Below are 144,179 nucleotides of genomic sequence, written 5' to 3'. Positions count from 1 at the left end.
GAGCGCAATTGTGCGGTAGTTTGAACACTCTTTGGCATTGTCCTTCTTTGGAATTGGAATGTAAACTGACCTTTTCCAGTCTTGTGGCCACTGTTGAGTGCTCCAAATTTGTTGGCATATTGAGTGCAGCACTTTAACAGCATCATCTTTTAGGATCTTAAATAGCTCAGCTGAAATACTGTCATCTCCGCTAGCTTTGTTGTTAGGAATGCTTCCTAAGGCCCACTTGACTTCACTCTCGAGGATGTCCAGCTGAAGTTCAGTCACAGCAGTATCATGGCTATCAGGGACATTAGGATCTTTCCTGTATAGTTCTTCTGTGTATTCTTTCCACCTCTTCTTAATCTCATCTGCTTCTGTTAGGTCCCTGCCTTCTTTGTCCTTTATCATGCCCGTCTTTGCACAAAACATTCCCTTGAGATCTCTGATTTTCTTGAAGAGATCTCGTGTCTTTCCCATTCTGTTGTTTTCCTTGATTTCTTTGCATTGTTCGTTTAAGAAGGCCTTCTTGTCTCTCCTTGCTATTCTCTGGAAATCTGCATTCAGTTGGATATATCTTCCCCTTTCTCCGTTGCATTTCGCTTCCCTTCTTTCCTCAGCTACTTGTAAAGCCTCATCAGACAGCCACTTGGCTTTCTTGCATTTCTTTTTCTTTGGGATGGATTGAGTTGCTGCCTCCTGAACAATGTTACGGACTGCCATCCATAGTTCCTCAGGCACTCTGTCTGTCAGGTCTAATCCCTTAAATCTATTCCTCACCTGCACTGTATATTCATAAGGGATATGATTTAGGTCATACCGGAATGGTTTAGTGGTTTTCCCCACGTTCTTCAATTTAAGCCGAAATTTTGCAACAAGAAGCTCATGATCTGAGCCACAGTCAGCTCCAGGTCTTGTTTTTACTGACTGTATAGGGCTTCTCCATCTTTGGCTGCAAAGGACATAATCAATCTGATTTCGATATTGACCATCTGGTGATGTTCATGTGTAGAGTCGCCTCTTGTGCTGTTGGAAAAGAGTGTTTGCTATGATCAGCGTGTTCTCTTGGCAAAACTCATTAGCCTTTGTCCTGCTTCATTTTGTACAACAAGGCCATGCTTGCCTGTTATCCCAGTGATTTCTTGACTTCCTACTTTAGCATTCCAATCCCCTATGATGAAAAGGACATCTTTTTTTGGTGTTAGTTCTCAAAGGTGTTGTAGGTCTTCATAGAATCATAGAATCATAGAATAGTAGGGTTGGAAGGGGCCTACAAGGCCATCGAGTCCAACCCCCTGCTCAATGCAGGAATCCAAGTCAGAGCATCCCTGACAAATGGCTGTCCAGCCTCGTCTTAAAGGCCTCCAGTGTGGGAGAGCCCACCACCTCCCCAGGTAATTGGTTCCATTGCCGTATTGCTCTGACACTCAGGAAGTTTTTCCTGATGTTCAGCTGGAATCTGGCTTCCTGTAACTTGAGCCCATTATTCCGTGTCCTGCACTCTGGGATGATCAAGAAGAGATCCTGGCCTTCTTCTCTGTGACAACCTTTCAAGTACTTGAAGAGTGCTATCATATCTCCCCTCAGTCTTCTCTTCTCAAGGCTAAACATGCCCAGTTCTTTCAGTCTCTCTTCATAGGGCTTTGTTTCCAGTCCCCTGATCATCTTTGTTGCCCTCCTTTGAACCCTCTCCAGCTTGTCTGCATCCTTCTTAAAGTGTGGTGCCCAGAACTGGACACAGTACTCCAGATGAGGCCTAACCAGTGCTGAGTAGAGGGGAACTAGTACTTCCCGGGATTTGGAAGCGATGCTTCTATTAATGCAGCCCAAAATAGCATTTGCCTTTTTTGCAGCCACATCACATTGTTGGCTCATATTCAGCTTGTGATCGACGACAATTCCAAGATCCTTCTCGCTCGTAGTGTGGTTGAGCCACGTATCCCCCATCTTGTAACTGTGCATTTGGTTTCTTTTTCCTAGGTGCAGAACTTGGCATTTGTCCCTATTAAATGCCATTCTGTTGTTTTCTGCCCAGCACTCCAGTCTATCCAGATCACTTTGAATTTTGTTTCTGTCTTCCAAAGTATTAGCTATCCCTCCCAATTTTGTGTCATCTGCAAATTTGATCAGCATTCCCTGCACCTCCTCCTCCAAGTCATTAATAAAAATGTTGAAGAGCACTGGGCCCAGGACTGAGCCCTGCGGTACCCCATTCGTTACCTCTCCCCAGCTTGAACCGATCAACCTCAGCTTCTTCAGCATCAGTGGTTGGGGCATAGACTTGAATTACTGTGATGTTGAATGGTTTGCCTTGGATTCGTACTGAGATCATTCTATCGTTTTTGAGATTGTACACCAGTACTGCTTTTCCCACCCTTTTGTTGACTATGAGTGCTACTCCATTTCTTCTAAGGGATTCTTGCCCACAGTAGTAGATATGATGGTCACCTGAATTAAATTCACCCATGCTTGTCCATTTTAGTTCGCTGATTCCCAAGATGTCGATGTTCAATCTTGTCATCTCATGTTTGACCACCTCCAGCTTACCTTGATTCATTGGTCTTACATTCCAGGTTCCTAAACAATATTGTTTTTTATAGCATTGGACTTTCTTTTCACCACCAGACACATCCACAGCTGAGTGTCCTTTCAGCTTTGGCCCAGCCGCTTCACTCTTTCTGGTGCTACGTGGAAATACCCTCTGCTCTTCCCCAGTAGTATATTGGACACCTTCCGACCTGAGGGGCTCATCTTCCAGCATCATATCCTTTAGCCTTGTGATACGTTCCATGGGGTTTTCTTGGCAAGAATACTGGAGTGGGTTGCCATTTCCTTCTCCAGTGGACCATATTTTGTCAGAACTCTCCGCCATGACCTGTCCATCTTGGGTGGCCCTGCACGGCATAGCTTATGGCTTCACTGAGTTACGCAAGCCCCTTCGCCACAACAAGGCAGTGATCCATGAAGGGGAAGGGCATTTCTACACCAGTCTAAAATCCTGCATTTAAAACGGAGCTTTCTGTTTCCATTTTAATTGCAGGATCACCACTGACTCCCTTTTACATGCGCTTCCTCCCCTGCCCCCCCCCCGTCTTCTCCCCGTATCTGAGTCTTTTGTTATCTTTAATTGATCTTGTTCCTCTTCTTGCCGCTTTAACTCTTTTCACAGAGGAAACTGAAGCGGAACACAACAGGGTAATTTGATAGCTCATTATCTGCGATTTATTTAAAAATGGAACAAAGGGCATTTAGTGTAAGGAGGGTTATGGCAGGGTCACGGTGTCATGTAAAGAGCCCACAAACTTCCATGAAGGAGCAATCTCCATCTCAGGATAAAAGCTCATGCGAATGAGCCCTAAGTGTCGGCATCCGATTCTTAAGTACCCAGGCATCCAGGTAGCTGGAATATTCCTACATGGAACAATCAGACTGCCAAGTGGCCATCTCTAAAGCTGATACATGTTTTGAGCTGATTTTCTGCAGAGGTTCCACATGAACCCCTCTCCCCATTCACGGAATTTTGCAGGAGCCCTTGTGTATGTCCAGATGATGTCAGCTGCCATTTGTAACCCTTCCCTGTTTTCCCATCACTTCTTCTGACTTCCTTCCACTTGGAAACTTCAGCTGGAGCAAAATCCTGTGACAAAGTGCTGGGATCATATGACTGCTTTGTTTTATCAGCTGCACTGGCTGCCAGTTCATTTCTGAGTGCAGTTCAAGATGCTGGTGATTCTCTTTAAAGAATACCTAAATGGCAAGAGATCAGGCTGCTTGAAGGACTGTCTCCTCCCATGTGAACCTACCTGTTCTTTAAGATCAGCATTTGCACCACTCTTGTGCCTGCTGTTGCCTTCAGAAGCATGTTTGATGGGAGTGTATGAGAGGGCTTTCTTGGTAGCAGGGCCTTGCATGTGGAACTCCCTGTCCCATGAGGTTCGATCAGCCTTCCCCAAGCCGGTGCCCTCCACACATGAGTTTGCTTCTTCTGCACTGATGTGCAACACATTTACAGCACTTAGTTAAACTATGAAATAGGCTACCACAGGATGTAATGATGGCCACCAATTTGGATGGTTTTAAAAGGAGAATGGACAAATTCCTGGAGGAGAAGGCTGTTGATGGCTACTAGTCCTAATGGCTCTGTGCTTCCTCCAGTATCAGAGGCATTATGCCTATATACAGCAGATGCTAAGGAACATGGGTGAGAGGGTACTGTTGCACTCATGTCCTGCTTGTGGGTTTCCAGAAGGCAGCTGTTTGGCCACTGTGTGTGAACAGAATGCTGGACTAGATGGACCCTTGGTCTGATCCAGCATGGCTCTTCTTATGTTCTTATGTACTTGGGAAAGGACAATTTTGCTGTAGAAAAAGGAATGATGATAATGATAATAAATATGTTACAATTGTTTTTTGAAAAGAAAGAATATAATGAGCATCTGTAACCATGCATATGCTTGGCTCACCATCCTGACTAGAAAATGTTCTTAAAAATAAGAAAGGATGCTGTGGCAAACAGTATTGGTCCTGCTGGGCCCCAGCATGTCCATGCAAGCCGAGGTGCTCATGCCAGATCTGTTTGCTGCAGCCTCCATCACCTGCTGCTCTCTGGGTGGCCATTGGGTGGGGGGGGGCTGGGCTGCAGGGCCCTGGACTTCAGCCCCAAAGTCCAAACCTAGCTGCACCATTGAGCCAGGGGGGCGGGGAGGGGAGAATCCTTGTTGATGGGTAAAAGCAGCCTCAAGGAGTGTATGCATGTTAGCCTTAGCTAAGGCTCAAATGTTGATACCTGGCTGTTGGAGGTAGAGCTGTGCACAAATGGCCTCTCAAAATTCTCCAGCCTATTTGTGGGCAGAGAAAATGGGAGGACAATTTCACCGAATTTCTCCTAGAGGAAGAGAAATTCTCCAACAGTTTCTCACAGAGAGGGCTCACTATTGGCAGGGGTCATAGCACAGGTCCTTTCTTTTTTTTCCCTAAGGTTTTTTGGTTTACTGCACTGCTTCTGTAGGTGGCAACAGCATCAACTGTGTTGAGGCATCCACTTTTCTGAGGCAGAATTTTGAATTTCTTTGGGTGGTATTTTTTGAGTTTGCAGTACCTAATCACTGCAAAGTGGCCAAGTGTGCTGTGTGTGTGTCCTCTCTCTATTACACATCTTTCCATTGCTCTGCAGCCTCCCAGGCCACCTGCCATTCCTGAACTGAAAAAGCCCCTTGGGAGGAATTGCCTCATGATGTCTTCCTCGTTATGGCTTTAACTGAGAGATGTCAAGCTGCCAGAGAGATGATAGTACAATGAAAGGCAGAACACCTGCACACACTCCTCAGCCACCTCATAAGTAAGGTAAGCAGAAGAACCCCAAACCCAACCCATGAGAATTTCTCCAAAATTTCTTCTCCTTTGAATTTCTTTTCGAAAGCCGTTTCTTCTCTATCAAATTGAATGAGAATGGTGCTAGTTGGAGGAGTGTTTGTCAGAGGCCCTTAGCTTGCAATCCCACCAACGGTGGTGTGGTGGAGGCCGGGCTCGCAGGGACGCAGCCCTGGCACTTTTTGATTAGCAGGGACACTGAAGTCATCTGCCACCCCCCTCAGAATTCCCTGGACCCCCTGAGCTTAGCTGCTATCCTCACAGTAGCTGGAAGGTGGGATGAATTTTCCCAGCAACAATATATTGTTCCCTGTTAGGGTGGATTCGCCTTGAATGGGCACGTAAGACCCAGTCGCTTTACAAAAGACCTGCTCCTGGTAGAGATAAAACTGCTCGAACTGGTTTGTTGATATGGATCAACATAGCTGCCTGCAATTTTGGACTCTCCTTGGGTTTGTGGCTTTGGGGACTGTCATGATAAATGCCTCCAAATTGACCACTATACCAGTTCCGCACCTTGGGTAGTTCCTTCAGGGCACAATTGCATACATATTTAGACAGGAAAAAAGTCCTACAACTCCCAGCATTCTGGGAGTCGGCAAGGGAATGCTGGGAGTTGTAGGACGTTTTTCTGTCTAAACATGCATAGGATTGCACCCTTAGAGTTGTAACTGGTTCTGACTGAAACCCAGAGCAGATTCGCACTGATATTGGAGCCACCAACCTCCACTGCCTCCCCCTCTTTAGAGGGTAATGTGTATTATTTCACTCACTTCAAAATGTGGTAAGTCAGCCCTGTTGCAATTGAGGGGCCTCCTGCTCACTTATTGTGCTGACCGGGGCCCAGGCTTCTGCCCTAAAGTCCTTCCCTGATGGCACCGCTGAAGCCTACAGTGATAAACGAACTGTGAACATTGGCTTCGCCAATATGTACAAACTGTGCAGCCCTCCACAGCAGGCAGATCTATCCATAACTCTGGGGGAAGGGTTCCCAAGAAGGTGTACGATAACATGAGCAGCAAGACAGACATGATTTAATGACAGCAAACAGCGAATCAACATTTTTCAAGAGCATGGAAAGAGGGTTAATTTGCCAGGAGTTACATAATGCGGTTGCCGAGAGTTTGTTTACAAAAGAAGAAAATATAGAAGCAAGCAACTGTTCGAAGCTGATGTTCATGTTTATCGCTGTGGTTTCTGCAAACCTGTTCTTGCTGAGAAAGCTGTTGTATGTGTGCACACACACATGCACACACACGATTCCTTGACTTGGTGCAAATGCACGCAACTACAGCACCTCGAGACATCTTGTCTGTGCAGCAAGTCCAAAGGAAGTGCAGCACAAATCCCCCCTCCCCTCCGCCCCCTTTGCACTTTGCAAGCTGCTCTGCCTTAGCTAGGAAACAGGCTGGTCGAAATCTCAGCAGGATCTGATTCACTCTGCTTGCTGATTGGTCACTTTCCTTTAGAACTGACATCATCTTGTTACCGGGCGAAAAATATCTGAAGCAAGCACAACCCTTGATGTCGTCTTGAGTGAGCTGCTTGGGAAGAAGATGCCTCTGTTGAGCCGATTCGATTTGCAGTAAAACACGCACTGCAAAAAAACTAACAAAAAGAAGACTGTCATCTGGCAAACCGCTTAGGACGTTAACTGGCAGGCTGTTCCTTTTTGAAACAGCGGTATATTGAATCAGTTGCGTTGTTGCGATATTAGCAATCCGTTAGAACATGACTGGCGATTTTGGCATCACAACTCCCTAAACTCAAGTCGGCCTCTGATTTCTATATATCAGGGGTGGGAAACCACAAGCCCGGGGCACAAATTCAGCCCTCCTGGGATCCCGGTGCTGCCCACATGATGTCCACACACCCTGGCCACACACCCTTTCCCCAAACACTCGTTGTTTGGTGGCTTCCTGGCTTTTGTGCACTTTTCCCCCATTCTAAGTGGTTGAAATGCCTAAGCTTAGTTACTGGCATCAAGACCTTAAACTACAGTATACTAGTATTTTTTTGTATTTTGGGCCCCACCTTTGCCTTTGGCCCCACCCACCACTGGAATGCGGCCCCTGAGAGCTTCTCTGAAATGGCCCTCGGACTGAAAAAGGTTCCCCACCCCTGCTTTACAGGGTCAAAGTACCAACCCTGATGTTTTTTTAAAAATACTCTGAACATGTGCAGTTTGGCATTATAAACTCACTCCAATCATAGTGCCGTCATGTCTACCGGAGTAAAATGGAATTTGCTTCTGCTGTCTTGATGCTGTCATCCCTGCCACTCTCTGGTTGGTCATTCTCGCCCTGCCCCCGCCCCCGGCTGCAGGGCTCTGGACTTTGCCCCAAGGTTGAGGCCTAGCTGCACCACTGGTTGATGGGCAACTTCATAGCCCCTGCTCTCCCTTCTTGTGGTTCTTGGACTGGCCAGCCCTTCAGACAGAGGCATGTCTTCTGGCAGCCCTTCAAACAGAAGGCTGTCCTCTCTAAATCAGGACACATCCCACCCCCACAAGGCTGAGCAGGAACTGGAGCATCATTGTCTGTGATCCAAATCCAATACTCTAACCACTACACCACACTGGCATGGGTGTGGAATGGTAGGGATGTCACAGGAGTACGAGAAAGGGGTGGGGTCCAGCGGACTCCCCCCCACTCGGCCTCCCGGATTCCAGTCTGCAGTCTGCTGCGCTTGCCCAAATTGGGCAGGCACATAGCCACCCAATCCCACGCTGAGCCACCATTGTGCATACCATTTATGCCTGTAATCTTGCATAAATGGCCGCTTTACGGCCACCGTTTGCATACATGGGCATTTAAAAAAAGGCCAAACCGCCACATTTATGCAAAATGGTGGTTCAGTGAGGGATTGGCTGGCTGTGCGCCACCTGCTGGGCACCAGCAGATTGCCCAGTGGCTTGCTGCGTGCGGCCAGTGGGGGTCTGGCAAGTGGTGTGTGACTATGGAAGGATTGTCTCTCTTCAAAGGAAAAAAGTCCAAAACTCTACCACGCATATCCAGGGCTCTTATATTTGCATGTAAGTAAATACATTTAGGTGCAGTAAGAAAATGTAAGTATAATAAATGTATTTACTTAATGATGTATCTGCATAGTTGATTCTTCTGCTTCTGATAGTTGAGAATTATACAGGCATCCATTGGTGATGGTGATTTGGAAATCCTGCCCCTGCACTGAACTTTCTAGCTTTTGAGATTTTACCAGACATTGCCCATACAGTTCTAAACTTACCTTTGGAGACTTAGACTGTAATTCTATACCTAGTTTCCTGGGAGTATCACAGAATCATAGAATGCAATGGGACTTATGTTTGAGTAGACATGTTAGAGATGTCAGAGAATTCCGCGATGGATCTCGGTGAGGCCGAATGACAGTGCCAGTGCATTCGGCCCCCCGAAATCCATCGCGGAACGAAGCCCCCGCCCCCCCAACCCACAAAACGCGCGCGGGACGAATTCCCCGCTTCCCCCACCCCACGATAGGTGCGCGAAATGGAGCACTTACCTGCTCCCATTCGCACTGCTTTGTGAATGGCGGCCGTCCTGCGGCCGCCATGCGCTTCCTCCTCTTCATAGCCATGATAGGCTACGTAAATACTTACGTAGCCTATCACGGCTAACGCAGGGACACCATTTGCGTCCCTGCAGAGGCCATGATAGGCTACGTAAGTATTTACATAGCCTATCATGGCGGGGGGGGGGGGAGGAACCCAGCGTATGCAAATGGCGGCGGCTACCACCATTTGCATACGCTGGGGTTTTTTCCCCGTGCCGTGATAGGCTACATAAGTATTTACATAGCCTATCATGGCGGGGGGGAAAAAACCCAGCATACGCAAATGGCGGCGGCTACGAATATTTATGTAGCTTATCACGGCTCAATACAGGGATGCAAATGGCGGCGGCTGCGACAGCCGCCATTTGCGTCCCTGCAGGGCTGCCCAGCGGCCGGATGTCCGGCTGCAGGCGGCCGGAGCCAGCCGGCAGCTCCGCAGCTTGGCTGCGGAGCGGAGCCAGCCAGGCAGGATTCCAGGGGGAGGGACGGAGCGCCTCCCCCCCATCGAGGATTCCGGGGGGAGGGACAGAGTGCCTCCCCCCCACCGCGGATTGCCCAGCACGGAGCCAGGTAGGTGTTTTGTACATCCCTAAGACATGTACAGGACTGCTCCATTAAAGGGAGAACATTTGCAAAGGAAAGAATTTTTTTTTTTAAATTAGGATGCTGCAATTTGCACCCAGTAGTACATAAGAACATAAGAAGAGCCCTGCTGGATCAGACCAAGGGTCCATCTAGTCCAGCATTCTGATCACACAGTGGCCAACCAGCCGTCGACCAGGAACCCACAAGCAGGACACAAGCGCAACACCACGCTCCCTTGAGTAGTTCCTAGGGTGGCCCGTTGGGAATCGCCAAAAAAGAAGGCATGCATCACCAAAAAAGAGGACAAAAGACAGCAATTTGCATTAAATTTGCATATACACAGACATGTATGTGTATGCATATGTGCAAATTTAGAAGTAATTATTACAATTTAAATAGAAATACAGTACATTTGACTATACCATGGAAGATTGTGACCAAATGATCTGTGTGCCTGCCAGTTCAGTCTCCTGTCAGTGCTAACTGTTGATGGGCAACAGTGCTTATCGTTCTTTATTTTTAAAGAAATAGAGGACAGTTTTCTGGCAGCCCTTCAAATGGTGGTCTCTCCTCTGTAAAAGAGGTCACATAGAATCATAGAATAGTAGGGTTGGAAGGGGCCTACAAGACCATCGAGTCCAACCCCCTGCTCAATGCAGGAATCCAGGTCAGAGCAACCCTGACAAGTGGCTGTCCAGCTTCAGGCCACCCTGGGCTGTGGTCATCAGCTTAAGGCTTAAACTGTCGCTCGGCAACTAAGCCTTAAGAAAGGCATTTCAACCTTTTAGAATGGGGGAAAAACTGCACAAAAGCCAGGAAGCCACCAAATAGTTGGCAGTCAGGGGAAAGGCGTGTGGCCATCTAGGGACCCCTGGAGGGTCAGAATTGGCCCTGAGCCTGAGGTTCCCCACCTTGGTTTAAGCTTTCCTCCATCTCACCTCCCAGTATAGGAACTGAAACTCATAGCAGCTAGGAGTAAGATTCACAGGGCACAAACCTAGAGGACTGTGGAATAACATCCCAGAATGAGATGCAAAGATAGCATTCTGAAGGACTTGTGGAACTCATCTACTTTGCATGGCCTCTGGCAGCAAAGAATACAATTTCGTTTTTTCCTTTTTTTATGGAGCCTATTGACTCTGAATTGTTATTTGTGATTGTGTTTTCCATATGGATGTGATTCTAAATATCGGGTTTTTGGAAACAGCTTGATGCTCAGGAAAAGCAGGATGCAAATGTCTTCCACAAATCAATAAATAAAGCAAAACAATGAAACAGTGCTGCCAACACCACGTGAAATCCACACCACACGGAACAATGGTATGGAATTTAGGGTGGAGTGGAAATGTTTGGTTCCCCTTTATAAAGTTTTGGCAGAACCTAAAGCAGATGGATTTCATCATGCCAGTACACCAGAGAGGATTATGGTACTGGCCCCTTCCTTAATGCCAGAGGCTTCTGGGCATGCAAGGCAATGCAAGGTCTAGCATGAACAGGGGCTTTCCTAGACTGGGAATGTGATAGGCCCTATCAGTGCCAGTTCCAGGTGAGGCCCCTTGGGCAAGACACCCTCAATGGGGGGCCCTCCCTCAGTGAGTCTATTTTCCCACTGCCATTGTCCCCAGCTGCTATTGCTCCTCATCCTCTTCCTCATCATTGCTACCACTTGCTTGTTTGACAGGCAGAAAGCCAGTGAGTAAGTAGGCAGTGGCATGTACTGCTCCTCTCTCTCACCACCGCTGTTGTCTGGGCGAGAGTGAGAGATGGACGAACAAGCAGCTTGTAAGAGGGAGGGAGAGGAGGAACAACTCCAGGGGGGTCTTGTCAATGGGCCCCTGCTGAGATGTGGGCCCTTTGCAGGTGCCCAATCATGCCTCCCTTTGATACTGGCCCTAGGTCCTAGGTCCCATCCAAAAATTATTCTACAGAGACAGGTACTCCAACTTCTGGACTGAATTCTGGTTGAAAAGCGTGTGTGTGTGTGTGTGTGTGTGCATGCCCCATTCTTATTGGAAGTATTTTCTAGGAGTAGTGAGGATCTCTGTTTTGCATATCCAGTTTTTAATATGAGGAAAGCATGGTGTGCCAGACATTAAACCAGAAGTAGGCAACCTGGTGCCCTCCAGATGCTTTGGACTACAACTCTCATAAGCCCCTGTCGGTATGGTCAATGGTCAGGGATTATGGGGGTTGTAGTCCAGAACATCTGGAAGGGATTCGGTTGACTGCCCCTGCATTGAACCATTAAAGGAAGTGAAATATACATGTACTATATTTGTGTATTGATGCTTATAGGACTCAAAATAGCATAGTGGTAGAGCACATGCTTTGCATGGAGGAGTTCCCAAGTTCAGTCTCTGGAAACTCCAGATGAAAGGTTCAGGTAGCAGATGATGGGCGGGTAGGGATGGGTGAGAAATTCGTTGGGTTCACATTTGAATGCATACTTACCACATTCACACTTCCCAAACCTAAACACAAACCAGAATGCAGCTTGCTGTTCAAATCTGTACATTTCTGAAGTTTTGCAAAAGACAAAATGATGTGCAAAAATACATACACTGGAAAAAATGTACACAAAAATGCATATATTTGAAAACAAGGGGGCATAAAAACAGCTGTATTCACTGGAAAATCTCTTGTAAAATGCAGACATTTGAAAAAGGACACACAAAAATTTTGCGCATTTAAAACGGTGCATACAAAAACGCATACTTTCCCAAAAATGTGCACAAACATCTGTACAAATTTTTGTGTAGATGGAGGGATGGGGTGGGGGAATTTGCAACCCAATGCAGAATCAAGATGGAATGAACTTAAAAGAGAGAGAAAAATAGAAACTGGGTGAAATCAAGCTTGACAGATTCGCCCATTGCTATGACAGTGACATCTGCCTGGCAGTCAGAGTAAATAATACCAGCCTAAATGGACAAACAGCCTGACCACTACAGGGCAGCTATTCTTACTATCTGGTTGCACTCTTGCATAGAGTATGAAGCCAGGGAAGACTGTAGTGCCTGGAGTCAGTAACAGACCGGCATGGGCCAACCAATGTTAGGGTAGCACTTAGCAGAATGAGAATGTGCCATGAAGTCCCTGATGCAAATGTCACTTTAGGCATGTCACCTTAAGCAAGCCACATTCCAGAGTGGGCAGGGCCGAATACAAAATGGGGCAGGGCCGAAGACAAAGGGAGTATGGCCAACATGCCCCCCAAATACTAGCATATTTGAGCTTAAAACTCTTACTGCCTGTAATTAAGTCTTAGGAGAAGCATTTCAATGTTTTAGAATGGGGAAATACATGCGCAAAAGCTGGGAAAGCACCCAACCATTGGCAGTCGGGGGAAGGGGGTGGGGTCTTCTGGGAACTTCAGCCGGCCAGATTCTGTATAGCCTGATATATAGGATCCTATGTCCTTGAGCTCAGAGAGTTAGGTCTCACTTGAGTATGACAGTTGCCTCCAAGAGCTAGCATCCCATGGCTAACCTGCCTTGCCTCCAGAGTTTTTGGCTGCCTTCTTGTTGGTATAATATCACAGAATGGCTGGCCTTATTTGAAAGGAATCTGAATGCCCTCCAGTCAAGAGTGGTTCGGCTTGCACAAAATCAATTAGGAGGTCCTCTGGGCTTCAGGATGCCTACCATGCAAACTTCACAGGTAGGGATGTACAGATTTTGTAAAACCTGTTCTGTCTGCATTTCATGGCTTGTCAGGTGCCTTTCGTTCCATCGTCCGCTCATTGACGGAATCGAATGTTTCTCCATTTCCTGTATTTGTGCAAATTCACATTTGCAGAAGTTCGCACTTGCAAAAATTCACAACCCCCACCCAATATGCAAATCCCCCCCCATCCCCTTTTTCATGTTTTAGGCTATGTGGGAAGTGCACATTTTCAGCTGATAGTTTTTGATTGTATGTATTTTTCTATGATTAAATTTGCGTAAATTCCAGAAAGTAAAAATACTGGCCAAGTCCAGTTGCAGGATCTGTGCAACTCAGGGAAAGCCAGTCTGCTGCAGAATCCCCAGGTCAGATTTATAGAAATATGATTCCATTTCAGATTTATCCAACATTCCTACTCACAGCCTAGGTGGCTCTGTGTAATCTGGGAGGACAAGATCACCATAGCATGTTGAAATACCCACATGCCTCCAAACTGCAGAAACATTGATGCAGCAAACCCAAATCCCTGAAATTGAAGTGGTCTGGATGGTTTGGAAAACTGTTGTACCAACACTGCCGAATATTTTAGTCCATCTAGAGCAGTATGATTTTGCCATGCTGCCAAGATCTTGGGCTGCATGATAATGAAATATTAAACAACAAATTTAAGTAACCCAGGCATTCATTTTCCTGATAGCAACCGTCTTCCTGTCTGCAAGTCATGCAGTGATGGATGACAATCTTTCCAAATCTTCTTGTATTGTTTCAATCATAGGTTTATTATTAATCATGTAAACTATTCTAGATCAGATGTAAGAAAAATACCCAATTATTTGTGTTTCAACACAAACACATTTCTTAAGAACAGTATTTTTGTAGTTTCCTCTATATCAGGGCCGGCCCTACCGTTAGGCACAGTGAAGCGGTTGCCTCAGGTAGCAAATGCTGGGAAGAAGCAGCAAGGTGTTGGAAGAGAGAGCTCTTTGCCACTTGGCCTGCCCTGTGCCCCCTAAGCTAGCTTGCTACCTTCAGGTGTAGTAGATAATGATATCCCATCATCAGTGTTAAAGACAGATTCAACTGCCAGTCCAGCTGGCTTTTGTACATGGAATGGGAGGGTGTGCCATCTTGTCTACCTCAGGCAGCAAAATGTCTTGGGCCAGCCCTGTTCTATAATCATCCATATAGGGTTTCCCCACCCAAGAAAAAGCTTATAATCTGATATATTATTGTAAACTTCTATAATCTCCAAGTTGTTAACAGTAGAACATTTTCAGTAACAGGACAAAATCATCAATATATAATCCACTGTTAACTTCATCTCCATCTGACCCAGTTCTGGGCATTTTTCCAGTATTCTTTTAAAAATTTAAAAATGGGAGAGGAGTCTTACCAAAGAAGAATTTAATTTGTAGGTTCCCAGATATAGCCAACCAATACAGAAATGTGTATTTACCTTTTCCTCTGTCTATTTGAAATACATCCATAGTTCCCAGTGACTGAAAGACTCCTTTTTTAAAGAAGACTGGACTTCAAGATGTCTTCATTGATTCAAGACTGTTTTGACAGAAAAAGGACAAAGCAAAACTATTTCCCTACATTCACACTGGCAAGAAAATGTTTATGAACCCCTTAGGATTGTCACATATTTCCAACCTAAAATGTTATTAGATCTTAATCTAACCCCATAATCCTAGATAAAGAACAATAGATAACCTGATTAAACAAATGATACACAAACATGATACTTTTTCAACATTTATTTATCCACAAGTGATTCAGTATTCATGTGTGGAAAACGTATGTGAACCTTTAGATTCAATAGCTGGTGGCACCCCCTTGAGCAGCAACAACTTCAAGTAAGCGTTTCCTGTAACTGCTGGTTAGTCTCTCACATCAGTTTTGAGGAATTTTGACCCATTCCTCCTTACAGAACTGCTTCAACTCAGTGACATTTAAGGGCTTCCTTGCATGAACAGCTCACTTCAGGTTCTGTCACAACATTCTGATGGAGTGTTGGTCCAGACTTTGACTAGGCCATTCTAAAACACAGAATTTCTTCTTCTGCAGCCATTCTTTTGTAGATCTGCTTGTATGTTTAGGATCATTGTCTTGTTGCATGGCCCACTTTCTGTTCAGCTTCAGCCCATGGACGGATGGCCTGAAATTCTCCTCTAGAATCTTCTGATACACTGTAGAATTTATGGTTGGATCAACAAAGGCAAGCTGTCCAGGTCCTGAGGCAGCAAAGCAGGCCCAAATCATCACATTCCCACCACCATGCTTCATGGATGGGATGAGGTTCTTCTGTTCGAACTCAGTGTTTGTTTTTCACTAAACATAATGTTTCTCATTGAGGCCAAAAAGTTCTACCTTTGACTCGTCTGTCCAGAGAACACTGTTCCAGAAGTCTTGGGGATCATCTATGTGATCTGGCTGGGGCATGCTGGGAGTTGTGGGACTTTTTTCTGTCTAAACATACATAGGATTGCACCCTAACTTGCTTTAACTTCTATTTTTGCAGAAAGCAAACTGAAAAAAACCAGTAAAACCTCTCTTCTAGCCAAGCTTTCCGCCTAATGCACTAGCTTTCCACATGCAGAGAGATTAAAAACATTGCATTAGGGTTGCCATCTTACAACTATTCCTCCGGGGTGTAGAGCTGGATTGGCCAAGAAACTGAACATGGTGTGTTAGGGATGGAGCCAGGGTAGTGTCAGGAGCGCCCTGGCGGCCTCTTTCAGTAGACTCCAATAGCCAACTCAAGACACCAACGAAAGGATTCTTTTCAAAGCTTTAATCCTTTTACAACTTAATGACTCTTTTAGATGCTAATCACCAGCGACTAAAGCAAGGAACAGCAGAGTGGCCTATGCTTTGAGTAGGCAGTTGATCCCCGTTTGAAAGAGAGTCACTTGAAGACCCAGAACTTATGGGCTAGGGAGAGATCCTCCCTCTTTCCCTTGGGTCCATGGGAGGCAGCCATTGCTTGCGCACCAAACGGGCGCTACGCCTCCTTTCCGCGCCCTCCATCGCTCATCGCTGTCTGCATCGAGCATCTAGCAAGTCTCGTTCCCGCACTTTCTCACTGCTAGGATCACTATCTATCTCAGGAATACCGGCAGGAAGAATCTCTGCCAGCTGCTGTGCCTGTGAGGGATGAGCTGGCTCCTCTCCCACGGATTGCTGTTCCTCCTCAGAATCAGAACTGCTCTGGGGCTCTATGGGCTCAGTTTCCACCCTGACAGGTAGAATTTGGCAGGTTATAGTCATAGGATGGGGATGCAATACCAACTAAACCTTGGTGGGATCAACTGAAATGTACTGACTTTTGTTAGACCACAATACTAACTTGCCAGAGCATGAAGGCTTCTCCACATGGGGCTTTTATTCTGCGATTGAGACTGGTTACTCACAGAAGTTTGTGGATCCTTTACATGACATCATCAACCTCCAAAGCCTCCCCTGTGGTTTCTGACCATTTCCGTGGATTAATTTGAAATGGAAATAATGAGCTAATAAAAAGAAGTGCTTTGAATCGGGTAGAATTTGTCAGTGTAAAGAGGTATATAACAACAGCGTCATCTAGTGGCTGTATAATGAAACATATAGAACTTGCAGATAAAGTGCTTCACCACACTAGGCTTTTTATCCCTCAACTTACCGGGGCTTCTGCTTCTGGATTCTTTGCAGGATCAAGATCGGCTCCTGACATGAGCTGTTGTTTGGGAGGCAGTCTTTCTCAGCAAGTTCTTGGCAAGTTCTATGTGTTTCATTTTACAGCCACTACAGGGTGTTGTGGCTATAGCACAAATCCATCATTACACACACCTGATATATCAGATTAAAGTTCCTCATTGGGTTATTTCCAATCTTTTTAAAAGTGGGATAAAGGTCAGAAAGTGTGGCAGATGCCCTGGAGGTTGATGACATCGTGTAAAGGACCCTCAAACTTCTGCGAGTGATCAATCATGAGTGTGCAATAAAAGCCTCATGCAGAAATGCTCAAAGGGAAAGGGGGGCGGGGAAAGGGAAGCACATGTACAGGGCCAATCTTAATCCTGCAAAGAATCTGGAAGCAGAAGCCCCATCATGGGATAAAAAGCCTCTCTGTGGAGAAGCCCTGAGTTTATAGGTCTCAGAACAGAAATATAATGGTTGATTGGCAAATGGACATCGGAGTGAGTTCAGCATGCTGCCACCACCCTCTGAATTGGTTGGTACAGTCCAGGGAGGACACTACCATGTTTGAATAAGCCCTAACATGAGCTCTTGGACCAGACATGGGTCTTAAATGCCCCATGTCACCTGCTCCTACTGTAGTGAGGGGGAGAAAGAGGCCCGAAAGGGCAAGGATGAGCCTCAAGTATGGTATAATAATTCTTTGCTGCACACTTTCAGTATGTTGAAAGGTTGGGGCAGAGAATGCAAAGGTCAGAATTATATTGTACACTGCATACCATTTAAAAGGAAATAGGAGAAAATGGACTTGTGTGACCTTCACCCTGAGAATGGATCGAAGTTGGTTCTCCTTTTCTCTTGCACTGGGATACCAAGTGATGGTCCCCCGATTTGTCTTCCTCTTTCTTTTCTGTATAGTAGTAGGGCCCTGCCCAGCTTCACAAAGGAGAATGAAACAAAACTGTGGGGCTAGCTTTGTGTATCCACACGGAAGAGCCAGCTAAACACATTCCACTTCTGGCTAACTCAGCCAATTCTCTCTTGGGCTTGCTGGAATCCATGACCACTGCTAGTTTTCTTTTAAGTTACCTGAGTTGCAAGATTAGGAACAAGTATCCTGATAGTGAGTCCTGTGAAGGAAACGCTTAACACCAAAGTCACAGGACACTGTAACCCAAGTTACAGCTGGGTGGCTTTTGATTTGGCTAGAGTGTTGGACTAGGAGTCCGGAGAACTGGGTTCTAGTCCCCACTCAGCCATGGAGCTCACTGGGTGACTTTGGGCCAGTCACTGACTCTCAGCCTAACCTCCCTCACAGGGTTGTTGTGAGGATAAAATAGAGAGGAGGAGGGTCATGTATGCTGCTCTGGGCTCCTTGTAGTAAAGGTGAGATATACACGTACCAAACAAATAAATCAATAATAAAACAGCAGAGTGGGCAGTTGTGCCCTGCCTTTGAGTCATATATATTCGGGCTACAGATCATCATCTGTCAGAGAGCCAGATCGAGGCCATGGGTGACCCTACTCAACTCAAGAACACAGACTTTCTGATTTCCTTGGGGGCAGAAAGAGGAGGAGAGGGATGGGTGAGCGAGCTAGGCAGGGGGGCTCATTTACATGGCAGGATTCTGGTTATGGTTTCCGGTTATGCCTGAATTGAGTCAATGGGACTCCTCCTAAGTTTTCAAACTGATATAAATGATGCTGGCTGGGGGATTATGGGACTTGTAGTCCAACAGATGTGGAGAGCACCAGTTTGGGGAAGATTGTTCTATACTCTGTAGTCTGCTTAAGGGAGATACTGAAGTGGCTCTGTGGATGTCATCTCAGCCTTCATCCTAATTATGCACTCTGTCTAGCTGTGCATTAGCACAGAGACTGGTAATCCTGACTCATCATTTTTCGCCATCTCCATGACCAGAGGCAAACAGGCCTCATGTACACTCTCCAAACATTCCCAACCTACCCTAGAGCAAACACCTAACCCCTCCTGCCTTGCAGCACAGCTGTCTTGTTTCTACATGTACAAGCAACTATCCCATAGCTGGGGTTATTAGGCAAGTGCTGTCCCCTGGGGAAGTATCCCAGTGACACTGATCACGATATTTTGCACAAGACATATGTGCACAGAACTGAACCTTCTTTTCCTTCCCACTCAGAAGTTACTTAGCCTTTGCTGCTAGATAGGGAGCTGATGGCAATGCTTTCAAGGGAAATATGGAGCATAATATTGCTTGAACTTTTGAGCCACTATAGGACTGGCTTACTAGACTACTTCTCCCTGACATACCCAGTATCCAAAGCTCTCTGGGAGGTTCACAACATGGTAAAACATAACAGAAACTCTTCAACATTCAAAAAATGTAAAACTGTTGGAAACAGTTAAAACAATTAAAAATAAAACTACCAGGGCACAACAACAACAAAAATTAACATTAAAAAGCTCCATCAGATGTTGTCAAATGCCTCAGTTACAGGCCCAGCGTCAGGGGTCGGCAAGGCCAGGCAGCGGCTGAGGGCCCACAGGCTCAGAAGGGCCTATCCCTGCCAACCCCTAAGACCCTCCACTCACCACCACTGCTGCCACCCATCCCTTGAGGAGCTGCATCAGCAGGAGAAACTAGCCAGCATGGCTCTTCAGAGACCCAGCCAGACCTCAATGCCAGGCTCTGAGGGATCCTTCCTCAGAGCCAGGCATTGTAGAAACTGGAGAGGTGTCCCAGGAGATCACCTATGGTCCACGCAATCTCCCAAGATACCTCTCTTCAGAAGCAGCTGCCTGACTTCTATTTAGCCAAAGCTAACAGAGGAAGGACAGCTGTTCTGGATGAGAGATGTTCCAGGCAATCTCCTGAGACACCTGTCTAGTTTCCACAATGCCTGGCTCTGAGGCAGGACCCCTCAGAGCCAGGCATTTGGAAGCAGATGGCTGCTGGTTGTGGGCAAGGGTGGTGGGAGCAGAGGTGGGTGAAGATGTGGGGGTGTCATCCACCACTAGGAAGTCTCTCCACAAAGATGGAAGGGAGGCACATCTATGCTAATAGAAAAGTCATGCTGGAACAGCAGGTACATCACACATATGTAAACATGGTGCCAAACGAATGCTGCATGCACATCCATGTAGAGGGATTTGCTTGTGGTTTGGGATCTGCCTAAGTGGCAATCCACTAAGAAGGTCTGCAGCCCAGTTTGGTTTTATGTGTTTCACCACCACCACTCTGAGCCACTGAGTTTTGATGCATGCATCCAATGCACTTCCAGCACCCACAGTGGGTCTGGGTTCGGGCTTGTGCTTGTCTCCTGCTGGTCTGCATTGCAAATGGTGGCTGTTGTGGCAGCACTGACTTGAGACCAGTCTTCATGATCAGAAAAAGAAGGTCATTGCTTGCCTTCCCAGTGCCACATTGTTTCTGTTTTTTTCAAGGAACTTGGGGATTTTTCATGCACGTTTTAAAAAAGTACAGTTGAGCTGTTCTCATGCTATTTGTGTGTCTGTGCATGCATTTTTCAGCCAGGATAGAATGCAGAAGAGGGGGATTTCTAAACCAAATGTCTATTGCAGTCTTCCTAGGCTTAGAGGTTTTCATTACAGCCACGGTGTGGGGGTGGGGAGAGCAAATAACCCTTGTGAAAATGCCCTTTTCTTGTGCTCTAGCTTTTCAACTAAAATGCAGCAAACATGCTATTCATTTAGGCCATTTTCACCCCACCCTTCAGCATTACTGCTCGGCGACAGGCGGGGGGGGAGAAAATCACAAACAATAAAATCAAGCGCTCAAATGTACAATAAAACATATACAAGTGGAACCCTAGGTACGTTTACTTGGGAGTAAGTCCCACTGTGTACACTGTGGCTGATTCCTTCAACAGCCTGCAGTCCCTGCAGTCCACTGAACCCAATGGGACTTACTTCTGAGTAGACGTGCATAGCATTGCACTAAAATAGTTTACAGCAGACAGCAGGAGAAAGTTATTTGGATTTAAATGTTGATCCCCCACCCCACTCCTGGTTTGCGCAGGGGAAATTAAAGAACAAAGCTAATTTATTTCTTTGCTCGATTTGATTAGGATCCACATAGTTTCGTGCTGCAAGTATCTCTTCCCCTGTCTTTCCTCCTCTGTAGAGGTCTCTAAAATGGACAGGCATGGGCGAATTTAATTCAGGTGACCATTATATCTACTACTGTAGGCAAGAATCCCTTAGAAGAAATGGAGTAGCACTCATAGTCAACAAAAGGGTGGGAAAAGCAGTACTGGGGTAGAATCTCAAAAACGATAGAATGATCTCAGTACGAATCCAAGGCAAACCATTCAACATCACAGTAATTCAAGTCTATGCCCCAACCACTGAGGCCAAAGAATCTGAGGTTGATCGGTTCTATGAAGACCTACAACACCTTCTAGAACTAACACCAAAAAAGATGTCCTTTTCATCATAGGGGATTGGAATGCTAAAGTAGGAAGTCAAGAAATCACCGGGATAACAGGCAAGCATAGCCTTGGTGTACAAAATGAAGCAGGACAAAGGCTAATAGAGTTTTGCCAAGAGAACATGGTGATCACTCTTTGATCAGCATTGGAAAAACACTCTTTTCCAACAGCACAAGAGGCGACTCTACACATGGACATCACCAGATGGTCAATATTGAAATCAGATTGATTATGTCCTTTGCAGCCAAAGATGGAGAAGCTCTTCACAGTCAGTAAAAACAAGGCCTGGAGCTGACTGTGGCTCAGATCATGAGCTTCTTCTTGCAAAATTTCGGCTGAAATTGAAGAACATAGGGAAAACCACTAAACCATTCAGGTATGACCTAAATTACATCCCTTATGAATATACGGTGGAGGTGAGGAATAGATTTAAGGGATTAGACCTGATAGACAGAGTGCCTGAGGAACTATGGACGGAGGTCCGTAACATTGTTCAGGAGGCAGCAACGAAATCCATCCCAAAGAAAAAGAAATGCAAGAAAGCAAAGTGGCTGTCTGATGAGGCTTTACAAGTAGCTGAGGAAAGAAGGGAAGTGAAAAGCAAGGGAGAAAGGAGAAGATATATCCAACTGAATGCAGATTTCCAGAGAATAGCAAGAAAATCAGAGATATCAAGGGAACATTTTGTGCAAAGATGGGCATGATAAAGGACAAAGAAGGCAGGGACCTAACAGAAGCAGATGAGATTAAGAAAAGGTGGAAAGAATACACAGAAGAACTATACAGGAAAGATCTGAATGTCCCCGATAGCCATGATAGTGCGGTCACTGAACTTGAGCCGGACATCCTAGAGAGTGAAGTCAAGTGGGCCTTAGAAGCATTCCTAACAACAAAGCTAGTGGAGATGACAGTATTCCAGCTGAGCTATTTAAAATCCTAAAAGATGAGGCTGTTAGAGTGCTGCACTCAATATGCCAACAATATTTGGAACACTCAACAGTGGCCACAAGACTGGAAAAGGTCAGTTTACATTCCAATTCCAAAGAAGGGCAATGCCAAAGAGTGTTCAAACTACCGCACAATTGCGCTCATTTCACATGCCAACAAGGTTATGCTCAAAATCCTACAAGCTAGGCTTCAGCAGCATGTGAACCGAGAACTACCTGAAGTACAAGGTGGGTTTCAAAGAGGCAGAGGAACTAGAGATCAAATCGCCAACATTCGCTGGATCATGGAGAAAGCAAGAGAATTCCAGAAAAACGTCTATTTCTGCTTCATTGACTACACTAAAGCCTTTGATTGTGTGGATCACAACAAACTGTGGCAAATTCTGAAAGAGATGGGAGTACCAGACCACCTTACCTGTCTCCTGAGAAACCTATACGAGGGCAAGAAGCAACAGTAAGAACCGGACATGGAACAACCGATTGGTTCAAAATTCGGAAAGGAGTACGACAAGGCTGTATATTGTCACCCTGCTTATTTAATTTATATGCAGAGTACATCATGAGAAACGCCGGGTTGGATGAATCACAGGTTGGAATTAAGATTGCTGGGAGAATTATCCACAAACTCAGATACGCAGATGATACCACCCTAACGGCAGAAAGTGAAGAGGATCTAAAGAGCCTCTTGCTGAGGGTGAAAGTGGAGAGTGCAAAAGCTGGTTTGAAACTCAACATTAAAAGAACTAAGATCATGGCATCTGGTCCCATCACTTCCTGGCATATAGAAGGGGAAGAAATGGAAGCAGTGACAGATTTTACTTTCTTGGGCTCCAAGATCACCACAGATGGTGACTGTAGCCATGAAATTAAAAGACGCTTGCTCCCTGGGAGGAAAGCTATGGCAAACCTGGACAGCATAGTAAGAAGCAGAGACATCACCTTGCCGACAAAGGTCCGCATAATCAAAGCTATGGTTTTCCCAGTAGTAACGTATGGCTGTGAGAGCTGGACTATAGGGAAGGCTGAGCGCCGAAGAATCGGTGCTTTCGAACTGTGGTGCTGGAGAAGACTCTGACGAGTCCCCTGGACTGCAAGGAGGTCAGATCAGTCCATCCTAAAGGAAGTCAACCCTGAGTGCTCATTGGAAGGGCAGATCCTGAAGCTGAAGCTCAAATATCTTGGCCACCTAATGCGAAGAGAAAACTCCCTGGAAAAGACCCTGATGCTGGGAAAGACTGAAGGCAAAAGGAGAAGGGGACGGCAGAGGATGAGATGGCTAGATAGCATCACCGATGCAATGAATATGAACTTGAGCACGCTCCAGGAGAGAGCGGAGGACAGGAAGGCCTGGCGTGCTATGGTCCATGGGGTCACGAAGAGTCGGACACGACTGAACAACAACAAGAGGTCTCCATCTTCCGAAGCAGCCGCGAAAACAACAGCGAGGGGGGCGTGACCACCTCGTGGGCGCGCTTCCCTTTGGCTCTTTGACAGCCCCGCGTGCCATTGGACGAAGGAAGCCCAGCCTCGCGCGAGCCGAAGACGGCCCCGCCCCCGGACCTCGAGCTGGCTGAGAGGCTCTCCTTCCCCCCCCCCCGCCCCCGGCTCCGCCTCCAAGTCGGAGACTGCCTGGAGATGGGAACGCGAGGACGCCGTGCCCATTGGCCCGCCGTCTCCGGGCGCCGCGATTGGCCGGCTGGGCTGCGAGGGGGCGTGGCCCGAGCGCCGCGATTGGCCGGGCCCGAGGGGTGTGCGCGAGCGCGAGAGGGATTGGGGATGGCAGCGGCTGTTCCTGAGCGGTTGAAGCCGAGCGCTCGCGCGAGGGGGGGAGGGGGGCGCGACCGAGGGGGGCGGCGGCCAGAGGCGCTGCTGTTGCTGCCTCCGCTGAGGGAAGAGGCAGCCGCCGCCGCCGCCGCCGAAACAGCCTCCTTCGACCCCCCTCCGGCAGCACCATGAACAGGGGCGGCAGCAGCAGCGCCGCGACCTGCCCCGCGTCGGTCCCCGGCGACGGCCACAGCAGCGGGCACGGCCGCAGCGAGTGTCGCCGGGTCTGTAGCAACTGCCGGAAAGTGCTGAGGCAGGTGGGTGCGACGGCGCTCCCCCCTCGGGGGCTGTGGAACGTGAGGGGGCGCGTCCGCTGGGGCAGCGAGCCTGGCCGGGGGCTCACGGAGGAGCGTGGAGGGGCGCCGCCGCTTCTCATCAGGCTCCCAGCCTTCCCCAACCTGCTTCTCCCCGCACCCCCGTGTTTTGGACTCCAGCTCCCATCGCCCCTGAACGATACCCCTACCGGCTGGGGCTGTTGGGAGTTGTAGTCCGGTTTATGGGGGGGGCGGATTGGGCAAAGGCTGCAATGATTAGACCGTCGGGCTCCTTTGCTCCGGTCACGCCCCCCTCAGCCAACTCTTAGCAGGGGACGGGAGACTTTAATTATATATATACATACACACATATGTATATTTTAAAAATAGCATGGAAGAGGCTTGTGGCATCTTCTAAAGACTAACACGTTTATTCTGGCATAAGCGTTTGTGGACTACGGTCCCCTTCTGTGGATGCAGAAATTGAATGCAATTCAGGGTGTAATCCTATTCACGTTTAGACAGAAAGAAGTCATACCGCTCCCAGCGTTCCCCAGCCAGCTATGACTTTTTTCTTTCTAAACATGTATAGGATTGCGCCCTAAATATAGAAATGCAGAAATTTCTTTCTGATCTGTTTACAGTTCTCCCCACACCCCCTCCCTGCACCATATGTACTGTATATCAGCCTGAAACTCTCCAGAATACTCCGTGAATCAGATGAAGTGAAAGCTAATGCCAAAATAAATTTGTCAAGTCCTTAAGGTGCCACAAGACTCTTTGCTGTTTTGGCTGCAATAGATTAACACAGCTAGCCTCGGGGGGGGGGGAGTGTGTGTGTGCATGTGTGCGCACACACACGTACTGAAGCTGTATAAAAATAATATGCATGTATTACATATATGAAAGGGAGAAGCTGTATAGGAATAATATGCGTTTTTTCACACAGTATATACATACACATTATGTATATGTAATCTATTTACTTTATGTGTTGCCTTCTCTTACTTTTACCCAAAATGTGCTCAAGGTGGCTTACTGTTGGTACCTGACCATTGAAACAAAAATAGTTTAAAGATAACCAATAAAAACAGCAGTTAATAAAATTGCATGTAGCCTACTGGATCCAGTGGCAGTAGCAAAAACTGCAGAAGATCATGTCATTAAAACGAAATGCTGGGCGTGGGGGATAAAATATGCTTCACTTGGCATCTAAATGATGACAGGTGATAAAGTATGTGTATGTTCAGTATATCTACATGCGTGACTGCATATTATGTCTGCATGCTCGCACACACAAGTCACAAGTAAAGTTATCTTGTTATCTATAGGGATTGTTCTTGGGTTCCTGTAGATTATTCTGCAGGATTCGTGAGTGTGTGAATCTTGATCTCTGCTAGTAATTCTTACACTCCAGTAAATAAATTACCTTGGCAGGCAGGGCTAGCTGAGTGTTAATGTCTAAATGCCTTTTACATTGCCATTGCTGAAAGGAAAATGATATTTACTGTGCCACAGGTGCAAATACCAAAAAAGCAGATTCATGGCTTGCATGGTTGACATTTTATCATGGTCTTTCTAAAATCTTAAGGATTACCAGTAAACATCAAATCCCATTGATTTCAGTGTGGGGCACGTAGCTCTTCTTTTGAAATCATTTGAACTTGAAGATACTTAACTTTGGCTGGAATATGCTCACTGCCTTATGTGTTTGTATTAGATTTTTATATTTGTGGATCTCTGCTTCTATATTGCAGCGTTACTTACCTTTTTGAATTTTTTAAGCCTGTCTTGTCACTGAAGGTTCAAGACCTTCAAAGGATTCAGAACAAATATTGCAACAAAATTCTTTGTTTGGTTTGTGCACTCTCTTTCCAAGACTCAAGTTAACAAAAACAAAAGACATAGTAGATACAATCTGAGTCTTCTACTGCCACTTATCTACAGGGGGAGTTGTATCTATGGATATTTGAGTTTCCTGCTACTACCTTATCTGTGGCTACCAACAAATCACCCTTTTTGGAAAAAGTCTTACTATTTCTAGAAGATGCTCCCCCCCACACCCTTTGAATATCAAGTCATATTTTAAAGAAAAATCTTCATGATGTGTGTTTGATTTTAGTCTCTTTCTTCTCTCTCCTCCCCGCTCCTTGCTTTGTCCTCTGTCCTAATGAGAAGGTTTTGATTCAGTTCTAGGAGGTATTTGGGCTTTGACTGGGTTTGGAACTTTTGAGGAAGAATTCTGCAGAACTGACATGTGGTACTCAGGCTTATTTCTTCCTGTATTTGTTGCCCATCAAAATATTAAACCCCTGTTCCCTGAGAAGTAAATTTAAAGAGTGGGGCATAGTGATAGAGTTGCAGCTAAAGTCAAATTGGCTGGTTTGTCTTCCTACATACTGGATTAGATCCAGAATTAGAGCAGTTGCTTTGATTTCTGTGGTCTACTAAGTAGGACCGAATCTGGATTCAACCCATAGTGTCCAGCCCCAAGCCTACGGAATAGAGTGGGGAATAAATGTATGTGTGGGTCAGACTGCGAGTTTGACTGGAATTGCTCCCCTCTCTTTCCCCTCCAGTTGCAAAACTGAGGGGTAGAATTCTTACTCCATTCAAGTTACATAGTGGTAACATAGTAGGGGCTGCAAGAGTTAGACTACTCAAAGTGCTGCATAAAGCCCTACATGGCTTGGTACCTGATGGAACACCTCCTCTCCTATGTTCCTGCCTGTACCTTAAGGTCATCCTTGGAAGCCCTTCTTAAAGTGCTCCCTCATTCTGAGGCTCAGAAGGTACCAGCAAGAGAGAGGACTTTTTCAGTGATGGCCCCCCAGCTCTTAAATGCTTTCCCAAGAGAACTTGCCTGGGGTCCACATTGCTATCTTTTCAGTGCCTGGCTAAGACTTTCCTGTTATTCTAGGCGTTTGAAGTAGTTTAAAAGTCTTTTATAGTGCAATCCTATGCATATCTACTCAGAAGTAAGTCCCATTGAATTCAGAGGGGCTTACTCCCAGGTAAATTGGGATAGGATTGCAGCCTTGGGGCGCAATCCTATGGCCGCTGGTCAGTGGCTAGATGGCCATAGGATAGGTCAGTTTCCGGGAACCGACCTCAGAGCCCGCACTCTGAGGTCAGTTCCTGGAGATCTGACCCCCACCCCCTCCTGCACCACCTCGTAGGCAGCACAGATTGGCCCCACACTCCATGCTTGTAAGAGCAGTGCGGAGCGTTGAAAATGGGGCATTCTTGGGGGCAGGCCAAGGCGGGGAGGTTGGAAATGCCAGTATGATACATCCTACATGTTGTCTGGCTGCTTCTTCCCGCGCTCCGAGGTCCCGTGGTTAGACAGCCAAAATCGGCTGTCTAGCCATGAAACCTGGGCGGGGGGAGCGAAGAGGAGATCTGCTCCTCCCTCCCTGCACCGGATAGGCGGTTGCCCCCGGGCTCAGAAGCGATAGGATTGCTCCCTCCAAGTATTTGTAAGTATTTTAACATTTTTAGTCCCTATGATATGGTTTTACCTCTTAGACCTCATACTATATTTTATGCTGTGTTTGCATATTTATTAGTTTTATATTGTTTGTTTTATTGAGATTTCATTTATGTCTTAAATTGTAATTTTATTAAATAAATAAATGGGCTGTAGTCCGAAATGCATTTACCTGGGAGTAAAGTTCATTGAACTCAGTGCTGCGTATTTCTGAGTAGACATGCATATGCAAAATGTCCCCAATTTAATCAGAAACAGCACATTTTAATTAAAGTTTTAAAAAACATTTTAATAAAAGTTTTTAAACTGCAGATGGCAAGCACCATCTTAAGAGGCATTTTCTCTTTTTTTCTTCAAGCAAGAGGGAAAACCTCTTCTAAGAAAATGCCTGTTTTGGTGCACATGTGTATGATCTAACAACAACATTTGAATTGTAGTTTAAAACAGTGTTCTCCAGAATGCACATTTATACAGGTTTAATTTATTAATTGGATTAATGATATTTGATAAAATTGCTCATACACACACTGGATTTTAAAAACTCCAATTTAGGGTGCAATCCTATGCATGTTTAGACAGAAAAAAGTCCTACCACTCCCAGCATGCCTCAGCCAGCTATGGCTGGGGCATGCTGGGAGCAGTAGGACTTTTTTCTGTCTAAAGGTGTATAGAATTGCACCCTTAGGCACATTCTTTTCTCCAAATTAATTCACCTGGAGCAGATAATATCACCCTTCACTTTGAGATGTTTTTATTTACACTTCAGTTACTCTTCTGATGTGTACTTTCAGGATGGCCATGGGCAAGTAACTAGCTCTCAGTCTCAGTTTTCCCATCTGTAAAATGGAGTAATAGTGACCTGCTGCATCAGGCTGTTATCAAATACAATATTGTTAAGCACATTAAAAAGGGGAAGCCCTAAATGAAGATACAGTTGTTGTAATCCACTACCTTAAGTCCTTGGAGCTGCTTTTAAATTGTCATTCCGTTAATCAGCATCATGTCTCAAGAGCTAGTATGCTGCAGTAGCTAAAGTGTGGGTTTTGGAGAAGACCCTGCTTCAAATCCTTGCTCAGCCATGAAGTTCACTACTGAATCTTTTAGCAATTTAATCTTATTCTGCAGGGCTGCTTTGAAGCTGAAACACTACTCTGTGGAGGAAGGGCAAATGAAAATGTTAAATATTTTTTTTAAAAAATCAAGGAGTGGGAGAATTCTGGCTTATTAGCTGACATTAAGCCAGTTTGGACATAATGAGGAACTCTGGCTTAATACAAGCCAGAAACTAAATTCTGAAATGGTGTGCAAGGGGAGGAGCACTTGGCCCTGATGCTTGTTCCAGGCTGAAGCCTCAAGCAACCGTCCAAACCAGGCCAATGTATTCTTCCACCCTTGGGAAAAACCAAAACTTAAAGAGCCCTCTGCTATTCTTAACAATACTAACAAGCCATCCTTCAGGAATATTCTAATCAGTTTACCTCCTTACAGAACATCTGATTAACTGAACACATTAGTTGAGGTGCCTCTTGTTTGTCCAGTGCAAATGAATTAAAACTGCTGAGCTGGACAAATGCATCAGCTTGGAGTAACTGAGGCAAATGCTGCTGTGGGGTGTGCGTGTGTGTCTTTGGCAGCCTCTTTCTAATTACATCTTTGCACCAGGGTTTTTCTTGTAAATATGAAGAAAGCATGTAAGTCAGTGAGCTCAAATATTTGTGCTCTTTGTCCCAAAGCTGGTTTTCTTTTCTTTTTTCTTCCTCTGTGGGGCAGGCCAAGTGCCAATCAAAGTTGTTTTTCAAGCCATGCAGTGAAATTGTAGAACTCCCCCCCCCCCCCGGTTTGGCTGAGGAAAATGGGGGTGGGGGATGGCGGGGGAGTAATGCATTTCTTTTTTTAAAGTGCTATAGACTTCTGAAAACTGTGTCTTGTGCTAACAAATGTGTATGTTTGGTACGTGCATTTATTTCCCACTCTGCTCTCCTCCCCCTACTCCTTAAACTCTTGGATCATATTACACATCATACTTGATGTTTCTCTCCCTGTTGTGAGAAGTTTCATGGATATGAGAAGCATAGAGCGGTACAGTTGAACTTAACTGTTTCATGGCTGGGCCAGGTATTCCTAGTTTGGGTGAGCTTCCTCTTCAATAGAGTATTGTAGGCCATGTGTGTTTCTCGAAGGCAATGTATGAAGGCTAATTGTGGTGTTGCTATGTGATCTAGACCAATCCTGGGATCCTGTCTTCTTTTTCTGTGGGAATATATATGATACAGGTTTAAACTAGTTTCACACCTGTTTATAAATGCCATGGTTCCAAACCAAGGAACCTGAAGATGTGTAGTGTGGTGCGCTACAATGAATCTGGGGATTTGTAGGGGCTGAGGTTGTTCTTATCACAGAATTCTCAGGGCTATCACAAAAAAAACTAATTCCCAGGCATCTTTGAGGTAAATCATGACCATGAAATTGGTTCCAAAGCGGTCTAAAATGCGATGCGTAGATGTAGTCTTGCTGCTTCTAAGACTCAGAGTGAAATCCAATGTATGTTTACATTGAACTAGGTGGGACTGACTTCGGTGTAAATATTCATAGCGTTGAGCTGCATGGATACTACTAGCTAACTTTATAGTTGCATTGGCTTTGCAGCTTTTAAATACCCTGCACGTTCCTTCCCTCAGCTTCTAACTAGGTAACCTGCAGCCCATATTGGGCTTGTCAAGGTGTTGATTCTAGGCTCCTTTTTCTTCCCATTGTACCTGTGTGTTTGTCACTTCCAAAGGCCCTGACTGTCATATTTCGTTGAGATACATGGAAGATATAGGAAAATTGTATGCATCAGTTGCAGGGGGACAGTGGCAGTCTCTAGAACAGCAGGTCAGGAGGCAACCTGGCCCACCTTGCAACTGAATGGAGCAGCTTCAGTCTGAAGCTATCTATAGCTTGTGAAGTCATTATTCATTCAATGTACGGTTATTTTCTGAGACTCTCTAAGAGCAATTTCTAGCATTGCTCTGAGCAGTAACAATGTAGTGCAGTACAGAAAGTACCTCAAAAAAGAAGTTCTAATCATAAATAGAATTGGACTATAAATCTTTGAGACTAGATCCCTTTCAGTATAATTTTGTAAATGGGTTGGATTTTGGCACTGAGCTGGGAGTTGAACCCAAGCTTCAACAATTGGCGTGCTTGGTGACTCCAAGCAAGGGGTTACCAAGCTGTAAAATAGCTGTAATTGTGACCTGCCTTACAGGGTTATTAGCATAAAGAAGGTGATGATATGTTTGTACCCACCCAGTGCCTTAGGGTTAAGGCAAGCTATAAATCTAACTGGTGAAATGTGTTTGTTTGCTGGGTAAAGGTAGGTTATGGAGAGTGGGGTGGAGATGGGGTGACATGCCAATTCTAATAAACTAGTCTTCGGATAGAACTAAAAGTTAATTTTATTAAGGTATATTGTTGCCTTAATGGAATGTGTATGCTACCTACCATACTATTGGTACTGGTTATATGTTTAGTAATAATAACAATAGGATTGATTCCTTATGGAATTTTAGTAATAGTTCTGATTCAGATGATGCTTTGAATTTCTCAGTATTTATGGATCGCTAGACAAATTACTGCTGTTCATGCAAACCATGGAAGGTTACGATTGCAGGCTAGATATAGGAGTGTGTTTGTGGTTGCCACATTCCAGGTGACATAATTTGCATAATATGGAAATCCTGTGCTAATTATGCAAAGCTGTGCTGAGTTGGCATCCTGTTTTCAATATGTAATTCATCTATAACTCTACCAAGTTCCAGAAGCTGGAAAAACTATTTCACACATTGATCAGGTTCATGTGATCACCTTGGTTTGTTGTGGTTAAAGTCACAATGTGGGCACCATCCTGAACATATCCGAAGCCAGGGACCATGGGTTAACCCTAAAACAGGCAATGGATTCTGTGAGGGTTATTTTACCCTTGCATATCCCATGGTCCCCAGGTTCAGACGAGATGACAAGCTGCAATCACAGCTTGAATATTCAAAATGGCCACCAGCATGTGCTGCAATCCACTGTAGTTTAAATAAGCCATGGTGGGCTGTTTGATTGAGCAAACCAGCCCATTACCTGGGTTTGCCACTGAGTGTACACTCACCTGGGAGCCTTGGCCACTCCTGGCTCTCTAATGAGCGTACCTGTATTGGACCCATGTTTTCGAGCATGCGTTTGTCACACTCACCCCTCGTATTTGATGTAAACTTAAATGTTTTAGGTGTGCGACTTAAAGGTTGTGTGAACAGGCCTGGAGAGAAATGGGACTGTGGAAGGCTGTTTTAACTGAACTTTGTTCCTACTGGGAAAGAGGGGCTTCTTGTTACCTTGCCATTCTACTCCACGAGCACACTAATGTTTGCTGAGGGTGTGGACTGGTTGCTCTGATTCTGCCCCTGTTTTTTCTTTATCTTCCAACAGTTCAGAGTCCCTTGGTCCCTCACAGGACATTGAGTCAGTTCTACTGGCTAAATGTCTCAACAACAAGCTTTGTTGAAGCAGCACGGCAGGTTATATTCTGTTCAGTGTCTGCAGAAAACTGATAGCCTTTTTGCAATATTCATAGAAGTGGGAGGTGGACATCTGATCCCAAACCCATGTAATCATTTTAGGCCAAAACCCCAGCCTGAATGCAATCTAGCAAGCTAATTTGCAGTTGCCAAGAACCCAGCAATTATGAATACTGCTCAAGTAGGTATGGTGGGCAGAAACACTGGCATTTCTCTGTTTTTATTAGGCCTTTTGAATGGTTGATCGAGTAAGATAAGAAATTCCATAGGGATTAACTGATTGAACTTGACTGCTCGGGGAAGGCTGCATTTAAGATGAGGAATTAAGAACACTGCCAAATATTTTAGTGTTTGGCCACCACTTCTGTCATCGAGGGGTTTTATGATGTATTTTGGTTTAAAGGTGGTTTAGGTAATCAAAGTACTGCTGAAATCTAATGGAAGTTTAAGTGTTCACCACTAGTTTATTCATGGTTTTCATGCTTTGTATCTCTGCTAACATATTTTATGGTGGCTTTGAGCTGGAAAGTTTGTTGTGAAAGCCTCCAAGATGCTTCTTAAGAAGCTATTAAAATAGATCTGACACCCTTGTTTAATCCTGAACATAATATTGATGATATCCCCATGAAACTGATAAATGCTATTAGAAGAAATAGTTGTGATCAATGATGCTAATCCAAAGCCCCCACCCTATGCTTAGGATATTTCTAATTCCTTTCAGTGGTTCCCAACCTTGGATTCCAGATGCTGGACACAACTATTATCCTCAGCTCACAGCAATGGGCAGGGGTGGTGGGAGCTGTAGTCCAGCTACTTCAGGGACTCAAGGTATCACGGCCTTAGACTTTTGGAAGCTGAGAATGAGCATCATAGAATAGATTCTTCAGCTGTATCCTGTATCCTTTAATGTATCTGTCTGTAACATCTGTTGGAGACAAGGTCCTGGAAAGTGATTGAACTAGTTGATTGCTGGTCATGGCCAAAATCCTTGCTGAAAGTATGAATTTGTTAAAATGGAGGCAGGGAGACTTACACAATTGATTAAAAAAAGTATTTTCTTGAGGATTCCAGAGTCCAATCCCTCCCAGCATTAGCTAGATCATATGGATGACCTTCTTCCCCACAACAAATACAATGGATTCAGTGGTAGTCCCAGTTCTTGTGATCTGTGCCACCATGATGACCACTTGTGCACATTGTCTCCTCAATCCTCCTGAATCCTGTGCCCCTCTTCCTTTTATACAGAGACTCCTGCACTTAGAGCACTTAGCTAGGAGGAGCAGCTGAGACCTGTAGCTTAATTCAGAGCCAATGTGGTGTAGTGGTTAGAGTATTGGACTGGACTCAGGAGATCCAGGTTCTAGGCCCCACTCGGCCATGAAACTCACTGGGTGACGTTAGGCCAGTAGTCGCTGACTCTCAGCTTACCCTACCTCACAGGGTTGATGTGAGAATAAAACGGAGAGGAAGAGGACCATATAAGCTATTCTGGATGCCTTGCAAGAGGAAAAAAGGTGTGTTATAAATGTAGTAGTAGTAGTAACAACAACAACAACAATAGACAGACGGACAGACAAGAGGGCAGAAGCTCTCTCCAGGTTGCAGGGCAGGCAGTACCTGTTTCTAAATAAATAGTGTATTAACCTCTCCTGCATTGCTGGAAGGGAAGGGTCCTTATTCAGTGTCATTGCTATCAGATGACCCTAAGATGCAGTACAAACAGTAATCTGCCACTTACACAAAGGCATTCTTGACTTCATGGAATATTTGACTGCAGTCAAGTAAAAGGCAGTCAATTGACCAGCATCTCAACCCTATGTTATAAATAGACTTATGGCTTATATCGGCCCTTTGGTCAGAATCTATATCTAGCACATCAAAATTAAAAGCTGTTCTCAAATTTCTTGTTTGGAATAGTTTGAGAAATTGTGTGAGACTTTCTTACCATCATAATTACTGCGACAAGACAGAATCTGGAGCCATTTCATATTCTGTATGTTGTACTCTGTGCTAGGTATCCAAAAGGATACATGTTCTGGAAACTACATCCTGTTCTTATTGGTTTTTATTCTCTGCAGTTGGGGAGAGCTATTTAATGCAGTAACATCCTAAGAACATGAAACTGGGCTTTTTTTGACCATGTTACAACCATGTCTGTCTTTCCACATGGGCCTTAGGTTTGCCACAATATCGCCTAGCTCTCATTGTACCATTAACCCTCCTAATGCACTCGTAGTCCATCTTTTTATTTACACACTTTCTAAATCTCTCTCTGTGTGATATTCAGCAGGGTGTTTTCCACAGCCAGGTGAGATGGAAATGACATAGAAATGCCACCTGTAGATACAGGTTTTTCTAGACATTAACCTTAAATAACACCCCTCCAGGAAGCCACATGGTATGTAGTGGAAAAGTAATGGCTGGGAATACCGGATAAAAATCAGTTTTATATATCTTTCATACATACTGGCCACATTTGGATGAGTGCAGTGGGGGAAGCAGACATTGTGGCAGCTCTCCCCATGTGCCATGTGCGTGACTGCCATTTGCATTATTCACCGTGCTGCAATGTGGCCTGGTATGTCATCTGAATCTGGTGCAGTGGGGTGGGCTTTGTACCTACCCTATAACCTCTACTGCATGTCATGGGTTGTAGGGTGGGTACGACGCCCCGCCGCACACCAGGTTCGGACAACATGCCACCCCGTGCTCCAGTGTGGGGAATAATGCAAAAGGTGGTTGTACACACAGGAGCAGGGGGAGCAGCTATAATGGTTGCGTCCTCTGCTGTGATCATCTGAACCCAGTCATTAAGTTTTTCTTAAAGAATTACTTGGATAATATTAAATCTGAATATGATCATGTTAGATCTACAGTTAATCTCTAAAATGAATCAGTGCCATCTACCAGACATACAGTGTTAAAGGAGGCTTTTCTATGTAAATGAAGAACCAATTTGATCATTTCTCAAATATATTTACACTCAACCTACCAAACATAGCTATGCATTTCATTTTCACCTCATGAAAATAAACTCGTCTGCCCAGTAACGATCATACTTTGCTTTGACCTAGAGGCTGTGGGCATTTCACTTTTGTCTGCTGCTTTGTTTTTGTGAGGATGGGTTTGGGCTGAAGCAGGATTAAGAAGAAAAGAACAACACTAAAAAAAGAAGATAAAACTGTCCAATGCACATCCAGTGTCATATCTATATGCCTAAATTCCCAAACTGCCATGGCTGCTGGTTGTACGGAAGAGGGACAGGCTGTAGCTCAGTGGTAGAGCACATACTTTGCATGCAGAAGATCCCACGTTCAACCCCTGGCATCTCCGTGGAGGACTAGGGAAGAATCCTGCCTGAAGCCCTGGAGAGCTGCTGCCAGGCAGTGTTGACAGTACTGGGCTAGATGGACCAGTGGCTTGACTTAGTATAAGGCAGCTTCCTATGTTCTTAATAGACCCTAGTGGGAGTATAGGAGATACTCTAAAGAAATTCCCTCTATAGATGAAAAAAAGGAAAGTGCACAGAAAGCGTACAGTGCAGCAGAGGGATGCAGCATCTGGTTGTAGCAATGAAACAGTGTAAATATGCTTGTAGATTAATCTGGTTTAATGCTCAGATTTGCACCATTGTTTAGGAAATATGTGAAGTATCAGTGGGAACTTGATTTAAAGCAATTATTGAAATCACCCTTTTTTCCATGCTGATTTAAATTGTCTTGATTTGAATCGATCCACTCTGTCTAGGAAGGGGTTAATCATCCCTTCATGTTGCTTCTCTGCTCAAAACCATCTCCTCCTCAAGCTGCTTTTCCCTAACAGAATTTGGGGTTTGTTGCATTCGTTTGCATGTCATGTGAACCAGACCCTGATACAGCTTTTATTTGCCATGATAGCTTAAGTCCAAAGGCAGTATATCTCTGAATACCAGATGCTGGATGACAGCTAACCCGCCGTGGTTGTAAGCTTCCCAGCAGCACCTGGCTGGTCACTGGTGCAAGCAGAGCACTTGACTAAAAAGACCCCTGTTGGTCTGAGAGCCAGCAGGGCTGTTCTTATTTCTCACCCTCCAACTATTCCTAAAAGACAGACACAACTGGCAAGGGATCAGCTTGGTTTGGGCAGTATTTCTGCCTGCTCCTCCCTCCCTCTGCTATCACTTGACTCGTGCTGCCATAATTCATCTTTCTCTAACTACAAACTGAAGCTCCCCAGCAGAAAAAGCCATGTAATGGCAGAGGAGGGGAAAACGTTGCCCAAACCAATTGATTCCCTTCTTCCCCAGTGATTTCTCCTCCCCTGAGATTCCTGAGCAGCACAAACAAAAGCCCTGTTGTGGTGCAGAGGAGGGCTGTGCAGAGGGGTGGGGAAATGCTGCCTTAACTGATCTGCCCCCTTCCCTGGACTTCCTCTGAAAATAGATCTTCAGGTTCAGTAAAAAGCGAATAGGTGGCAACCCTTTATGGAACCAAGGATCCCATCTAGTCAGGCCATGACACAGTGCAACCTCCCAATTAGCTGTCGCTTAACTACTTTGCGGTGCTTGTATTTTTAATTATGATAAGTAATAAAACACAGGCATCCTAGATAATGTTAATTGAATATTAAAAGAGTAACAATGCCATTCTGTCCCTGCCTTTGCCACTCCTTTATCACACCCTGCCCTCTCTCTTCACTTTGGTGTTTCTTAACTTGAATGCCAATGGGTAAACCATAATCTCCTGTGCCAGGCCAGTGTGCTTCTTTGCAACCTCCACTTTCTGTTGCCACGTCCTTTACCAACTCAGCTACTTTGTTAGGCTCAGAAGAAAAAGGAATACTCACATTGTCATTGCTAAGCAGCTTCAGTGTGTGAGGCCACAACCTGACTTGGTTGAGGAGAGATGTTGCAGAATTCTGAAATGGATGCCAAGAATCTGGCATAAACCCAACCAAAACAAAAGCTCACTGTAACACTGGATTCTCAAATGAGGTGTCAATGGACACCAATGTGGCTGTGGACACCTCTTTTGGCACCCGCCAGGCTCTCTGTCCCTCCTGATTGTTATTTTATTTCTTAAGATTTTTTTAAAAAATAACTGGGATGCTGGCATGCTGCAAAGGAGAGTGCTGTGCTTCAATGCCACTTTTATTTGGGTTCCAATGAGTGGTTTTGTATTTTAGAACTCGGGCCCCATCTCTGCCTTGTACTTAGGTTCTTGAGCAAGTTACTTTTCTTTAAATCTCACCAGTTTGCCTTCAGGGGAATGAGTGTTTTGTGACCAGGCATGCCCATCATGGCAGCCATTTTAGGAATGGTCAACCCCATTATGGCAACCATTTTGTGAGAGTGCCCACAGCACTCTCAAAATTCTGAATGTGCCCACTGACCTAAAGTGGCCAGGAACCCCTTACATACCAGAATCTGCCAGGGCTGCAGTTCCAGTGTTCTTCCAGCCACGATAGGCCTTGTAATGTGTCCTCAAGAAGCCTATGGTGCATTGTGGGGCAAATTGCTTCATTGAACCAGTGCCACGATGGGAGCTACGTTACATGTGCAGAAAGGCCTAGCATGACCCTTTCAACTGATTGATTTAAAAAATTTTTCAAAGTAGTTCCATCCATCCCTAAATGATAGCTCTTATACTGCATGTTCTTACTTCCCTCTCTGCCATTTTAGGGTTGCCATCCACTTTTCCCATCTGGCCTGTGCATTCCTTAGGTGTTTCCCAGTCTTAAGTCCATTACACAGAAACTGATGTCACCAGAAGTCTGTACTGGTCCTGATACACACATTGTCCCTTGACATTCTTGGATGAAGGAAGGTGTTGACTATGTGAGTGTAAAGATGGCTGCATCCCCAGCAAGTTGCTTGGAAGATGGAACTAAGGATCACTTCACACATTACACAGAAGCAACCCTGGGCTTGTCACAGAACATGCACTCAATAGGGCAGGGGTCCCCAACGGTTTTGGAACAGTGAACACATTTGTGAATTTCAGAAACTGCTGTGAGTGCCACCACAAAATAGCTCCCACAGTGGATGGGAAGCCACTGGCTGCTGTGGGGACTTGGCTAGTTGAAAGTGAGCGAAAGAGAAAGTGCGCTAGTGAGTCAAACATGAGCTAAAGAGAAAAAGCAAGGCTAGAAGATAGGAAGGGAGAGAAAGAAGACTTCCCTAACGTTTTCCAAGGTTTTTCTTAAAACAATTTTGAAAAGTGGGCAGGGAAGGGAGAGCTTCATGGGCACAGTTGGAGGTCCCCGGGGGTGCCATGGCAGGGGGTCCTTCAATAGGGAGCTGCATCCAGTCATGCTCATGGATGTGTATCTGCATGATACAAATGTCTGTTCCATTCACACTTTAAGGTATGAATGACCTCAATTTCTTCTTTTCCTGTATGATGGCCTGGTTATTGGATGCGGCACATCCCAATAAAAGAGGACATTTCATTTTGATGCAAAGTACATCTCTTTCTAGTTGCAAGGCCGCAAGGAAAGGGTGCATACACAGTCTTCGGATTTCTTTATTCAAACAAGCTTGGGAGGGGGTTGGGCTCTAACTTCTGCTTCTAATTTCCATGGAGGATAGGAGTAAACAACTGAAGGGATGCTGTCCTTCTACTTGCTGGGTTGAAAATCTGGCTTTGAGTGGGTGGGTCAACATGTCTTGCCTGGAAGCATGCCAAGCTGAACACAACAGCTCGCAATTGTGGAGTTCTCTCTTCTTCCATTCTGTGTCTGTAGAATTGAGAAGTCAAGTGGAAGCTGCCTTTAATTCTTCTAAGCTTCCCCATACTAAAATATCTGTGTGTGTGTGGTGTTCTCCTCTGCAACATAGCCTAGTCGCACATTCCCTCTCCTAGCTATGCTGTGTGTTTAAATTGTGTACGTTTTAAACTTCTAACTACCTTTGGACCTCTGCTAGGCCCTTGAGATAGTTTACAAGTTCAATAATAACATGACATAAAACCAAAATACAAAATATGTTATAAATACAGTCTAAAGTGCCACACAGAGATAATAACAAAGAAGTTTCTAAAAAAAAAAACACAGTGCCACCATTTAGCAATCCAACCTAAAAGCTTTATGAAATAAAAGGTTGTTTAACACAACAACAACAATCAGCTTTTGAAATGCTAGAGCAGTGGTGGGGAACGTGTGGCTCTTGAGATATTGTTGGACTGCAACTCTGATCCACCTAAGCCATCCTAGCCAAAGCTGAGTGATGATGGGAGATGCACTCCAATAACATCTGGAGGGCCACACATTCCCCAACCCTGTACTAGAGAGAACTGACCTGGTCTATTTCTCCCCATTGGGAAGGTGCCTCCATGGAGAGAGCTTGGCCCTTTGTGGCCATCAAACTTTCCGATGACAGTGGAACAGCTCTTAATTGTGGATCCAAGCAGGCAAAGGCGGCTCATACAGGAGTTTTATTGAACACAATGGGACATAATGTCTGAATAATCATCCATGTGTGTAACTCTTCATGAACTCAGTTGCACTTAACAGTGCTTAACTTTGGTTGAATTATATGTCAGATTTATACAAAATAAAGTTACACTTCAAAAACCAGCCATTGCAGATGTTCCAGTTGTCTTTCCTCAAATGGCGTGCTCTCTTTCCCCAAATCTCAGGTTTGTTTTTCTAGACTTCTTCCAAAATCCCAGGGCAAATAATAAGAACTTTAGATAGAGATAGATCTCTCTACATTCTGTGTACATAAGAACAGCCACACTGGATCAGACCAAGGGTCCATCTAGTCCAGCATTCTGTTCACACAGTGGTCAACCAGCTGTTGACTGGGAACCCACAAGTAGGACTCAGGTGCAATGGCACCCTCCCACCCATATTCCCCAGCACCTGGTGTACGTAGGCATAGTGCCTCTGATACTGGAAGTAGCACATAGCCGCCAGGCCTAGTACCCACTGATAGCCTTCTCCTCCAGGAATTTGTCTAACCCCCCTTTTAAAGCCAACCAAATTTGGTGGCCATCACTATGTCTTATGGCAGTGAATTCCATAGTTTCTATGTGCTGTGTGAAGAAGGACTTCCTTTTATCCGGCCTGAATTTCCCACCAATCACCTTCATGGGATGACCTTGGTTTCTAGTATTATGAGAGAGGGAGAAAAATGTCTCCCTATCCACATTCTCCACACCATGCATAATTTTGTAGACCTCTATCACGTCTCCTCTTAGCCTCCTTTTTTTCCAAGCTAAACAATCCCAGGTGTTGTAACCTTCCTTTATAGAGGAGATACTCCAGCCCCTTGATCGTTTTAGTTGCCCTTTTCTGCACATCTAGTAGAATAACTGGGCAGTTCTGCTTTCTTGCCCGGTTCCTAGTTACATTGTAGATGGCTGTCTTGAGATCATAAATCTAATTTTATACCCTAAATTAATACCAGACAAGTGGTTCTGCCAAAAGAAGCTAAAGCAGTTATTGAATGGTGGCTATCTTAATTGGGTTGTTTGTGTAATTGTTCATCTATGTTTCTATGGTGATGGCACTACTTTGTTGCTTCATGTCTTACCTGTACCCCTGATCTTCTAAACCAGATTTTTTCCTAGGCTTTCAGTATCCCAGAACACTTTTGGGAACCCAGCAGTTTGTGAGTGATTATTTTTGAGAATTGTAAACAAGATCTAGACCAGGAGTGGGGAACGTTTGGCCCAGGGACAAAATCTGGCCCTCTGGGGTTCTCCAGATGGCCACACCCCAACCACCAATTGTTTGGTAGTTTCCTAGGTTTTGTGCAGTTTTCGCCCATATTAAAAGGTTGAACTGCCTCTCCTAAACATAGTTACTAGCAGTAAACTAAAATATGCCCCCCTTTTCTTTTGTATTTTTGACCCCATCCATTTTGCCTTTGGTCCTGCCCCTTTGCCTTTGGCCTTGCTCACCACTGGAATGGTGAATTGAATTAGGCCTTTGTGCTGAAAGAGATTCCCTACCCCTGATCTAGACTGTTTATCCCTTGCAAGATGGGCTTGGCATTTACAGGTGCTGTCAGTGTTCGCACATACAGAACAGGCATGGAGAAAAAGGTTAGGCTGCATCACACATTGATGCAGCCTAATGTGAAAGACATCCAGTCTTTTGAGTAGGATGAAGAAAGCACTTCTCCATTTTAACTTCCCCTTGTCTTGTTTTGATGAACCAGTCTATATAATTGGCAGAACTGTGCTGATATATGAAAAAAATGCTCCCTGCACTCAGGAAAAATGACATGTGAAGGAAAAGTATTGTGCCTAGCCGTGCCCCTGACATGCTGGCTTTCACTGTGCAGTAGGCTGGTGGGGTTTCTGTGTGTTAGTAGTTTTTGGAGGAGCACTCAGACATGCAACCCTCCCCACTCAAAAGAGAATTTGTTGCACGTTCTTCACCTGCTTCTTTGTGGTAGGATATAGTTAATGGCATAGGGGTTCAATTGCCAAGGGATGTATGGCTAATGTAGAGTATGCTAACCATGTTGGTAATCCTGTCCCTTTTTCTACTGAAGTATAACATTTCCAACCAACATGCCAAAGGTGTCACAATGGATGACAATAAACAGAAATTGTAGACTTCTGGGCATGAGGCATCTTTTGGGAGTCATAAAGAGAGCACAGACTTCATCCAAGTGTAGGAGCTATGGAGCAGCTCCACTGTTCAGACCAGTGGAGATGTAATGCTGCCAACCATTTTAAAGGATTTAGTTTCAAATCCTGTGTGAAGTTAGCGTTGCTGCTGATGAACTCCTTAACCGCAGGTAGGGATGTCAGAGAATTCCGCCACAGATCTCAGTGAAGCCGAATGCCAGTGCATTCGGCCCCCCGAAATCCATGGTGGAATGAAGCCCGCCACCCCACCACCCCGCGAAAGGCGCGCAAAGTGGAGCACTTACCTGGTGCCATTTGTGCTGCTTTGTGATTGGCGGCCGCGTCTGTGGCTGCCATTCGCTTCCCCGTTTAGGCTGTGATAGGCGACGTAAATACTTACGTCGCCTATCACAGCTAACGCAGGGATGCCATGTGCGTCCCTGCGGAGGCCGTGATAGGCGACGTAAGTATTTACGTAGCCTATCATGGCAAAAAAAGGGAACACAAATGGCGGCCGCCGTAGCTACTGCCATTTGCATCCGCAGGCTCCAGACGCCTGCGAATGCACCTGGCTGGAGGCTCCACGGAGTTGCTGCGGAGCGGAGCTGGCCGGGTTAGGATTTTGGGGGGAGGTGTGGCGCGCCTCCCCCCCCCACCGCGAATCACCCCTGCGAAAAGGTAAGTGACTTTCGTACATCCCTAATAGGACCAGCTGCAGGAAGGAGTTAGGTGGGGTATGTAATTCTGCAACTTGCACCCAGGGCCAAACTATTTGTGATGCTCGGTCACATGAGTGTTTTCCTCAAGTGTGTGTGCTTGGTTTGTTTTACTCTAGTTGGAAGCCACAGTCTGGATCAGTGATGCATGTTCACCATATGCATAGGGGCACATCTCTCCCTGTGGGGCACTTTTCCTATCAAATCGACCCTCTCTGAGCTGCTTCTTGTCCCCTGGAGGAAATACAGCTTGAAAGGGGCAATTTTGATAAGGATGGCCTACAAGGAAAAATGTACATGGGTGTGTGCAAACATTCACACCCTGGCAATTAATGAATTCTGTATTTTAAAAGGTGAGGGGGAGAAACATGGATTAACTGATACTCTTACTGATTAAATTACTTTTCTTTATACAACAAAGGGCTGGATGCGCCTGATCTTATCTGATCTCGTAAGTTAAGCAGGGTCAGCCCTGGTTAGTACTTCAATGGGAGACCGCCTGGGAATCAGGCTTCCTGCACTGAGCAGGGGGTTGGACTCGATGGTCTTGTAGGCCCCTTCCAACCCTATGAGTCTGTAAGTCTATAAGCAGACGGAAAGGGATGGAGTGTAACCAGGTGACCCTGTCCTGAATGCTTTTCCTATTAAATTGTGATCTCCAGTGCTTGGTAGATTGGCTTTCCCCTACAAATTTGTTTAACATTTGATGCGTTTCAGCTACCATGAATAATAATAAACCAGCTGCTTGTTCTGCAGAGGATTAGGGAATCCGCAGTTGTACTGGACTGTTGTATCCATAGAATAACAACTAATGACTAGTGAGCTGTCCAGTCTGCAGATTGTGATTATGGACAGGGTGCTTGGAGAGGTGTGGCCTACTACTTGTCCTCTTGGCCTTTACCCAACTTTGCTAGTGAAGCTAAGCCCCAACAGAATAGCTGGTTGGATCCACAAGGTGGTAAATGCTACTTCAAGGTAGGGAATTGTTCTGGCCACCTAGAAGAGGGTGGTTGTGAAGTCCCTTAGCCAACTATCGACCAGTAGCTAATCTGCCTTATCTTTTGGGAGTGGGGGTGGTAAGAAACATGAGTGGTTTATGGTTGTTCAGCTCAAGACATTCCTGGATGTCTTGTCCTGGATGATAACTGATTTTCTGGACCCATTTCTATCCAGCTTGCCTTTCGGACTGAAATGCCTTTAGCCACACTGGTGGATGACCTATACTGAGAGAACAATGGGGAGTGCATCCTTATTGGTTCTTCTGTACTTCTCAGTGTCTGATAGTATCAACAAGGGATTTCTTTCTGGACTGCCTGCCCAAGATGAGGTTGGAGGCACTGTCCCAAAGTGTGACAGGGGACAGTGGTTCAGCATCATGACTGTTATGTTCTGATGTTCGACAAACAGCTGAGAGAGGTCAACAGGAGACTTGGAGCTGGATGCCATCAATATGCTGATAATTTCCAGTTCTTCCTCTCTTTTAACATCTGATCCAGGTGTGGACTGGATGAAGGCTAATGAATTGAAACCCAGATTGAGAACCCAGAGTCATCCCATGAAGCTGTTTGGTGGGACTGTCCCCTGTCCCACTTTCGGGAACTAACCTGCCAGATTGAGATAAGGCTATCTGTGGCTACTGGTCATAATGGCTATATATTATCTCAGGTGTCAGAAGCAGTATGCCTTTCTATACCAGTTACTGGGTAACATGAACAGGAGGATACTATTGCACTCATATATTTCAGGGATTCCCACAGGGTGCTGGTTGGCCACTGTGTGAACAGAATGCTGGACCAGATGGCCCGTTTGTCTGATCCAGCATGGCTCTTATGTTCTTATGAGATAAGATGGGTGCCGTTCATAAATATTTCATCAACCCAGAGGACTGGTATTCAGGCTGTGGTGGGTGGGGGGCACTCCCATTAATGACTAGTCATTAATAGGAGTGCCATTAATGGTGCACCAAATCCAAGAGGTCACTGGCATGGTTAAAAAGCAGCGTCAAGGAAGCTATTTGAGCAAAGGGCTTCCCTCAGAAAATGGAAGTCTTGCCCATGTGAGGAAAACAAAAGGCAGCACAAGCTTGCACAAAGGCGATGCAAGCAGACAATAAGAGTTGCAAGAAAGCATTTTGAAGAGCATATCGCTAACAACATCAAGGCCAACAATAAAGAATTATTTAAATATATCAGAAGCAGAAAACCAGCTAGGGAAGCAGTTGGACCATTGGATGACAATGGAGTTAAAGGAGTACTGAAGGAGGATAAGGATATTGCAGAGCAGCTGAATGAATTCTTTTCATCTGTCTTCACTGCAGAAGATGTAGGACAGATACCTGTACCTGAACTGATGTTTTCAGGAAGGGAGTCTGAGGAACTGAGGCAAATAGTGGTGACAAAAGATGAAGTTGTCAACCTTATTGATAAATTGAAAGCAAATAAATCACTGGGCCCAGATGGTATCCATCCTAGAGTTCTCAAAGAACTCAAATGTGAAATTGCTGATCTTCTAACCAAAATATGCAACATGTCAGCCTCTATCCTGGAGGACTGGAAGATGGCCAATGTAACATGGGAAATTACAGGCCAGTTAGCTTAATGTCTGTTCTGGGTAAATTGGTTGAAGTCATTATTAAAGATAAAAATTAGTAAGCATATAGAAGGACAAGCCCTGCTGAAAAAGAATCAACATGGCTTCCGCAAAGGTAAGTCCTGTCTCACTAACCTTTTCGAGTTCTTTGAGAATGTCAATAAATATGTAGACAGGGGTGATCTGGTAGACATTGTTTACTAGGGCTTCCAAAAGGCTTTTGACAAAGTCCCTCACCAAAGACTCCTGAGCAAACTTAGCAGTCATGGAATAAGAGGACAGGTCCTCTTATGGATCAGTAACTGGTTAAAGAACAGAAAGCAGAGAGTAGGAATAAATGGTAAATTCTCCCAATGGAGGGAAGCAAATAGTGGGGTCCCACAGGGATCTGTATTAGGATCAGTGCTTTTCAATCTTTTCATAAATGATCTGGAATTAGGAGTGAGCAGTGAAGTGGTCAAGTTTGCGGATGACACCAAATTATTTCGGGTGGTTAAAACAAGGGATTGTGAAGAGCTCCAAAAGGATCTCTCCAAACTGGGAGAATGGGTATCTAAATGGCAAATGCAGTTTAATGCAAGCAAGTGTAAAGTGATGCACGTTGGGGCAAAAAATCCCAACCTTAAGTATAGCCTGATGGGATTTGAGCTAGCGGTGACTGACCAGGAAAGAGATCTTGCAGTAGTGTTGGGCAGCTCAATGAAGATGCCAACCCAGTGTGCAGCTGCTGAAAAAAAGGCAAATTCCATGTTAGGCATAATTAGAAAAGGAATTGAGAATAAAACTGCTAATGTACTGCCCCTATACAAATCTATGGTGCGGCCACATTTGGAAAACTGTGTCCAGTGAGCCTATGTACACCAGTTGCTGGGGAGCATGGGTGGGAGGGTGTTGTTTCGCTCATGCCCTGCTTGTGGGTTCCTAGTCGACAGCTGGTTGACCACTGTGTGAGCAGAATGCTGGACTAGATGGACCCTTGGTCTGATCCAGCATGGCTCTTCTTATCTTCTTATGTGTAGGCCCTGGAACACAACAACTCGAACCCTCAGAAGCTGGCTGTAAACAATTTGCCAGACACTTTGCAGATAAAATTGCTTGTATTCATGCTGACTCGGATGCTGTTGGTTTGACAGAATCTGATATGGACAGGGCTGGTGTACCATCTAGTGATGTTATGGATACCTTTTGGCTTGTGCAACTTAAGGATGTGGACAAACTGCTTGGAGAACGGAGGCTTACAACTTGCCATTTAGATCCTTGTCCATCCTGGCTTGTGAAATCTGCCAGAGCTGGCTGGTTATCTTGACCTCCAAGGTGGTAAATGCCTCCTTGAGGGATGGTGAGGTCCCTGCGGATTTGAAAGAAGCTGTGGTGAGTCCCTTGCTGAAGAAACCAAATTTAGATCCTATGGTTTTAGATGACTACTGCCCTGTGTCATATTTGCCATTCCTGGGCAAGGTGCTGAAGTGTGTGGTAGCCTCACAACTCCAAGCCGTTTTGGATGAAACTGATTACCTAGATCCATTCCAATCAGGTTTCAGGCCTGGTTATGGGACAGAAACAGCCTTGGTCGCCCTGGTTGATGACATACCCCAGGGAATGGGTGGGTGGAGTACAACCCTGTTGGTTCTTCTGGACCTCCCAGCAGCTTTCAGTACCATTGACCATTGTATCCTCCTGGATTATTTATCTGGATTGAGCTTGGGAGGCATAGTTTTAAAGTGGTTCCGGTCCTTTCTGGAGGAACGATCTCAGAAGGTGGTGCTGGGTAGCTTCTGTTCCACCCCATGGCCGTTAGCTGTGGGGTGCCACAAGGTTATAGCTTGTCTTCTGTGCTTTGTAACCTCTACATGAAACCACTGGGGAAAGTCATCAGGAGGCTTGGGCTGAAATGTCATCAGTATGCGGATGATACTTGACTCTACCTCTAGTTTCCATCTGCATATCCCAGGGAGGCTGTGGAACTCTTGAGCCAGTGTCTGGAGGCTGTTTTGGGATGGAAGAGGGTGAACAAGCTAAAACTTAATCCAGATAAGACAGAAGTACTGTGGGTTAGGAAACCAACTACTTTGCATGAAGGTTTATAACTGGTCTTAGATGGGGTTGCACTCACCCTAAAAGACCAAGTGTGCAGTCTGGGAGTTCTCCTGGACTCTGAGCTAACTGGGGAAGCCCAGGTGGCTGCCATGTCCAGGAGTGCATTTTAACAGCTTAGGCTGGTACGCCAGCTACAGCCCTTTTCAGAGAGGACAGACCTTGCCTCAGTTATCCAAGCATTAGTGATGTCCAGGCTGGACTACTATAATGTGCTGTACGTGGGGCTGCCTTTAAAGACAGCCCAGAAACTTCAGCTAGTGCAGAATGCAGCTGTTCGAGTATTGGTCAGGGCGAGACAATTTCATAGAATCATAGAATAGTAGGGTTGGAAGGGGCCTACAAGGTCATCGAGTCCAACTCCCTGCTCAATGCAGGAATCCAAGTCAGAGCATCCCTGACAAATGGCTGTCCAGCCTCGTCTTGAAGGCCTCCAGTGTGGGAGATCCCACCACCTCCCCAGGTAATTGGTTCCATTGTCGTATTGCTCTGACACTCAGGAAGTTTTTCCTGATGTTCAGCCGGAATCTGGCTTCCTGTAACTTGAGCCCATTATTCCGTGTCCTGCACTCTGGGATGATGAAGAAGAGATCTGGCCTTCTTCTCTGTGACAACCTTTCAAGTACTTGAAGAGTGCTATCATATCTCCCCTCAGTCTTCTCTTCTCAAGGCTAAACATGCCCAGTTCTTGCAGTCTCTCTTCATAGGGCTTTGTTTCCAGTCCCCTGATCATCTTTGTTGCCCTCCTCTGAACCCTCTCCAGTTTGTCTGTGGTGCCCAGAACTGGACACAGTACTCCAGATGAGGCCTAACCAGTGCTGAGTAGAGGGGAACTAGTACTTCCCGGGATTTGGAAGTGATGCTTCTATGAATGCAGCCCAAAAGAGCATTGGCCTTTTTTGCATCCACATCACATTGTTGGCTCATATTCAGCTTGTGATCGACAACAATTCCAAGATCCTTCTCGCTTGTAGTGTGGTTGAGCCACGTATCCCCCATCTTGTAACTGTGCATTTGGTTTCTTTTTCCTAGGTGCAGAACTTGGCATTTGTCCCTATTAAATGCCATTCTGTTGTTTTCTGCCCAGCGTCCAGTCTATCCAGATCACTTTGAATTTTGTTTCTGTCTTCCAAAGTATTAGCTATCCCTCCCAATTTTGTGTCATCTGCAAATTTGACCAGCATTCCCTGCACCTCCTCCTCCAAGTCATTAATAAAAATGTTGAAGAGCACTGCACCCAGGACTGAGCCCTGCGGTACCCCACTCGTTACCTCTCCCCAGTTTGAGAAGGTCCCATTGAGAAGCACTCTTTGAGTCCGATTCTGTAGCCAACTGTGGATCCACCAGATCGTTGTTTCATCTAGGCCACTTTGAGCTAGTTCGCTCATCAGGATATCATGGGGCACTTTGTCGAATGCTTTGCTGAAGTCGAGGTATATGATGTCTACAGCATTCCCACGGTCTACAAGGGAGGTTACTTGATCAAAAAATGAGATTGGATTTGTCTGGCAGGACTTGTTTTTGACAAATCCATGTTGGCTTCGAGTAATCATGGCGTTGTTGTCAAGGTGCTTCCAGATGGATTACTTTATGATCTGCTCCAGAATTTTCCCAGGGATTGATGTCAGACTGACTGGTCTGTAGTTCCCAGGTTCCTCCTTTTTACCCTTTTTGAAGATAGGGACAACATTAGCCCTCCTCCAGTCATCTGGCACTTCCCCCGTCCTCCATGATTTCTCAAAGAGAATAGACAGCGGTTCTGAGAGTTCTTCGGCCAGTTCCTTTATGACTCTAGGATGCAGTTCATCTGGCCCTGGAGATTTGAACTCATTCAAAGTAATGAGGTGTTCCTTGACCATATGCCTGTCGATCTTAAGCTGCAATCCTGCCCCTTCAGCCTGTACTTCGCCTTTGCCAGGGGGGTCATAGACCCTCTTTTGGGAGAAGACTGAGCCAAAGTAGGAATTGAGCACCTCTGCCTTTTCTTTGTCATCTGTTGTCATTTTGCCATCCTTATTTAATAGCTGAACCACCATTTCTTTCCTCTGCCTTTTACTATGCACGTAGCTGAAGAAAGCCTTTTTGTTGTTTTTAACATCCCTTGCTAACCTCAGCTCATTCTCAGCTTTAGCCTTCCTGACCTCATCCCTGCAATTCTGTGCTATCTGCCTGTACTCTTCCTTTGTTACTTGGCCTTCTTTCCACTTCCTATATGTGTCCTTTTTTGTTTTCAGGTCATCCCTAAGCTTTTTGTGAAGCCACATTGGCTTCTTCTGTTGTCTTCCACCTTTTCTTCTTGTTGGAATTGCTTGTGATTGTGCCTTGAGAATTTCCTTTTTTAAAAGCTCCCACCCATCTTGGACTCCTTTTCTCGCTAGCATCGCTTGCCATGGGACCTTACTGATCATTGTTCTGAGTTTGTGAAAATCAGCTTTCCTAAAATCCAGGGTATGTGTTTGACTACACTCGGCTTTTGCTTCCCTTAGAACCAAGAACTCAAGTACATCATGGTCGCTTTCCCCCAGATTTCCTGTAACTGCTACTTTATCCACTAAGTCATCTCTTTTGGTTAGGATCAAGTCAAGGATAGCCGATCCTCTAGTTCCTTCCTCTACTTTCTGTAGGAGGAAGTGATCCGCCACACAAGTCAGGAATTTCCTGGAGGGGCCATGTTTTGCAGAATTTGTCTCCCAACAAATATCGGGGAAATTGAAGTCTCCCATTACTACTACATCATGCTTCCTTAAAACATTGGCTGTTTGCTTTTCAAAAGTTTCATCCTTGTCTTCTCCTTGATTGGGTGGCCGGTAGTAGACTCCGACCACCAGGTTCCTTTTATTCTTTGCTCCATTTATTTCAACCCAGATCTCTTGATGGGGCTACCAAGCTCCTCCTCCTGTATTTCTGTGCAGAGATATGTATTTTTCACATACAGTGCAACCCCACCTCCCTTTCTGTTCCTCCTGTTCTTTTTGAACAAGTTATATCCTTCAATTGCTGTATTCCAGTCATGAGAGTCATCCCACCAACTCTCAGTTATACCTATCAGGTCATAATTTCCCTCTTGTATTAAGAGTTCAAGTTCGTTCTGTTTGTTTCCCATACTCTGGGCATTAGTATATAGACATCGAAGACCATGTGCTTCATAGTCTGGCTTTCTTCCTACATGTGTCTGAAGACTATTATTGGGCGCTATCAGAGCTGTTCTGTCCATTGCAGTGCATGCGCCTATGTCCATTGTTACCCCCAACATTACATCTCCCTTCCCGTAGGATTCAGTTTAAAGCCCTCCTGATGAAGTTCTTCATGCTGTGGCCAAACACATTCTTCCCATCCTTTGTGAGGTGCAACCCATCCCTAGCCAACAGCCCATCTTCCAGGAAGTATAGCCCGTGGTCCCAGAATCCAAATCTCTCTCGTCGGCACCACCTTCGTAGCCAGTCATTCACCCGGAGTATTTTTCGTTCCCTTTCTATCCCTCTTCTAACTACTGGAAGGATGGATGAGAAAACTATCTGGGCCCCAAAGTTCTTGAGTTTCCTTCCCAAAGCTTCAAAGTCTGACGTGCTCTCTTCGTAGCTCCGCTTGGCGGTATCATTTGTTCCCACATGGATGAGAAGAAAGGGATACCTGTCAGTGGGCTTTATGAGTGCAGGCAACCTTTCAGTCACATCTCTAATCTGTCCTCCCGGGGGACAACATACCTGGCAACATACCTGTCCACGGGTCTTCGTGACATACTTGGGTCTCGATCCCACGCAGCAAGGAGTCTCCCACTACTACCACTCTTCTCTTCTTCTTGTTGTAGGCCTGGGTTTCATCGCCTCTGTTTGACTGACCTTTAGCCTCTTGCTCACTCTCATGCAGGTTCCCCTGTGATTCTTCCCCTGCAGGCTGTCCTCCAGTCTCATCCGCAAGTACCTGGAATCGGTTCCACAGCTCCACTGCTTCCACTGGTGCAGAGTGGCGTCTAGTTCTTCTTCTCCTAACTGTCACTCTTTTCCAAGGAGTATCCTCTATTCCATTTTTCTTCACCTCAGCATTTCCCACTGCCTCATCTTGCTGTTGCTCTTCAAGCTTCTGGTCTGCCCTTTGCTGCTGTAGTTCCCCCATTCTGTCCAAGAACTCTTCGTGTTCTCTTATTCCCCAGAGGGTCGACAGTCGCCGCTCCAGTCCACTTACTTTTTCTTCCAGCAGCGTGATCAACTTGCACTTGTTGCAGGTGTTGCAGGTGTAGGCCATGTTGTTCTCAGGCAAGAAAACAAACATTGCACACACCTTGCAGGTCACCAACACTGGAGAGTCTTATCCTTCCATAGCCTCTTTTCCCTTTTTGTGTCTAGCTTTGTGATTGTTCTAGACTAGCCTGTGCCTGCTCCTCTACTCAGTAGAGGTTAAAAGCAGAGTCCCACTGGTGTGAAAGTGTGTGTTACAAGACAAATAAATGGAAAAAAGTTAAAATAAAAAATAAAAATAATTTTAAAAAATGTTAGGGGCCTCCCCCTTGACCTCCCCTGCTGAACTTCCCTGGCCAACTCCTGTTTGCTCCCCCTGTTCGCTTGCTCTGTTCGCTCGCTCTCTGGGAGCTTGCCTGCTTCTGTAGTCCCTGGACCAGCTGGAGCAGCTTGCTCTGCTCTGCTCTGCTCTGCTCAGCTGGGAGGCGGGAAACAGACTGAAGGTTCCCGCCCAGTCAGCTGCTGGGAGTACTCAGGCCACACTCCTCCAATTCAGTTGGAGCTCTCAGAAGCACCTGGTGAGCTCACAGCCAATCAGAAGGATAAAGGGCAGCCCCCTGGGCTTCCTGCAACCCACTTACCTCTTAGCCTCTGTCTCCTTTGTCTCCTTTGTCTCTTCAACCACTGCAACTCCCCTGGCCAACTCCTGTTTGCTCCGCCTGTTTGCTCGCTCTGTTCGCTCGCTCTCTGGGAGCTTGCCTGCTTCTGTAGTCCCTGGACCAGCTGCAGCAGCTTGCTCTGCTCTGCTCTGCTCTGCTCAGCTGGGAGGCGGGAAACAGCTTGATCATATAATGATCATATAATATTTGATCATATAATGCCTATACTGCGCCAGCTGCACTGGTTACCAGTGTGTTTCCAAGCCCAATTTAAAGTGCTGGTTTTGACCTTTAAAGCCTTAAACAGTTTGGGACCAAGTTACTTGAAGGACTGCCTTCACCCATATCAGCCTTCCCACACTTAAAGATCAGGAAGAGAGGCCCTTCTCATTGGTCCACTCGTGAGAGCAGTTAAGTGCATGACCATATGTGAGAGGACCTTCTCTGCAGTGGCACTACACTTTTGAAACAAGTTGCCATCGGAGGTCTGCCATATTCTGTCATTTTAAGAAGGCCTTGAAAATGTATTATTTTACTATGGCCTTCTCTTGATATGACTGCTGTTGTTGCTGTTATTGTAATTGTTGTTGCTACTGGTTTTATTGTTGGTTTTTATTGCTATTTTACTGGGTTTATGTTTTTATTTCTTTGAATATTTTAACTGTTTTTATGTATTTTATTGCTGTAAGCTGCCTTGGGAGGGCTTTTGCCCTGAAAGGCAGCCAATAAATATTTTAATAAATAAATAATAGTCGGAGGATGCTCCTTGATCCAACACCAATACCTCACAATGCTCAACTGAACAACAACAACAAAGCTATGCCACTTCTTTCAGGAAGTGAACCTGACCAAGGTAGTCTGTGCCCCAGTAACATCCAGGCCTGATTGCTGTAATGTGTTGTACATGGAAGATACTTTGGAAAGAGAGCTTCGGCTATTGGGCAGTATAGAAATGAAATAAATAAATAAATAAATTGCAACTTGTTCAGAATATGGCAGCTGGATCAACTTGGACTGGTTGCTGTGAGCATATTATGCCAATACTCAAAGAGCATCAGTAGCTGCCAGTCTGCTTCTGGGTCCAATTCAAGGTTCTGAGTTTGGTCTTTACAGTGGCCTGAGACCAGGGTGTCTGAAGGGGTGCCATCTCTCCCATTAACCTGGCCACTTGTATAAGACCCTCTTTGAACAAACTCCTCCTGCCCGAGGGGAGGGACCAGAACACTGCCAGAGAGTATGAGATTTCCCCCAAAAAAGGGAGCAGATGGAGCTCAGAGAGGATGTGGGTCTACAACACTGCATCCCTCCCCAAACCTGATGGCCACTGTTCCACAAAAGCCATCGGTGGCCCAACTCTTCCTTCCTCACACTGCTCAGTAACATCTCTCCATTTTCTCATTTATGTTTCTTTGTTTCTCTCCTACTTCCTGCTTCAGACTGCACTTCCCTTGTAGCTTGCGTCTGCTACATCTATAGCTCCAGACTGTTTCCCCTGGGTCATGATGTCTGCTTTGTCCCCCACCCTGGTGCCAGCCCAAGACATTTTGCTGTCCGAGGTGGAGCCCAGATGCTCCCCACTCCCACCCCCCAATTTGGTAGGGCCAGCATTTTATATAGTCCTGCACAATTCAGACACCAATTCCTGCCTTCATTCATCCCCTCCTCATATGGGAAGCGCTTTCACCCTGCTCAGCCTCAGTCTCTTCATGCACCTTACTCTGTCCTATGAATAAGGTGGTGATCCTGCTGGTGGTGGACTTATGTCATCAGGTTTCATAGATGTACAATACTGAGAAGAGGGAGTTATTTTTACTCCAAGCATTTAAGAATTTCGTGTTGCACCCTTTCATACCAATTTAATGAAAATGCTTGAAAATGGCAGGTAGAAAAGCATTGCAAGTTCTGAACTTGGGCTTCAAGGTAAAAGCTGAAAATGCTAGATGACATGTCCTAGACTCTCTCAATCAGCCTGTACACTTAGCATTAATATAGGAAATGAAGAGAATGAGCAGTAAAAAAAAGCTGCTTAAGGGGCTCTGCCTTTTCATGCAAAGCAAGAAAATAGCTGCAATGTTAAATTAAAAGGAGAATGGCACAGCTGTTCTCTGTGTGAGATTAATTTAAGTTCAGTGTTTGAGACAAAGGTGGACCCAAGATTCTAACTTCCAGCCCATTTTGTGTATGGGATGATGGAATTTTGTTCCCTGTACACTCTCAGGAAGCATAACATATGAAGCTGTGGCCAGTGGGGCTGCCATTCCCCCCCACCCCTAGAATTCCCTGGTGAGTGATGCTAACGTAGCATAATATTGCTCACAGGGACATTATGGGGTGGTGGGGAATGGCAGCCACTGTGAGGATCAGTTGTGACTGGGGATGTGTATGGGGGGCCCCATACCCTGTCCCCCCAAACTGCCAAAATAGCTGTTCTCGAGTTTACCACCCACAAGTGAGATAGCAGAATGGGGAGAAGGCAATTTTAGCTTAGCTTTCCTTTGAGGGCCTCGTCACACTTGATGTTTTTTGAGAGTGCACTCTGTGGAAAATCAGGGTTGTTTGCTGTGAAATGAGCCCTTAATTGTATTTCAGAATTTGAAGAAAATATCAGTGGGCCTGGTGGAGTGGAATACCTGGCTAGTTACCTTTTGGATTTAAGATGAGTCATTTCTGATGGTTCTAGCTGAGGATGCAGAAAGCAAAGAGGACTGTTTTAATAAAACTGAAACAAAGTATTGAAATGTATAGGGAATTCTGTGGCTGCTGTGGTATTATATTATGAGAATACTGCTTTCCTGTAGAATTGTACTTCTGTGATTGTTTTGTTTTATTGACTTCTATTTGTTTTAGTTGCTTTAGAATCCATGTGGTGTAATATGTATTTTAAAAATAAATTTCAGATTTTGCAGTTTGGTTTAAGTTTCCAACTTTCACACTTTACACAGCAACACACCCAAGTTTTTTGCTGAGAGTACAAATAACTTTTAAATTTGTGTGTCACTTGCACTTTTTATGCTAGGTCTGTTCTAATGTTGAGATGGAATTTCCTGAGTGGGGCACTAAAACTGGTTCCTTCTTTTGAATGTGAAGGGGCATCTTTTCACACTATGTAGGGCCCAACAAAGTATTTCCATCTAAATGAACATTTTTTTTAGTGGCTTTCACTGAGGAGAGGCTGAAAACTCCCCTAACTTCTATGCCCTGTCTTGAACAGATGTCTCAAAATAGAAGTCAGTTTTATATAGCAAGCAGCAAATGGATACAGTCGTGAACTTTCATCAGCAGCAAGTTCGGTAGTAGCAGTATATAATGTGACATTATTTACCCACACAGTAAAAGTTGGATCTTAAGCTGTGGCTATGGGAAACTGGTTTTCCTTGGGGTGGGGAATATTGGCTAGCTGCCAGAACGCAGGCAGCTTTCTTATGTGGCTGTAACATGTGTTCTTATTCTGACACTGACTGGAAAACAAGAGGCTGTCTGTCTTAAACAGCATTTGGATATCGGGTATCATTTTGATTAAAAGTTGAACAATTAAACATACTGTACAACTAAAGGAACTGCAATTAGGCTGCACTTTTTCAGAGTAGAATTTCAGAGTATTTGATCAAATGCTGTGCTCATTTTTCTAAGGGCCGTTTCACACGTTACGCAGGGGCAAGCATGGGGTTGCCACTAAGTATACACTCTACAGGAACCTGCAGGAAATTGGGGCTTCATGATGAGGGTATCTGAATGATACTCAAGTTTACAAAAACTTGCTTAATCATAGATTTGGGAGGAACCTTGGAAGTCATCTAGTCCCCCCCTCCCCAAGTTCGATACAGGATCTGCAATGTAGGATGCAACTACAGCATCCTTGACAGATGACCACCCAGCCTCTGCTTAAATAACTCCAGTGAAAGAAAGCCCACCTCCCAAGGGTTATTCTTAGGAAGTTTCTCAAAATGTTTAACCAAAATCTGCTTCCCAGCAACTTCTACCCACTGGTTCTAGTCCTGCTTTCTGGAGCAACAGAGAACAAGTCTGTTCTATCTGCTACATGACAGATTTTCAGAAGACTGCTATCATGTCTCTCATTAATCTTATCTGCAAGCTAAGCATTCCCAGCTCTTTCCACTTTTCCTCCTAAGCCTTGCTTTCCAGACCCCACACTATCCTGATTGCCCCTTCTCTGGACATGTTTGTCAGTGTTTTCCTTAAAATGTGGCACCCAGAACTAGACGCAGTACTCCAGTTTTGTGTAGCATTTACACTTCACATAGTTAGGTGTACACTTAAAACATCTTAGGTGCACACCTGAAAAGTGTAAAGATGAATAGTCCCAAGTTAAGGAGCTCAGTTTTTCTGCCAAGTGATTGCTGCAACTATAGGAGAGATGTGCAGCTCTCATCCACTTAAGGGTTTCCCTGAAAATCATTAATTTTAGTGGGGTTTATTTCCAGATAAGCTTGGTTGGGGTTCAGCCTTAGGATGGTACTATATGTTGGGCTGTAGTTCCATTCTCTTTTTTGGACTTTTTAAAAGACAGTGCAGCTGCCAAGTCTGCAGTTTAAGCAGAAGACTGTCACTAGAGGATCCTTGTGCCATGCTTTTGCTGAAAATCACATCTTTATATGCTGCTTCTACACCCCACCCCTGAGAAAATTACAGGTGCCCGTCTTCCATTTCAACTGCAGCATCAGTGGCTACATTGATTAAAATAGAAAAGTCCAAAAAAGAATGGCAAAATTTCCTGTAACATGACATTCAGCCCTTCTGGGACAACTGAGCCAGCAGGGACAAACTGGATTTCGTGTGTTGGGAGAGCACTTTGACATAAGTGCTTACATTCTACATAAACCTTAGAGGTCCCAAGTTCTAAAAAAAACCCAACCTTTTGAGATACCAAGCAGCCTTTTGTACCTGCTTCTCTGACAACTATGTAAGCACTCTGTTCAGCATTGGCAGGTGCTGAGACATCTTTAAAATACTGAATCCTCTTGAGTTGATCCAGAAGCTCTCAACTGTGACTGCCGAGCAGCACAATTCTTGACAGTGCTCTTATTGTGTCAATGTTTATGTTGGCCTGTTTGTGCTAGAAGTACCAATGCATAAGGCTCTAGTAATCCTCAGTTGTGAGTAGGGATGTACGAAACCCACTTACCTTTTTGCGGAATCTTTCGTGGTGGGGGGGGAGGCGATCCAGTCCTCCCCCCACCCCGGAATCCTTGACGGCTGGCTCCGCTCTGCGGCCAGGCTGCAGAGCAGCTGGCCAGGGCCGTCCACAGCCGGATTTCCGGCCACGGACAGGCTGCTGCGGATGCAAATGGCGGCCGCCGTAGTGGCCGCCATTTGCATCCAGCCAGGCAGCTGTGATAGGCTACGTAAGAATTTACGTAGCCTATCACGGCTAGCCCCCCCCCCAAAAGCCTAGCATATGCAAATGGCGGCAGCTACAGCAGCTGCCATTTGCGTTCCCTATTTTTCGCCGATTTATCTTACGTAAATATTTACGTAAGATAAAACGGCGAAAAAAAGGGGAACGCAAATAGCATAGTAGGCACTATTTGCATTCCTTCATTTTTCGCCGTTCTAGCCTACGTAAATATTTACATAGGCTAAAACAGCAAATAAAAAAGGAATGCAAATAGCGCCCGCTACGCTATTTGTGTTCCCCCTTTTTTTTTTGCCGTAGTAGTCTACGTAAATATTTACATAGACTAAAACGGCGAAAAATAAGGAACGCAAATGGCGGCCGCTGTAGCCGCCGCCATTTGCGTACGCCGTTTGTTTTGTTTTGCTTTTTTACCCAGACGTGATAGGCTATATAAGTCTTTACGTAACCTATCACGTCTGGGTAAAAAAAACAAAAGACCAGACTGCAAATGGCTGTGGCAGCCGGTCAAAAGACCAGCCGCAGAAGCTGCCGCTGTAGCCGCTGCTGTCCAGAACATCCGCCCCAGGTAAGTCTCGTCCCGGTGGGGATCCGCGGGGGGGCGGGGGGTGGCAGGCTGTTCCGCCACGGATTTCAGGGGGCCAAATGCCAGTGCATTTGGCCTCACAAATCCGTGGTGGAATTCTCTGCCATCCCTAGTTAGTGCATTACCTATCTTTTGATCTGTCAGTTAGGGAATTGCTTAATGACAGAACTGCCCTGGATTTTCTTTCAAAAAAGCAGGGTCAGGGCCGGCATCAAGAGTAGGCATGGTTAGGCATCTGCCAAGAACCCACACCCCAGCAGGAGCCCACTCACAAGAGCCCCTTGGAGTTGCTCCTCCTCCTCACTGATGCAACTTGTTTGTTTACCTGCCTCTCTTTCTGGCCCAGGCAATGGTGGTGGTGAGAAGGAGGAGCAATAGATGCCACTGCTTACTTGCTCACTGGCTCTCTGCCTGTCAACCAAGCAAATGGTAGCAGTGAGGAAGAGCAATAGCAATTTGTGACAATGGTTGTGAGAAAGTAGACTCACTAAGGGAGGGGCCCATTGAGGGCATCTTGGCCAAGGGTCCTCAGAAACCTAGAGATCGCACTTGCTTCCAAGAACCTGTCTATATTATGAATTTAAATGGGTATCCTTATCCTACCACTCTTAACTTTGTCATGGCTTCACTCAAAGAACTCTGAGAATGGTAGAAACTATTGTTTTTAGGGTGTGGAAAATTCCCAGTTGGAAATCCTTGGTTGGATATGCACACAGGCAGACTGTTGGGATCAGAGGCACCCTTGCTCTGCATAGACCATTATTTTATACCCCAATTATTACCATTACTACTCAGCACTACTGGTGAAAGTAGTTACACTTAAGATAGTTCAGAGGGGTAGGAAATACAAATTTTGAAATTTTGAAAGATGTTGTCAGGTTGGAGGTATGCCCAAGAAGATACTGAAGCATTAACTTGCAGTTGGCACATGTAATCAGGTACTGCAGCATTTAAACAGTTGGCACATGTAATCAGGTACTGCAGCATTTAAACAGTTTCATCCTTTTCCGACTTTGATTCCGTAAAACATGCAAAATGTAGCTTTATATTACCTAAAATATCCCGAAGGTAATACGTGTATAGTTTCAATTCATGCCTCTGAACCTCCACAATGTTTCTGGTATATTTCAGTAAACAACAAACCCTGGCCTCATAATTATCCATCAACTGTTGATGCTTCCTTTTTGAAAGGCAAGGGCATATCCACTTCCACTTGCTTTACTGATTGACCACTGTGCATGACCCAGGTCTGCTCAAACAGCAGCATGAGTTGGGTGTGAGGCGGTAGAGTGGATTATAGTGCTCCAGATTGAAGGAAGAAGAGGTCATTTTGAATGCTCTACACAGAGAAAGGGAAGAGAGATTTCCAACCCAGCTCCCATGCGGTGCTAGTTTTCTACTTGCAGGGAAGTTTTCTTGAAAATGTGTAGAAGCATTGAAAATAGTTTCTCCTCCACCCCCGCACTCCAATCTGAAGTGATAAAGTCCATTCCATTTTGTCATTTTGCTGCATATATAGACCCAACCATGCTGACTTCCCCTCTGAAAAGAAAATAACTTTATCGTGCAGGACTACTTCCTCACATTTATTCACTCCCATCTTCATTTTGCCTTTTCATCATTTAGGCTAATCCATGGTAGAAGTGAGTTAAAGGATACCCAGGGAGCTGTATGAATGAACCCAAAGAGAGAGAACTTAATAAATTCTCAAATGAGTTCCTGATGACAGCTGAGATTGCAGAGGGAGGATTGGCTGCTGTTCTTTTTTGGGGATGTCTTGTATTTTTTAATAGCTTGCAGAGTGAGTCGATCTGGTGTGATACTGAGACGTGTACTCAGTCTCCTGTAGCCTGTTAGAAAAACAAGGATTCTGAACTCTGACCCATATAAAAATGATCCTCCCATGTTGGTTGTCTTGTAGCCAGCCTCATACAACTTGTCATGGACATCAGTCTGTGGTGCATTGAGCTCACCCTGCGAAAAGTCTGGAATATTGAGTGGCTTGCTCTCCTGTGTAGAGCCTTAGTGCCACAAGAGATGCCTGTCCCGTTTCCTGGTATGGTTAACTTAAAAACAAAAAGATAACATGTAGCTTTACTGCTTTATGACACGGGGAAGTGCCAGACCAAGAGGCAACAAAGGCTTTGCTGTGTTGCCTTGAATTAGAGGGCCCTGTGACAGGTCAGGTAAACAGGATGCATTTTCATCCTTGGCGAATGTTAAATGTTCACAACCGCTGGCCATTGGTCTGGTTTCTTGAATGGATGGCTTTCATCTTTATCTGACAAAGTACATTTATAAACCTCCCTGTAACATTCTGTGGGGTTGTTCCAATGCACGCATGCCACTCACACTTGTATACAGCTTTGGCTGCATATGCTTATACTCCCTTTACTGTGTGCAGAAGCTGGAAAAGGTGCGGAAAAGGGCAACTAAAACGATCAAGGGGCTGACACACCTCCCCTGTGAGAGAAGGTTACAACAGCTGGAATTGTTTACCTTGGAAACAAGGGTGAGGGGAGACATAGAGGTGTACAAAATTATGCATGATGTGGAGAATGTGGATAGGGAGACATTTTTTCTCCCTTTCTCAAAATACTAGAACCTGGGGTCATCCTATGAAGCTGATTGGTGGGAGATTCAGGAGAGATAAAAGGAAAGACTTCTTCACACAGTATGTGCAAAAGTGTGCATATTCACACACATGCAAAAATGTACATTTTGAGAATGTGCATATTCACATATGCGAAAATGCACATTGTGCGCATGCGCATATTTTTGTATGTGCGAAAATGCACATTTTCCTAAAATGCGCATTTTCACACAACATACTGTGTGTCTTTTCAAAAATGCGCATTTCACACATGAGAATATGCACATTCACAGAAATGCACATTTTCACGCATACAAAACCATGCACATTTTTGTGCTCACCAGTTTATTATTCCAAAAAATGATGACTGCAGAGTTCAACAAGGCTGCTGGGGTAAGTGTGGACTGCTCACTGAGCGTGAGAAGGGCTTGAGCGCGGTCCAGGGACTGGCGAGCAGGGTCAGGGGCCAGGTGGGTGCCTGGAGCACCCAGATGGGAGTGAGTTTGCACATCGCTAGGAATTCACTACCACAAGAAGTAGTGATGGCCACCAGTTTGGATGGCTTTAAAAGTGGGTTAGACAAATTCCTGGAGGAAAAGGCTAGCAATGGCTACTAGTCTTGATGGCTATGTGCTACCTCCAGTACCAGAGGCAGTTACTGGGGAACATGGGTAGGAGGGTGTTGTTGCGCTCATGCCCTGCTTGTGGGTTCCTGGTTGACAGCTGGTTGGCCACTGTGTGAACAGAATGCTGGACTAGATGGACCCTTGGTCTGATCCAACATGGCTCCTCTTATGTTCTTAACACTCAGAACTGAGCAAGACAACAGTTACTTGAATGCAGGTTTACTTCTGACTCTGAATGTTGAAACCACTGGAGAAAAGGTCTTTCATAATTTGGGTCTAGAGAACCTCCATTCATGCATAACCCGGGGTGGGGAGCCTGTGGTCCTCCAGATGTTTTGGTGTACAACTCCCATCAACCCTAGCCAGCATAGCCATAGTGAGGGATTATGGGAGCTGTAGGCCAAAACATCGCGAGGGCCACAAGCTGCCCACCCCTGACATAACTGCAGGACCTCTCAAGGGCAAGGCATTCACTTCTGTGCACCATGAGGGGAGCATCATGTGAACTCACAGTCTGATGTCACCACCTGTAGAGCTGACCCAAGAAAGGTGGAGGAATAAATACTAAAAGGCCCCTGTGTGATGTTTCTAGTCCTGGCTTCCATTGCAAGGGGTAAGGCTTCTGGGCTATTCATGGCCTCGAGCTGTGTTTGCTTCATTTCTTGGTACTGGCCATCATTTTAACTAAATCTCTCCTGTTGCCATGCAGCTGAAAAATATTAAGTGAAATAAGCACAAAATGTTGTAGTGGCTTACATATGGTTCCCAGGAGTCTGCCTGCCTGATGGCCTACAGGGCCAAATCTGCTTAGCTTCAGCTTGCATGGTCCTTTAGAGCCAGGGTGTTGAACCTCTTTCAACCTGAGGGCCAAATTCAATTTTGGAGACGCTCTTGGTGGCTGCATTGTAGTGGTGTGCAGGGCCAAAGGCAGAAGAAGCAGGGCCAAAATACCAAAAATGCTAGCACATTTTAGCTTTAGACTCTTTCTCCTACAGCTTAGTTACTAGTAGTGAGGCATTTCAACCTTTTTGAATGGGGAAAAAGCTGCACAACACCCTGGAAAACACCAAACAATTGGTGGTTGGGGGAAGGGGGTGTGGTCATCTAGGCAACTGTGGAAGGCCAGATTTGGCCCGCAAGCCTGAGGTTCAACAGACCTGTTTTAGAGCATTCTCCTGGCCATTTTGTTGTGTTAACAGCCTTTGCTGTGGCAACATCCTACCCAAACTTTTCTTGAAATATACCCATTTGCCGTTGTCCTGAGGACTGTTTGATGAGTCCAGCTTCTAAGCTGGAAGTGACGTTGTCCAGTACCTTTGTGATCTGTTTGTCTCCCAACATGCACTGTTAGAAGCCTAGAAACCCAACTGCAATCTCCTGGTTGATACATCTTTTCCAGTCGTGACATCTTTATTAAAAGCAAACTGGTTGGGATCGAGTGCATTTATTATGTCATTGTACCTAGGAGCCACCTTATCAGGCCAACCATCTACCCACTGAACTGCTAATCATTCCTTAAACTCAGGATTCCAACCCATGATTTGGCAGATGGGAAAACTGAGGCAACAGTGAAATGCTATTCTTGTGCACATGTGTGGAACTTGCCCAAGTAACCGGCAGGCGTTGTGTGAAATCAGCATTCCCTTTGTGACATCACACATTGTTGGACTTAATTTGAAGTGTTAATAAAATAAAGAACAAAGTTTGTTTGTTCTGCTGAGGTACTTTAATGTTAGAATGGAGTAAACACTTCTGTTATGCATCATATAGTGAAGCCAAATGATATTTTTTAAAAGCTTATATTTCTATGTTCTTTCTGGTACCTTGTTTAATCTCTGTCTTTGAAAATACTTGTAGTGATGTTATGATTAGATTGAAAACTGAGGTTGTGAAAGAATCAACTAGATTTTTTTAATTAGTCCAATTGTGAGCCTGGCTACAAATAAGATGATTGGAAATTAAGAAAAACCAATTAATACTTTCCTTTATAAATATACAAGTAGTATTTTATAGTTAGAAATAGCCTAGCAATTTCCTACATGTTATTGAAAGAATCATAGAATCATAGAATAGTAGGGTTGGAAGGGGCCTACAAGGCCATCGAGTCCAACCCCCTGCTCGATGCAGGAATCCAGGTCACAGCATCCCTGACAGATGGCTGTCCAGCCTCATCTTGAACGCCTCCAGTGTGGGAGAGCCCACCACCTCTCTAGGTAATTGGTTCTATTGTCATATTGCTCTAACAGTCAGGAAGTTTTTTCTGATGTTCAGCTGGAATCTGGCTTCCTGTAACTTGAGCCCATTATTCCGTGTCCTGCACTCTGGGATGATCAAGAAGAGATCCTGGCCTTCCTCTCTGTGACAACCTTTCAAGTACTTGAAGAGTGCTATCCTGTCTCCCCTCAGTTTTCTCTTCTCAAGGCTAAACATGCCCAGTTCTTTCAGTCTCTCTTCATAGGGCTTTGTTTCCAGTCCCCGGATCATCTTTGTTGCCCTCCTCTCAACCCTCTCCAGTTTGTCTGCATCCTTCTTAAAATGTGGTGCCCAGAACTGGACACAGTACTCCAGATGAGGCCTAACCAGTTCTTAATAGAGGGGAACTAGTACTTCCCAGGATTTGGAAGCTATGCTTCTGTTAATGCAGCCCAAAATAACATTTGCCTATTTATATTTAAATATAATATTTAAAACAGGTTTTTTTCAGAATAAGTTGGATGCCTTACAGACCACTTTCACAATCAAAAAAATGCTGATTCCTTTAAAACTTTATAGTCTTATCAATTAATTTATGGTACGAGGTGCAGCTTGGGTTTCTAGTTCAGTGGTTAAATGAATGTGTGGGCTCTCCATGCTGAGTATCTCTTCCCCATCTCTCTGTCTCTGTCTCAGTCTCTCCCTCTCTCCCCCTCCCTACCATCCTGTACAGAATATCATCTCCCACACCCACCAGGCTCTGCCAAATTCAGATTTGGACAGGCAAAACAACCTTTGAACATGCTTGAACTCACACAGGCTAATGGAAGAACACTCCTTATAAGACTATAATTTATCATTATTAATAATTTGAAAAGGATTTTTTAAGCCTTCAGAGTGCCTAACTGAACACTTAGAAATCAGAAAAAGAAAACACAAAGAAGAATTATGAATTGATTACAAGATGAAGTATAGGCTATGTTTACAAACATATTTTCTTCAGTTTAACAAATGCTTTATGCGGTTTCACTCTTGTATTTATTTATTTATGTATTTATTTTGGTAGAAAGCCAATTTAAACATGAAGCAAATGTACCTGGTACATTTCTCCCCAGAACTGTATGACATCAGACTACAGCTGCAGGATTCCCCATATAAGAGATGCTTGACATATGGAAAGCTAACGTGTCAGCAGAAGCCAGGCTAAATATTTTCTCCCTGACATGCTAGCTTTCCATCTGTAGAAGCCAATATGAAGTCACACACACGAATTCATGCATCTTCAGGCTGCTTCTGCATCACTGAGTTTTTCTACACATTATACAGATGAAGGTGTCAGAGCTCTGGGCTGTACCACTTTATACTAGAGGTGGACAGAGTTGTGTTTCTGAATGTAGTAAACTAGCATATTAGCAAGAGGGCTATCTTTCTCTCTGACTTGCTAGTTTACTACATGCAGCAAACTCTCTGTGTGTGTGGTGGGGGTGGGAGTGGCATTCAGAAATGTTCTCCTCTTCTGTAGTCTGAAGTGGTACAGCCTGGATGGAATTCTATTGCTGTGGCTTATATAATGTGCAGGGGAGTTCTCTGTGTCTCCTTTCTTCCTTTACCTTTTGTGGTGCTGCAATGCACCTCCTTACCACGTCACTCAGGTAAATAGAGAAACTCTAGGGCAGGGGTAGACAAGCTGGTGCCCTCCAGATATGTTTGGCCACAATTCCCATAGTACCCGACAGTTGGATATGCTGGCCAGAGCTTTTGGGAGTTCATTCATTCATTACATTTCTATTCCACCCAATAGCCAAAGCTTCTGAGTGGTTTACAAAGATTAAAACCCTAAAAGTACAATATAATATAAAACCACTTCCATACAAAAATATAAAATGATTTTGCACAAACAACAGTAAAAATCCCAGAACCCTTTAAAAACCTTATCATATGCTGTCAAATGTCTGGGAATAGAGGGAAGTCTTAACTTGGTCCCGGAAAGATGACAGGTAGACGTCACGGGTGAGAGAGTGTTCCATAATTGGGGGCCACCACTGAGAAGACTCTCTCCCTTGTTGCCATCTTTTGAACCTCTCTTGTAGGAGGGATTCAGATGAAGATCGTAGTATACATGTAAGTTCATTCTGGAAGAGGTGTTCCAGGAGGTATTATGGTCCTGAGCTGTATAAGTTGTAGTCCAAAACATCTGGAAAGTACCAGGTTGCCTACTCCTGCCCTAGGGCAGGTGCAAAGAGTCCATGTTATAGCTTCTCCCCATTATGGTTTCTTGCCTGGAAGCTAGGGCAACACTAGTGTGGGGAGGTGTACCAGCCTCTCAGGGCTGCCTATGCTATTTGAGGATCACAGGAAGGAGCTCCATTTCAGTAGTTCCCCTGCTCAAAATGAACAGCAGCTGGCCACTAAACTGAGAATAATTTGCAAAACAGAATTCACTCTGTTAACTGTACTATCAGTGTGAAGATATTGACCAGTGTGTTGAAGTTTATAAAACTGAAGATTCTTGGGACAAAGTCCTCCCGTCTGATGAAGTTATGCATAACTTAGATGACACAGAGTCCTTTTGGCAAACAGTACAGTCACGTTTCACAGTTTCCCCTCTTGAGCAGTATGGTATAAAATTTAATGCTGAAGTGTCCCACGGTTTCAGTGAAAGTTTTCACAGCAAGAAAGGGTTCCTCTTTCTCTGTTGCAACCAAATCACACCCCCCCCCCCGCACAGTCACTCTTCAAAAAAAAACAAAAAATACTCTAACTTCTAAAGTTGGTGTTTCAAGCTTCTGAAATGAAACAGTGCAAATAGCAGAGATCAGCAAAATAAATCTAGCCATGTATTCTTTCTGACTGGTACAGAGCTGTGTGTTTTTTAAGACTACTATATTGTATGCAACTAGCAAAATGGCCATAATTATGATAATGTGGTCTGTGTGGCTGTGTGGAGACAGGCCCTGGTTATTGCAAGGACCCAAAGGGAGGGTGAAGTGTGTATATAGCCCTTCATTTCACACACACACACACACACACACAAACACACACCTCTGGTTGGATTCTTGTCTGTGAAAAGACTGGGCCCTTTTTTTATCGGGGTAGATGAGAAGATGTTGTGGCTCTTTTGTCCTTACCACAACAGTGTCCCCAGATTTGTGTCCCCAAGTGCAGCAGTTTACTTTTTCCCCATTTGTATATATGGCATCCCTTCACTTCTGTGACAGAAAGGAAAGGGGTGCATTTAGGATAGTGTTAGGATAAGGGCTAAACCTGCTCACTAGTCTCAGTGACCCCCAAGCATTGAGGCTCAAGCATTTTCCTGTCTGCATAGTCCCATTCTGGATTCTGCTGGTCACCCTATGGTGTAGTAGAAAGTTGAGAAGTGGCTATTAGGTGGATACAAGTGAGACCTGCAACAAAATGTTGCAATGTGGGGTGTTCCTGTTTTAGGGTGCCTGCCAGCCAGCCAGCCATGCTTTCAGGCTATTCCGTTCTATTCCCACCCCCATCACTTAACCAGTATTCTGTGCCAGCTAAGGATACTCAGTCCTCATTGGGCTGTTTTGGATGTTCCCTCCTTTTGGGTTCCCTGCGCCTGCTAATACCTCCCCCCGTAGATGGTTGGCGCTGTTCGCATGTGCTGTTAGTATAGGATTAGCTTGCTTGAAAGTTTTGGTTCTCCAAAATATTTGTCTGCAAACTCTCAGATGCTTACCTTTATTGTGCCTGTTGGTTGCCCCTCCTTCATAGCTAATTTGACACCTTTTCCTTTCTCTCTGGGGCTGTTCACACAACATGCTAATGCATACTCAGTGGTTAGGTGTGGCTTGTGCTGAACCATGGGTTAGCATGTTGTCTGAATGCAGCCAGGATGGCTTGTTAACCATGCAAGTGTGGCTTATTTTTTTGAACAAGCCACCTTGAGAACCCATGGTTTGTTGTTGGATTGTTCAGGGTGGTTAACAAGCCACCCTAGCTGTGTTCAGACAACATGATAACCCACCCTGCGGAAAACTGATGCATTCAGACCCACATTTCAACAAACAAACAACAGTTCAAAACAACCCACACTCAACCACTGAGTGTGGGTTAGCGTGTGGTGTGAACAGCCTCTCTGTCTCTCTCTTTAAAACGATATCATTTTGCAGGAATAGTGGTCCCACTAGCCAGTCAGATCTAGTTATTTGATGATGCCATGAAGCCAATTCAGAGGCGAGGAAGATGTTTCCTGCACTCACTCTGAATATGGGAACACATTTGCCCATGGTTGTAGCACCGGGGGGTGGGGGTGGGGGTGGAAATGCAGAAAGGAGGGTGCTTTTGTGGGGGGTGCAGAGTGTTTGTGAAAGGCACTTTCATTTCAGTTTATCCTTAATTTTAATTTTTTTAATGGCAGCTGTTTTTAAAAAGGCTCAAGGCACAGAAAGTCATTAGGAAAGACACATATACTTCAGTTTAAATGTCATGACTCAGTGTAATCTTATACCAAAGAGCAATTTTATTATTTTTGAACATCTTGCGTTTGTGAAAAGCCACTCCCCAGAAAAGCAGTGGTTCCTTCTGTGCAAACCATGGCACGCCACTCAAGCTACCCTGTAACACACTGGTATGTGCTGGTGAGTGGGAAGATATAAATGATTCCTGGACTGCTGCTAAATCTTCTGGACTGAGCCTGACAATATCAGGCCTACTTATAATTCTGGTTGACACATAGATTCAGCTGGCCAGGCAGAGACTCCTCATGCCAGGAATTACATTCTGAAACTCGATATGCAGTACGGAAAATATAGCCAAAAGGCAGATGGCTGTAATCCACCATATAGATGCAAATGCTATATGAATTGTTCTTAATTCTTCAGCTCATATGTTTCCAATGCAGTTCTTTGGAGCAAAACAACTTGCCTATATCTACTGTATTTTTCAGGTTACTGGTTCAAGGTAGCAGAGGACATAAGATTTGCCTTGTTGGACCAGACCCAAGGGCCATCTAGTCCAGGGGTGCCCTCCAAATGTTTTGGACTGCAAATCCCATAATCCATGACAATTGTCCATGCTTATGGGGCAAATGGGAGTTGTAGTCCAAAACATCTGAAGGGCATCAGGTTGCCTACTCCTGATCGAGTCCCGTATGATGTTCCGGCAGTGGCCAGCCACATGCGTCTGGGTAGATTACAAGCAGGACATGAAGGCAACAGCTCTCCCCTGTTTGTCCCTAGCGTCTTGTCCCTAGTATACCACTAAATATGCTTAGAGGTATACTGCCTATGAACATGGAGGTTCCATTTAGTTGTTAAGACTAATAGTTATTGACAGATCTAGCTCTGTGAATATGCCTCATCCTTTAAAAAGCCCTATGAGCTGGTGGCCATCAAAGCATCCTGTGGCAGTCAATTCCATATTTTAATGGAATTAAAATTCCATTTTGATGGAATTCTGAACAGGTACTGGAAAACATTTTGAGATTGATTTGCCCCCAACCCCCAGCCCCAATTGAGCCACCTTCAGTAGTTTTCTTTTTGTGTTCATATGTTACTATCTAGATGGATGGTAGCTCTCCCCCTGCCATTCTCAAGCAGTAATTTGTATTGTCCTACTTTTGAGGGAAGTATGAACAGGGGGGTATTTCCTCTTGACATCTGCGGTTGTGATAGGACTTTGATCTTCCTACCAGTTAGCTGTCCCACACATGTAACACAAGGAAAGGGCTTGGGGGCGAGGCAGTACAAATTAGCAGAATTGCAATCTGTTGACTGTAAGCTGAAACTGTACTAAGGTGGTTGTTTTCTTTTTTAAAAAGTGATCAGAACTACTTGCACCATTGTTCCATTATCTAGAAGCACCCAGTTCACCTGCAGTAAGGTACCTCTGAGTGTCAAACTAGATGAAATATGCGAATGCATTTGACATCTTTGCCTTAAAAAAAAACCCTTAAATAACTAATGGGCAAGGGGAGGATTTAACTCTTTCCTCCATACTGTGCTCTCTATGAAAATAACTCCCAACCCTGATGTAGCTATTTGCCCCAGGAGGAAAGCAATGGCAGCTTCCCTCCTGAGGCAAATTCTTTGTGGGCGGGGGAGGCTGTGGTGTTAGGGGCAAAGGCTAAACCCTTCTCCCCATGCCCTAGGATTCCCATTCTAATCTGGTGGCCACATAGCTGCTTTTAAAGATTTAAAAAGCAGATACATGAAATGCTTTCACACACTTCATGTCTCATTCTCTGCTCTTAAGACTGCAGTTGTAGGGTGTATCAAGATGAGCAACTTCCTGTACTTCGTTGGAAAAGCAAAAAGCATATGGGATGGGTATTACAATACTCTGGTACCACAATCTAGGCTTGTCGAACACGGGCAAGGACAGAGCTGGTGTAAGAGCTGTTGTTTGAGTTGGAAGGGTTTGCTGTGCCCCCGGTCATCCCCCTCTGTGCTGCCCCTGATAGGAATCCCTCTGGTTAAAACAATGATGTGAATGGGCCACAAAGGGTCCATCTGTTTTGGTGTGTGTGTGTGTGAATATTTATGATTATCTTTGGAGCATTTGCTAAGATGGGTTTGCATGCAGCTCAAATATTTCCCCTTTCTTGTTTACAGCAACCCTAGGGGCAGCTCCAGGTCCAACCTTGTAACCGTCACATGACCTGCAGAGCTTTATTTGAAAATCTTGAGACCCCTCCTCCCCCACTTCATCTTGGGTCTCTGAACATGCAGACACTATGACTTCATCAAGTGTGGTGGTGGCGTTTTCTCCCCATTTTCTTCCCTCCCCAACCAAACCTGCTTTTTGTAACATTTTGCCTAATGAAGAGATCTGGTGATCTTGAAAACTTGCACATTTTTGGTAATTTTTTGGTTGACCTAATAAAGAGAGCATCTGGGTTAAAATAAATGGAACAAAGAATGAAAGTGGTTGGAGTCTCCTGCCGGCCACCCAATCGGGGAGAAGATGAGGATGAAACTTTGGAAAAGCAAATAGCCAATGTTTCAAGGAAGCATGATGTAGTAGTAATGGGGGTGTTCCATTTTCCCAGTATTTGTTGGGAGACAAATTCTGCAAAACATGGCCTCTCCAAGAGATTCCTGACTTGTGTTGTGGATAACTTCCTCCTACAGAAAGTAGAGGAAGGAATTAGAGGATTGGCTATCCTTGACTTGATCCTAACCAACAGAGATGACTTAGTGGATAAAGTAGGAGTTACGGGAACTCTGGGGGAAAGTGATTATGTTATTTATACTTGAGTTCTTGGTTCTAAAGGAAGCAGAAGCCGAGTATAGCCAAATGCATACCTTGGATTTTAGGAAAGCCAATTTTAATAAATTCAGAACAATGATAAGTAAGGTCCCATGGCATTCCACTCTAATGAGAAAAGGAATCCAAGATGGGTGGGAGTTTTAAAAAAAGGAAATTCTAAAGGCACAATTACAAACAATTCCAACAACAAAAAAAGGTGGATGACAACAGAAGAAGCCATTATGGCTTCACAAAGAGATGACCTGAAAACAAAAAAGGACACATATAGGAAGTGAGAGGAAGGCCAAGCCACAAAGGAAGAGTACAGGCAGGTAGCACAGAATTGCAGGGATGGCATCAGGAAGGTTAAAGCTGAGAACGAGCTGAGGTTAGTGAGGCAACTAAAAACAACAAAAAGGCTTTCTTCAGATATGTGCATAGTAAAAGACAGAGGAAAGAAATGGTGGTTCAGCTATTAAATAAGGATGGCAAAATTATAACAGATGACAAAGAAAAGGCAGAGGTGCTCAATTCCTACTTTGGCTCAGTGATATGGCTGCAAAAAAGGCAAATGCTATTTTGGGCTGCATTAATAGAAGTATAGCTTCCAAATACCAGGAAGTACTAGTTCCCCTCTACTTAGCACTGGTTAGGCATCATCTAGAGTACTGTGTCCATTTCTGGGAGACACACTTTAAAAAGGATGCAGACAAAGTGGAGAGGGTTCAGAGGAGGGCAACAAAGATGATCAGGGGACTGGAAACAAAGCCCTGTGAGGAGAGACTGAAAGAACTGGGCATGTTTAGCCTTGAGAAGAGAAGACTGAGGGGAGATATCATAGCGCTCTTCAAGTACTTGAAAGGCTGTCACAGAGAGGAAGGCCAGGATCTCTTCTCAATTTTCCCAGTCTGCAGGATATGGAGTAATGGGCTCAAGTGACAGGAAGCCAGATTCTGGCTGAACAAAACTTCCTGACTGTAAGAGCAATACGACAAGGGAACCCATTTCCTAGGGAGGTAGTGGGCTCTCCCACACTGGAGGCATTCAAGATGAGGCTGGGCAGCCATCTGTCAGGGATTCCTGCATTGAGCAGGGGGTTGGACTCGATGGTCTTATAGGCCTCTTCCAACCCTACGATTCTATGATTCTGTGATTATTTGCAAACAGTGGAACATAAGAAGCTGCCTTATACTGAGTCACACCGTTGGTCCATCTAACCTGACTGGCAGCAGCTACCTGGGGTTTCAGCTGGGGATTTTTCCAGCCCTATCTGGAGATGCTGCTGTCAAGATGTCCCTATTGTCTACTGAATCCTCCAATAGCCAGAATCAACACTCAGACAAAAGGGCTGCTTTCCAAGGCTTTAATTCCATTTAAACTAATGAAGCATACAGATGCTAATTGCCTGAGACTCAGAGGAACTACAAAGGAACAGCCATCTAGGGGTTTCTAAGGGTTAGGACGTCAGTTGATCTATGTTTTGGAAAAACGTGGCAACTCTCTGAACTTAAGGGTGGGAGGGGAAGATCTCCTCCTCTCCCGCAATGCTTCTGGGCGCAGCTGTTGATGTCGAGCCAATCAGGCTGAGTGCCTAAGCTCGGCTCCTGCAATCTCTTGCTTGTGCCTGCGCCTCATGTCTAAAACTCAAGTTGTCCCTCCCTTTCCATGCCTGGGTCACTGTTGCTCCTAGGGATGTGAGCGGGGGGGGGGCTCCCCCTCCAGCTGCACCTCTAAAGTCTGAGAGAGTTCCTCCCCCACGAATTGTATCTCCTCCTCAGAATCAGAGCTGCCTTGGGACTCTATGGGCTCAGATACAACCCTGACAGCCAGGGATTGAACTGGGGACCTTCTACGTGCAAATCAGGTGCTCTTCCACTGAGCCACAGCCCCTAAGTGACCCCTTGGTGTTTGTGTTGGTATATGTGTTCACCCTGGATTTATTTATTTATTTATTAAATTTATTAATTGCCCATCTGGCCAGTCACCCAGCCCCTCCGGGCGATGTACAACAATAAAAACAATTTATACAATAAAATTCAACATTAAAAACATCACATTTCTAAAATTACCCTAGCCCACCCCAAATGCCTGCCTGAACAACCATGTTTTTAATGCATGGCGGAAGCTCATTAAAGAGGGGGCATGGTGGAGTTCCCTAGGGAGGGAGTTCCACAGAGTGGGGGCCACCACAGAGAAGGCCCTCTCCCTCGTCCTCACCAGCCTAGCTGTCCTGGCTGATGGGAGAGAGAGAAGGCCATCCGAGGCTGATCTTGTTGAGCGGCCTATCTGGTGTTGCTGGAGGCACTCCTTGAGATAGGCTGGGCCGAAACCGTGTAAGGTTTTAAAGGTCAAAACCAACACCTTGAATTTGGCCCGGAAAACAACTGGTAGCCAGTGCAGCTCCTTCAGCACTGGAGTGATGTGATCTTGCCGGCGGCTGCCTTTAATCAGGCGAGCCGCCGCGTTCTGTACCAGCTGCAGCTTCCGAACCATCTTTAAGGGTAACCCCATGTAGAGCACATTACAGTAGTCTAAATGAGAGGAGACCAGGACATGTACTACCAATGGGAGCAGATGGTCGGGAAGGTAGGGGTGCAGCCGCCGTATCAGATGGAGTTGGTACAGGGCTGTCCAGCTCACAGCTGACACCTGAGCCTCCATGGACAGCTGGGAGTCTTAAGATGACCCCCAGGCTGCGGACCTGGTCTTTCAAGAGTAACCGTACCCCATTCAACACCAGGTCAGCATCGCCCAACCTCCTCTTGTCTCCCACCAAAAGTACCTCGGTCTTGTCAGGGTTCAGCTTCAGCTTGTTCCTCCCCATCCAGCCACTCACCGTCTCCAGACATTTGGACTGGGATTCTATGGCCAACCTTGGTGAAGATTTGAACGAGTGGTAGAGGATGTGGCCTTGAGCAAATTTCTCACTTTCATTATGGCCTGCCCCATCCTATACAGTTGTTTTTGAGAGTTGTTGTAAGATGTAAAGTAAATGAGGAGATTATAATGCACTATAAAAATTACTAATGATAAAAGGGAGATGTATCTTACTTGCTCAGATCGGAGATATGAAAAACCTAAAGCAAAGTGACATCTCCAGTTACTTATTGAACCATTTCTTCACTTCTTGGTGAAACAGTGTTGGTGTTTCTTTTATCTAGCAGGAAGCTGCAAGTCTTACAGTTCCATGTTGTTCTTCCTTTTATTTTATTCAGCTGTCTAAAACCCCCACTCAAAAGGCTGCATTTCATTAGAAAAGCTATTTTTCTCCCTCTGACTAAATCATTATTCACATGAACCACACCAATTCATATTTTCCTAGATCACAGAATGGCCCAGGCCCAGACAATGATGTCTGATGTAGTTCCATCTCTGAAGATATGCAGGTCTGAGCCTGGGTAGTACCTGAGTGGGAGACTGTCTGGAGGAAGGGTGGGTTATAAAAGGGCTGTCTGGAGGAAGGGTGGGGATAGAAAAGGAATGATTAAAAAAAACCTTGCTTGCATCCAGGTCAATAGTTTTGCTGGGAAGTTACTTTAAGAAATGGAGCTTTGTGAGGCTGATGTGCTGCTTCCAAAGTAACCGTTATCAAAGCTGTCTTCCTAGCTCCAAATTGGCAACAGAAAGGGGTAGAGAGATAAGGGGGCCCTCCTTTAGAGGCTGGATTTTGCCCTGAAGCTGCCAGTTGCTGTTCTAAACCGTAATAGGGCTGAAAGTTTTATCTTACATGAGTGAACGTCCTTCTGTGATAGAGATGTATTTTGACATGTATTTTGTTCAAGCCCACCTCTTTTCCACAAGGACACATGTAGATATGACACAACCAAGGATCAAATATAAATTGTTGTTTTCTGATATCCCTTTTTTTAAATGTTGAGACCTTGAAAGCCCCTGCTTTGGGAAGTATGGCTGGGTGGATGAGCATTGTGGGGGTAGGAGAAAGGTTAAGTGCCTTTTCCCCCTGGAATCCCTGTCCTCCCAGCTCTGGGAGCTCCAAAGGAGAAGCAGCAGCCAGGTTTAAAGGCACATAGTGAAGGGAAATGTATCGTTCTGCCCTTTATGGTTCTTCTGAAAGACGCTCAGTCATTGTGAAATTGTCACTGATGATTATGATGGTGATGATTACAAGACCCCATTGCTCAGAAGCTTTCAAGACCACAGTTATCCCAAGGTGGCTGACAGCATAAAAACAATATAAACATATTGATGCAATCCTACTAAACATAAGTAATTTTAAATAAAACCTGTTTCAATAAAATACCATTTCAAAACACCCATCTACAGCAAATAACACAAAAATGTTCCATTAATAGCCAGGGAGAACAGATGCATTTTAAAGCCTTAAAAGCAGCCACAGATGGGGCCAGCCTCTGTCAGGAGGGAATTCCACAGGATAGGGGCACTGAGAAAGCCCTAATCTCTAGATCCTGCCAGGCTTACCAAACTTGGTGATGGGCCAGTGATCAAGATCTCCAAAGATGATCTTAAAACATGAGCAGGTATATACAGGTGTAAGCAATTCTTCATATAATCTGGACGCAAACCATTTAGGGCTTTAAAAGTAAAAAAAACCAAAAACACAGCACTTTCAGTTAGGCTCACAAACACTCTGGCAACCAATAGAGCTGGTACAGGATTGGTGTAATATGATCCTATCACCTAGCCGCAGTGAAGACTTCAGCAGTTGCATTCTGTACCAGCTGAAGTTTCTGTACTGTCTTCAAAGGCAGCCCCATGTAAGAGTGTATTGTGGTAGTCCAGTCTGGATGTAACTAGGGCATGCATAACTGGGGCCAGGCAGATCCACTTTCCATAGGTAGGATCATGGTTGACATGCCCACCAAAAATGATAAAAGGCATTCCTTGCTACTGCTTCCACCTGTGCTTCCACAGTTAGTGACTAGTCCAGAAGGATTCCCAAGCTACGAATGATTCCTAATGGGGAGTGCAACCCCATCCAGTACCTGTTGAATCCCTCTAAGCAGATCAGTAGAACTCCCCACCCAAAGTACTTCCACCTTTGGATTAAACTTCAGCTTGTTCACATCATCAGTCCCAGAACCACCTCCAAGCATCTAATCAGGAGTTCCACAGAATAGTGAGTGAGCTTTCAACTCCTTCCAAAACTCTTCTTCAGGCTAGATCTTGAACCAGCCTTCCGCAGTCTGGTGCCCTCCAGATGTGATGGCCATGCTGACTGGGAATTATGGGAGTTGCAGTCCGATACATCTGGAGGGCACCAGGTTGGGGAAGTCTATCTTAACCGAAGTCAGACTGGGACTGAGGGCAGGAGGAAAAAGGATGTTGAAGCCATGGAGTTTGCAAAAAGCTAATGAGAGAGAATCTTCCCCCTTCAATATTTTGAATACCAAATGCTAAGGCTGTTAGGGAAGGTTATTGCCTTCATGCTCTGCTTGTTATCTTTTAGATGCATCTGGCTAGCCACTGTTTAACAACATACCTCTTGACTAAATGATGCTAGTTACTTTAATTGTCCCATTTCTGTCCAGTTGACATGGTTTAATAAACTAGTCTCAGTATCTTGTGGATTTTTATGGTCACTCCCAACTTCTTTGGAGGGCAGATTCTGATGATCCTTATTCGTGTCTCTGTGCATCACATATATGGGCTCTGCGCCTGCGTGGAGCCTCAATTCAGGAACTCCATAGCTGAGGAGTTTTGGGGGGAACCCTTGCCCACTGTTCCAGTGTGCATGACCCTAGCGGGTTCCCGCTTATCCCCTCCTTGTTAGGGAGGCTCCTCTTTTAGTCATCTGAAAGTGTGTGTTTTTGCAATTGCTGAGGTTTTATTATATATTTTATAATATATTTATATATTATATATTTTTCTTTTTAAGCTTTTCTTCACTTTTTAACATTATATTTTTTTGTTTTGTTTATTTTTGCGACTATCGCGATCACCCTGAGGAGTGTATGGCCCTCCGGGAGCCCTTTCAAAAGTGCAGCCACTGCAGGGCAAAGTTGCCACCCTCGGACAGTCGTTCTCTCTGCCTCTTCTGCCTAGGAGAAGGGCACATTGTAGAGACGTGTTCCCACTGTAATGCCTTTTCAAAACAGGTGAGAAAAAATTGGATGGCCTGAATAAATGGCATTAATAATGGCCCCAAAGCATGGTCTGAAGGCACATGAGGCAGCCACCTTGCTGAAGCTAAGCAGGTCTGGGTCGGGCCGTTCTTGGAGGGGAGGCCACCTAGGAATCCCACATAGCCAACTTGAGTTCGATGATGGAAGAAAGATGGGATATAAATGTAATTAATTAATTATTAAAATGTAATTGCAACTTGGTTTTAGTGCATTAGTGTTGATTAGAGTCTGGACATCAGAAAAGAAAATACAATATTTTATTTGAGATGCAGACAAATGAGGGGCGCACAGATTTTGCACATGGGCACTTTTTACACTGCTGTTCTAAAAGTAGTAGTGGTTCAGTTTGCAGATAAAGGTGTGGTATCACATAAATCTGCTCCTTTGTTTCCTGCACCACTTCTGATGGCAGTGTGGGATGGGTGGGAACAGACCCCTTTGGGTACCCCTCTTTCTTGTACTGGTGCAGATTGTTAGAAAGGTTGGTATTAGAGTTGCAACAAATTCCAAACTGAGGTGGGGGTTGGATACCTGTTTTTTAGGTCACTGGGTCTTTGCACATTTAAATTGCAGCTCTTTGTGCATTGGAGGTGGAGCAGGAGGGAGGTCAGAAAGTTGGGACCATCTTGCTCCAGCCCAATTTTCTGGGGTTCTTTGTATGTGAGGCCAAGGCCCACTTAAAAGAAGCACTGGTCCTGCCCCCATCTGTGATTGGTCAACCGAGGCAGGAAATGGGTTGACGCCAGGCTGTTGGCAGAACACATGTGGGTTTCTCCAACCCTTGGAAGCCCTAAAAAGGTTAAGCAGCAGAGCAAAGTTTACAACTCAGTGACATGAACAGCCATGTACTGGAAAAACTGGAAAAGCCATAATGGTGTATTACCGTTGAAAGAGAGTTTGCAAGTATACAACCAGTAGCTTTAAAAAAATGAAAACGTGTTTCGAACTTCATGGGAAAGTTGCAGGCAAAGAGAACTCAAGGCCTTCCAAGAGTAGGGAAAAGTAAAAAATAAAAGGGTGGCCATCCTATAACTTGCAGTTTTCCCATGGAGCTAGCATTTGGCTATACTTTTCTGTATGTTTTCAAGTCATGTCCAGAATCTTCACCAGTTGGAAACAATTTGCATGAGTTCTTTATGTTTCTGCTTTTTCCGTCCAACAAGCTTGACAGACACATCTTTTTGACTTGGCAGTGCTTCACTTCCTTTTTTCCCCTCATTTTGGAGCTTGCTACAACTTATTTTTCTGATAACCTTCCAAGAGCTGAAGCATTGTTCAGCTGCTTTAGAGCGCTAAGTTGCTTGTGCGTCAGCTGCCTTTCTGTGCCCACATGTGAGAGAATGCTCAGCAAAGGTGGCATTCTCTTGACCAGTCTTATAGCAGGCTTGCAAATGGCCACTTGCCTGTCACCTGTGGCGAGTGAGAATTGCTTTCAGACAGGGAAGCTTTACAGATGTGTGTTCTCTCTTTCTGTTATTCCCCAAGCAACTGGTATAACTGTGTGTGGGCAGGTGGACTAGGTATGGTGGTGCAGTGTAAACTTTATGTAGACTTGTTTGAAAAGCTGCCACTGAGGAGCATTCAGCTTTTGGGGCTGTTTTCTAGCTCTTTCAGTCGCAGACTCAAACCACAGAAGCTCTTATTGTCAGTAACTAAGCCTTAGGAGAAGCATTTCAACCTTTTAGAATGGGAGAATAATGTGCAAAAGCTGGGAAACCACCAAATGGTTGGGGGAAGGGGATGAGGCCAGGGGAATGGGCATGGCCTTCTGGCAAACCCCAGAGGGTGGGCTGGATTTGTCCCATGGGCCTGAGGTTCAACACCCCTGCAGCATGCCATCCCTGCTGTTTGAGGGTAGAGTTACAGGAGTTGGATGCTCTTTGTGCGCTATAAAGTAGGAAGGTGCTATTTCATCCTTTTTTTCAAACCAAACAAGGTCACAAAATGAGTTTGCTGGAACATCCCATGTAGATCACAAGTGTTGCACTCCTTGCATAGATAAATCAAGAAAAAGTTTGACAAATATGTTGAAGTGACATAAGTCAATGCTTTAGCAACCTCAAATCTTAGATATCCAGGATGATGCTATTAAAAGCATGGTAATACTTGCATCTGTAATTTTCTTCTGCAGGAAAAGAAGATCAGAGTGTCTCTTCCTCTAACAAGAGGACCAAGTGCCTTTATACCAGAAAAGGAAGTAAGTAGTGTGTTTTCTTTAAACTTCCATATGCAATAATGATGTAGGGCAAGTAGGGTAAGATTCCTGTTGAATTATTCACACGCACACGCACGCACGCACATTGTCTTCTGGAGCATCTGAATAGTTTGACCTCATGTTTGTATCGGGCTATTGACCAATTGGCCAAGTCTCTTGAGTGAAAATTCCAGAAGAATCACTGGCTTAGTCCATGGAAGCAAAACCAACAAATCCTGTGGCATTTGTAGACGAACAAATTGTTGTGAGTTTTTACAGCCTTCCCCAACCTGGTCCCCTCCAGTTATTTTAGACTTCAACTCCTGTCAGCCCCACCCAGCATAGCCAAAGATCATGAATGCTGGGAGTTATAGTCCAAAACATCTGGAGGGCACCAGGTTGAGGAAGGCTGGTCTAGAGCCTTTACTTTTCAATAGAACAAAACAAATGACCACCAGTAGCGCATCTAGTTTATAAATTCATAGATTTAAAATTTAAATGCCCACTCCTGATATACATTTAACAGCACAGCTACCGATGAGGGTGGAAGCCAAAACATTTAGCTTAAATATATTTTTTGAATACTCTGTTGTTAGTCTTTCTATCTTTCATATATATGTGTGTGTGTGTGTGTGTGTGTGTGCGCGTGCGTGCGCACGCACTTATGCGTATAAACACACACACACAGAGATTTTAAAATGTGAAACGTTTTGGTATAAAACACCAGCTTCAGTCACAAATAAGAGTATGCTACAATACTGCTTATAAGCTGAGCCAGAACCAATCAGGAACAGGCCAAGCCTCAGTGAGGGAACATGGATTAACAACCAGCACCTGTATTCAACAGCCAACCAAATAAACATCATCATCATCATCACATCATCATCATTATATTTATTTATACCCCACCTTTTTCCCAGTACTGGGACACATAGCTTGTTTCATCTCATCCTTTACATTGATGTCAGGTTTCAGCTTTTCAATGTATTTGTATATTCATTCAAAAGCTTTCTGAATGCTCTAGACTATTAACAATGTATCGGATGAAGTAGGCTGTAGTAGGCAATGAGTGTTCATAGAACACTAAATTTGGCAATGCAAAAGGTGATGTAGGACTTTTGGGCATTTGAGGAAGAAATGGTGGCATGGGCTGGCAGGCCTGAAAATAGTACAAAGCTGCTGCTGAGATGTGACTGAGGACTGAAAGAAGTCCACCTTACCAGTGGGCATCACTCGTCAACAGCAGAGGGACACAGTGTCTAGGACTGTGCAGAGCAGGGCCTTCTCAGTAGGGCAGGGATGCAAAACTTTGGGCCCGGGGCCAAATCTGTTCCTTGTGGTTCTCTAGAAGGCTATGCCTCTTTCCCCTCACTTGACCATTTGTGGTTTTTGGCTTTTATGCAGTTTTTTTACATTCTAAAAGGTTGAAATGCCTCTCCTGAGGTTTAGTTACTACTGGCAGTAAGAGCTTTAAGCTCAAATAAGCTGGTATTTTGGCTCCACCCCCTTTTGCCTTGGCCCTGGCCATCACTGGAATGTGGCCCTCCAGAGCTTCTCCTAAATGGAATTCAGCCCTTGGGCTGAAAGAGGTTCTGCACCTCTGCAGTAGGGACTCAGCAGTTGTGGAATGGTCTTCCTGGGGAGGCCTGTCAGACCACTTCACTGGTAACTTGGTTTTAGACAGTTAGTGTAAACTATTGCATCCTTTCTGACATTTGAAAGATGGCCTTGAGGGGTGTCAGACTCTGAATTCCCCTGCAACTGCTGTTCTGTTATCTGTTTTTTGTTTTAAATATTTTTTGTAATAGTCTGGTTTTTCATTTTTGTTGAAAGTTCTTTGAACCTTGTAGGGTTTTTACATATATAGAACAGAATCCAATGCTCCATGAGTGCTAACAGGACCCACCGCTACCTCAACAGGTAGATAGCGAATCCTGCAGTGATCGGAAACGAGCGAAGTGCTTGTTTCCAGAACGGGGCAGGTCAGTGGAGCTTTCAGAAGGGAGCTCTACCGACTTGTCCCATTCCAGAAATGATTGTTTTTGCTCATTTACAGGGTTACTGTTGGAAGGACTCATTCTTGTTGCGCAAGCAGTGGGTACTGCTAGCACAACAGAAACGGCAAGAGCACAGTGGCAGTGTTGGATACTACCCACTGTCATATCTCCTCAGTATCTCATAGAAGGGTGATGGATACAACGTAGAAGTAAATAAATACATCTCCCCCTTAGCTTGCTTGCTCTTGTTCCTTGAAGGTTATGCAAGCCAACAGTTTGAATGAACGAATGCACCTTCTTGTGGAAGAATATTCTACATCTGGCCGCCTAGATAACGTCACCCAGGTCATGAGCTTGCACACTCAGTACCTGGAGTCCTTCTTGCGCAGTCAGTTTTATATGTTGCGTATGGACGGGCCTCTTCCTTTGCCCTACCGGCACTACATTGCAATCATGGTAAGTACTAGCAAGCTCTACCTCGTAATTGTTTTGTTCCCAGTCATAGTCATATCTGTGTTCTTTGTAATGCCCTTGAAAATTAAACCAGGCTTCATTTCCTTCACTTTTGAGAGTGAAACAAGTCTAGTTCTTGGAGGGAGTGTCCATCCTTGAGAGCTTGAAATCCCAGCCTGCCTGGCTACAAAATAAAGGCATCCATCCAGAGTATTAAAGGATTTAGACCAGAGCCTAGATCCCAACATAATTGACATACAGTCATAGATGAAATTTCTCCATTCTAACCATTTACTGGGACTATGTGTCTGGTACACTAAAAATACATTCCAGACCAAGGAACACTGCATCCTGCACTCTGAATAAATTATACAGGTTTTGCACTTTTGTATATTCTCAGCTTCATTCTGCTTTCCTTATTCACAGATTTATTTTTTGTTGTTGTTAAGTATCTAACATTCATTTTGCAACGCTTGGGTAGCAGGAAACCTACAGAGATGATTTGCCAAAGGCCATCCAGAAAGCTTCGTAGCTGAGCAAGGATTTGAACCCAAGTTTCCCCTGTCTGAGCCCAGCATAGTCATCACAGCACGCTTGCTCCTAAAGCTTCTGTTTAAAAGACATAAAATGAGAGCTCTAGTTTTCAGGAAGCCAAATTTTGCAGAGAATGCAGGAAATAGCGGCCATGCTGGGTGGGTATGCTGGGAGTTGTAGTCCAACACATCTGGAGGGCATCAGGTTGGGGAAGGCTGAACTAATATACTACGCATTTATATAGGGCTTTTCAAGTGCTCCAAGCACTTCACATATATTAATAGATCACCCATAATCTATTCAGCAGACCTATGCGATAAATCAGTATTGCTGTCCCCATGTTGCAGACAGGAGGACTGAGCCTCAATGATAGTGACTTGCCTAAGGCCAAATGAATTTATGGCAAAAGCAAGATTTGAGCTAGGGACTTCTGAGCTCATAATTCAGGGAGGGGCCACAAAGCTAGTGCTCATTGCTGGTGGAGTACACTCGCAGGTGTTTCAAGATACACATGGCCTTATTCATGCATAGCTTGACTACACTCGTTCATCGTGTGTGCCCTTGAAAACATGTTTATTGCTCTCTCATCTGCCTTTCTGTCAAAGCAAAAAAACTGACATTACTTGCAGGCTTTTTGTCTCTGCCTTTTAATGCATGGTTCTCCACCCTGTTGAAAGTATATCTTCCTCTCTTTTGTGCCTGTGCTTGCACGCTAACCCTCTCCCTCCCCCTCCCTTAGCAGAAGAAGAACAGGCAGCTTTAGATTAGCCACCTGCAGCTTATCTGCATCTGTGTTTCCAACTCCAGGCTGCTGCCAGGCACCAGTGTTCCTACCTAATAAACATGCATGTGGATGAGTTCCTGAAGACTGGAGGGATCCCAGAATGGCTGAATGGCTTGGAATACGTTCCACAAAGGCTGAAAAATCTGAATGAAATCAACAAGCTTCTTGCACACCGACCCTGGCTAGTTTCAAAAGAGCACATTCAGGTATTAATTAGAATAAATTGGGGTATGTGAAATGCTCAGGCATTTGCGTGTGCCTAAAAATTATTGCTTTCCATGGGGTTTATTAGAGAATTGGATCTGGGAAAGCCTCAGTCTCATTTCAACTTTATTTGTTAAATTTGTATCTCGCCTTTCCTCCAAGGAGCCCAAGGTGGCCTTCAGTGTTTACTGGACCTTTAACTGTGACGCATTTTTCTGTCGATGAGTACAAGTTGTCACTGAGTCAAGAAATATAAACACAGACAGAGAAAACGTTACTCTCAAATGTAGGCCCGCTGCCGCTTCTCCACTACCAATCACCCCCTCCCAAAGCATCTTTTCTTGCTTGTCTGGGATTTTTTTGTTTCTGTTTTAAAAGGGCCTGTCAGGCTGTTGTGACATGTTTGTGTGTGACATGTAGTTTGGCCCTCACTTCCGAGCAGTTCTCCTTCCTCTCTGTTCCACTCTACTGAAGAAAGCCATCCCACTTCCTCTCTCACCCATACATTCATTCATTCATTCATTCATTCATTTCTATACCTCCCAATAGCCGAAGCTGTCTGGGTGGTTCACAAAAATTAAAACCACAGAGTGCAGCATAAAACAATATAAAATATGAAAGCTTAAAACCATAATATAACAGTACAACCAGAATAAATCCTAGCAGCAATGCAGAGATTTAAATACAGATTTAAAACACCAGAGCTAAAAGATTAGGAAGCTAAAATGCTAAAATACTGGGAGAATAAAAAGGTCTTCACCTGGTGCTGGAAGAAGAACAATGTAGGCGCCAGGCAAACCTCTCTAGGGAGCTCATTCCACAGCTGGGGGGGGTCACAGCAGAAAAGGCCCTCTTCCTGGTAGCCACCCACATCATTTCCTTTGGCAGAGGCTCCCAGAGAAGGACACCTGTGGATCTTAGGGTCCAAGCAGGTACATATGAGAGGAGGCGATCCTTCAGATAACCTGGCCCCAAGCCTTAGGGCTTTGAATGTTAACACCAGCACTTTGAATCAAGCTCGGAAATGGACTGGCAGCCAGTGTAGCTGGAAAACTACTAGCGTAATGTGATTTCATTGGCCAGTCCCTGTTAACAATCTTGCTGCCCTATTTTGGACCAGCTGAAGTTTCCGGACTGTTTTCAAAGGCAGCCCCACATGTAATGCATCGCAGTAATCCAGACAAGAGGTTATCAGAGCATGGATAACTGTAGCTACGCTATCTGTCCAGATAAGGGCATAGTTGGTATACCAGCCTAAGCTGATAAAAAGTGCTCCGTGCCACTGCGTTCACCTGTGCCTCAAGTGACAGTTCTGGATCCAAGAGCACCCCGAAGCTACGAACCTGATCCTTTAGGGGGAGTGCAACCCCCTCCAGAACAGGTTGAACATCACCTAGGTGGGCAGATGAACCACCCACTAACAGTACCTCCATCTTGTCTGGATTGAGTTCCAGTTTATTGGTCCTCATCCAGTCCATTACCATGCTCAGGCACTGATTCAGAACAGCCATGCATGTGTTTATTCCTTTGTTGCAAGCAGTATGGCTGCTTGCCTTTCCCTGCTTCCCAAGATCCTTTTAACTGGAACTGCTAGGGACTGAACCTCTCTGCATGCAGAACATGTGCTGTGTGCTCCCTTAACAGCAGTGACTAGAAGCAATGGTCGTACATGTAAAGGGGGCCTAACTCTGCATTTGTAACCAGGCCTCTCTGCAGGATTCCACCCCCTCCCCAGCACCCTTTGGGTCTTTTGCCACCCTTATCCTCACCCAGCCTCACTACAGATCACAGAGATTCCCCAGCCAACTAGTTGGGCTTATGCAGGGTGGTTGCCAGGGTCCACCCTCCCGTGTTTTAGGAAGTTGCCTGTGCTCAAATAAAAATTGGCATGGATAATTCAGAATTTAAGAGAGGATACTATATATACACTCTGGGAGAGAGCGGAGGACAGGAAGGCCTGGCATGTTATGGTCCATGGGGTCACGAAGAGTCGGACACGACTTAACGACTGAACAACAACAACTATACATATCCATTTGGGGGCAGAGGGTACTGAAGAAAGGAGAAAGCTTATCTGTGACTTTGTTCTATGCATTCTTCATATACAAAACAGGCAAAGCCTGAGGTTATGCTCATCACCATCTCTTCTCTGCCCGTGGCAAAGTCAATGTAGCTTAAATTACCAGTTCATGTTCCTCTCACTTCACAACTAACTTCAAAATGATTTGCCAATTTGCGTGCAATCCTTGAAGCAGTAGCCACACACTGCAGCTATACTTGGAGCAAAATGGACAGGGGAGATCAGTGGCTGGATCTCCCACCCTCTTTTTCTTTTGTTAAAAGCAGCCAGTGGGGGAGGGGCAATTTGGATTGTGGCTGCAGCGCTAGGGGAGGGGGCCTTCACCCTCTGCTGTTTCTCCAGTGAAAATCGCAGCCTTCCTCAGGAAACTACATTTCTCAAGGGTAACCAGGGCCTTTCTTCCTGGTGCTTTACCAGTGTGCTGGAGAAGGAGAGGGAGGGAAAGATCAGATTTCCTTCCTTCCCTCTTTCTGCAGATAGAGCGCTTCCACTGTTTCAGCTAGGTAGCCCCTGTTTAAAGCGAAGGCGAAATTAGGGTGATCAGGATGGGGGCTGGGTGAGAGAGAGGGGTTGATTGTGAGTGATTTCTGAGGTCAGATTGGCTTCAGAAAATAAGACGTTTGTTTGTTTTTAGAATAGCATGGCTTATTTTCCAAAGGCAATCCAACATGAGCCAGGGGGAAGTGACCCATCTCTAATTTTGATGATCATCCGGGATCAGTTGTGTGGTAATCTTATGAAAATGTTAAATATTCATGTACAGCCCAGTCTGACAAATACAGAGATTCGCAGGCCTGTGCCAAAAGGAAAGAAAATAGCCCCTCCTGCCTTGATTCAGCCTACTGGCCACATGATATTTGTGGAGCTGCTCCTCACAGGAGCACCATCTAATAATGATGAGCATGCTGCTACATGCAAATTAAATTGACGAGAATGAAATATCTTATGAGAATCATAAAGCCAATTGGATTTTGCTCACAATTGAAGCCTGGCTGACTACTGAGTTTGCAATCAGGAAGGAATGTTCGTTCCAGCAGGTGAGATTGGCTAGTGACTCTGCTGATTTTTACTTTCCCCTGTGGAATTTGGCTTGGTTTGTTTGCTTGAGTTACTTGGAGCCATTCGCTTTGCAGGTAGTTTTTCTTCAGTGGGCCTGCTTTATGGCACATAGTCTAGATTGTAGACACAGTAACATAATTCCACCTAGGAATCCTGTGTAAACCATTCTGAGCTCTTGTGAAGAAGAAGAGTATTAGGGACAAGTTACTGATTGTTTTATGTAAAAGGAGAATTTTGTAGCTGCAGTTCGGCATGGTGAACATAGCTGCACCTGCTGAAATGCCCTCATGCACACAGTTGTTAAGGCAAGGATGTAGTACAGGGGTGTTGCACCTCAGGCCCACAGGCCAGATTTAGCCCACCTGGGGTCCCAGTCTGGCCCTCCAGGGTTCCCCAGATGACCATGCCCCTTTACCCCAACTGCCAATTGTTTGGTGCTTTCCCAGCTTTTCCATGTTTTCCTCCCCATTCTAGAAGTTTGAAATGCCTGTCCTAAGGTTCAGTTACTAGTAGTAAGAGCTTTAAGCTACAGTACGCTGGTATTTTTGGTGTTTGGGCCCTCTCCCCTTTTGCCACGCCCACCCCTAGAATGTGGACCCCGAGAGTTTCTCTGAAATGGAAGGCAGCCCTCAGACTGAAAGATATTCAGCATCCCTGCTATAGTAGAAGGTGACAGGTAGCCCCTTCTACAGCATGCAGACCTCTGGCAGGGGCTGGGGAGTGCATCGGAAGCTAAGGGAGAAAGGATCTCCATGGTTTTGACTGTGCCCTGTTTACAGATTGGCAGGGAATAGGCGCTGCCTGCCTTCCCTCCTCTACACCTGAAACATCAAAATGATCAAACTGCAAAATGTCTTAAAGTGTCATATGTACAGAACCAAAATTCAATATTCTAGACTTGTAATGGTAATTTTTGCCCAAAATTTGGAGAAGGGGGAAACAAGGCATTGGTTTAGTTATTTATAAAGTCTGCCCAGGATACAGAAACGTTTAAATTCCAATCCTGATTAAAGGCAAAAGAGCCCTGTTCACACTTACTATCTGGTTGCTTGACAGAGGGGTTGGGAAGGCTAGTGGTGCCTAAATGGTGCTGCTTTGTCTCAGGGAGGATTGGACTTGGTGGCTGTCTGGCGTCTTTTGATTCTGGTGCTCCCAACTTCCCCCTGTCAGAATGGAAATTCTGAAGAGACTGTGTAACTGTGGTCTTCCTTCTACTGAAATATTCTGTCTCCTTCCTTTGTCTGTATCTAACATAAATGCACAAGTGTGCTTTTGTTGTTGTTTCAGAAACTTGTCAAGACGGGGGAAAATAATTGGTCTCTTCCTGAACTGGTGCATGCTGTGGTCCTCTTGGCACACTATCACGCCTTGGCAAGTTTTGTCTTTGGTAGTGGCATCAATCCAGAGAGAGATCTCGATACCTCAAATGGCTACAGACTCATATCAGTTAACAACTTCTGTGTCTGCGATCTCGCCAATGACAACAACATTGAAAATGCGTCCCTCACAAGTAACAACTTTGGGGTTAGTGTCACCAGTTTTTTTTAGTTCCCATTTTGCTTGTCCCACTTTTTTGTTAGGGGAGGGGGAGGGAGAATTCCTGCTTGTGGTTCAGATATCAGTTTTCTCCTGTGTTTGTCAGTGCTGGGAAATCGGGAGCTGAAATTCAAGTGCAGACTTGGGATCAGAGTTGGGTGGGGTGCTGGAGTAGATCCAAAGGAAGGTCAATCCAGAGGCAAAGCGATTGGGGGACAGTGTCTTTCCTGGAGAGGGGAAGCAGTGCTGGAATACTGATGCCGACAAATGGATAGAGAAGCTGGCTGAGAGAGACATAGAAGGAACTGGCCATAGGCAACCCAAGGGGAGGGGAGGGGGCAGGGCACCATAGAAAAATAACACTTCCTCTCATTGCTGGACCCCAGGGATTGCTTCTTGCACATCAGTTATAATTGAATCATAAACTGGAAATTTAAAATAAGGCTGCAGTCTTAAGCATTCTTACTGGGAAGTTGACTCCATCAAAATCAATAGGTCTTACTTCAGAGAAAATACACTTAGGATAGCTGTGCTAATGTGAAATACACTGTTGCTTCTGTTTTCAGAAATCTTAATATTGAGACCAAGCTCCCCCCCCCGCCCCCAAATTGCTCATTGCTCCTTCTCTGTGTTCCCCCTCCCTGCCCCCTTTATATTTTTTCTGGTGCCACTACTGGAACCGGCAAGCTGGCCAGTAGAAACTCCTGGGGCAAGATGAGGTAACCACACAAGGTCGACCAGAATCTGTTGTCCCAGGATCTGAAAGCATTTAATAGCCATGTAAAATCAGGAGGAGCCAAAGGATGAAGCCATGCGCTAATCTGGATGGGCAGTCTTATCCTTTTTCCCCATTATTCTGTGGCCTCAAGTGGCTCAGCACAGTGGACAGGAGTACAGAGGTCAGGATGCTCCTGGTTGAAGTCCTATCTAATCCTGACATAATCCTGTCTAACTTCCAAGATCGTTAAGGATAAACATCTTTTAAGTTCACCTGTGGATATACATGTGGTCTTGCAGGGCAAAATGAAAAATTAACTGAGTTTCCTGGATGCTATAAAGAGTTCTTCCAGTTTTTCAGCCTGCCAGAAATGACTTCTTCAGGCAACTTTTACATTACTTACCAAAGAATTCTGCAAGGCTTATAAATTATGTAGTTATTTATGAAATCTTTCCAGAGAGATATCCCAGTGTCATTTGAAGGAGAGTCGTATTTCATGCTGAAAACCGAAGCCTTCGGGGGGGGGGGGGTGAATCGCTAAGGGCCAAATTGGACCTGGATCTCTGCTGAACATTTAAAAATGACAGAGGCATTATTTGATGGGGAGAGATGTTTTAACCCTTCTTCCTCCTCCTGCTTTGCCTCTTCCCCCAACCTTGGCAAACATGTGCGTGGGAAAATAGCTGGGGACAGGATTGTAGGGAAGATGTGGCGAATGTGGGAAGCTGTAAGGATCACTGCCCCACCTATGGTTCCCCCTCCCATCTTGTGCCCTTCTCCTGCCATTTTTTACATGCTTGGAGATCCAGGCTTCCCAAACCCAGTTGTTACATCAAATATCAAGTTTGGCTTTTAGAGCATTTCATACTGGGGAGCATGGAATGTCAGTAGGCTGGAAGCATGAATTTTGTGTTGTTATTTGTATTGTACACCGCCTAGAGTGGCCAGGTAGCCAGACAGATGGGCAGCTAATAAATCTAATAAATAAAAATAAATAAAAAACAAAGTACTGGGGAGCGTGGAATGTCAATAGGCTGGAAGCATGAATAATGTTCATGTCTCAGGCTGCTTCCAGACAGATGACTCCTACCGCCACCAGTCAGAAGACATTGTCCATCTTTCCCTCCTGAATGGATTTTCTGTGATAAGAAAAGGGATGTAAGAAGTGGTCAGAAAAAATGGGAGGGTTACAAATCGAAGGCAATGTCACCCGGACATGGACACACACACACACACCATAATATTCCATGAATGTGGCAGGGTGATTGCACAATAAAAGCCTCGTCTGGAAACACCCATAGTAGTAACTTAGCTATGAAAAGAAATTTCTGAGTTTCTCAAAGTATGGGTCACAACTATGGCTAAACAGATGGTTTGGGGCATCCTTCATTGGATTAGATCAGGGGTGGGGAACTGTTTCGGCCATGGAAGCTGGATTGCCTTCTGGCTCATCCCCTGTGGGGCCAGATGATGTCATGAGGTGGGGCCTTCCCACCCCACTCCCTTGACATCATAGGGGTCCCTTTTTCTGTGCACAGAGAGGCGCGGAGCAGTCACTCCTGCTTATCTCTGTATGAAGAAAGGACAGTCCCTCTCAGCTGTAGAGAAAGGCAGCCAATCTATGATCAGAAAAAAGAGCGAGGTTTCCTCTCCCAGCGCTAGAGAGAGGCTGCCTTTCTCTCCCACTGGAAAAGAGGGGTGGGGATAGATTCAGCCCACGGCTGGAGGTTCCACACCCCTGGCTTAGAGTAAAGTGAAATAGTGTGTGGGCTCATAGAGGCTGGGCTGGTAAGTGCACAATAGCAGGTAGGATCTGAACGTGGCAGAAGAACTAGGGAAACTGAGTGTGTGTGGCCAAGGCTAGGAGGAGTGGTCCACTGCAGATCTGAAGGAGCATTAAAACAGCAGAGGATGTGATGCTGGACACAAAACTGAGCTTTCTGAGAATCTTTGAGGGCAACAATCTATTGAGTCCTGAAGGGGATAAACGATTACATAAAGCTTGGAGTAATAGTGTATGTCTTCAGAAGCTTTTGGTCTTCCAACTCGTAACTCTCCCAACTTCTCATGTGTTATAGATTTCAGATTCTTTAAGTGAGCTGGAAGCCCTGATGAATAGAATGAAGAGGCTGCAGGAAAAGGAGGAAGAGGAGGAGGAGGCCTCCCAGGAGGAAATGGATACTCGCTTTGAAAATGAAAAGACCGAGAGCCTCCTAGTGGTTACTGAAGGTACAGCTTCCTTCCTGTTTCATTTCAGGTCCTTTCATTTAATTCAGCTTTCAGAAGTATCACTAGAAGAGGAAACACTGAGTTAAAAGGAGACTGAAAACAAAACAGTGGCTTTGCTTGCCGATGATTGCTTTGGGGCCAATTTATTGTTGTTGTTGTTCAGTCGTGTCCGACTCTTCGTGACCCCATGGACCATAGCACGCCAGGCCTTCCTGTCCTGCGCTCTCTCCCGGAGCGTGCTAAAGTTCATATTCATTGCATCGGTGATGCTGTCTAGCCATCTCATCCTCTGTCGTCCCCTTCTCCTTTTGCCTTCAGTCTTTCCCAGCATCAGGGTCTTTTCCAGAGAGTTTTCTCTTCGCATTAGGTGGCCAAAATATTTGAGCTTCAAAATATCTGTCCTTCCAATGAGCACTCAGGGTTGATTTCCTTTAGGATGGACTGATTGGACCTCCTTGCAGTCCAGGGGACTCGTAAGAGTCTTCTCCAACACCACAGTTCGAAAACATCAATTCTTCGGCGCTCAGCCTTCCTTATAGTCCAGCTCTCACAGCCATATGTTGCTCCTGGGAAAACCATAGCTTTGATTAGACGGACCTTTGTCGGCACAGTGATGTCTCTGCTTCTTACTGTGCTGTCTAGGTTTGCCATAGCTTTCCTCCCAAGGAGCAAGCGTCTTTTAATTTCATGGCTACAGTCACCATCTGCGGTGATCTTGCAGCCGAAGAAAATAAAATTTGTCACTGCTTCCATTTCTTCCCCTTCTATATGCCAGGAAGTGATGGGGCCAGATGCCATGATCTTAGTTTTTTTAATGCTGAGTTTCAAACCAGCTTTTGCACTCTCTTCTTTCACCCTCAACAAGAGGCTCTTGAGATCCTCTTCGCTTTCTGCCATTAGGGTGGTATCGTATACATGCAGATAAATCTACTTTCTTGGGAGTTGTATTGCCGCTGCAGTAGGCCTCTTAATTTAGAGGTGCCAAGATAGTGATAAATCAGATCCAGGTTTAAAGGAGTACTTTATTGAGTACCATCAGCACACAGGCGTACACAATGGTTGGATCAGACAGCTTTTCTGAACCCAGAGCCATGGGATAAAATGGGTTTTATACCATACATGTCAGCAGTGATGCAGCATGACAGCAGCCAGTGTTAATTAGCATTTGTTCCCAGCATTGAATAATAGTACTTGTTCAGAAGGAAACTATCAGAACTTTCCCAGCACAGCTACCTGTAGCTCAGCATAAACATAGCTTCACTTCTCAGGCACATGCTAGGCCCTGATAAGATACTAGCCTTCTTTAGCATGGAATGTGCTGAGGCCACACTATCGACCTTTGACTCATCTCACATGCTCAGAGGCCCACTAGCAAGGAAATTGCACCAATAATGAACCTAAGCAAAGCATTATGGATCTCTAGGCCCCTCTAGAACTACAGGTGACTTGGTTACAGGCCTGGGGCCAATACGGGAGTGGGACTGCATCATTTCAGATTGTAGGTAGGAGATTGTCTGTCTGAATGCTCCCCTGTGTAAAAAAAACCAAATGAAAAACACTTCCATCCTTGCCATAGAAAAGTAGCATGCCAGGATCTAACCTAGCTTTCTTTCTGACATACTACCTATTACAAACCCAAATAAACATACAGAGAGTCTTGGTACATTCAAATATCTGATTAGCCACCTGCAGTCTGAAGCAGTTTAATGCCAGAGAGGCTGTGCCACAGGGATTTTCCTATATATATAAAGAAACCTTAGAGCAGGACGTCAAAGCCCAGGGGTTTTATTGAGCCCTTTAGAACAGGGGTGAGGGAACTTTTTTATTTATTATTATTTTTATTTATTATTAAATTTATTAATCGCCTATCTGGCTGGTCACCCAGCCACTCTGGGTGATGTACAGCGTATAATAAAACAGTTTAAAACAATAAAATTCTACAATAAAAACGTTATCTAAAATACCCTAACCCACCCCAAATGCCTGCCTGAACAACCACGTTTTTAATGCATGACGGAAGCTCATTAAAGAGGGGGCATGGTGGAGTTCCCTAGGGAGGGAGTTCCACAGAGTGGAAGCCACCACAGAAAAGGCCCTCTCCCTCATCCCCAGCAGTCTAGCTGTCCTGGCTGATGGGACAGAGAGAAGGCCATCCGAAGCTGATCTTGTTAAGCAGCCTGTCTGGTGTTGCTGGAGGCGCTCCTTAAGATAGGCTGGGCCGGAACCATATAGGGTTTTAAAGGTCAAAACCAACACCTTGAATTTGGCCTGGAAAACAACTGGTAACCAGTGCAACTCCTTCAGCACTGGAGTGATGTGATCTCGCTGGTGGCTGCCTTTAATCAGGCGAGCCGCCGCGTTCTGTACCAGCTGCAGCTTCCGAACTGTCTTCAAGGGTAACCCCACGTAGAGCGCATTACAGTAGTCTAAATGAGAGGAGACCAGGGCATGTACTACCGATGGGAGCAGATGGTCGGGAAGGAAGGGGTGCAGCCGCCATATCAGATGGAGTTGATACAGCGCTGTCTGGCTCACAGCTGACACCTGAGCCTCCATGGACAGCTGGGAGTCCAAAATGACCCCCAGGCTGCGGACCTGGTCTTTCAAGGGTAGCCATACCCCATTCAACACCAGGTCAACATCCCCCAGCCTCCTCTTGTATCCCACCAAAAGTACCTCGGTCTTGTCAGGGTTCAGCTTCAGCTTATTCCTCCCCATCCAGCCACTCACCGTCTCCAGACATTTGGACAGGGATTCTACGGCCAACCTTGGTGAAGATTTGAATGAGAGGTAGAGTTGCGTGTCATCCGCATATTGATGACACCGCACCCCAAACCTCCTGATGATAGCCCCCAGCGGCTTCACATAGATGTTAAATAGCATCGGGGAGAGGATGGAACCCTGTGGCACCCCACAAGTGAGTGGCCACGGGTCCGAAACCTCCTCTCCCAGTGCTATCCTCTGGTACCTGCCAGAGAGGAAGGACCGGGACCACCGCAATACGGTGTCTCCAATGCCCAACCCTTCCAGGCGGTCCAGGAGGATACCGTGGTCAACGGTATCAAAAGCCGCTGAGAGGTCGAGGAGAACAAGGAAGGAGCATTCACCCCTATCCAGAGCCCTCCTCATATCATCCACCAAGGCGACCAAGGCCGTTTCTGTCCCATGCCCAAGCCTGAAGCCCCACTGAAATGGGTCTAGATAATCAGTTTCTTCCAAGTGTGCCTTCAACTGCATCGCTACCACCCGCTCAATCACCTTGCCCAAAAATGGCAGATTTGAGACTGGGCGAAAGTTGTTCAGAACTTGAGGATCCAAGGAGGGCTTCTTTAAGAGAGGTCTTATCACTGCCTCCTTGAGGGCTGTTGGCATCACTCCCTCTTCAAGGGAGGCGTTCACCACTGCCCTGATCCCCTCACCCAGTCTCTCTCTGCAGCCCGTAATGAGCCAAGATGGGCAAGGATCAAGTAAGCAGGTGGTCGGCCTTACAGATGGAAGCACCTTGTCCACTTCATCAGGAGGAAGAAGCTGGAACCGATCCCACAAAACCGGTTTGCCACAGGCCGCCTCTTGCTCACTAACTGTATCCACAGCATGCAGAGTAACACTCCTAATCTGATCAATTTTATCTGCAAAGTGCCTTGCCAAGGCCTCACAGGAGGCCTTAGAATGCTCCAGTGGTTCAGGAGCCACAGGACCAACCAGGCTCCGGACCACTTGGAGCAGCCTCCTGGGACAGCACTCTGCAGACGCGATAGAGGCAGCATAATATTCCTTTTTTGCTGCCTTCACTGCCACGTGATAGGCTGAAAGATACAGCTCTAGCCCGTGTCTGATCGTCTTTGGAGCGAGACTTCCGCCACCGGCGCTCTAGCCATCTCACCTCCTGTTTCAGAGCTCGTAACCACGGATTGAACCATGGTGCAGTCCAAGCCCTGTTCAGGGGGAGAGGGCGTTTCGGAGCCACCTGATCTAATGCCCCAGTGATTGCGGCATTCCAGCCACCCACCAGGGTCTCAACCGAGTGGCCGTTGGCATGCCCCAGAGAATCCCCAAGCGCGTTCAGGAATCCATTCGGATCCATAAGACACCTGGGGCAGACCATTTTAATGGGTCCTCCACCCCTGCGGAGGGGTTGTGGAACTGAGAAGTCCAACGACACCAGGTAGCGATCTGACCATGACAAGGGGGTGGTGGATATACCCCCGACTTCCAGATCACTCCCCGCTTCTCCAGAAACAAACACAAGGTCTAGTGTATGACCGGCTACATGGGTGGGCCCAGTTAGAATATGGTGCAGCTCCCAGGAAGCCATGGTCTCCATGAAGTCCCGAGGTGCTCCTGTGAGGATGGCCTCTGAATGTACGTTAAAGTCCCCCAACACCAATAAGTTAGGGGACTGTACACGCACATCAGAGACCACTTCAAGCACCTCGGCCAGGGAGTCAGTCGTGCAGCAGGGTGGACAGTATACGAGCAGAATCCCCAGACTGCCCTTCAGGCCCAACCTCCAGTACATGCACTCAGCAACCTTGGTCTCCCGGAGAGGGGGTCTGGTGAAGACCAAGGACTCTCGGTAGATAACAGCCACTCCCCCTCCCCGATCCCCAGCCCTCGGCTGCTGTGCATACGAAAATCTGTCCCGGAGCAGGGGACAGATACTACACATCTCTCCCTTGTTCCCCTTACCTGGCATGGCCTGCCCCTAGCGCTCCACCAGCACCTGCCACCCAGCCTCGGTATGTTCTGGCTCCCAACAGTCCCCCCACTGCCTCCATCAGGTGGACACATGCCCCCTCGCTCCCGCTTATCAGGCAGGCTACCCACCCCTAAAAACACAACAAAATCCCCCAGAAATTCAAACAAACAAACAAACAAAAACAATTAAACTTGTTTCCACGGATGGCCACCTTCTCTTGGGAGTGATCTGTCAGGCTCTATGCCAGCGGTGGTGGGTGGTGCCACCCCTTTTACCATCTCTCCCTCTTGCTCCCCACCCAGCTGGCTGGCAGAGGAGGGAAAGATTGCTCTTGCCAAATGTCTGAACTGGTCGCTTATGGAGGGCTTTTGAAATTAGACTGCAAGCCACAGGTACCCCTTTTCCCAGGGGTTTGTTGTGGCAGAGAGAGAGACTACATGTTTGCAAAACTGTCTAATAGAAGGAATGTTTGTTCCTGGAGGCCAGGGGGGTGTCTCCACAAGCGGTTTACTCCAAGCTGGCTGCATGTTGAGGTCGTTAGGGATACATGATGTCGTGGCCATCCGGCTGCTGCCCTGAGGCTTATCATGGAAAAACTGGATTTTCTGATACTGCTTAAAGTCCAATTATTTTCTTTAAGTCGGTTTCTCCCTGGTATAGTTGCTGTGTGCCCCAACCCCCACATTGACCTCAGGTATGCTAGCCAGGAAGCAATTTTTACTGGTGCAGAGCACTCCCTTGTGGAGCCCTGCATGGACCAAATCGCAGCAAAGCTGATTCCTTTTAAAAAATCCGGTACTCTTCCATTCACTTCTCCTTCCGTTGTTGTGGAGACTTGGTCCTGGACATAGCAAGGAGAATGTCTGCATAGGTGATACCTTTTTGTTATCACATCCATGCTATAAATCAGAGGTGGGCAACATGTGGGCCGCATGCAGCCTGACTGGCTGTTTTTGCTGCCCCACCATCATCACTGCCCCCATCACTACTGTGCTGCTGTATTTGCTGCCAAAATTTGCCAGTGACAAGGAAAAAATAGCCTGCTTTTAAAAGCCAAAAGTGCAGCTTGCCACTGAAATTCAGCAGCATGGCAGAAGCAAATGTAAAGTAAAATAACCCCTTTTTGCTTTTAAAAGCAGGTTATTTTCCTCACTGCTGCTCCGCCAAATTTCAGCAGCCTCCCTGGGGCAGGTGGGGGTAATGCAGCTGCATTCCCCCCCCCCGACCCTTGAAGTTGACCTCTGCTATAAAAGTTTAAGGGCAGAGAATTTGGCAGTGCTGCGGGGAAAATGTCTAACTTTTCAAATGTTAGTGTCTGAGGGTACAATGATGGTTTGACACCTAATTCAGATGCAGTCGACATTTATTATGGATGTGGCACCCCCTGGGCATTTGCTGGGTGGGGAGTTTGGCTTTGTGTCTGATTTGAACTTGATACTCATTGCCTTAGAGCACTTTCTCCACCAGTTTTGTTCCATTTAAATGCTGTGCTTTCATGTGTTTCCACCCAATGTGGGGCCGATGGTGTGAAGTATTAAATCCAATAAACATAGGGGAAAGTGGCAATCTTGTTGAAAGCAAAAGGCTAGGTTGATGTCCACATGTTGTAGAACAAAGTTACATGTTGTATCAGCCCCAAACACTCATGCGCTGGAGCTAATGTAGGTACACATGTGATTCTTGAATTAAAAAACTGAACAAAACTGTTAGACTTCAACATGACGAGCAAGTGGCTAACACAATTAAGAAACTGAGCTGAATAGTCGGAAAGTGGTCCACCAAAACGTAATGGGAGATGTCACATCCCTTTAATTGCTCACTTGTACATTTTCTTTTTAAAGGAACTTTTTAGCAGATCATCTTCTGGACTAAAGGTCTCCTCATGCCTCTTAGAATGGAAGAGTTCATGAGTTAAAGTTTTCAAAGACAACCAAGGCAGACAGAAATTCTTTCAACCCTTGGCATCAGCATCTGGCAGCCCAGTCATTAAAACATGCTGGCATGGGCCTCCATCTAGAGCGGTTCAAAACAAATTGCAGGAACCAGTCAGAAACCAAAGGGCAAGTTCAGGCTCAATGGCTTGGATTTTTTTTTAACTGCACCGAGGACCTATTTGAACGGTTGCCGAGCAGGTTTCTTCCCACACGGAGTTATGTTTTGCTTGGCTAATGAGCCAGAGTGAAGATAAAGGCAGCTTTGTGATTCTTGGATAAACTGAGGTGGTGTGTGTGTGTGTGTGTGTGTGTGTGTGTGTGTGTGTTTTAAGGTGCTAGTGGTAGACATAGAGCAGGTTCCCCACCCAGCTTTACTGGGGCACCACAAAGTGAGCCAAAATTGAGCCTCGAGGTCAACTGCAGCTACCTCTGCAGCAGTCAGCTCTCTGGAAGGGTAGTTAACCTACTCAAGCCATCTGGTCACTTGGCGAGCAGACAGGAGGCAAGATAGTGGAGAGAGTTTCTGGATGATGCAGTTGCCCTTATCCGAGTATCGGTATTGCTGGAGTTCTTCAAGGGTGCTTAACTCTGTGGCTTTTAGACATAAATCACTTTGCTGAACTCTTCAGCCATGCCCAAAGGGCTCAGATTCAAAGAATCAAATCTGCTTGAATTTTCTTTTCAGCATATCTGATCCTGCGCAGCATCTATGGGCCTGGTGGTTCAAGCCTTGCTTGTCCCCTGCTTATCCAACATGGCTGAGAAGGGACAACTACCAGACTTGCTGAAGCTGTGACATCTGCTTGGCTGGCTTCCTATTTCAAACACAGGAATATCTCCCGGAGAAGGATCCCAGCCCTACCTGGAGATACAAGGGATTGAATCTGGGCCCTTATGCGTGCAAAGCACTCTACCACTGAGCTATGCCCTTTCCCTTGTTCACTGAGGACTGGTTCCAGATCTTCTCCACACAATGTACCCTGATTGCCTTTGAGAGTGCATTCAGACAGAGATCATAATGTGTGACCTGGGCATTCTCCAAAACTGACACAGTCATCTGAAAGGGACTGCTGTGGTAGTGGCAGCTGTAAAAGAGTGTTGGTATGGTGAACAGTCCAGGTCACATAGGTACATTGTCCATTCAAGTGCATCCCTTGGACAGTCGGGTTGTACTGTTGGGAGCAAATGTTTAGTTTCCTGCTGTATACCATGTTATTGAACCAAAAGTCTGGCTGATGCATAACTATGGCATGTAGCTTGTACATGCTGCATGGTGTGGAAGTGATGCACATACCCCACTACGACTTACAATCTTTACTGTGAACTGAGGTTGTCTATTTTGTCTAAATTCCTACACAAGTAAGCTCTGCTTAGCTGCTCCATTCACTTCTTTTTATGCAAAAAGAGGACGAGATGATGATGATGATGATGGCGGCGGCGGAACAGGGCTTACTAGTATAGACATTATGTGCCTAAGGTCCTATCTACCTTTAAGGTTCTGCGCGCAGTGTAGGAGGGCATGAGAGCCCAAGGCTTCTTCACACACACCATTGTGTGAACGTATGACAGATGGGGGGGCAGTGTATGAATTGGCCTGAACTTTCCTTTCACTACCATACAATGCACATCAGGGATGAGGAACATGTGGCTCTCCAGATATTGTTGAACTGCAACTCCCATCAGCCCAAGCCAGCATAGCCTGTCCAGTGGAGAACAAGTCTTCAATTATGTTTTTGCCTGGAACTGAACTGCAGTCCAACAACATATGAAGAGCCACACATTCCCCATCCCTGATCAACAAACTGGCCAAGCCTATCATTTGTGGCCACGTGGTTCTGCAGTTTGACTCACCTTCTCTGCAAGGGCAATTGGCTCATACTCTCATCTTGGAACCTGGTGATTTTGAACACATCCAGATCTGCCTCTTTCCATTGCCCCAGTCTACATTGTGTGTCAAAACGCCCTGTCCATCGGAGAGCAGTCTTCAGTTATGTTTTTGCCTGGAACTGAACTTTAAAATGTTAAACCAACACAAACAAGAACCGTTACCCTCCTACATGCAGAAGTGAAACTATGTCAGAATGAAGCAAATGGGAAACCACAGCACACTCCATATTCAATACCAAAAGTTATATAAAACTTTTGGCAGAAATGAGAAGGGCCCAATTACCATCTTACATACTTTTCTTTCCTAGTGTTTGATGATGAACTAGTTTCTACAGCAGATGTTTCCCGCTATGTTGAAGATCCTGGTTTTGGGTACAAAGATTTTGCTAGACGGGGTGACCTACCAACGTTCCGAGCCCAGGTACGTTGACATAGGTAAATGTACATTTGTCCCTCTTGGAAAACAAATGGTACATATGGGAATCTGTGCCAGCCCTCTGTCTTCTGGGATAAGAGCATCTTGGTACTTTTCAAAATAGCACAAATGTAGGAATGCTATTACGTGGTTATTATATTAGAGGGTGTCAGAATATCAATTTTTAAAATAGCACAGTAGTTGCAGAAGAAATCTCAATGGATGAATTACTGTAAGGAAGTTCATCAAAGGACGGTTTCCCATCCTCGTCTCCCCACCTCCAGCCACAGCTCCCACCACTCCCTGAAAACCCTCTCTAGGGGATTGGGAGGGCCCTTCTGAATGGGGTGGGGGTGTGCTGGGGAAGGGGGTAACTGCTGAAAATCTGACAGGCCCACCCAATTGTGGATGATTCCCCAGGTCCCCAGCAATGTCCCATGACCCATTCCACATTGTTCAGGTGGGGGGCGGGGAGGCACGGACCCTCTGGAGAGGCTTTTTGAGGTGTGTACATGGCTGCAGTGGGGAGGAAGGGATGGGAATTTTTCTTTCTGTAAACTTCATGTTCTTTGGGATCCAAGCCAATGTCTTTTCTTAAGTTTGATTTCTGTGATGGGGGAGTCCTCTTTCGCATGTCAGGGAGAAGGCTAGGCTAGGATGCCCTCTTCCTGGTATGCTAGTTTTCTGGGTGCAGTATTTTATATAGGAGAGGACTATTGAACATATGAAGCTGTATTTCTGCTGTGACAAACCTCAGGGAGGAGTCAGTGGTAGAGCACCTTCTTTGCATGCTGATGGCCCCTAGTTCAATTCCTGGCATCTCCAGGTAGGGCTAAGAAACAATCCTGCCTGAAACCCTAGAGAGCTGCTACCAGACAATGTAAACAATACTGAGCTAGATGGACCAATAGTCTGACTCAGTATAAGGCAGCTTCCTATGTTCCTATGCCCAAGTACTGTTGCCTGTGACAAATAGTGGGTCGGCTTGCACGATCACCACAGCCCACCATGGTTTATTTAATCCATGGTGGGTTGCAGCACATCCCAGCAGCCATTTTGAATATTCAAGCTGCGGCGTGCGGGCACCACTGCTTGAATATTCAAAATGGCTGCCAGCACGCACTGCAACCCACCGTGGCTTAAATAACTGGGTCACTGGCTCTCCAAGGTCCTGGGCACTGGTATTTCCAACCCTGTTGTGGACCTTTTGGTGAAGACACTGGGATCCTTATGCATTCAAAGTTTGTTGTATGTCGCTGAGCTATGGTTTCTCCCCTGGCTCATTCAGACATACACTCCTCCAATCCGAAGTGGTACAGTCCAGGAAGGATTGTTACACTTTTGAATTCTGCACTTTTGAGGTGGTCCTAAGAGAGTGACATAGAAAAACAATACAGCTTCTTAGAATGGTACATATTTTATTTATCCATTGTACTTTTACCCTGCTCTTAGTCCAAAGAACTCAGAGCGGTTTTCATATGGCCTGCTGCTTACAGAGTGAGAACCATTTAGCTTCAGCAGTAGAACTGCATTATGTATTTTGGGTTTTAATTTCTTGTGCACCACTGTGATATCTCCTGATGTAGAAGGTTTATAATAATAATAATAATGATCCTTCATCATCATTCTTTTGGTGACCTTCATACCTTTTGCAGGACTATACTTGGGAAAATCATGGATTCTCCCTTGTGAACAGGCTTTATTCTGACATCGGGCATCTCCTGGATGAGAAGTTCCGGATGGTCTACAACCTTACATACAACACTATGGCCACCCATGAAGATGTTGACACAACCATGTTAAGAAGAGCTTTATTTAATTATGTTCACTGTATGTTTGGAATCAGGTATGTAGTCTGGTTAATGAGTGTTTTTAGAGGCATCCTGACATGTAATGTGTGCTATGTATAATAAATGGACATAGAGCTATTGCAGAAAAATGTTTTGAATGCTATTCTAAGTGTATAAGATAAGGCATGATGCGCTAGAAGCAAGGGAAATGCTAGCCCCTGAATGAGATAGCTGTAGAATATGTCAGCCCACATTCGACTCCTACAAATGAGTGCACATTAATTTAATTAAAGAACAGAAATCAGCACAGATTGAAAGTAGTAGTTTCTCCACTCACTTTCTGTAGGCATCTGTTCAGCAACTGTTCTTTAACAGAATTGCATAAGAATAAAAGAGTCAGCACCATTCATTTTGTCCAAGTAGGGCCAGACTAGACATGTTGATAAATATGCCTTTGTATTTAGCGTGTGTGTGTGTTTAAAAAAATGCAAATAGCACCCATGTGGGGAGGGCTGATAATTATCAGGAACTCTGCAATGGGCAAGGGAGCGTTTAACACTTTCCTGCTGCAGTCCTGATGAAAAGTGTTCCTCCAAAGTTGCTACTTGAATTGGGAGAAAGTCCCCCATTGGTGCTAACAGCAAATATAAATAATGCAGCTAGCAGCTTCAGAAGAGTGATTTTCATAGGGTTAAACTCTCCTTCCCTGATAATTATCAGCTTCCATTATCCATTCCACCCCCAGCAGTTGGTACGTGCATGGTGCAGAATGCGGCAGCCAGGTTGCTCTCTGGTGTATGTTGTTGAGGCCCCGTTACACCATTCTTACATGAATGCACTGGCTTCCAGTTTGTTTCTGGACCAAATTCAAGGTGCTGGTGCTTACCTATAAATCCTGAAACAGGTCAGCAAGGCCTGAATATTTGAAAGACTGCCTGCTCCCATATGATCTGCTAGTAGGTTCAGATCATCTTCAGAGTCCCTGATATATGTCCCACCTCCAAAGAGGTTTGCTTGGTGGGGATGTGAGACAAGGCCTTTTCTGCAGCAGCACCCCAGTTATGGAATTCCCATGTTTGGAGGCAAGACTAGCCCCATCCCTGATAGCATTTAGGCAGGCAGTGAAAACATTCTTATTCTGCTTCCCTTTTTAATGGTTTTTAATATATGGTTGAAGGTGTTAACTCTGATCCTTTAGATTTTAAGGCTTTAGTTTAAATTTTTCTCTGACTTGTTTGCTTTTTTGTTTAGTTTTGTAAACTACATTGAGAGGAAACTTGTTAGGGCCAAAAAGAGTATAAAATGGTAAATAAATAATAAAATGTTTAAACTACACATTAAATGCAAAGACACATTTGACATCACATCTAGTTTGGCTCTTGCTCTCTCCCACACAAATCAAGAAATGGGGAAAGATTGTGGGGAGAAGCAGCAGCCAAGGGAAGGATTAGATGCCTATCTGCCTGCCTGTCACTGCAAATTGAACTGTCCCCACTACTTCACAGCTGTTCAGAAACTTGTGTTCCCACCTGCCACTAAATATCTAGCCTAACTACTTAAGAGCCGTATGCAGGGGTCTCATCTGAAGCCTGACCAAATGTGTTGTGTGAAGCAGGTCCCAAGAACCACATGAAAGTAGACTGTTTTCAAATAGGTTTAATTTATTGTTTGGCCAATCTAATTAAATGATACCATATCAATATTATGAGATTAATAATCCAGTCTTCAGGCAGATTTACCTCGTCGCACAGTTCAGTAAAAGGAAATCCCTTTTAAAACCTGTGTGCTCAGAAAAGAGAGATTCAGGCTGCCTTAATCTTGCTTAGGTATGATGACTACGATTATGGAGAAGTTAATCAGTTACTTGAACGGAACCTGAAGGTTTACATTAAGACAGTGACCTGCTACCCAGAGAGAACTACCAAGCGCATGTACGATGGTTACTGGCGCCAGTTCAAGCACTCAGAGAAGGTGAGTGTCTCATGGTCAAACACATTAACCCACATGGATGTAAACAAGGAAAATGTCACTGCCATAGAAGAAAGTTTCCCTATCCATAAATGGAGCAAAAGCTCATGTAGCATTAATGTGCAGTTCTGCACAGCCACCAAGAGAAACGTTAAGGTTACCGCACGTCACTACTACGAAAACTGTGGGTGCTGAGGGGAGTGTTGTTAGTTTTAATGACAATTGTGCAGAGATTTTATTGGAAACCATTCTGTTTCAGATGACAGGGAAATAGAAAAGTGCTTCCTTCAGTGGTAGCTCTGTGATGGCTCGTTCACATGTGCAGATCACCACTCGATGCTGCAGTGACCAGGTAGTGAACATGCACATGTGAGTCTGCCCTTTTAAGGTTCACAGTCTCAACAGAGGGAAGATATAGGTGAAAGGAAATAAAGCTCTTTGGTAAAGTTCATGGTGAGGAGCAACACTGTGTATATTGTTTTACATTTTTGTTTCAATCTTTTCCAACAGGTCCATGTGAATCTTCTTCTTATGGAAGCTCGCATGCAAGCTGAGCTCCTCTATGCCCTTCGTGCCATCACACGTCACTTGACCTGAAGTGCTGTTGCAAGTGTGTGAATAAAGCTTCCAAACAAGTTGCGCAGTAAAGAAAACTGCCCGTGGTGTAGCATCAGGCTATTGGATTCTCTAGTGTCAAAAGCTGAAGCCACATTCCCAGCAGCTGTTAACGTGCAATCATGATCTATTTTTTTCTTTTTTCTTGATGCTTAATATTACTAATGATAACAAAAGTAACACTGAGGAACACTACTTAAGTTGTTTCAGGTTGGAGTATTGGTCACAAACTTTAAACTGGTTTGTTATATTTGATTCTTTACTATTTCTTCTCACACCCAGAAGAAAAACGCTCACAGTGTATCTTTTGAGGTTCTGTTTTCACCCACCCACCCCACACTTACTCATAAGAATGGAATCCAGCAAAGGATTTACTCATTTTCCTCCACCCCACCCCCCTTAATTCTTTCTAGGATATTATAATGCAGTTTTCCTAAATCCAGTATATACTGTGTTTTAAACTGAACTGCTCAACTGGCTTATTCTTACATTTTTCCTAGAAATGTAGTACTTCAGCGGTAATTTGGAGGTCATGTGAAAGTCGATGCAACTATTGTCTGCCATGTTTTTTTTTAATGTGAAAGGAACTGCTGCGAATTCTGCAGCATGCTACTGAGACGCAGCAGTCAGATACTTGCTTTTCTGAATGAAGAGGGTTTTGCTGTATCCATTTCAACTGTACATACTGATTCAGGGATTGCATCCTCCTCTTTTGCCTATAGTTGCTCTCTTGCTGCCTCTAATGATGCTTGAAGGGTACTTAACAGCCTAATCAGCAAGCCACTTGACTGTATAGTATTTGAACCAGTACAGGGTGGTTTTAAGACATTTTTAAGAAGTTTAAATTCAAGCTCATTCTTTTCACTTGTTCATAGATATGGAGTCAATGTGGAATGTGCAAATCCAACACGTGCTGACTAATCAAATTAAAAACAATCTACACGAGTACATTCTTTTAAAACTATCAAGAGCTGCCTTGTACTGAGCCAGTCCGCTGGTCCGTTTAGCCCAGTGCTATCCATCCTGGCTCTCCAAGGACTTGAGAAGAGGTCTTTCCCAGACCTGCTACCTGAAATAATCTTAACTGGAGATGGCAGGGATTGAACCCAGGACCTTGTGCATGTAAAGCATGTGTTCTGTCACTGAGCTGTAGCCTGTCCTGTGAAAGCTTTGCTCATACGATGCTGCCTTTTACTGGGTCAGACCTTTTGTCTATCTAGCCCAGTATTGTCAGTTCTGGCTATCAGTAGCTCTCGCTTGAGGTCTCGAGTGGACATGTTTCGTAACCTTACAACTTGAGATCCTTTTAACTGGAGGTGTTGGGTTGAACCCAGGACCATCTACGTGCAAAGAATATGCTTTACCACTAAGCTACGGCCTCCTCCTCTTCCTCCTCCTTCCACTGCTATTCCTCTCTTTTTTTAATTCAAGGGTAATCCTATTGGCGTTCAGCTGAAGCTTTTAGAAATTTAATTCCCATCATGTTTCCCTGAATCATGGTGTCAGAACACTTTTTAATATTTTAAAGCTATGAATCATGTTTCTATGTGTTGACATGAGTGAACAAAGGAAGTGCAATATTGAGCAGAAAGACAAGCTTTCCCTAGCAAACTCACTGCTGAAATGTCCCTGTTAAAATGGCTGGGGACCAACTGCTTTTCCTTCCCAAACTCTGTTAGTGTCCATGGCTTGCTTGCCTTGAACAATCAGCTACTATTATGATGCCAAAGCATCCATTGAATAAAACAGATGCAGGGCATGCTTTCCTAAGCACTTCTGCACATCCTCAGTTCTTTCAGTGGAGAATCCCTTTGCAAGCTCCCTAGAAATGAATGGAGAATGTGCTGTAATAGTGTTTGGTGGAGTGTGCCCATTGACAGCTGGCATTGTTGGGAAAGAGAAGTGAGCTGCCAAAAAAGTCACCTGTTTGTATTGCTTGAGTACACTGTTGTTGTTTTAGAGCACAAGTTGTCCGTGTTCCTATAGCTTTACTTTGTGTTGTCTTTAATGATTCAGCGAAGTGCCTGAAGAGAAGTTTAAAAACCTACCCACTAGGACACGAGAGTGACTTTTACATGATGGGCTCAGTCCAGGAAATGTTAGTCACAACTAAGTCCCATTGAAATCAAAGCTGCTTACCACCTGTTTGTATCCCAATACAGTCTCAGAGATCCATAAGAGGATCTCTACTTGCCCCAATTCTTTTGGTTGGGGTAGTCAACGAATTAATATAAGCTCCCATCAGTTTTTCTTTTACAAGACTCAGTTGTGATTAACTTCTGTTGGATTGGCACTGATGTTGGGTTTTGGTTTTTCCTTTAAGATCAACTTTGTTTTTATATGCATTGAAAATGAATGCAGTTGACTTCCTTTTATTCCAATGAGCTGCAGAAGGCAATACAGAGTAACTTTTGAAGTTGAAGGCTTCCATAATGGTTTGTTTTATGGGAACCATTTTGAAAGTCTTTCCATGTTATTAAAAAAAATGAAAGTAAAAACAAACCATGGAAAAGAGTTTGGTTAGGGTTAATTTGTTGATTTTTTAAGAATTTAATTATTCTCTCTGTTTCCTCATCTAATAATTGTTGTGACATCATGTGACACCCACACCCCCCCCAGCTACTGAAATAATTGTTCACTGCTCTATACAGACTCTGCTTCTGTATTTGCAATTGTAGGTTGTTGGTTTTTTGCATGGAAACCCTCTGTGGACATATCTACACCACAGATTTGTATTGGTTACATCAGTTACATTGTTGTGGCTTCTCCTAAAGAATTCTGGGAACTGTGCTTTAGAGAGCTTGCTGAGAGTTCTGTGTTAAAAATACCCCCCACCCCCGGCAAACAACATCTTGCCTTCCCAGGAAACTGCTAAACCAGTTGAATTATGTTGTGTAGATATGCCCTAAGGAACAAATTGTGCTACTTGAGGACATCTGTTCAATGACCAGTGCATTATTGCAGAGCATGAATGGTAGTTAGTTGATCTATCTGGGTGGGGGCCTGTTTTTAAAAAGTTTAGGCACAATCTAGCACTGTGAGGGATGGCATTGGACTTTACCAGCCCATTCATCCATCTGCACATGCAAGTCCAACTGGTAGCACAGGATCCTCACTTGCAAGGGAGAAGTTGGGCAGATACTATTTCGTTAGTATCAGAATTAAAGGATGCAGAAACTGGACATGCATTCTTCTGGCAGCATGGGATTGTCATGTCCAAAGCCACATTGATTTCAGTGGAAGAGCTGAGCATTCCTGTGGGGGTCAGTGGGACTTCTAGCTCTGACTGGATTGTGGCTTTGAATCGAAGCCAGGATGGATGAGTGAAGAGACTTGGTCTCTGTCAAATATTTGCAAAGCAGCGGATGGAAGGGGGAAGTTTTTCTAGAAGGAAGGTGTCAGGTTGGGGAAGGACTGCTTGGCTCTTTCCCTTGCTCTCCCCTCCCCTGACTCTGTTCTCCCACAGCTGAGATTCCAGACACTTGTTTGCATGTTGTGAAGAAGAGCAGCCAGCAGGAAATGATGCAGGGAGAAGCAACAGGTGTGAGGAGAGTTCAACACCCCCGCCCCACCTCTCCAGAAAGAATGCATCTGTCTTCACACTTAGGAGTAGTTCGAGACACAAGCTGACTTGTGTATATAACTGTAAGAGCTTTAACTTTTTCTTCAGAGGGGTTGGTTTTGGTTTGTTTTTAATAGAGAAGCTGGTGTTCTAAATGTGGAAGCATTAGTGCCTTTTCTTGTAGATGTTTCCTTTTTTATTAGTTGAACTGAACAGTCATCCCACCGAGAGGCAATTAGACTTTAAATCAAGAAGGTTGTATCTGTGTTGACCCCCCCCCTTTGTGAAATGTATAATGTTCACCCATCAGCAGAAGCATAAACTTGATTTCTCATGGTGTCAGATCAATATGTGGCATTCGAGGTTGGGACATGCTGTTTGAGAACTAGATTGTGTTTTTCCTTAGAAGTAGAATGGCAGACTTGAATGTTAAAAAATGTTTCCAAGGTGGTTGATTCAGAGTATACATTAATGTGGTTATGATCTGGTGTATAGCTTTATATATGCTCAAATGTAATGGGGTTGCGTGTGTGTGTGTGTTTTTACATGCTGATGTTCAGAGTAGGCATCCAAGTGAATATGATTGTATCTTTTTTGCTTTGCATACCCTGTAGGCTCACAAATGTGCCAAATTGTAAATATGCTAAAATGTTGGTTTGGGGTTGTTTAAAGAAAAAATAGCACATGTGAATATGAATGAACCATCAAACTTCATGGGTTAATGGCTGTCAGAAATGTATATCAGTCTTTTGCAATGTAGGGATGGGTTGATTGGTTTTTGTTTGCTTGTTCGTTAGTTTGTTTTTGCTTCCCCTAGTGTGGATGTAGATAAGATGCCAGCAACTGGTGATCTATGGACCAAAATCTGTTCCAGTTGTCAACCAAGGGGCAAAATATGTTTGAAGACAGGACCATAGGTAGCACCAGGACCTGGTAACAGGTTAGCCAGTCTACAGGCTCTGCGGAGCCATGTGGAGGGATATAAATCCCCAGATTTGGGGAGGTAGGGGTTGGGACTCTGGCAGCCACATAGCACATAAAAGGCCCTTGGGCAGTTGTTAATTTCTTCTGCTAAATTCACACCTTTTTTAATGAATTGTATCAAATTTATTTGCGGTGAGGGAGAAATGGGTTTACAGGTACAATTGATCACATTTATCATTTGGGTAAGAAAAAAAATCCCAGCCTGAGTCTAAGACCTGATTCATGCATAACTCTAGCGTATGGTTTATTTAACCATGGGTTGTTGAATTCTGAGTTGTTGTGATATGTGCACCCAGCCATGCTAACAAATCATGGTTTGTTAACCACAAACAAGCCAGAAAGATAATCCATGATTTGTTGTTGGGTTGTGAACTCTGGGTTGTTTAGACGGTGGGTTGTCATTAGACCATGGGTTGTGTAAACCCAGAACCATGGGTTCTTCATGGGTTATTTCGGTAGGCTAGAGAGGCAGTAGGCAAGAGTGGTAAAAAAAAAACCAAAAAAAACAGATGCTCTACATTCCAGTAGTCTAGCACCACAAAGGCTTTTGGGATACAGGGGGGGAGGAAGGAAACAACTGAGGAACTGAGAAAACAAACCATGGTTTGTTCAATTGCCTGCCAGACAAACCCTGAGTAGAGCAAACAACCATGGCTTAACCATGGATTACATAACTATGGGTTAGCGTTCTGTGCAAACCAGGTATTGTGCAAACTAAGTATTGTTGGAAGGGTATGGAGGGGATACCTTTCTTCATACCTTTCTACCACTGCCAATCTGCCCTTCCTATCTGTGGTTGATTGTGTTAGCCAGTCAGCGCCAAACAGAGGATGGACTACTGCTTCAACTGTGTAACTAATATGAAAGTACCTTAACCGTGTGGGATACAGGTAGCTTGGATGGTACATGTATCACACCTCCTGTTTTTAGGTGGCATAGAGACAATCTATCAGGGTTTTTTGATAGGTAAGTAAGCCAGCTGTGTTGGAAACATTGTTTCCTTAAACTAGCCTACTACAGTTGGCACACCTTTATTACCAGAATGAGCCAATCCTCTTTGCAATTCCAATTGGTTTTGAACCTTTTTTTTTTCCTTCAGAAGTGCTATTCAATCTTTGACCTTTAAAAAAAAGTTTGTAAAGCGAGCTTCTTTTTTTAAATAAACAGAAGGTTTTGGCATATATAAGGCAGATAAATGGGCTGTTCAAAAAGAGAGAGCACAGCTGGTGATGCAGAGGAGAGAGATTTAAACACACACACCTCTTGCTTCCAGCCATTTCTTCAATGTCAGTGCAATTTTGATGGAGGGTTCTTTTGGCTCAGAATGCCGCCATTCGAGTCGGAAAGTCAAATCTCTGGAATTCTGGGCTCTACTTTCTGGAACACCAAACAAATCAAAAGCAAGGTTAGACCTTCTCCCCACACACTTTCCAAGGGTTTTCATGCTCAGGCCTGTGCTTCCATCATAAAGGGTGGAGCATTTTGTGTTGAGGAATTAAAATGAAATCTGGATTGTCATCATGAAGGTCTTGCACAGGACTGCAAGAAGGATCTTCTACCTTACAACGTCTAGCAGTGTGTACACTTCCCCTGTATGAGGGGGATTGGAAGAGGAGTGTCAGATACCCACCACAAATGTTTTTAATGAGACAAGGGAAACCGTGTCAGGAAGTGGTTCCTTTTTTAGGCACAGGACCCCCAGACCTTACTCTGGTGTAGCAGTTGAATTGAAACCGATGAGGCTTACCTGGAATGAATGACTTGCAGATTGAGGCCTTTATTTTGTTATACAGTAACTCTCTGTGTAAATTCAGTTACCCATAGGGATGCTTCATATGGGAAAATCTATTCACCCTGAAATTCTTTTTATCTTAACATTGTGATTCATTTTTTAACATTTGCACAGACAGTAGAAAACCCCAACCTTATCCAAGCAATTATGTCTGAAATGCCAGACACCTTTCCTTTTTTTCCTTGGTTCTGAACTGACCATAAATATAAAAGAGCTCTCTAGTTAAAAGGTTCGTTAGTTAAGCAGAGTACAATAGGCCCAGTTACCAAAACGCACAGTTTTCAAAGGCATATCTACACTACAAACCTATATTGGTTTTATAGCTATGGCTTCTCCCAAAGTCCCCTGCAAATTGTTGTTGGATGAGAGTGCTGAGGATTTTTTTTCACATCCTCTCATGGAACTTATCACTTGCTTGGGCAGTGAGGAGGCATATTAAACCAGTTAAAATCTGTGATGTAGATTTGCCAAAAGGTAAAGTGAGCCTCCTTAAAGAGGTAAATACAGGATCTCTTCACATCTCCTACCATATTCTTTCTAATCAAGGTAAGATGAAATGTTTCCCATAGTTTCACATAGAAGGAAAAGAAGCAGTTGAGTGTCTGTATATTTCATATAAATGTTATTGAATTGTTGCTGTTGCACGTTATACAGATCCTTACAACCTGCCTCTTGAGGGGGATCTTGGAGGAAATAGATTAGTTCCTCAGTGCCCTATCCATTAGATTACCATCCCAGCACACATGGTTCATATTTGTGAATCACTTAACTGCTGGGTAATACCAGGTCATTACTGAGCTTGAGCATCCATGTGGGCAGGGGGGGCAATTGATTGTTCTGATTCTCAATGTCTGCAGTATATGGTGATCCTTAAGAATATAGAAACTGGCCATTCCTGATTTACATAAACCCTTTAATCCATGCACAGAGCTGTCTGGGGTAAAAACAAAATGGCACTTGAACATCTGCAGAGTGGCCAAGTGAATTGACTCTGAGTTTGAAGTCTCATATGTAGCATGCTGTGAACATCTATCTGGTCTCCACAGTTATTCGAAAACCCATCAGTATTGATGTTGCTTCTCTTTTGGCTTTTTTGACTGTTTTTTTTCCCTTTAAATGTAGTGTATTTCTAGAAGCTGTGATAGGCCTTCATGGTCCTTGACTTTGTTACTGTAACTTCAAAAAAAAAAAAAAAGATTTGTGAAATGTAGGGCCTAAACTGAGGTGGATGGTTCAATCCTACAAAGTTGCCCACTTTCAGTTGTCTGTACTATGTTATGGCTGTACGTAGAATAAGCTTATCAATGATGCAATTTAGGATGCACACAGCTTTATTATGTCTGTGTGGTGTGTGTGTGTGTGTGTATGCATTTTTGTATGTGTATACTTGGGAGTGGAGAGAGAAAGGTGTTTATAGGCTTAAGCTTTTTAGGATTGTGCTTTTGTTTTTTGTTTTTCCTGGTAAAGTAGCTCACTCAATAAATCTATAGCCACTTAGAACTGTTCTTGCTAAACAGACTTTGCTGTAGATGAGAGATCGTGTTTTACGTTTGGGTACTGAGCCCATGTATGTGAGGGAAACAGATTTCTTTACACCACCCTGAACTCCTTGGCAGAAAAGTTGGTTTGAAACCTAACGATTAAGTAAAGGGCTTTGCATCACTTAATTCTTGCTTGGATGTGTTGAGGCAAATGCAGGTTGCTGTGAATGAGGTGCCAGTCTCCCACTAATGTTCAGGAGAAACCACAGTAGAGGTCTGAAACCAGATAGGCTAGCAAGCCAATCTAAGGCTGAGCTCTGTAGGGAGGTGCAGAGCCCCTTTTCCTCTTCGCTTGCTTACCAGCAAAACCTATAGCTGGCCAAAGCCTTTTCTGGGAGGAAAAGGAGATTTGTCAGAAACCCGTGGGCAGCAATAGAGCCTGTGTATGTGTCTTTAGTTTCCTTGGAGCCTGCTGCAAGTTTTAGCCTGCTGTTAAAACTAAAATACTATCTTATCTCCTTTCTCCTCCAAGAGTACACATAAGTGCTCCAACTGGTGGTCATCTGAATGGGCCAGGTTTTGCCTGCCAGCCACTCATTGCTTACTGGTGGGCTATACGATCTGGGCAACTAGTGGTTTAATGCCAGTGAAGCTGGGAAAACGCATAGATTTTCATCATACCCATACTGAAAATTGTGCCTGGGATTTCATTTCCTTTGTTATCTTAGGGGAAGTACAGGCTGAAGTTACTCTGGAGCAACAAAAGGTTGTGTGGGAACTTCCTTTCCTGTACCCCAAAAATATTTTACCACTGGAATAACTTAAGCACTTGTGTGAACCCTAGTTGCTACCCACCCCCAGACACACATACACTCTCACACTTATTGGGGGTGTGCAGATTTAAGAGCTCTTGCAGGCAGAAACAAGACTAACATTTTTCTTACTTCTGTAGGTGGATATTGGGCAAGCTAATCAAACTGCATCCCTGTGTGCAACTCTTTATTTCTTCTTTTCTTTTTTGGTTAAGCTTTTAGTTACCCAACTTGAATTGTATCTGAACAGATGCGGAAGGAACTTTTTAGCGAGCTGAGACAAAAAAAACATATTTTTCAATAAAGGAATTTGTGTGTGCATATTAATCTGTTAACAGCAATTCATAAAATCTGCACTTTTTATGAGGTTTTGAAAAATTCTATTTATAGGTACGGAACAATGGGGTTTGTTAAAACTGTATAGCGTTTATACTTGCTGAAATTTCTTTCATTGTTATTGGTAGGAATTTTATTGGTTCAATAAAACTGGCAAGAAAAAACCCCTCACCCTGTGATATGTTCATTCTTACCTCTTCAGTTCAGTGGATTTTTTGAAATTGATTTTATCATAATTATTATGATTGCTGGATCATAATAACAGAGCCTGGAGTCATCCAATAAAGCGGAATGGTGGGAGACTCAGGACAGGAAAAAGGAAGTACTTACTCATACAGCACATGGTTAAACTATGGAATTCACTCTCAAGATATAGTGCTAGTCATCAGCTTTAAAAGGGGATTAGACAAATTCATGGAGGATAAGGTTATCAATAGCTACTAGTCACGACGGCTATACACTACCTCCAATATCAGAGACAGTACGCCTCTGAATGCCAGTTGGTGGAGAACATGAGTAGGAGGGTGCTATTACATCATGTCCTGTCAGTCACGGTGCAAACAGAAAGCTGGACTAGATAGGCCTCTGGTCTAATCCAGCATGGCTCTTACGTTCTTGTTGGATGTGATGAATTTTATTGTTTTATTAGCTGCCTTGTGTCTGCTTTGAAGAGAAGGGTAGGAATGCATTTTATAACAAATAATGCCTCCCTTGGCAACTCTCTTAAGGGGGTGTGCTTTACAGTTTTAAGAACCACTGGAATCCATGATTTTTTTAACCCCTTTCAGCCTACAATTCTAGATTTAGGTAGATTCTGAATACTAGTTGCTGGGGAATATGGGTGGGAGGGTGCAGTTGCACTCATGTCCTGCTTGTAGGCTTCCCGTGGGCAGCTGGTTGGCCATTGTGTGAACAGAATGCTGAATTAGATGGACCTTTAGTCTGATTTAGCATGGCTCTTGAGTCCCATAGACTCAGGAATTCCCTCTCCAAACTGTGGTTTGCCATGGGAAGCATATTTTCCCCTAGCACCTGTAAATCATAGGTATGGTGCCTCTAATCATAGAGGCTCCATTTGGCTTGTAATGACTAGCCATTGATATGGTCCATCATCTCTAATCATAAAATAGTAGGGTTGGAAGGTGCCTATAAGACCATCAAGTCCACCCTCTGCTCAATGCAGGAATCCAAGTCAGAGCATCCCTGACAAGTTGCTGTCCAGCTTCATCTTGAATGCCTCCAGTGTGGGAGAGCCCACTACCTCCCTAGGGAATTGGTTCCATTGTATTGCTCTAACAGTCAGGAAGTTTTTCCTGATATTCAGCCGGAATCTGGCTTCCTATAACTTGAGCCCATTATTCCCTGTCCTGCACTCTGGGATGATCGAGAAGAGATCCTATCCTTCCTCTGTGTGACAACCTTTCAAGTACTTGAAGGGTGTTATCATATCCCCCCTCAGTCTTCTCAAGGCTAAACATGCCCAATTATTTCAGTCTCTCCTCATAAGGCTTTCTTTCCAGTCCCCAGGTCATCTTTGTTGCCCTCCTCTGAACCCTCTCCGGTTTGTCTGCAGCCTTAAAGTGTGGCGCCCAGAACTGGACACAGTACTCCAGATGAGGCCTAGCCAGTGCTGAGTAGAGGGGAACTAGTACTTCCCGGGATTTGGAAGCTATACTTCTATTAATGCAGCTGAAAATAGCATTTGCCTGTTTTGCAGCCACATCACATTGTTGGTTCATATTCAGCTTGTGATCTATAATTCCAAGATCCTCCTCGCTTGTCATATTGTTGAGCCAAGTATCGCCCATCTTGTAACTGTGCATTTGGTTTCTTTATCCTAGGTGCAGAACTTGGCATTTCTCCCTATTAAATTTCATTCTGTTGTTTTCAGCCCAGCGCTCCGGCCTATCAAGATCACTTTGAATTAATCCTTTTTTCAAAAGCTAGCAGCAGTTACCACGTATTCCGTAAAGAATTCATTAAAACAAATACATGTTCTTTGAAGAATTATTTTCTCTATCTGTCCTCAATCTATCTCTAAGGTAACCCAATACTGTTGCATTATGAAATTCTCTTTTTAAACTAGTTTGATTCTACTGTTTTGGTGTCACGTAATTGCCTTTTTCAATGTTGCTAAAGTAACAGCTTGATAGATATGTTACGATATGCCCATCCATGCTCAAGGGCAATATTTAAGAGTGTAATCAGTGGGACTTTTAATTTAAAGCGCTTAACTGTGGCTGGATCATGCCTGTTATTTGTAGGAACAAGAGGTAGTAGGAAAGTCTTTTAAAAACTAAGGACTCAAACCTAATCTTTTCCTAATCAGAACACAAGAGGGCGCTGGAAAGCTATAATAGCTGGAAATACTCTGCTTTTAGGGTTGCTCCCTCCAGGTAATTCTTGGGCTGTGTTTCCACCAGCAATTTACTCCAACCTGGCTGCACAGTGTGGTGTGGTGTTTCCATGATGTCGTGGCCATTCAGCACCAGCCCCGCATTTTATTGCTGAACAACTGTTTCTTCTGAGACTGCTTATAGTCCAACTTTTCCAGTTTACCACGGCCCCATTACTGCCCTGTTTCCATAATCGCACTGGGTCTGGTATCATGAGGCGTGTAGCCCAGCCTTTGTGGGTGTGTCGCTCTGACCTCAGTGACCCAACCCTTTCCCTCCGTTTTCCGAAAGTTACATCGCTGTTTTGGAGCAAGATGCTGAGGGACCAACTTTTAAAATCTCATTGAAAATAAGCACTAGAACACAGCCCATGACCCCAGTCAAGCGTTTCTTCCTCCCATTGTGCTGAATGAGGCTTGCCCTCTCAGTGAGCACAGAAATAGCAGAGAAGCCCCTCAACTGACATGGCACATATCAAAGCCCTCAATTCCTTAAATGCAATTAAGCGCAATCTTGAGGCTTCAGTCAATTGCCTTAGGACGTAACTCCTTCACAGCTTCCATATAGAGATCCTGGGCGTGAAAATGGGGGCTGGTTTCGGTCTCTTTCCCACAACAAATCCAAGTACCTCCCATTGTGCTGAATGAGGCTTGCCTTTGAATGCCTACATCAGAACTTACAGAGATTCCCCCTAAATTGAAATGGCACTTTTAAGCCCTATTCCTTAAATGCGATTAAGCGCAATCACCTCAAGGCTTTGGTCCATTGCCTTAGGATGTAATTCATTCACAGTTTCCATATAGAGATCCTGTGCGTTAAAATGGGGGCTGGTTTTGCTCTCTTGCCCACAACAACCCCATTACTGTCTAGTCAGAAGTAACTCCCAAGCCTGCTTCACATATAGTCCTCTGAGCCAAAAAAGGTTGTACTTAAGGCCTTGTTCTCAGAAATAGCAGGTGAGGAGACAATCCTGTGTCTGGTCTGTACAGTCCTATAAAGTCTTCACACACTTCAGGGACTACAGATGGGAGCTGGGGCTCACACATAATTGAATACTCACCCATACAAAAATAAATTTCTGTATATACAGAACTAGCACATTAGGGAGAAGGTGTGGCAAATACACAAATGGATAACCTCTTTGCATTGGGACCAAACTAGACGTTACACTAACACAAATCTGCCACCAACACAGCAATCACAATCTGGTTGCTTCTTGGGCTCCTTCACACTGCACTTTTATCCTGCAATTGAGATTGCTCCTTCACGGAAGTTTGTGGGCTCATCACATGACGCCGTGATGATTAGGCATCTCCTGCACTAAATGCCTTTTGTTCCATTTTTAAATAGATTGCAGATAATGAGCTATCAAATTACCCAGTTGTGTTCCACTTTAGTTTCCTCCGTGAAAAAAGTAAAAGTGGCAAGAAAAGGAGTGAGATCAATGAAAGATAATGGAGGACTCAGATACAGGGAGAAGGGTGGGGGGAAGGGGGGGAGGAAAAGGAAGCATGTGAAAAAGGGAGTCATTGTGATCCTGCATTTAAAACTGAAGCAAAAAGCCCCATTTTAAATGCAGGATTTAGGCTGGTGTAGAGATGCCCCTTGTTTCAGCCTTATGTCGTGTGTACGGTTGCTCTTTCTGGCCCTCCATTTGTTTGATCCAGCCTTGGTTGTCTTGCATTTTGTTGTTATACCCTGAACTATTTGGTTGCATCTGTTTCCACAGAGCATCTTTACAGTGCAAAAATAAGAGGATTAAAAGAATGGCAAAATCAAATCTGGTTGTTGGTTAAAAATAAAACCCAGATTTTTTAATAATGTGTATGCATCGCGAGTTGTGTAAATTGTACCCATTTGCTAGCCATGGGATGGAGCTAAGAGCTATGAAGGACTCTGAAATCCTCTCCCTACCCCCTGACTACCAGCTTCTGAGATTTCACGAGATTATGCCGACTTTCAAACCTAGTTTCTCAACCTTAAGGTCTAGAAACTTGTTTTAAAAATAAAACACAATAAATTCTTTGTATGCTGAATGCTCATAGAAATGTCTATAATAAAAAAGGATGGGTGTGTTTTTTTCCTAACATGGGCTCTCTGTATTTTAATTGGTTCCTGCCAGGCCAGAACACCTAGAAGTGCAGTTTACTTTGTCACTGCATGTTCAGGTCAGAAAATGCTGCATAAATTGAATTTATACCTGTTGAGCAGTTATCTAAGGCACAGTGTCTGTTTGGAAAAATGTGGCAACTCTGCTTAAAAAGCCCTGCTACATATAGCCCAGAAACGGCAGGTTCTATCCTGTGGGCTGGAGCAATTAAATGTTCCTGTGAGAAGCCACAACCTACAGGTAATGAAAATACCATTTATTTTCTTAGATGGTGTATTTCTATAATGCTTTTCATGTAAAACATCTCACAGCAGCTAACAATTAAAAATAAATAAAAAGTATATAAATGCAATAAATAAAAAAAAGCAGCAGCACAGGAGAAGCAGCAAGCCAGATCGAAACTCTACCATTGCAACCCGCAACGAATTGTTGCCCTGTGAAGTGTTCCCGTTCACTTTTCTGGTCAGACAGCCATACCTTCCTGCAGAATACTCCATTTCATCACCCATCATTTCCTGTTTCCGCCTCCTCCGCAACAACACTTGGTAAGCATTCCATGGCTACTGAGCATGCCTCGTCTTCATTGAATGGCATTTGGGTGTGTCCCTCCCCTCCACCTAGGGGGGAAGTATTGCTTTTCTAAAGCTGGTTTTGTCCTTCTGCAAACCTTGGGGTTCCCGTAAGCCTGCCGATACCTCCCTCTTGTGCATGGTTGGTGCCTCTTTGGCTAAAAAAGGATCCACGCTCCACCTCTGAACCTCAGAAATAGAGGGAATCATAAAACTTTGTAGCGTAAACATTTACAAATAAAAAGGTAAATAAAAAGGCCTTCCTCTGGTGCCCAGTGGGCCTCCATAGGGAGGGCATTCTGGAACCAGGGAACTACAGTGGAAAAAACCCTATCATGGGACGCCACCCACATCATCTCAGTAGGTAGAGGGAACCGAAGAAGGGCTTCAGAGGAAGATCTCCGTAACTGAGCAGGTGTGTATGGAAGAAGGCAGTCCTTATGTAAGACGGCTATTTATACATTGCCTCAAAAGAGAACACCATTTGCACAGAATTTGCATGTGCTAATTTATATGCGCAGATGAAAATTTAGTAATTACTACAATTTAAATAGACACAATGCAGCTCTCCATAGTGGGAAAGAGTGCAACGAGGTGACCTGTATGCCTGCTGGTTCTGTTGTCCAGGCGCTAACCCTTGATGGGCAACTTGGAGGCCACTGGTTGAGTGTGGGTTGGTGTTGAACTGTGGGTTATCGTGTTGTCTGAACGCAGCACATTTTATGCAGGGTAGCATGTTAACCATGCAATGCGGCTTGTTAACCATTCTAAACAATCCAACAACAAACCATGGGGTTCTTAAGGTGGTTTGTTCAAGAAAAATAAACCACTTTGCATGGTTAACAAGCTACCTTGCAGAAAATGCACTGCGTTCAGACAACACAATAACCCATGGTTCAACAACAACCCCACACTCAACCACTGAGTGGTGTTATTGTGTGAACCCAGACTTAAGAGTTCTTTATCATTAAACTGGATAGCCCTTCAAATAGAGGATTGTCCTCTGTAAAGTAGGACACACGGCCACTCTACGCTTCAGGTAACCTGGTCTCAAGCCATAGAGGCCTTTACAGGCCAAAACCAGCATGTTGAACTGAGCCTGGAAACAGACACAGCCTGTGTGGTTGTTGTAAGACATACACCTGATCCTATTAGTACTCTAGCTGCCCTATTTTGTACTAACTGCAGTTTCTGAATCATCTTCAAGGGCAGCCCCGTGTAGAACACATTACAATAATCCAGCTTTCCTCAATTTGCAGAGGCTGCAAATAATCCAGTTTGGATGTCAAGCAGAGGTTTCAATAAAGACCTTAGAAGCAAAAGTCAATAAACCTCGAACTCTCTGAAAGGGATGATGGGTCTGGTCCTGAAGCACACCTTTTAAGGCAGCCTTCCCCAAACTGGCACAATCCAGGTGTTTTGGACTACAACTCCCATAACCTCCCAGCCAGCATGGCTGAGAATGGGAGTAGAGGTCCAACACACCTGGAGGGCACCAGGTTGGTGAAAGCTGCCTTAAGTGAGTTCAGAGTAGAGGCAAAATTTGAACCAGGGACTTCCTCATTCATACCTAAGCCTCTTTGTCACTGCGCTACACCAGCATTTCTTCACACTGGAGGTTAACTTTCTTTTAGTTTCAAGGGGCAAATGCCAATTTACTCAAAATACCGCCAGAATTTACTATCTCCAATATGTCAGGAGGGGTGGGGGATAGGGAATCTACAGTGAAAAAAAAACAACCCCCTTATCCTGAGTCAATCCACTTGTCAAACTAGTGCTCTCTCTTCAAGTGGCTCATTGGGGTCTTAGGGGACTTTCCCAACCCAGCTTCCTAAAACCCTTTTAACTAGAGCTGCTGGGAATTGAACCTCGGCCTTCTGCAGGTGCTCTACCACTGAGCTACAGCCCCTCTCCTAAAGAAACAAATTTGCACAGCAGCTTTCCTCTCAGTGAGTATTTATTGACTAAGAAAAGGATTTTGTTCAAAATCTTTGAAAAGCCCTTTTCCCCCTAGTCAGATTATTTCCTTATTCCATAAACTATTACCAAAGGAATTTGGGGAATTCAGTCACTGCTGAGAAGCCCATATCTACATTTTCACACATTCCAATCAAGGGGTGCATGTTTCTCTCATACTCAGAATGTTTCATGCTTCTGAAAAGACTTGACATGATATCGGAAGGTCAATCAGCCCACCAAAGCTTCAGGTTTTACAATAAGTGAACTTTTAATTTGCCATAAAATTCCCCTTCGAGGTCATGTAGCTCACCCATGTTACCAGAACATTGGTTCATCACTGATAATGTCACCACAATAAATACTTATAGGAACAGCTGGAGATTAGCAACATATCGGAAAGTATTGCTTCGTTGGGGTGGGGGGAGATTTCTTTGCCGTTGTGTTTCACACTGCTTTTTAGGTGTCAGATGAAATCTCAGGAAGAAATCTTTTGGCTAGGTGAGAAAGGACATAATTTAGGCCTGTCACGATGCTAGTTGTGGCATCAATAACCAATAGGAACACCCCACCAATGCCTGAAGCAATATCTTGAAGGACACCTGGGATGGCACCCAAGGTGTAAAATGGGAAGGACACAATATCCAGGATCAAATTAACAGGGACACTAAGAATCCTGTACGTAATCATTAAAACACTGTAGATGTTTTTCGCAATGCCGTTCAGGATGTTGACAGCCACCCGGGCCAGGTCGATAAAGATATTCAGCAGCACTGTGGAAATTCCTTTGATGAAAGTGGACACCCCCTTGATAACAGTCTGGACAAAGTGCCACAGGAGACAAAAGATAAGTTTCACTATTTGGCAAACCAGGTAGCAAACAAACTTCAGCAGTTTGAAGAGCGGGGTCACAATGAAATAAAACAGTTTCTTCAGAAAGCCACTCTCCTTTGCCGTGTTTTCCTGGTGGCTTGTAGTGGCCGTCTTCCCTCGTAGTACCGGTTCTTCAGCCTGGATCTCTTTTATGGAGTGCAATACTGCCTCCAGTTTCTTGGGGTCGTGCCTGTCTTGGCCGCAGTTGTTCTTAAACAGTTTGGCTCCTGCAGGAAGCTTCTTCTCAAGCGCTTCCACAGTTACATCTTCCAGACGGCTCCCGGTGGATGCCTGTTTAATAAATCCCACAGACCAGGCCTCAGAGCCGTCGTCGCAGCAGGCTGCCAGCCAGAGAAACTCGGGGACCGCGACTTTGTCTTTCACTCGGAGGGTGGAAGGAACAGCTCCCGAGATGAGATAGAGGCCCTTCCCATTTTCACAGTGAGGAGCCAACCCTCGGCCTACCAGGTTCTCGATCTCCCAGTGCCAAATCTCCTGAAGAGGCGGGGTCATCGGCAGAGCATTGGTCAGCGTGTAGGTGGCTATCTGGTTGTCATCTTTGTGAAGGGAGCTGGGGTTGAGCTGCCCCCTCTCGTAGCCAGAGTCCACGTAGTCTGCGGTGAGGGCCTGGTTTGCTCCCAAGTTATCCACTGAACCTGTGACCTCAGATTCAGGCATCATTCCTTCCAAGCCGTTTTCAGGATCATCTATCTGAGATAGGAACACAAACAACCATCGAATCTGGATCCAAAACAAAATTCTGGACTCGTATTTGTAATCTGGGAGAGTCCTAGATGCAATCTGAAACCATCTCAGCCTCCGATATTTTGAATGTCTGCAGCTCCCCCTCCCATTTACCATCATAAGACTTTAACTTGGGAGTGGGCAACATGTGGCCCTCCAGATGTTCTGGCCTACAACTCCCATCAGCCCTAGCCAGCATAGCCAATGGTGAGGGATGATGGGAGTTGTAGGCCAAAACATGGGCGGGGGAGACAAGTTGTCCACCACTGCTGTAACTAGATGCAAACTCCATAGCATGAACATCAGCCACTTTTTTCCTCCCCTCCATCCATCTTTTTCTCCCTCAGTTTACCATCTTGACTGATGAAGAGTTCTGGGGAACCTGAAAGCTTACATCCTATTTTGTGACCTTTACTTGGCTTAATAAAAGTGCTAGCCAAAGATTTGGGGATTTGTTGGCTGAGTGGTTGGGATGTCCATAAGCAGTATTCCACGCCATATCGACCAATCGGCATCAGGGGCTTCGTTGCCAGAAGCAATGCAGAATTAACAGGTGACAACCGCTGACTCTTTATATTGAGACATGATCAGCACATGCCATTTTGCCAGAGTCAGAGGTTCCATGGGAATCTTTTGTCCTGAGTCACCCAAAGGACCTACACCTCCAGGAGAGGGCTGTCTCTTCTAAATGACATTCTTAGGAGCTTAAGGGCACAATCCTATGCATATTTAGACAGAGAAAAGGCCTACAATTCCCAGCATGCCCCAGCCAGCATTGCTGGCTGGGGCATGCTGGACGTTATAGGCCTTTCCTCTGTCTAAACATGCATAGCATTGCGCCCTAATTGTGTGTTTCATCCAGGAATGCGTCAGGCAGGCTCTGCTTATGGAACAGCACAATTGTGCATGTCAACAGAGTGTCAGGAAGGCAACAGCACATCCCCGGGAGGTTTCATTATCGGGCATGACTCATGGCCTGAAATCCCAAAGCCGTGCCTGGACTGTGTGTAACTCTTCCGATGCCCTGCTTAACTTTTACACAAGCAAGTGCCAGAGGTCCTGCCAGCCTGGAAGACATCATCTCTGACCTGGGTCCTTGCTCCCAAATCTAGGATGGTTGCCTGTGGTTGCTCAGTCTCTAGCCAGCAGCATTCTGTACATGCTTAAAGACCCTCTTGTCTCTGTTATTACTTTGCATACTCTAGGACAGAACCTGACTCTTCTTCAGCTCTTGAAAGAGCTGGGCCTATTTAGTGGGGGGAAGAGAAGGTTAAGGGACGACTCGATGGCCCTCTTCAGCTATCTGAAGGGCTGCCACCCAGAGATTATGCAGCCTTGTTCTCTGTTGCTCCAAAGGGCAGCACTAGAACGAAAGGGTGAACCAATCCGGGGAAGTAGATAAAGGCTGAACATTAGGAGAAAGTTCCTAATGGCAGGAGCTGTTGGACAGTGGAAAAGGCTGCCGTGGGAACTGGTGGGCTCTCCTTCACTTCAAGTAGAGGCTGCTCAGTGACACTGGAGCAGCAAGATTCCTACACTGCGTGGGGGTGGACTAGATGGCCTCTAAAGACCCACCATCTCTAAAATTCTGTGATTCCATGGTGGTGAATCCAAGCTCAAATTGAGCCCCGTCTGCTGATAATCAGACACCCTTCCACTAAATGGCAGGTTCAGCATCCCCCACCACTTCTGCTTCTGAAGGATGCCGTGGGTAGACGGCGCGCCTGCAATTACAGAAGCATCTTGACAATCTTCTCTATCCCATCCTTGCTAATGAGGGAGTGAGGGATGCTCACGCCACCGCAAAGGTGTCTGGATTGCTGCAGTTGCTTAACAACTTGTTGGCTGTGCTGCAGTTGCTTAGCAACTGCACTGTCTTCGCGCACATCCCAGCTCCTTTGCCGGTGCCTGCAAAAAGGGCTGAATTACACCTGAACAGGATGGACTGCAAAAAGAGAATAGCGTGTCCCTCCTCAGGGCCTCGGGTTCAGGACAAACGCAATGCTGGCCCCAGGCTTTGGAGGACCCTTGGGCAGAGCAGCCTCAATGGGCGCCCTCCCACGGTGCGTCTACCTTCTCGTGGCCATTGTCACCAACTGCTACTGTTCCTCGTCCTTTTTCTCATCACTGCCACCACTCAGCGAGCCAGTGAGCAAGCAGGCAGTGGCATCTACTGCTCCCCCTTCTCACCACCACCAGAGCAAGAGGCAGGTGAATAAACAGTTTGCGATGGTAAAGAGGAGGAGAAACTCCAGGGGGCTCTTGCCGGTGGTCCCCTGCTGCATTTGGGCCCTCGGCAGGTGCCTGGCCAGACCTACTTTTGAAGGTAACAGATCTTGCATCGGGAAATTGCCCTATGGAATGTTTAGACTATGAGCCTGTGCCAGGCCTGCACAACAGGCGACACCCCCCTCCCAGGCCAAAAACACAGGTGAACCTCTTTTTGCTGCTTGCGAAAGAACTCGGGGGGCTACCCTGCATTATCAGAAAGCACACAGCTGGAGAAGGTGCAGAAAAGGACAACCAAAATGATCAGGAAGTCAAAAGGTTTTCCCTATGGGGAAAGATTTAAAGCACTGAGAATTTTTAGTTTAGTGGGGGGGAAGACTAGGAGCGGTCACAATAGCATTTTATTAAATTATTCAGGGTGTGAAGAAGGGGGATAGAACAACTCGTGCCCTTCTTGTGGGTTTCCCGTGGGCAGCTGTTGGCCACTGTGTGAACAGAAAGCTGGACTAGATGGACCCTGGGTCTGATGCAGCATGGCTCTTATGTTCTTAATTATTTTTCTCCCTCTCCTATAATACTAGAACTTGGGGTCGTCCAATGAAAGGGACAGTAAATCCAAGACAAAAAAATAAAAAGACTTTTCACACAATACATTGTTAACTTAGACCACTAGCTTAGGGTGCAACCTACACATGTTTGGACAGAAAAGAAATCCTACAACTCTCAGCATTCCCCAGCCAGCATGGCTGGCTGGGGAATGCTGGGAGTGGTAGGACTTCTTTTCTGTCTAAATATGCATAGGATTGTGCAGTTAGATGGGGTACGGCTACCCTTGAAAGACCAGGTCCGCAGCCTGGGGGTCATTTTGGACTCCAGCTGTCCATGGAGGCTCAGGTGTCAGCTGTGAGCCAGACAGCGCTGTATCAACTCCATCGGATACGGCGGCTGCGCCCCTTCCTTCCCGACCATCTGCTCCCATCAGTAGTACATGCCCTGGTCTCCTCTCGTTTAGACTACTGTAATGCGCTCTACGTGGGGTTACCCTTGAAGACGGTTCGGAAGCTGCAGCTGGTACAGAATGCGGCGGCTCGCCTGATTAAAGGCAGCCGCCGGCGAGATCACATCACTCCAGTGCTGAAGGAGTTGCACTGGTTACCAGTTGTTTTCCGGGCCAAATTCAAGGTGTTGGTTTTGACCTTTAAAGCCCTATATGGTTCCGGCCCAGCCTATCTTAAGGAGCGTCTCCAGCAGCACCAGACAGGCCGCTTAACAAGATCAGCCTCGGATGGCCTTCTCTCTGTCCCATCAGCCAGGACAGCTAGACTGGTGGGGAAGAGGGAGAAGGCCTTTTCTGTAGTGGCCCCCACTCTGTGGAACTCCCTCCCTAGGGAACTCCGTCATGCCCCCTCTTTAATGAGCTTCCGTTGTGCATTAAAAACGTGGCTGTTCAGGCAGGCATTTGGGGTGGGTTAGGGTATTTTAGAAAATGTTTTTATTGTAGAATTTTACTGTTTTATTGTATGTTGTACATCGCCCAGAGTGGCTGGGTGACCAGCCAGATGGGCGATTAATAAATTAAATAATAATAAATAAATAAATAAATATTTTAAAAGGGGGCTGCACAAATTTATGGAAGATATGAATCCCAGGGCATGGTTTGAGCATTCATGATGCATCCACTGTGCTGAAGCAATGCAGGTCTGGATCCAGTCAGTACATTACTAGAAGGAACCCCATGTAGTGGATTACTCTCCAGTATGCGATGTTTTTAGCCCCAGCATGTGTCTCTGATAAACATTTTAGTGTTTGATGATGATGATTATGATGATGAGTAATTTTTAATTTCTTGTGAGCTACTCTAAGTACTGCTATTGCACTAGAAGGGTAGGTTATAACTTATCTTAATAAATAAGCGAACACTTTGCTGAAAAAAAGTGAATCAAACTCTCAGCGTTCACTGTTTTCTCCAATTGTAAGGGGCCAGGTAGCTGTGTCCACTGTTTTGCTAGATTTATATTCATTCTCTTCTATGAGCCAAACTCCAGCCTGGAATCTTATACAGAAATAGCCCCATGGGAAACCTATTTGAATAACCAAATATTTGGAACAGGGAAGTTGAGGCAGCAAAAGCTGTTTACTGTCACTCATCATCTGTGAAGCACTTCAAACATTCATTGCATGTGCCCTCAGAAACAACTATGTGCGGAAGGTAGGTGGCTATTATTCCCATTATTATTATTATTTAAAGATGTGGAACTGAGGCCGAGAGAGAGGGTGCCTTGTCAAAGAGCCAACACTGAGGCTGGAGGTGCAATGAGAGCCCCAGTCTCCAAATCCAGTGCTTCGCCCACTGGGACATCTTAGGAAGGATAGCACCTAAATCAGCTGTCCCAACCTGATGCTCTCCACATGTTTCCAGCTAGAACTGTAACCCAACACACCTGGAAGGTACCAGGTTGAGGAAGGATGGTATTTTATGGAGACAACGCTGCATCAAAAAAGATGGTTGAAGGGGAGGGGAAAAATTCATGGCTGGGAGAAAGTATTTTCTGGTGAGTTAGAAGGAGGAAGGTTTGGTGGTTAAGAGCAGGAGCAAATTAAAGGTGCATATTAAAGCTTGTGCAAGAATATTTGGGATTCCAAATTGGAGAGGCAATGCACTCAAAGGTTTGAAGTTAAGAAGGCTGGGACAAAGAGACTCTTTTTCTGGCTGTGAATGAAATAGCTGCATACCTGATAGAAGTTTAGCAGGTTCAGCTTTTCCCTTTTACTGCATGTTCACACAAGGAGAAACGTTATCTGTTAATATTCTCGGCTGTTATAGGCAAAAGAGCCATGCCAGAAAAAGGTAGCAGTACCTCTCATACATAATCACAGATGATGGCAAGGGTAGGTGACCTGTTGCCCTCTAAACATTTTGGACTGTAATTCCCATCAGCCCCAGCCAGCATGGGCAATGGCCAGGGATTGTGGGAGTTGTAGTCCAACATTTGTAGGGCGCCTATCCCTGCAGTATGGTGATAGGGAATAGGGCTGGCGCCAGCATCTGGCACTCTTGAGCAGCTGCTAGGGCCCCAGAGCCTGGGCAGGGCACCCCTTAATTTGTTTCCGCTGGCCCAGCCCTCTAAGCAGCTGGATTTCATCACTACTTTAACTTCCCACAATGTGCCTGGCCTAGCATCACTCTGGGGCTTTGTGGGAAATTAAGGGACAACTAGACAGTTGCCCAGCTCTGTTTGAAGCATTGCTACTGTACTGAGACCAGATAAACCTGCCAACACCCACTGACAGAAGAGGGGGCCCACCAGAGGACCCTTTACCTGGGGCCCCCTCAAACTTGCACCTGACCTTGATAGGGAGAAAGGCTAAAACTGTAAGAGGAGCCCTGTTGAATCCATGTGAAATTATGCATAGCATGGAGTTCGAAAGGTGCACCTGGTTCCACATTTTGTTTCTAGTACTGCCCACAAACTGGGCATGAATGTGATCCTGAGTCCTTGAATAGGAACATAGCCAAGGGCACCTTCTCTTACCTCTTTATGACAGAGGTGTTCAAGATTATACACGGTGTGGAGAAAGTGGGTAGGGAGAAGCTTTTCTCTGTACACCAGTTGCTGGAGCACATGGGCAGGAGGGTGCTGATGCACTCATGTCCTACTTCTGGGCTTCCCACAGGCAGCTTCTTGGCTGCTCTGTGAGCAGGATGCTGGACTAGATAGGCCTGATTCAGCACAGCTCTTATGTTCTTATCGAAGCCAATGTCGTGCCGTACTCTATATGTGAGGAGGGAGGGTGGGAGGTGAAGTATCTCTCATTTTTGATGTGGCAACTCTACCGATAGAACACATGCTACACTTGAAGTATGCAGAGGCCCAAATGCAAACCCTCATCCAGGCCTAGTTCACACATCTGGATCCCGTGGTTGTCTTACACTGGATTACTGCACATTTGTGGCTGATTTGCACATGCAAGTGCATCGTTTGGCTTCTGTACACTTGATTACGGGTCGCTGAACGGGTGAACGGACTCCACTGAGAAGCACTGAAAATCTACAATGCTTCTCAATGCAGTCAGTTCACCCATTCAGCAGCCGGGTGAGTCTGTGTGAACCAGGCCTCTGGCACTGAATCTGTCAGGCAGCCTGCAGCACTTCACTGTCTCCCAGCTTAAGTGCAACATAAATGATGCACAGCAGCTTGGACACTGAAAATGTGTACAGAAATAGCAATGGATCTCTCCTCCTCAAACACCCTGAATGTGAAACATTTATTGGCAACTATTCTGGACTCTCCTTTCCCTCCTAGATGGCTGATCTGTCGGATATCTCTGCACGTTCCCTGCACCACAAGCCCAAAAGATGGATAAAGCAAAGAGCACCAGCCCCATTCTGTGTGAGTCAGCAGCCATCAGTGGCACCCTCGGAGATGATGTAAGGGAGAAGCTTTGGCTGACATATCAGTTTGGTATGTCTGGAGCTTGTTTCTTCAAGGTCCCGCGGGAACCCGGCTGAAATGTTGATGCACCGAGTAACATTTCTCTCAGAACGCTGCTGCTGCAGTCTCCTGCCTTTTCCTGCTCCTAAGATTAGAGCAACAACAAACCCTCCCCACATCAGCGCCAGCAGGAAGTGCAGTGTGCATTCCCTCCTAGTGCAGGGCAGGGCAGGGCAGGGCAGCTAAGAGGGTTATCGCTGCAGAGCATCAGCTGGGATCAGCACATGCTTGAAAGCGTCACTGCTAACCAAGCTGCTGTGCCTGATCGCCTCCCCTGACAATGCTTCTCTTAACTGCTCTCTGCCGAAGATGAGCTAGGCAACGACAACGGGCAATGTTTGTGTGTGAAGAACAGCTGACATCCACCACCACCACCACCACCACCACGGCCTGTCCCTTCCCTATTCATTTTGGAGTCAAGCCTCTTTCTGTTTCCAGAAGAAGATGGTTTGTGTGCTGCGGGGGGCACAGCAGAGGTTGGTGCAATCCTTGCCTCCCTTGGGAAGGAGAAACGAGCCTCTCTCCTGGTGGGAACCGTAGCTGTGGGCAAAATTCAAGAGAACGTCCTGAGATTCTGCAGAATCAGAGGTCCCCAGTGAAATCAGTTAACGGTAGACAAGCTTCCTGGAAGGACAGACTGTGCACCTCTATTTATTTCCTGCCATCATGCACAGCCACAGAGGGGACATGGGGAGCACACTCGCGGGTTAGCGCGGGACAACGGTGAGGCCTAACAGGCCTGGCTTGACACCCCTGGGCAAACCGAGTATACAAGCTCCCCCAGAATGCTCTGCAACCACACAGGGGTCTGTGGCAGGGATTGGTCAGAGACTCAGACATTACTTCAATTGTATGGCCATGTCTGGGCTTTTTAAAAAAATTTAATTCCACAATGGACAATTTTCATTGGAGCCATAGCATGTTGAAGAGAAGCTTAACCCTTCCCTCCTCGGCTGCAATCCTGACAAAAATCACCCCCTGCCCCCCCCCACACACACACCCTAATTAGCCCCAATGGAAGCTTTATTTCCTAAGGCTTTCTCCATGGTGGAACCCACTTGGTGACATGCCCCCCCCCCCATAGTGGAGGTTGGCAGCACTGATGTCAGCGAGGTGGTGAATCTGCTCCAGGTTGCATTCAGAACCAGTCAGAATTCTAAAGGAGCTATCCTTTAGGTCCTTCAGAATTCTGAGTGGTTCTGACTGAAACCCGGAGCAGATTCACCGCCCCCACTGACATCAGAGCCACCAGCCTGCACTGCCCCCTTAGTAGGAAGGAGGCGACAACTGTGGGATGTTTTAGGTACCAGTTAAAGGCCTGTCTTTCACCCACTGACTGTGACGCTTGGTCTGATTGTTAGCACTCAGATTTTAATGTTTTGAGGATGTTTTATCTTTTGATTTTAAATGTTTTTGACTGAAACATTTTGTATTTTCCGTGGTTGTTTTGTTTTGTTTTAAAATCATATGTTGGAAACCACTTTGAGATGTCTTTTTAGATATAGTCAAGCAGTCTATAAATTGATGAAATAAATACGATGCAGGAAGGCAATTGTCATTAGGGTCATGCCTGGGAGGGAAGAGTTAAACCTCCCCTCCCTACATGCTGTGGCCTCTCTACCACCCCCCAACCCCTGTACACCTGTCACTATATGCCGGTTAAAGAAGAACCTGAGGTGGCAGGAGAGTTCGGACAGAATAAGGCCTCTGCTGGAAACCTTGGAGAGCTAAACGTTTCTGAGCGAGACAGACCCATGGCCTGGCTCAACATAAAGCAGCTTCTGATGTCCAAAAGGACAGGATTCCCCTAACACAGACCATTTTGATGGCCAACCTTTGGGGGAAAGCAGGACATGAGGCAAGTCCAGAGCACGGCACAACTGTAGAGAAAATAGCTCTCCAGATGTAGTGGATTTCAACTCCCAGAAGCCCCTGCCAGCATGGCCAATGGTCAGGAATGCTGCAAGTTGAAGTCCAAAACATCTGGAGATCTACCTTCCGAACACCTCCGTGCTCTACAGTACCCTCATCTCTCAGTATTCTTGTATGTGTGTGTTTTACCTCTCCTCTCCTGAGCCAAGGAGCAGGGAGCAGCTGTAGCTTGGACAGCCAGGCAGGAATGGAGGCCGGGCTCTACCCTTCAGCCAGGCCGTGGGCCCTCCTACACCTGTCCCTACTATAGGGCAGCCTTCCCTACCCTGGTGCCCTCCAGATGTGTCAGGCTGCAACTCCCAGCATTCCCCAGCCATCTTGGGAGTTGCAGTCCAACACATCTGGAAGGCACCAGGGTAGGGACAGCTACTTTAGGGCCTGGAATCGCAAAGTACAAAGGAGGCCTCTGATGGAGGCTCAGGCTGCCAAGGTTTCATCTGCTGGGGCTCCTGTGCCCACAGACATGACCAAAGAGGAAGAAACTTAGCTGAAGAATTATTTCCCCCTGGCAGCAGAGGGTGCAGTGATGAGAAAATAGCATCACCTCTTGGTATTTCTTTGTTGCCTGTCTTACAAGTGTTAAAGATACAGGAGTCTTGCTGGACTAAAAAAGAAAAATGTTGGCAGTTCTACTGGAGGTGTGTGACTCTTGACAACCTTTACCTAGATGTAGCTCTATCTTGATTGGGCCAGAATGCTAAAACTGTTCCTCCACTCCCTCTGCCCCTGACACTGACTCCATCACTACAGCATGGCTTGAGGTTTGCTTCCTACTTGTGTTTGGAGTGCTCGTCCCAAGCTTTTACAGCAGCTCTTCTATTTCCCTCCGATTTCCTTTCCTTGGGGAACTGAACTTATATTATGAGGTCCAATGCCCAAGAGTGATCATGCCCGACTCAGGCCTAGCTGCCATCAAAGTACTATGCCTGTGTCCGGAACTGTACCACTTCAGGCTCTAGTGAGGACTTTCACAGCAGAATGCTCACGCACGCAAGGATCACCACTCATGGAAAACCAGTGTATGAGGGAGAAGGATTGGCAAGAACCCTTCTCTGAGATCTAGTTTCCTCAGTGCAGTGAACTGGGGGGTGGGGTAGGTTGGAGATTTCAATCATGTCAGCACCCACTTGCAGGCTGAAGCGCTGCAGCCGAGACCCAGTAGTCTAGGAAAGAGTATAATAGCTCCTCTACAGCTTGATCTAGCACTAAGACATCACAAAATCGAAAAATGAGTTTAACAAGAAATTGCACTGCAAATTAGCACACAACTGCCTTTTTAAAATGTAAATTTGAGAGTTTTCCCATGCTTCCGTCTGATTCTGGATATGCTAATAAGCTGTCATTTGAGTGGAAAACAGTTTCAAATGCTTCTGTTTTACTTTTGCCCAGGTTCAGTGCCTTTTTTCCATATCTTTCTGAGACTACAGGTTTATCGCCTCATTGAGAACAAGTCCCAAAACTCATCTTTGCTTTGTCATGCCTTGCAGTACAGAACAGGCTCAGACCACTGGCTCCTTGTTCCAAGGAGGTTTGTCTATGAAAAGCTTTATGAACCCTTGTAAAAAAAAAAAAGTGCATGTATGTATAACTGCCAGTGGTGCAGCTTTGGACTACCTGTTGGGGTAGGGAAAACATTGTTCCTTCATCTTGGCCCACAGGGGGGAAAAAACCCTGAAACGCTGGATCGCGCCCCCTTGAGCTAAAGCTGAAGTCCTACCCCAGAATGATTTAGAACTGTCTGACCAATTACCAGCACAATCCTATACCCATTTTCCTGGGAGTAAGTCCCATTGAACTTAATGGCACTTACTTCTAAGTAGACATGTAGAGGATCGCACTCTGAATGTACAATCTAATAGATGTTTATGGGACTGTGAGCATGTGTGAGTGCTTTTTAAATCAAGGCACAAGAGATGCTACCATAATTTCCCACCCAAACTGTACTTGTTTTCCTGATACCTAAGTAGATTTAGGAAGTCTGGAGTAGCAGTTGGGCTCCCTCCCACACAATGCAACAAGGACAACAACAAATGGGCAAAGTTAATTATAACCTCCAGCCATCCCTGGTCATTTCTAGGGTTGTGGGTTCCTGCTTCATTCTCTTCCCTTATCATTATTCTTACAGCATCCTTCAGCATGTGCTAAAGGACTTTACTTAATTTATCCTGCCAAGCAATAACTCCATGCAGTAAGTCAGGCTGGGGGGAAAAGTGACTTGCTAAAATGTTTTTGAAGTGCAAACTAAAAAAAATGGACACTAAAAAGTGGCACCAGAGCTTACGCAGCAATAAAACATTTTGGCCCTTGTATAGCGGTGCAGATAGGTAATTTTAGACCCTGGACTTAATTGCCTTCGGGTGCAATCCTGTGCATGTTTAGACAGGAAAAAGTCCTACAACTCCCGGCATTCCCCAGCCAGCATGTCTAAACATGCACAGCATTGCATCCTTGTACACCCAACCTTTAGAAGGCCGTGCACATTGTTTCAGTTGTGAAGCACACAACTAATATTTGACCTTCCTGCCCTCCAGTCGATATTCTATGCTTTAAAACTGCTTCAACATTCCTGAGATGTTAGAAGTACAGCGGTAACAAAACTGTTTGCCAACCCTGATTAAAAAAAACAAAAAAACAAGAAACCCTCTTTGAGCATGTGCACTTTTGCGTTTTAAACTCACTTAAATCATAGCACCATCATGACCAGAGGAATAAAATGAAGTTTGTTTCTTCACTTGCCACTACCGGAAGGCCCCGTGAGCTGCAGGGCTGTGGACTTTGGCCCCATGGTCTAGCCACAGCTGTATCACCACACTGGGAAAATGTCACAGGTGCATCATTTTGACACTGAAATTTCCCCCAGCAAATTCAGAATGTGTAAATGACAGGCGCACGTCCTCCAACGTCCATGCAGACCCTGGTTGGGTGTAATGCAGGTGCACCCATGGGCAAACCACACGATTGCTGCAGAACACGTGGCAGCCACTTTAAGATGGAAGACCCATGGTATCCAGCTTGGACAGAGGGCCAGTTTAGGAACAGGGAGCCCTGGGTTCAAATCCCTGCTCACAAAGCTTTCCAAGGTGGCTTGGGGTGTCACTACCTTTCAACTCGGCCTACCTCACAGGATTGTTGCAAGTATAAAATGAGATGTCATCTTGAGCTCCTTGGTGGGATACTCATGTGGCAAACATGGAGCCATCACATGATATAAGAAGCATGGAGCTGTTCCCAAGCATGTCATCCCTGTGTGCACAGCTCCCCCACCCCACTCCGTAAACCATAGTTCTACTACATGCATCCTGATGTCATTGTGCTCCCCACCAGAAGGTATATTATATTACACCAGCCTCCCCCAACGTGAGGCCCTCTGGATGTTTTGGATACAGCTTCCATCAGCCCCAGCAAACACGTTCAATGGTCAGGGTGGTGGGAGGTGGAGCTCAAAATGTCTGGAGTCCCAAAACATCCCCCAGGTATGGGAAGACTGCATTATACACTACAGATGGGAAAGGGGAGAGGGAGAATGTGACAGAGAGCGGCAGGTTGGCTCGGCAGCCTTGTTTTGGGTTGTAACATGTCATTCCAGATGCAACGAAGCACACAGCTACCCTTGTCAAAAAGCCCGGATTGGCTGCAGCCCCCTGTCAGGGCTCTGCTCAGTCGCAAACCAGGGTTTGCTGCTGTAGGATGCATGAAAGGATTTGGAAAGCAGCACCAACACCGCATCTTCCAAACCCACCCAGTGTTCTCGTTCTCCACATCCTGTTGACCTACGAGAACATAAGAAGAGCACTGCTGGGTCAGACCAACAGCCTATCCAATCCAGCATTCCTGTTTCCCACAGCAGCAGCCAGATGCCTGGATACTTGATGGAGCCACCTTCCGCCTTTCATGTACCTGCCTGGATATTAAGATCACGTGGGGATGACTGCTTGTTGTGCCACATTTGCCTGGAGCGCGGCGATACGCACCACCCCGAGAGAGGGCATCCTCCAGACCGGCACCGCAATGGTGGAACTCCCTCCCTCCTCACATACAGTCCGCTGCTGAGTCTTACAAGCTTTCAGCACCAACTAAAGACCAATTTGGTCACAGATTCTTGATGGCATCTTGATTCTTGATGGCATCCTGTAAATGTACTTATCTGTAACCATTTCCAGAGGGTAGCTTAGTCTATCGCAGCAAAAACAACCACAAGTCCTGCGGCACCTTAAAGACGAACAAATTTATTCTGGCATAAGCTTTCGTGGACTACAGCTCACTTCATCAGATGCAGCCACAGAAGCTTATGGCAGGAGAAATTAGTCTTTCAGGCGTCGCAACAATCTCGGCTCTTTTAACATACCTGTGTTTCTGTTCTCCCCCATTCTACTGTTTTATCAGTTGATGCTGTACGATCGTACTGTGTCTCAGGGCCGGCCCTACCATGAGGCAGAGCAAGGCAGTGACCTCAGGCAGCAAATATGGGGTGTCCTACAAGGGCAGTTAGTTATTGGCTTTGTTACTATATTTCTACTGATGGGAGAGGTGCTTTATGGGATGCTCTGCCAATTTGGCTGGCTTTGGATATCGTACACCTTGACAGCGGGGGTGGTGGTGGTGGTTGTTGCACCACTTGCTGCTCTGCATCAGGCAGCGAAATGTATCGGGCCGGCCCTGTTGTACTGGATCGGTTTCGTACCCATGCTCCGGGGTTATTTTTACAATGGAAAGCGGGTAACAAAGGGCACGTGCTAATGAACGAACCCCCCTTTTAAAGCCAGTGCCCGGCGCACCTCAGGGGCGGCGAGCTCCACGCAGCTCTGGGTTTAATGGAGCGCCAGGCAACCCGCTTCATAACCGGCTTGAGACGGGCGTTCCTGCCCTCCCCATCCGTTTCGCAGAAGCGCCCCTCCCTCCTTCCTCGGGACCCCTCTCCCCAGCAACAAGGCTCACCTGCGGCTCCACCAGCCACCTCTCCTCCCCGCTTGGAGCCGCCGCCGCCGCCGCCGCAGCTCCGTCCTCCGCGTAGCGAAACGCCGCGTACAGCGGGGCCCGGTGCTGCGTGCTGTACAGGGTGGCGAAGCGCGGCTCCTGCTTGAACTTCTGGCAGATCTTCAGCGGCGCGGGCGGGGCGGCGGCCGGCGGCAGCCCCTCGGGGGGCGCCCGCTCGTAGAAGAAGGCGTCGCAGTCCGCGAAGCTCGCCGCGTCTGCCGAGGCCACCACCTCGCCGCGCGCCGGGCCGGGCCAGGCCAGCGCGGCCACCAGGCACAGGCGCAAGAGCGAGGGCGCCATGCTCGGCGGCGGGCGATGCCTTCGCGCTCTCCGGGGCCAGGCGACGATGCGCTCCGCGGAAAAGCGCCGCGCCGCGCCGAGGAGACGGTCCCCCGAGAGAGGCTGCGGGCCGGGCGGGGGCGAAGGCGCGTGTGAGCGGCGCAGCCCTTCGCCGGGGACTGAAATACGACACCGCCGCCAGCCGGCGCTCGCCCAGCCTTTCCCCGCACGCAGCAGCGCCGTGTGAGCGCGCCGGCACGTGAAGGGCGCGCGGCGCTCTGCACGCGCTCAGAGTCACGAGGGCCCGCGGGCGGGAAGAGGAAGCGGGGAAGGGGAGGGGAGAGAGAGAGAGAGAGAGAGAGAGAGACCGCGGGGGGAGTTTCTTCTTTTGCTTTCCCGGTTGCTTGCTTTCCCTTGTTTTTTTTTTTTTTGCCCTGCGTCATTGGATCGCCGCTGCCAGCCCAGGCTGCCTGTTCTTTCTTTCCTTCTCTGGCCCCTGGCCAGAGCCGGTGTCAGAAGGGAAGGGCGGGAAGAGGGAACCGCATTGCAGTCGGGATCCCCGCCAGGCAGTGCTGGCTGGTGGCTCCGATGTCCGTGGGGCGGGGAATCCGCCCTGGGTTCCAGCTAGAACTCTAAGGGAGCTCTCCAAGGCCCATTTTGGAGCATTGAGTCCAGCGCCTTGGAGAGCTGCTTTGGAGTTCTGCCTGAAACCCAGAGCGGATGCACAGCATCGCGGACATCGGAGCCACCAGCCTTCGCGGGTGGGGTGGGCAAGAGGTCTCCTCCGCGGAGAGCCTGGCAGTAACCCACCGGCCGCGAGGGAAGACGACGCTGCAGCAAATGTCTGGCCGAGCCCCGCTGCGGCAGCTTCCGCCTCGCAAGGCCCTTCCCTGGCCAGGCCGGCGGGTCACAAAGGGGATGTTTCTTCCGGGGTCGCTGGGGTTTTATATTTCACAGGAGGCGAAATCCGCCCACAGTCCGAGCCACGATGAGCTGCAAACGCGGAGTGATTTCTGGGTCCGCTGAAAGGGCTGCTGCTGCGGAAGGGAAAGAGACCCCGGCCCCCGAGGAAATGAAATCCGAGGGGAAAGGTGGGATGTGGTCTCGCAGGATAACAGAAAGGAAGAACAGATTGCACGAGCAGGTGAGGGAGGTGTTCTCAAGACCTTTGACTGGAGTGGCCTTCCCCAGCCTGGCGCCCTCCAGAGGCAGCAAACTACAACTCCCACCATCCCCAGCTGGGGATGGTGAGAGTTGTAGTCCGACGCTTCTAGAGAGCACCAGGTTGGGGAAGGCTGGACTAGCGAATAAATGGTGAAGGCACACGCTGTTCTGTTCTCAGGCCTGGTTCACACAATACATGCACCTCACTTGATCCCTGTATACTTGATGTCTGGCAGCTGAAGGTGTGAATCAGTCCCATTGAACAAATAGCTCTTGAGCTGATAACGAAAGTTCTTTATGTGACGGCTCATTCACACATGCAGGAAGACATTGCCTGACCCTAGCTCAGTGGTACAGCACCTGCTTTGCATGCAGAAAGTTCCCGGTTTGATCACTGGCATCTCCGTAAGAACATATGAAGAGCTATGCTGGATCAGACCAAGGGTCCATCTTGTCCAGCATTCTGTTTTCACAGTGGTCAACCAGCTGTCCATGGGAGACCCACATGCAGGACATGAGTGCAACAGCATCCTCCCACCCGTGTTCCCCAGCAACTGGTGTACATAGATATAACGCCTCTGATATATAGTCATCAGGATTAGTAGCCATTGATAGCTTTATCCTCCATGAATTTGTCCACCTCCCTTTTAAAGCCACCCAAATTGGTGGCCATGACTACATCCTATGGTAGCAAATTCCATAGTTTAACTTTGCGCTGAGTGAAGAAGCCCTTCCTTTTATCTGTCCTGAATCTCCCACCAACCAGCTTCATGGGATGACCCCATTGTGTTCTAGTATTATGAGAGAGGGAAAAAAATGTCTCCCCATCCACTTTCTCCACACCATGCATAAAGTTGTACATCTCTATCATGGTAGGGCTAGGAAAGAGTGCTGCCTGAAACCCTGGAGACTTGCTGCCAATCAGTATCGACAATATTGGGCCAGATGGACCAATGGGCTGATTCAGCGTAAGGCAGCTTCATACGTTCCTAAGCAACGGGTAGGCCTGTGTGAGCCAGCCGTCAGGACCAATAAGGTCTTACAGGGCGGCCAACAGTCCATTATATTTGACTGGGCTGACCAGTAAAAAACCAATGGCTAGGCTGTGATCCTGTACACCAGGAGTGGACAGAAGGTAGGTCTCCAGCTGCTTTGGACCTCAACTCCCAGAAGCCCCTGCCAGTATGGCCAATGATCAGGCATGCTGGGAGCTGAAGTCCAAAACATCTGGAGGTCTACTTTCTGCCCTCCCCTGCCATATGCCAGGGATGCACAACCTTTTTGTCCCTGAAAGCCACACGTGTTGCTGGCTCATGGGCTGGGCACTGCACTTGCGCACACAGACACATGTACACACATGCGCATCCCAGAGATTCTGATACAGATCACTCTTTCCGCACTACTAGCAGCAATGGGGGGAAAGCGCTCTATCAGGATCGCTGGGAGAGGAGGTAGAGAGAAGTCTAGCCCCAATGGGGGGGGGCAGGAAATGTGGCCCCTAGGCAGTGAGTTGTGGACCAGTGCTGTACACTCATCCTGTGAATGAAGGAGCCCCATTGAAAACAATGAGATTTACTTTGAGTAGACCTGTACAGGTTTGCGTCATTAGTCGATCAATCTTTTGTCTTTTGATTCATTATTACATTTAAATTCATTCGCCTGGTAACTCATTTGCATCTCAAGCATGGCGTGCCTTTGTGACATTCAAGGCATTCTGAGATAATGTATAGCTTAATGAACTAAAGCTACAACATGTAGAAGGAAAGGCCGGGTTTCAATTTTTTCTCTCTCTTTAATTCACTGTTATAGCAACTGGGGTGGATGTTCCAGCCTTCCCCAACCTGGTGCCCTCCAGATGTGTTGGACTGCAACTCCCAATGGCCATGCTGGCTGGGAATGATGGGAGTTGCAGTCCAACACATCTGGGGGGCACCAAGTTGGGGAAGTCTGATAGTTCAATAATGAAGCACATACGTTACCTGCAGAAGGCGCCAGGTTCAACCCCTGGCATCTCCAGCATTTTTTTTATACAGGAGTTCCTGGAGAATGGCTGCCAGTCAGAGAAGATAATACTGAACTAGATGGACAAATTTATTGCATTTATTTATTTATTGCATTTATACCCCGCCTTTTTTCCTCTTGCAAGGAACCCAAGGCGGCTTACATTATCATCCTCCTCTCCATTTTATCCTCACAACAACAACCCTGTGAGGTGGGTTGGGCTGAGAGTCTGTGACTGGCCCAAAGTCACCCAGTGAGCTTCCATGGCCAAGTGGGGACTAGAACCCAGATCTCCCAGCTCCTAGTCCAACACTCTTGCCACTACACCACACTGGCTCAAATGTCCCTTCCTAGACACACCTGGTCCTGGGCAGTTCCTAACACATGGAAAACCAAGTATTTATGAGGGGCCTAATATTGCTGAGTGTCAAAAATAAGGACAAATACGAACGCACTTATTGCATGCACCTCGCAGACACCTCTGCTGCTGTTGTTTGATTATTTGTTTTGTACATGGGCATATACATATTTTATATGATGTTTTGATATGATGTATTTATGTTTTTTGATGCAATGGAATGTAAATGTGATAAAAGAATGATTTGTAATTTCAATTTGTATATTGTATTTTACTTCCTATGGAAGCCACCTTCCAGCTGTTTGCCCTAAAATGAAGCCTATAAATACCTTAAATTAAAAAATTGTAACAATTGTTTTCGCTATATTTTTGTATGTAAGTGTATGTAAGTTCTCTTTATGTAAGTTCTTCTTTTGTATGTAAGTTCCCCTTATGACTTGGACCCCCTGACTGGGGCATGCTGGGAGTTGTAGGGCTTTTCTCTGTCTAAACATGCATAGGATTGTGCCTTAAGAGCCCCACCTTCCTTCTTTTACCTTCCCCTTTACAATAACATGGAGTTGATAGAATCATAGAATAGTAGGGTTGGAAGGGGCCTACAAGGCCATCGAGTCCAACCCCCTGCTTAATGCAGGAATCCAAGTCACAGCATCCCTGACAGATGGCTGTCCAGCCTCGTCTTGAACGCCTCCAGTGTGGGAGAGCCCACCACCTCCCTAGGGAATTGGTTCCATTGTCATATTCCCCTAACAGTCAGGAAGTTTTCCCTGATGTTCAGCCAGAATCTGGCTTCCTGTAACTTGAGCCCATTATTCCGTGTCCTGCACTCTGGGATGATCGAGAAGAGATCCTGGCCTTCCTCTCTGTGACAACCTTTCAAGTACTTGAAGAGTGCTATCATATCTCCCCTCAGCCTTCTCTTCTCAAGGCTAAACATGCCCAGTTCTTTCAGTCTCTCTTCATAGGGTTTTGTTTCCAGTCCCCTGATCATCTTTGTTGTCCTCCTCTGAACCCTCTCCGGTTTGTCTGCATCTTTCTTAACGTGTGGTGCCCAGAACTGGACACAGTACTCCAGATGAGGCCTAACCAGTGCTGAGTAGAGGGGAACTAGTACTTCCCGGGATTTGGAAGCTATGCTTCTATTAATGCAGCCCAAAATAGTATTTGCCTTTTTTGCATCCACATCACATTGTTGGCTCATATTCAGCTTGTGATCTACAACAATTCCAAGATCCTTCTCGAGGTTTGGGCTGTAGGCATGGGTTGATTGACACTCTGGACACAGGATTTAACCACAACAGTTTACTAGTAAATTAAAGCAAGCAATCACAGCTATAGGTATTTACACAAAAGAGCTGAGTGATACAAAAAGCATTAAAAGAAAGTAAACGTTGCAAAACGCCAGTTCCTTTACCCTAGCTGAAATTAGACTTTTCCAGGCTGCTTCTTCCTGCTCCCTCTTCCTGCTCTGGTTTCTACGACTCTGCTCTTACTGGCTCTCTTGCTCTCTATATACCCTCCTCCCTCAAAACTGAAAGTACTGTTTCAAACCTGAAGAAATGAACTGGGGAAATGAAACTGCTCCTCTCAGAGATACCCCCTCCCAACAAAACCCCCTAGGCCTGACCATTTTTCTTGCCTTCGTAGGCCTCAGACCTTTACAGTAAGCTATCTAAGGTTTGTTTGTTTTTTATCTGAAGAGTTTAGTATAAATATATTAAGAAATAAACGAAACAAGTATTCATCATCAGAGTGTCCGGATGCTAAGGTATATGCTCCAACTGTTCCTAATTACCAAGATTATTCCTTTTCCCCTTGAACCTGTCCCTGATCAATCAGGGATGCAAGTGGCATAGGAAGGGACTCAGATGGCTCCTACAAGCCCTGAGTGGTGTGGGCAAATCCCCATATTATGTCCGATCTCTGATCAAAGATAACATAGGGATTCCCCTTTGCATGGCTTGCCCTCTGATGGAGGGCGAACGGTGTAACGGGGAATCCCTTTGTTAGCTCTGATCAGAGAAAATGAGGATTCTGCTTTCCTCCAGGGGGAGTGGCTTGGGGGAAGGGCTTGGGGTGGGGCCTGTGGAGGGTGCCGCAGGCCAGATAGGGCCCCAGCACGTGCCCATTAGGCCTGTGGGCCAGAAGTTGCCCTCCCCTGCTCTAGAAGCGAAATCTCTGAATGGAGAAGGATGGAGGCATCTAATCTCTAGCACACAGCCATGTCAATGTATGTGCATGAACACTAAGAGCATCAACACCAGCCTAAAATCCTGCATTTAAAACGGGGCTTTCTGCTTCCATTTTCAATGCAGGATCACAATGAGTCTGTTTTTCACCTGCTTCCTTTCCCCTCTCCCCTTTCCCTCTCCTTCTCCCCGTATCTGAGTCTTCCATGTGTTTCACTGGTCCGGCTCCTCGTCTTGCAGCTTTTCCTCTTTCCACTGAGTGAACTCAAGTGGAACACAACTGGGGTAAATTGATAGCTCGTTATCTGCAATCTATTTAAAAACAGAATACAGGTCATTTAGTGCAGGAGACGCCCTGGAGGTTCATGATGTCATCTAAAGGGCCGGCAAACTTCCGTGAGTGAGCAATCTCAATAGCAGGATAAGAGCTCCATGTGACGGAGCCCTAAGAGATCACACAATGTCCATCCTGTCATTTGACACATGCTGGCACGGCTCATTTGGAACTGTTGATTTTAGGACCATTACAAGTGGGACCTGCAACAAAATGCCACCAGGTGAAGTGGTCTTATGCAGGGTTCCAGCCAGCCATGCCCACTTTCAGAATACTCCCGCCCCGCCCCGCCTCGCCCCCCACACACATGCCCTGGTATTCCATTCCCCTCCAAACTTGCTGATCACTCCTGCTTTTGAGTGGATGGAGTCACTTTGGCTGCATAAGGATCAGCGCTCAGAGAATGAGTTCTCTATTACTTTATAATGTTGAGCTAAAGAAGAAGTGCTTTCTTGGCTTTTAAAACAGAGCAGGTCAAGCTAGTGCTGAGTAAAGGAATGCACCACACAGCGAGTGGGGGTATAGCCTTCTGCAATGCTTAAGGCAGCCTCCCCCAACCTGGTGCCCTCCAGATGTTTTGGACTACAGCTCCCTGGCCATTGGCCATGCTGGCTGGGGCTGATGGGAGTTGAAGTTCAAAACATCTGGAGGGCACCAGGTTGGGGAAGGCTGGCTTAAGGGAACGGGGAAGGTTGAGCAGTGATCTTTAGATGAGACTGGGAGCATCATAAACTTGCCTGTTTTCATCTGTGAAATATTGGAGTTTATGCTTTGGTAAGACTGACACCAAAACCCCACTTCCTCACATAACGAGAAGTCTATGTGACAGCCACATCATACATACAACAAATTGGAATGAACTTACTCATATCCTATGCTCATCATCTAAGGCCCTCCTTCAGGTGCCTCCTCCAAGGAAGGCTTGGAAGGTGACAACAAGAGAGAGGGTCTTCTCAGTGGTGGCCCCCCAATTACAGAACTATCTCCCCAGTGAGACCCACCTGCTGCCAACACTGTCATCTTTTTGGCACCAAGTTAAGGCCTTCCTCTACTCTCAGGCATTTGGCAGCATATGACAAGGTTTTTAACTGGGTCATGGGATTTCTTATTGTTGATTGTTAAAATTGTTTACGTGTGTGTGTGTGTGTGTTGCCGGTTTATATAATTGTATGTAAATGGTTTTTAAATTATTTACAATATTGTATTTTTGAGGTTTTTAATTTCTGTAAAGTGCCCAGAGAGCTTTGGCTGTCGGGTGGTACAGAAATGTAATAGAGATGTCTTTATTCTCCCTTTTACACAATTTACAGGAGAGAGACCTGTTCTTCTTTGCATCTGGTTAACCTCTTTATCCTCCTCCTCTCCACAGGGACTCTTGTTAGAACTGCATTATTTCTGTGGAAAGGAATTCCAGTGTATAAGCTGATGTTTCAAAGGAGAAAACAGCTTAGGTTCACAATGGAAATGTATAGACTTCAGGAAACAATAAGCCCAAAATAGAATTCTTCCCTGACTGGCACAGAGCCACAGATGTCAGTGTTCTCTCTCTCTCTGCAAATTAGGAGCATGCTACATCTTACACGAATGCAGGCAACAGAACCCCAGACTGTTTTGCTAAGAGAAAAGCCGCTTTCAGAGAGGTCATTTTGGAGCACAACTGGTGTTTTCTTGATTTTATACTATGTGGTCGTGCTACATCTATCACCACAAGACTCTGAACTAAGCCCAGCACCAGGGGGTTGGCATGGTTGGGCACCTGCCGAGGACCACATCTCAGCGACAGCCCCACTGTTGAGAACCCACTAGCCCTGCTGCCCCTCACCTCAGGTGGCCAGGTGTCCTTCTTTACAGAGGACAGTCCTCTATTCAAAGGCATCCTCTATTTCAGGAGTGGACAATCTGTGGCCCTCCAGATGTTCTGGCCTACATCTCCCATCAGCCCTAGAGTCCATGGTGAGCGATTATGGGAGTTGTAGGTCAAAGCATCTGGAGAGTCACAAGTTGCTTACACTCCTGCTCTGTTGAATGGCTATCCAGTCCAAGTCCAGTGTAAAGGCAAAGAACTCTAACTAGGCAGGGGCCTTGGAGTTGCGTATCGACGGTTCTCACCTGGATGGCAGACTCAGTGGGCACCCAGATGGTCACATTCTTTCCCACAATGGTGAAATGTATTTTATTGCTATTGAAACTAGAGTAAAATTACTCCTAAATGTGTATGTATACATATATGTGCACTTATCCTTGAGAGGAGAAGGCTGAGGGGAGCTAGGATCGCGCTCTTCAAGTACTTGAAAGGCTGTCACAGAGAGGAAGGCCAGCATCTCTTCTCAGTCATCCCAGAATGCAGGACACGGAATTATGGGCTCAAGTTACAAGAAGCCAGATTCTGGCTGAACATCAGGAGAAACTTCCTGACTATTAGAGCAATAAGACAATGGAACCAATTCCCTAGGGAGGTGGTGGGCTCTCCCACACTTGCCTGCTCGCTCTCTCCTTGGCAACTGAGAAGCTGGCAGCGGAGGCAGTGAGGTGAGTGAGGGCCTAGGAGGGAGGGATGCCAACGCTAAGGCCATCTTTCCCGAACCCACCTCCCAACACTGCTACCCTGGACTGCTCTGAACAACTCCCATACTGTCATATTACCAGTAGGACAGTGCAGGCCAGTGGCTCCGATGT

At 45.6% G+C, this 144,179-nt stretch overlaps 2 protein-coding genes across 3 annotated transcripts; one reads left to right on the top strand and one right to left on the bottom strand.

Moving 5' to 3' along the window:
- Window positions 1-23,973: 23,973 nt before the first annotated feature.
- On the top strand, window positions 23,974-111,453 carry SESN3 (sestrin 3). Of its 2 annotated transcripts, none has more exons than XM_084842634.1 (10): window positions 23,974-24,312; window positions 78,971-79,036; window positions 81,289-81,486; window positions 82,825-83,007; window positions 87,432-87,668; window positions 90,477-90,627; window positions 99,456-99,568; window positions 101,218-101,408; window positions 103,179-103,323; window positions 103,831-111,453. In XM_084842634.1, the coding sequence occupies exons 1-10, from the start codon at window positions 24,184-24,186 to the stop codon at window positions 103,915-103,917; spliced, it is 1,500 nt and encodes a 499-aa protein (XP_084698760.1). In that variant the 5' UTR covers window positions 23,974-24,183; the 3' UTR covers window positions 103,918-111,453. The 2 variants fall into 2 exon arrangements, with proteins under 2 accessions (XP_084698760.1, XP_084698761.1); XM_084842635.1 differs by lacking the exon at window positions 103,831-111,453 and adding an exon at window positions 103,580-103,689 and having other exon boundaries at window positions 23,988-24,312.
- An 8,726-nt stretch (window positions 111,454-120,179) lies between these two features.
- On the bottom strand, window positions 120,180-135,700 carry ENDOD1 (endonuclease domain containing 1). Its single transcript, XM_084842636.1, has 2 exons — window positions 135,140-135,700; window positions 120,180-121,517 (listed from the first exon to the last, which is right to left on the bottom strand). Exons 1-2 carry the CDS (start codon window positions 135,476-135,478, stop codon window positions 120,393-120,395), a joined length of 1,464 nt encoding a protein of 487 aa, XP_084698762.1. The 5' UTR covers window positions 135,479-135,700; the 3' UTR covers window positions 120,180-120,392.
- Window positions 135,701-144,179: the final 8,479 nt, after the last annotated feature.

Source organism: Heloderma suspectum, chromosome 3, assembly GCF_057233095.1.
Source record: "Heloderma suspectum isolate Gila_16-S chromosome 3, 16-S_ref, whole genome shotgun sequence".
In the NCBI taxonomy this organism is placed as follows: Eukaryota; Metazoa; Chordata; class Lepidosauria; order Squamata; family Helodermatidae; genus Heloderma; species Heloderma suspectum.
Note: the sequence above shows the minus strand (reverse complement) of the source record. Positions and strands in the feature narration are given on the sequence as shown.

Excerpts from the sequence above, each read along its gene's own strand:
- SESN3 (XM_084842634.1), top strand. The coding sequence starts at position 24,184 with ATGAACAGGGGCGGCAGCAGCAGCGCCGCGACCTGCCCCGCGTCGGTC. Across the intron at positions 81,487-82,824 it reads GGCACTACATTGCAATCATG|GCTGCTGCCAGGCACCAGTG; the intron begins GTAAGTACTAGC and ends TTCCAACTCCAG. Across the intron at positions 83,008-87,431 it reads TTTCAAAAGAGCACATTCAG|AAACTTGTCAAGACGGGGGA; the intron begins GTATTAATTAGA and ends TTGTTGTTTCAG.
- ENDOD1 (XM_084842636.1), bottom strand. The coding sequence starts at position 135,478 with ATGGCGCCCTCGCTCTTGCGCCTGTGCCTGGTGGCCGCGCTGGCCTGG. Across the intron at positions 121,518-135,139 it reads GGTGGCTGGTGGAGCCGCAG|ATAGATGATCCTGAAAACGG; the intron begins GTGAGCCTTGTT and ends TTCCTATCTCAG.